A 144,179-nucleotide genomic window follows, 5' to 3' on the forward strand; every position below is an offset into this window, starting at 1 on the left:
CCAAGTAGAGAGGTACTACTGTCGATAGTTTTCTCTATTGGGTATGTCGGATTTGCCACCCAAATTGTATTATGAAACTGCTTAATAAATCAAACCCTCAGATAGTTGCACCGGTTTTCCCGCATTGGGTTTTTCCGAGGACATTAGTCCAAAAACAACGGTGTCACTTGTGTGCTTGTCTCTATTTCCTTCAATTGATGATCTGTAATGTGTTGAGCATGCATTTGTATTTATTTCTAGTATTTACATGGTAAATAACTTGTTAATTAACATAACAAGTAGGTAGGAATAAATTAGTAAAGTGCATGAAGGGTGTCTAACGTGTCAGACTTAGAAATTCCAATAGTCTAGAATCCGATGTTTTGGATGCCAAGAATATGGACACTACAAAAGGAATTGTCCTAAGCTCAAGAAGGACAACACCAAAAAAAGAAAGAGGGAATAAGCTCACATAACTCAAGAGGTGAAAGAAGAAGGAAAGAAGAAAAAGAAGGAAGATCTTCCCGATCTCTACTATGAATAGGTCAATCTCTTTACTTATAGACTTCTTTCAAAGTTTTGAGTAGTATAGGAGCATGTAGTAATATAATAAAATTGCATGGCTAGAAAAACCCTCTAGAATCTAGAAGCATGAAGTACATAGGGTTCTAGATACTCATGAAGTTGCAACATTTATAATAAGAACAAAAATGCATGGGTAGAAATATCTTCTAGAATATAGGAGCATGACAGATATAGCTTAAGATATTCATGTAGAAGAAGCATAAGATGGTTGACCTATCTATCTAATAAGAAGCAAATGAAGAAAGAGATCAAGCATGTGGAAGAACACCATGATCACCAAGAATCATTATCTGACAAGATACTTTGAAGATATCTCCCGAAAGAAGGCATGGAAACTCTGATAAATGAATAAAGGACCCTTGACACCTATGAAGGCCTTGGAGATATAAAAGGTGCAGATAATTGATTCTACTCTACAGAGATGTCGTGATGAAGAAGCCATCCAACAAAAGAAAAGGCAATGTTGAAGCAATATCAGGATGAAGTCATGATGGGCTACTAGGTCAAATCATGTAACCAAGTAAGTACAATGAAGCATCCATGAGAAGAATATTCCGAAGCATGGACAAGATGACAAAGGAGTAGCCAAGATGATAAGAAAACATGATGAATGAAAAGAAATCCACTTTCCATGAAGGAAGCAAGACATGACAAACCAGGAAGGAAAGTGATCGATGGATGGTGCCCTACCTAGAAGAAGTTTGAACAAATAACTTCATGACATCAAAGAAAGGAAGGAGATCAAGCAACTGAAGAACCCACGAAGAAGAACTTGTTGATGAATGAACGAGTCCCTAGTTAAGAGGGATCTCTAACAATTCCCAACAAGAGGGAGTTTTGGATCACCCTTGATTACAAAGGAGTGACAATTGTGTTTTCCATTTCATGGGTCATGCATTAGACCAGGACTAATAACCATAAGTCTAGATGAAGGCCATGAATGGAAATGTAGACACAAGATATACACAACATTCTTGTCTTCACTTGGGAAGAAAGAAGGGGAGGATTATGTAATAATATGGAATCCGATACTCTTTGAGGATGTGTAGGGCATCCAAGACAAGAGCAGGCAAGAGGACTGACATTCTTTGAGGGCTGGGAACCCAAGATAAGAATAGTCCTAGAAGGTCATACTCAGAGAACACCTAGGTGGGTATGTACCTTGAGAGACAATGATGAAGGTGCTTATGAATCATTGGTCTCGCCAGCATTGTAGCTCATGGTCTCGTAGAGAGATGGAGATGTTAGTCAAGGCCTTGCACTATGACAATGCTGATGGATATGATGCTATAACAGATGGATTGTAAATTTGGTTTCTCTTATGTGAATTCTTCAAGATTGAAAATTTTCAAACACCTTGTAATGGTTTATGAATACCTCCCTAGTTAAGAGGGAGTGTTGAAGAAAATGTAACTAAGCTAGGTCTTCATAAATGTAATTTTTATATTTGTATTTATTCAAGAAAATAGAAATTATTTTGATATTATTTGTCAATGAGTTTCTTTCTCATTAAAAATAGGTCAAGCACATTTTAAAGTGATTCTAGAGAGTCAAAGTCAAAATGTAATTATGATGAGACCCTTTGAGGGCATGATACATCATGTATTTCAATGTACAAGGTCATGGAAACACCTCCAAGTCAAGTCAAATCCTCTCCTAGCTTCAACGAAATCTCCAAGCAGCCAAATAATGAATAAAAAATGAATTATGATGAAACAGTCAAATTGGCCTAATGAACAGTCAAGTCGGTCTGAAAAAGAGGGACAAACCTCTATTTATAGAGGTTGTCCACTCCTCATTTGATCATCAATCATATCTCTCTTTTTCAACGCAGAAAAGAAGCCAGAAACTAGCCGAGAATAGAAGAAGCAGAAGTCAATAAAAAGGAGCCTTCTAAGGCAGTGAAGAAATAAGGAAAAGACAACGAAGATAAGGGGACTGTTTTAGGGTTTTTGTCCAAACCTGTGAATATTTCAACAATATACTTTTGTGGATTTGACAACCCTTGAAGGCAACACATTTAGAAGCCTTATTCAGATGTGTAACTAGGTCTACAAGTTCTCCTAAGGAAAGCGAAGAAGGTTCTCTCTAAAGCAAAGTAAAGAAGCCTTAATTTCTAGGGTTTATCCTAAGAAGAAGATAATCTAACTCAAACAAGTAGCAGAAGAAGGATGAAGTGCTAAGGAGCAAAGTGTCAGAAGATAGAGGTCCATGTGCCGGAAGTCATAGTGTAGAAAGAGGAAGGATTTGACTTATGCTTGGAGGATAATCTAGTCAAGGGTCTAGGTTTTGGAAGTTGTTCAAATAAGAAGCTTCAATAAGAGAAAAATTACCAAGGCTTTTCCTCTCAAGAGTGGAGAGGTTTTGTCCCTGGCAGAGAGCCAAATTTTGTGTTTTTGTTATTTTTTTTTGGTAGCAATTTGATGAAACACACACACTAATAAAAAGAAGAAGATAAATTGTCAAAGTGCATCACAAATTGTTATGAAGTAAAGAATAATCACACGACACTACTTTGCCATATATTCTTCAAGAGATCCAAGCATATAGATATTTGGTATCATCGTTTAGGAGATTGTGTGCAGAGGCAAATAATGTTGCTACAATACATTCTGATAGAGGAATAAGATGTTGACATTTTGACGAAGGCTTTGTCAAGAGGGAAGTTTGAGTTCCACATGTGCAGGATAGGGGTGATTGATAATCCCTTTCTTGCTGAGATGATTGTTGAAAAATGTAGCAAGAAAGTCTCAATTTGTTTTGCCTTGGTCAAATTGAGAAAATTTGAATTTCCACATCAACAAACAACTTGGATGTAGTTAAATTGTGTGACATGAATCTTGTCACTCAGTTAGCTTAGTAAATTCGAGTTAGAGGGCTTGGAGTTCAGTTAAGCATGTGTGATTGCTAATTTGTAGCAATCAAGGTCAGTTATTTCAAGTTGTTTTCAGTTAAACTAGTTCTAACTGTTGATGGAACTAGTGGAAGGTCAATTGTGCAATGGGACAATAGTCTAACTCAGTGATCATCTAGTTAACTGATCAATCAACCTAAAATATCTAGGGCATGGAGATTCCAAGGCAATGTAACAATAATTTTAAACTAGTATTGAGTGTACAGGTGTTGCATGCAACCAGATAGCAACCTTGGGAATTACACAAGGAAATAGAGGGCTCAAGCAGAGGCAAAAATTGACTAAGTTTGGGTCAGAGCTTCTCATTGAGCAAAGAGATAGGTTATTCACTTGTAGGTTGAGCTCATATTGAGCCAGAAACTATAATACAATCTCTATTCATTTGATTAATGCAAGCATGATTAAGGGGTTTTTAGTAGTTTCTTTCCCCTGGAAAAATATTTTGCATGTATGTGATTTCTTATTGCATGTCTGAGATTGTTGTTCTAAATTGTGAATTGAATTCCACAATGCAGTAGAGTAGAATTATGTCTCTTGATTTAGATTAAAATTTCTTGGGCAGTTACAATTCTACACCAACGTCACATTGTGACAAAGATTGTCTCAATATGAAAAACAACCATGGTCCAATGTCGCATTGTGACAAAGATTGTGTCGATATGAAAATCAATCATGGTTAAGCATGATCCAACATCGCATTGTGACAATGATTGTCTCAATATGAAAATCAACCATGATCAACCATGTTTATTTTATGGTTATAATATTTATCTTAAGGTTTATATATCTTGGGTTTATAATATTTATCCTTGGGTTTAATATTATTCCTTTGGGTTCATAATCCCTTCAGATTTTAGTATTAATCCCTTGGATTTATAATATGAATTTTTGGGTTTATTAATCTAAGGGTTCATATTCTTAGGGTTTAATATTATTCCCTTGGGTTTGTAATATCGATCCATTATGTTTATTAATCTAAGGGTACATATTTCTAGGGTTTAATATTATTCCTTTAGGTTTACTATTATTTGAATTTTATCATAAATATTCTAATTTGAATTTTTAATATTAATCCCAAGGGCCTATAATAATTATCCCTTGGATTTATAATATTACTCCCACAAGATTATAGTATAAATTATTTAGGTTTCATATTAATTAATATATAATAATATATTAATATTTATTAATATATAATAATATACTAATATTTATTAATAAAATATTTTCCAAATACAAAATTACTAGTACAACCACATTAAAAATATTAATGTCGTTGATATAGTCGAAGGCTTCATAAATATAACAAAAAAACTATTGCAACACGAAAAATGTCTTACTAATGCACACATTTAACTGATTAACCATGTATAAAAAGGTTATGGGTCAACTTTAACTTAAGAAAAAAAAAATGAATGTTATAAATAATAATGATGAACTTATCATGGATGAACTTATTATAATTGGAATAATCTAAAATCCCTAGGAAATTGGTGGGTTGAGAGGCACGTGACACGAATCTAATTTTTAAAATTTATTAAAAGTAATGGACCATTTTGCTAAATAAAATTTGTTTATATATAAATGAATGTTATAAATAATAATGAGGAACTTATTAGAATTGGAATAATCTCAAATTCCTAGGAAATTGGGCGGGGAGCCACATCACACAAATATAATTGTTTTAATTTATTAAAAGTCATTGCAACCTAACAAACTCTTTAATACACTACAGCCGTTGATAAACATTAAGACTAAGCATATGTTGAACATATTCCCTTGAGAATCAATCTAGTTCCTCAATTTTTAAAAAAAAAAGTCAACGGATCTCATCTACCTTAAATTGAGATAAAAAACCTTAGCAAATATATTAATATAGTTTGATATTATAATTTATAATATTAAATTTATAATATTAAATTTATAATATAAAGTTGATACCTGTTGTTTATATTAATTACATTGATTATCACTGCCACCCGCGACACAGGGTATATAACATATTCGTTATGTGTTGAACATCGAATTAATTTAAAGTTGACCAAAAATTAAATAAATAATCTGTAAAGTTAACCATGCAAAACATATATAATTTAATTTAATTTTTTAATTTTTTTATTATTTAAATGTTGATTGGTTCAGAGAAATGAAGCCTTATTCTGAAATCATTGCAATCCTGCAATATGAGTACGACGATTACTATTCACACTCCGCCAAGTCAATTTGTTTGAATTGAAAAGCTAAAACTTTACGGCAAATAGGGGAGAGATTCCTAATATTGTGCAGGGACCAGTGGTTGATATAATACTGGTCCCACCAAACCACCAGTGATTAAGACTTTTGAAACCAAATTTTAAACAAAAATAAATAACATTATGTATAAATAAGTTTTAAATTATGTCCAAAAATCACCCATACATTGACTGGGCCCACAACTGTCCATAAATAGTATTTTACTACTTAATATTCCAAAACATATTGACCCAAGTAGAAAACAGCTAGAGCCATAAAGGCTTCCAAACTGGTCTATTCCAGAAGTACAAAACAACAGTCACTTCAACCCCCACTCATGAGAACTGCAACTTTGCATCCCAAATAAATATGCCTACCTGCACATAACAAAAGGAATGTATGTCAGCCATAACTGCTGTGTTGTTCAACAACTAAGCACCCTATGTTCAATAAATGACACCCAACCCAATAACAATTAAATCCAATTTGTTCAATAAATGACACCCAACCCAATAACAATTAAATCCACTTTGTTCAATAAATGACACCCAGACCCAATAACTGCAATAAATGACACCCAACTCATTATATTTCTCATTAAAACAAATCAAAGCACATGGATCAACAAATAAACAATTCCCAACCATTAGATCACAGCAAATTAAATCCATACCACACATTCAAAATGAAGCCATTGCAATCCATGTGCATCCATGTCCACCAATTAAAATCAAGTCCCCAAAACTATAAAAGAAGTCCACCCACTGTTGAAGTTGCATCTTATGCTTTCAAACTATTCAGCAAACTTGAAGACAACATCACAAAACAGTGGCCAATATATTCAAGTTAGTTATATGAATTACAACTCATTCTTCTTACAGTTCTGTTTTCATTTATCAGATTTTTCCAGTTCTGTTTTCATTTATCAGATTTTTCTTACATTACAGTTCTATTTTCATTGTTTTCATTTATCAGATTTCTTACATTACAGTTCTGTCCATTCATTTATCAGCTTTCTTACATTACAGTTCTGTCCATAGGGTGGTGACAGTTAACCTATACAGTTACAATTAACCTTTTTTATACATAGTTTATGTATGTGTTCTAGCTTATACAGTTAACCTATTGAATACAATGGGAAACTTCTAAACATCTAAACATCGTTTCTCCTAGTTTCTTCAATGGGAAACTTCTAAACATTGTTTCTCGTCCTGTTGTCGTTCCCGATAACCCTTTATACACGGTAGGGTCTCCGCAACGAAAGCCCCGCTGTGTCCATGTTGATTGGACCACCTTAACAAAAGCAATATGAAACAATACACTGTACAGTAAGCTCAACTTTCACACTTCTAAAATAGATCATTTTTTCTAGGATTACAAACAAATTAATGCAGTAAGCTATCAAACATCTTGCTCAGAAAGACAGCAAATCAAATAAGAGGACAAGATGCTATTAGATTTTAAGTCCGCTTAATAAAACAGGTGTTTTTAAGTTTAAAAATACTTGGGCTACATTAGTAATCCAGCTCGCTATTAAGCCATAGCTGCAAAACTCAAAACTTTAAAGGTGCCAATTTCAGAAATACTAGTTTAAGTTCTCCTGGCGTAAGAATTATTATTTCACACTTGGTCATGTTATGAATATATATTAGAATTGCAAAGATTTTGGAACTGCAACAAAAGTGGTATACCAGAAAAAAAACAGATACTGAAGAAACCCCGTGAACTTACATAATTATGAGAGAAAATTTCACAAATATATCAAAATATAATGAAAAGTGAGACCTCTCAGCCGAATTTTAAGTTCAGTTACATTTTACAAAGGTCGCGCTTAAGTGGTATACCAGGAAAAACAGATACTGAAGAAACCCGTGAACTTACATGATTATGAGAGAAAATTTCACAAATATATCAAAATATAATGAAAAGTGAGACCTCTCAACCGAATTTTAAGTTCAGTCACATTTTACAAAGGTCGCGCTTATTTTTGCTCATGCAACAAGCACATGGAACAAACTAAATAGGATTTTAGTGAACTATCGGTGAAGTAATATGAGGAGATGCAAGCCATTTGTTTCAAAAAGCCTAAGGACAAATTAATTGAAAGAAGAGACAGAGTAACTGTAAAGGAAACAATCAAAACAGGGCACTGAATCCAAATTTCCAGTAAGCATGGTAAACACCAATAAAATACTAAGCACTGAAGCAATAATTTCAACTCTTTTGAAATTATGTAAAGATAGAGAAAAAGACTCATTTAGACATTACATGAAAAACTAAAATCAAACTCACAAATTCCATATCAGTCAAGTGGGAAGCATTTCTAAGTTTTTGTAACCAGATATGCGAAGCAGAGGAAGACATGTCCCAATAATGTAAATAAAAGCACAAGTTTACCTCCATCGTAAAAATCTTGTTTTGACACCACAGATGAGAAAACATCTTATCTACCTAAATTTTTGTAGTCAGATATGCTAAGCAGAGAAAGAAAGTCCCAATAATGTAAATAAAAGCACAAGTTCACCACCATGGTAAAAACTTGTTCTGACATCACAGATGAGAAAAAATCTTAATCTCAAGATCTACCTAGTGTTGTAAGTTACAAATGGTATGAATTCTTTCAAAATGGTATTCATGTGTGTAAGTCTTTTGTTAGCCTTGAAAATTTAAGAATGCTATCTATTTATGTTTAATTTTATTTTTAAAACTGTAATAATTTGTTGACCTTATTTGTTGACCTTATTTGTTGCTTACCTTACAGGAATTGAAGGTTAGCTTACAGGAATTATTCGATCATCAGCTTCATAGGGATAATTTTTGCAGAAGTAATAAAGCATAATTTAACATATATTCTAATGTCTAAATGCATGCAATAATTTTACAGGTTGTTGCATCTATGGCAAAAGGAAGTTACTCTGCTCGTACAAGGAGAAGTGGCAGGAGAGTGACAAGGGGTGCACAGCTGCGATGCACATCGTCTGATGATGACAGGCCAGCTGATGTCGATGCCAGCAATGCACCAGGGAACATTGTTGAAGATGACCATGTGACAGCTGCTGATGTTAACACACCATCAGCCACAGAACCACCATCAACAACAGTCCAAGGGGCAAGCTCAACTAAAAAAATCAGTGCTATAAGAGGATGGAAAAAAGAACAAATGTTAGTTGCAATTGACGACATAGAGTTTAATGGATACTCAGTTCGGGCATCTGCAAAAAAACATGGTATTCCTCCCTCATCAATACATTATTGGATAAATGGACTGACTCATACAAAACGTAGAGGGCCTCTTACAGTTATGACTGAGGATGAGGAGACCGAGGTGGTTGAGTGGTGTAAAGAGATGGCCCAACTGGGACATGGGCTAGAGTTGATACAACTCAAATCAACAGTTGCTCAAATCTGTCAAGGGAGGCCAAACCCATTCAAAGATGGGTTTCCTAGTAAATCATGGTGGTTTGGGTTTAAAAAAAGGCATCCAGAACTTGTATTGCGTACTGCTGAGGGCCTTGACAGAGACAGAGCATTAAATTTGCGCCCTGCAGTTGTGCAAAAATTCTATGACACACTTTCTAGTGCTTATGATAAACATTCTTATGGAGCAGACCATATATGGAACTGTGATGAAACAGGTTTACAGGCAGGGAGGAATTGTGGCATGCGGGTAATTGCCAAGAGAGGGAGCCGAAATGTGCCAAAGATTTTGCCCAAGAGCAGGGAGTGGATAACTATTTTATGTTGTGTTAATGCAATTGGTACTTCAATCCCAGCATTTTATCTATTCAAAGGTAAAAATCAACTGAAAAACTATACACAGAACTGCGAACCAGGTGCATGCATGGCTGCACATCCCCATGCATGGATGACTAAAGAACTGTTTCTAAGTTGGCTTTTTCACTTTGCTGCATCGGTACCAGGTGGCATCTCGCCTAATAACAGACACCTTTTGATATTAGATGGCCATGGGAGCCACATGGCTGTACAAACAATTGAGGAAGCAAACAATTTAGGCATCGACCTATTGACATTGCCAGCTCATACCACTCATAGACTGCAACCCCTTGATGTTAGTGTGTTTGGCCCTTTCAAGAACTATTTCAGGTCGAAGCGCGCTGCATGGATGGCAAAAAATCCAGGGGTTGAGGTGAAAAGGTTTGAGCTAGCAGAGCTTGCAAGTAAAGCTTTTAAAAGGGCTTTGACACCATCAAATATCAAGGCTGGCTTTAGGAGGACAGGAATCTGGCCACTGAACTATGATGCTCTCATGCATGATACTGGTTGTAGCCAAGCGTTTCATGTGGATGGTCAGGAAGAAGGGAATGCCCAAACAGGTGTTGAAGTGCAAGAAGTAGATGACCAAGATGATGTTGTTGCAGCTGGTAATATGATTTCCTTGTCTCAAGGACACTTATATGCTGAAGATGATGAAACTGTATGTGAAACACAATATAACAATGAACAAATTCGCAGTAACATGGAGATTGTTCCACCAACTCAAGAACATGAAATTCCTGTTGTTGATATTGTTAATGTTATTGCTGAACATGCAGTTGACAATGACCAATTGACATTGCCAAGCCAAGTAACCCCACCTTCATGGCTAGCAGAAGCAATGATCAATATGAATGCACATAGTGTCTCAGCAACCAATGAAGAAAGCATGAACATGCCCTCACAACCAGCAGAATTGAACAGTGAAATTGTTCATTTTTTTGTGGACAATATATCAATGGAAGAAGATGAAGTACATAATGAGGCATCAAATGAAGATAATGATATAGTTCAATCAGTTCCAACAGAAACTGGAAGGGAAGTACCAAGCAATGACATGCAGGTGGGAGGGGTGGAGAAGACACTTGGACGATTCCTAAAGCTACCAGTACAGAGAGTATCAATGAAAAAAAAGCAAGGTGCACCAGGTAGTCTTCGTCTGGGCCGAAGCTCACAGTTACTCACCTCAGAGGACTATATAAACCTGTTAGTTGAGTCTGAAAAAAAGAAATTTGAAATGCAAGAATTAAAACAGAAAAAGAAGGATCTAGTCAAGGAGAAGAAGGCAGCAAGGATTGTTGCAGCACAACATCGAGCAGATGAAAAGATTGAAAGAGATAAAGCAAGGCAAATTAAGGACCAACAAAAGCAAATGGCAAGACAGGAAAAGGAAAAACGAAAGGCACAACAAATGCTTGAAAAGGAACAAGGGATGATCAATATGGTTGACAATGATACAAGAATAGCTAATGAAACCAGAATTATTTCAAACTCATTGGACTCCATTGCAGATAATACACCATTATTCCAAGATCTCATAAACATTCAAGTGCCTCACTATACCACTGAGGGTTTACCCACTTGCCTTATTCCTACCAGAGTTGGTGCCAATTCTATGTATGCTCATTACACACCTCCACTTAATGCAGGGACCAGTAGTGCAAATGTGAGGTATGGGTACTCAATACCTCCATGGTTGGAAGCTGCAAATTGGAGTCAATCATATGGCAGCAATCAACCATTTCCTAATCAACCCTTGACAGGTAGGCCAACCTACTTGGCTCAAGAAGGTAACTCGGGGAGTTTTGGCACTCAAGATTCTGAGGGCCATAAAGAATAGGGGTGTCATATGTTTTTGTTTGTAACCACATTATGATGTGGATTTTGGATGGATTGTGTCTTTTTCTTGTCACAAAAACATTCTGGCTTACAACCTAGGTTGTTTTATTGCTTTGAAACACTAACAACATTATGGTGCTATGCATTCACTACATTGAAAAGCCAACAGCAGCTTGGTTGGTTGTAAAGCAGTTTTATTTGCGAGTTAAGCACAAATGATATCAGTCCACAAAAGACGCTACAATGATAACTTAGATACTTATTCCCCTTTTGAAATTGTTATGTCAATTCATATTATGTCTTGGGGCATCTTTTTCCACTGCAAAGATGAACAATATTTCACAAAATAAATCACTTAATACTTCACCATTAGCTTCAAAATGATGCTCCCAACACTGATAAGTGATTTCTTATGGATATTAAACCTTAGCAAATTGATTTCTTCTTACTAAAACAAGTACACCAGATCTCGAAAAGCATATTTCAGATATCAGAAAACATATACCAGACCTTAGAAAAACACTTGGAAAGTCACCAACAGAAAAACATATGACTTTATTAGTCTCTTATGGTCAATGTGCAGTGGTCTTGGGTTTATTATTATTGTCTTATGGTATTTATGCAGTCACCGTAGCAATATGCTTTAGATCTAATTATTCATTGCAGTCAACAAGTATCATAGAAAGCAGGCCACTGTAAGCAGTTTTTCAACTTTGAAAGAATAACCTAGATCTAAGTAAGCTTACCTACAAGCACATACTTCTGTAAAATATCCTAACTCTCAAACACATCCATCTTCTATTGAATACAGAAAGAAGTTAATACACAACAATAGCTCAAAACCAAAACTGAACTAAACTTAAAGCCTACACAACATATGTACTCCACAAAGATCATAAAGAGTTACAATTGGAACTAGTGGACTCTTTGAAGTCATTTTCTTCATTTTTGAAGTAATTATTATTTAAATTTGTTGAATAAAACCTGAAACACTGTGATAATAAGACACAGAGCTGCAAATAAATTCTCAACCATAAATAAGTAAATAAATCCAACAAATCTGATTTTAATATAATCAAATATGTAGTCATATATAGTTCTAAAATAATTGAGCTAAGTATTGTTCCAAGGAAACGAACAAAATGCATGTGATAGACAAAATTGAATGGCATAGGCAAACATGGGAGATAGTCTTTAGGAACCTAACCCAAACTACTGCAAGCACTAATAAATTATATGGAATGGTACAGAAGCTCGAAAGGCAGTTGAAACAATAAAAGATAAGTCAATAGGGCCAGATTTGTCAAATTACATGAGTTTGAACATAAAATAATCTCTTTGGGCACATCTAAACTCAAAATCCGAAGCACTTAAATTGAAGGATGTGAAGACCAATATTTTCATGTCATTCAATCGATTATTCAAATCCAATATTACCATCCTCTTGCCTATCCCATGTTTTGGAAACTCTTTGATGATGATAAAGAGTGTAAGGTTGTTACTATTGCAAACCTATCATGGAGGAATTTCGTTACACAAGAAAATTCCCATAAATGCAAAGGATATCCAAGGAGGAATAGGATGTCATTAAAACATTCTCTGTTCATGCTCCAATATTGAAAGGCAGCCTATAATATGGCAGGGACCTGAAGCCTCACAATCTCCTGGTGGATAAGCGAAGAGGTGTAGTAAAAATAGCATATCTTGGCCTCGGAAGAGCATTTACAATTCCTATTAAGAAATATACACATGAGGTGAGTGCTTTAACTACATTTTCCACATTTGCTACTGGTTTTTGTAGAAATTTTGTCCTCACTGATTTTAGAGACGGTTTGGTTCTAGTTTCTTGGTGAATAATATCTAATTTTTAGCACTAAGATTAGAGGTTTCGAGTGTTCAACTTCTTGTTGGACGATTTGGCCTTTCAGGATCAACCCTTTGCAGAGCATGTCAGCCAATAAATTATACCTTCAACAAAACCAGAGGGCTACTACTCAAAGCTGCCAATAAATTATATCTTCGACAAAACCAAAGGGCTGCTACGAATTAACATTTAGCACCATCATATGAGAAAAAAGCATAAGACCTTAACACCGAAAAGCTACAACATCATTTCCGTATGTTCCGAGTCTCACACTAGCTGCAAGCTTTGGAGATGGCAACCAAAACCAAGCTGCCATTAGAATCCAAAACCCTAAACCCTTCAACAAAGCAGCTAATAAATTATACCTTCAACAAAACCAGAGGGCTACTACTCAAAGCTGCCAATAAATTATATCTTCGACAAAACCAAAGGGCTGCTACGAATTAACATTTAGCACCATTATATCAGAAAAAAGCACAAGACCTTAACACCGAAAAGCTACAACATCATTTCCGTATGTTCCGAGTCTCACACTAGCTGCAAGCTTTGGAGATGGCAACCAAAACCAAGCTGCCATTAGAATCCAAAACCCTAAACCCTTCAACAAAGCAGCTAATAAATTATACCTTCAACAAAACCAGAGGGCTACTACTCAAAGCTGCCAATAAATTATATCTTCGACAAAACCAAAGGGCTGCTACGAATTAACATTTAGCACCATTATATGAGAAAAAAGCACAAGACCTTAACACCGAAAAGCTACAACATCATTTTTGTATGTTCCGAGTCTCACACTAGCTGCAAGCTTTGGAGATGGCAACCAAAACCAAGCTGCCATTAGAATCCAAAACCCTAAACCCTTCAACAAAGCAGCTAATAAATTATACTTTCAACAAAACCAAAGGGCTACTACTTAAAGCTTCCAGACAAAACCAAAGGGCTGCTACAATAGAGATGGGAATAGAGACTTATAAAGCACTTAAATTCAATACGCAAGGTAAAACCTGTCTCCAAATTTAACAAAACTTCCAATAAGCGAGGTGAGGTGTTGAGAAACACACGGTGAGAGGTGTTGAAAAACACTTCAGAAAATGGCTGGTAGGATAAAAATCCTACCGGATAGAAGCCATCAGTCCATAGCTCGCCACACATTCGGCGGACCTTCTCCAGTGCTCGCCGGACCTGCCACAGCTGCAACAATTGGAAAAAATTAGCAAATGAGCAAATGCAGAAGAAAAAAACCCAAAAAACCACACAAATACCACCGAAATATGCAATTACCTGTAAATTGGTACTGGCTCCTCCCCAAACAGCAAATAGCACGAATTTAACAACCACCCAGGAAACCCTAAACCACCGGCGGTCCAGACTAAACAGCAATTGGCACAGCAATTGGCGGGCAAATAGCGCGAATTAAACAACCACCCAGGAAACCCTAAACCACCGGCGGTCTAGACTGAACAACAATTGGCGGACATGAGCTCAACCATGGCGGACATCATGCACAGGTAATGGAGCCCTCCCGCGCCATCATCGGCGGAGGGCTTCGAACAAACACCGGACCCGAACAGAAAACCCACAGGCAAACCACACATCGCGGCGTAAAGGCGGAAATGAGCGGGCGGATGGTCGTTAACTAAACCCTAAACCCTTGACACGCTGCAGAACAGGTGGCACAACAAGCTGGACGCGTGTCGTACGAGAGAGCGTGCCGTCCACGTGCTTGTCCGCCAGGTGGAGGGGAGGGCGCACAGGTAATGGCGTCCCTCCCCTATTATATTCATAGTAAATGTTTAATTGCAAAGGGATGAGCAATATTTCCCACCTATTCACTATTTAATAGATCCTCCTCCTGACCATAACAAATGGGCCATATTTCCAACCATGACTTTATAAACCTGTTTACTAATTCCTGCCACACTGTTGACAATTGCACACATTTGAATAAATGTAAGGTGTAAAAGGACAGAAAAATTAATGTGGCGTTTACTCACTAGGAAATATTGCTCACATTGTGTTCACTGCTCACATTGTGTTAAATAGTTGGTTGTGAGTTAAAAACTAACACCTCTTGTGTTAACTAATTCGTTGTGAGTTAAAAAAATTCCACCATCAAAATTTAAACATTGTGATTTTATGTTTGTGTTTTTTGATTTCAATTATTTGTTTTTTTTTCAAATTTAGGTATTTTAAATTCTAATTCAAAGTTTAAGTATTTTAAATTTTAAGTTAATTATTTAAAAATAGAAATTTTGTTATTTCATAATTTGTATAGTAATTTATTTGTTATTCGGTATATTGAATAATAATTTTATAATTTTATTGGGTAAATATAAATTTAGAAATAAAAAAAATTAAGAATTGGATCTCTCAATATAATTAAGATATTCCAAATTACTTTTAAATCATATTAATCTCGTAATATTTATTCTTATATATCATAACCAATTAAAATTTTAATTCAAAGTTTAAGTATTTTAAATTTTAAGTTAATTATTTAAAAATAGCAATTTTGTTATTTCATAATTTGTATAGTAATTTATTTGTTATTTGTTAATTTGAATAATAATTTTATAATTTGATTCGGTAAATATAAATTTAGAAATATAAAAATGAAAAATTGGACCTTTCAATATAATTAAAATATTCCAAATTATTTTAGCATCATATTAATCTTGTAATATTTATTCTTGTATATCATAATTAATTAAATATCACAAAACAAATTATAAAATCAATAATTATAATTGCATTTATAATTAATAATTAAAGCAACCTAGATGCATCTTAACTCTAAAAATAGAAAATTGTACGTTGTAGATTTAGCGGAATCAAAATGTAATTTATGTAATTTCGCCACTCTTTGGATGACTACTTTTTAAACGTTTGTACGTTGTAATCCAGAGGGATTTGGCCGAATCAATATGTAATTTCGCCACTTTTTGGATGTTCCAAAGGGATTTGGCCGAATCAATATGTAATTCCGCCACTTTTTGGACGTTCTATGGCAATTTTCCCTGACATTTTATCATATTTTCAACCTCTGATTCAAAGTTCCATAAAATCGAATTTTCAAATATATCTGCATTGCGGTGATTGCTCTCGACCATTTTTTTGCGAACCTCATGCCAAAGTGGAACACTCCTTCTATAGCAGGGTTTCTATGAAGACTTTACCTTTCAGAGAAATCTGACCAGTTTAGCGTTTCCAACTTTTCATTGTATTAAGGTCTTTACACACACTATTCACACATTCATGGTTCAAATTTATTCTCAAGATTCAAGCACCATAGCCAGACCTAAAATCCATTTATCGAAAACATTTCAGGAAATAAAACAAGTTCCACATTAATATAATAAGACACTTGCACCTCTCGCGAGATCGTAAATTGTGGTAACATAAATATAAATTTTGATGACCGACCAAAATAAACAATTCCATAGCCATCTTTAACTCATTTTTTACCTCAGTTTTAAGTTAATTATAATATTGAAATAATGTAATTAGTTGATTTTATTTAATATAAATTAAATAACTAAAATTTACAATTAACAAAAAGATGCTTCGTAATATACAAAATGTATAACATAAGATGATGCTTCACATTTAGTGGATTATGAAAATATTAATAAAAAGATAATTTATTTTAGACTTTTTAAATTTTAGGGTTTTTTACTCTAACTAAACTTGATTGTGCAAAGTCCTGATTTTGATCCCAAGGCCTACATATTATAAATCTGAGATTATTAGCAGTATGTATGGTATTGTTTTTTATTCCAATTTAACTATATTTAAACTAAGGTAGAGTATCTACAAGGTAGTCATTGTCCAAATATAAAAATTAATTCATACTTTTCAAAGTTCAATAATTAAACTAAACAACATATCTTTCAAAATTCAATAATTAAACTAAGTGGCAGGGAAAGAATCACTAACTATACCACATTATTAATTAACGTAATTAACATGTTGTGTGAGGTTAAAATTGAAAAATTGAAATTATACCCTTTGAAAGAGTTCAGAATTTCAGTTCAATTATGTATTTAAGCAAATGCATTTAGCCTTACAACGTGACATTCGTACGATTTGGTGGTTATGTTCAAAACTCATCTATACAATTGTCACGACCACAACCATATATTGAAAATGAAAAACACAATGAAACACATCTATACCACTGTCACGACCACAACCATATATACCCAAGGAAGGACGGATTAGTAGTCCGTTACGTGAACGTCGAAGGCAAATCAGATTTCGCAGATGGCGGCTTTATTGGTTCCCAGTCTCATCAAGTACACCCAATTATGGACTCCCAGTAAAGAACCAAAGAAGACTGTAAAAGATCCCTTTACCCCACGTTCGAAGTTCATTGGTACCTGCGTCAATTCTCACTGCAAACTGGTGGCAAAAACAAATTCAGGATGGAGAATCAGGACAAGTCAATCGCCTTCTGTTTCAACTAATCCTGGTAACCTTGTGAACTTTTGTTTTTGAAATAGATATGCTAATAATGGAATGAGAATTTGCATAGGTATTTGATAATATGGCAGAGATTTTGAGATTACTTCGGTGATGGGAAAACTGACAAGCGATGCAATTCAACTTCAGCCAATAGGGAGGCAAGATAGCCCCCACAAAAGAATGAAAGTTTGTTGCAGTCCATGTATGGGTTTCTTATAGAATTCGAAACCAAACATAGAGTAGTTGACTGGAAAACTGATAACAGAGATATAACACTAAAATCTTATACGATTCTGAATTTTTAAACTGCATTTATAAACTTTGATACTTGATGTAGGCAGAGATAACTGTTAGACTAGTTATGTCATCATTAGTCGGTTCAACAGTACTGTATTCTTAAGTTGCAAAGCATAGGATTGACATTTTAAATATTATGTTGTGATTTTTCGAAGTTGACTCCACAGTAGATTTTGATAGTTCGACTTTTGGAATCCAAAAACGAGATACATCATATGAGTGAAGAGTTAAGGATAAGAAAAAAAGGAGGACAAGGAATAAATAAAAGTATAAGATCCTGAGAGGAAAGGTTGAAACCCAACAAAAAGGCCAAAAACCGAAAAAAAAAAACCCAGAAGCTAAAACCCTAAAAGAAAAGGAAACGATTTTTAGGTTAAATATATATAAAGGTTATATTAGTATATTAAATTAAAATTATATTATTATATTAAATAGTTCTCCTTTCTTCTTCCTTGACTCATCTGTTGTCATGATGTATCCAGTTATTGGATTGGAAATGTCGACCTATCAAAATGTCTTGTGTGGAGTCAATTTCGGAAAATCACAGCATTGTATCTCAATCTTACAAGAATCTCAAAACAACCATTTTAAATATTATTTTCACCCAGAAGTGGCTGTATAAGAATTTGGCAAGTGAACACAATGAATTTAGAACCCCATTTATCCATCAACTATTTTTCCTTTAGCAAAGATGCATATATAAAAATACATATATGTAAATACTATTCATGATTTTGGAAATATATCCGAAAATATTGAATTTCCATTAATATGAGGATATGGTAGGTAATATTACATACATATGATTGTCTCATTACTCTAGAGTCTACGTATCATCATTATTGGCATCCAAATAAATTGATGTCCATCTCTATCTCATGATATTGAATTTCAGCATCATGAATATTGGGGAGGGTTGGGCTGGTTGGACGCTGAGGTATAGCCGGATCCTGACACAAACGCTCCACTCAAACAAATCTTTCCTTGAAATTACCCTCCAAACCCTCAAAACCAACTTGCAAGAAATTTGTGTAGGATTTAGGTCAAGTACAACTCAAAACCTTGCAAACATAGTTCAAAATGAGGTGTGTTACCTAGCAAAATGGGTAAACCCATAGGAGAAAATTTTTTCTCCTACATTTGACAGCCAGTTAGTTAGCCATATAACCAACAGCCCTTGCCAGCCACCATTAGTTGATGATATGCCATGTGCCTCCGCCACTTGCATCAACAATGTGCTTCTCACCCATCTAAAATTAGCACTTGGATGAAGGTGCTCTACCATTCAAAAGGTACTTGATCATTTTGCAGTCAGGGTCTTATACTTGTTTGATTTTGGGCATTTAGTATGGATTATGGGGTGATTTGGAAGACTGACAGACCTTGACGGCATTCTTGTTCTGTCACCTCTCTAAGTGGGTTAATCTTTGTTAATTTTAGATAACAATGGTATGTTCTATGCTTAAGAGCAATTTTACTTCAATTTTCTTATTAGCCCAATATCAATATCCAGATTAGCAATCACATCAACATGACAGTAAAATGCAGATAGAACATAAACAATATAGTAGAAGACAAGCCAAGACGAGGACACAAGATATAGCGCTAGCCAGGAACAAACCCCAATGTGGGGAAACCCTTTGATCAATTATTCTTCAAAAGTTCAGCAGAGAGAGAAAGTACAATATGCATATTCACTTGCCCAATCAAAGTGAAATCTGACCAGTCAAATAGCAGTAACAGAAAGCCCTAACCAAAAAGTCAATGTTGGTCAACAGGGCAGATTTTGACCTCCAAAACAGCTCTGTCAAATTCGGTCAACTTAGCCTCCAACAGCAAGTCAAATCAGCCCAAAAATAGTCTGAAAATACCCAGTCAACGAAAGTCGACATTGCAGCAAACCCTTCTACAGTCAATGCTGGTCAAACAACCTTGTTTTTTGTGTCCAGAAATGCGGCTACTCAAATAGAGGTATCCCTCACAAAATGCAGTCAAAATAGGTCAATGTTGGTCAAAAACTCTTCTGCAACTTCGGCCAATGCTGGTCAACGCAGGGACAAAAAAGAGATGATCTTCTTCGCACGTGTGGAGAGATGCCTCAGAAATCCGTACCCAATCAACGAAGGAGAGAGAAATATGTGAGTGAGTGAAGTGTCTAAATGAGGAGGAGGCACCTTGTATTTATATGCAAACATTGAGGATGAATAGATGTGACTGTTGGGCTTCTGAGCCTACATTAGTTTGTTGGCCGACCTTGACAATTTGTCCATAAACAAAATAAATTCATAATTCCATTTGTACATGTCAAAATAAGATGATCTTTGGATCAATCCTACACCTCTCGGAGAGAGAAATCCAATAAAAATATCAACTGCCTATCTTTAACCCTAGTATAGTGGGATCTCCCTAAAGGCCCTTTGGGTTATAGGAGGAGCACTACCTAGGAAGCCATGATTGAGATAGTGTGTCCCATCTTCCTTATATCATACTTAACACCTTCCATGGACCCATGTTAAAAGCCCATATTCCACCTCCATTCTTTGGGTACGACTTGTCATTGGTTCTTCATAGTTCAATGGTACTCGTGTCAATTCTCACTGCAAACTAGTGGAAAAAACAAATTTAGGATGGAGAATTAGGGCAAGTCATTCGCCTTTTGTTTCAAGTAACCTTGGTAACCCTTTTGAACTTCTGTTTTTGAAATAGATATGCTAATAATGTATAGGAATTTGCATAGGTATTTAATAATATGAGAGAATTTTTTAGACTACTTCTATGATGGAAAAACTGAAGAGCAATGCAATTCAACTTCAGCCAATGGGGAGGCACGACAACCACCACAAAAGATTGAAAAATTGTTGCAGTCCATGTATGGGTTTCTAGTAGAATTCGAAACCAAACATAGAGTAGTTGAGTGGAAAACTGATAACAAAGATATAATAGTAAAACCTTATACGATTTTGAATTATTTAGACTACATATATAAACTCTTATATTTGATGTAGGCTGAGATGACTGTTGGACTAGTTATGCCATCATTAGTGGGTTCAACAACACTCTATCCTTAAGTTGCAAAACATGGGATTGGGAATTTTAAAATTATTTTCATCGAGAAGTGGCTATATAAGACTTTGGCAAGTGAACACAATGAATTTAGAGCTCCATTTATCCATAAACTTTTTTGGCTTTAGCAAAGAAGCATATATAAAAATACACATATGGAAAACAATGAATGAAATACTATTCATGATTTTGGAAATATATAACCGAAAATATTGAATTTCCATGAATATGAGGACATGGTAGGTAATATTACATACAAATGATTGTCTTGTTAATCTAGAGTCTACATATCATCATTATTGATAACCAAATCAATTGATGTCCATCTCTCTATCGTGATATTGAATTTTAGCATCAAAGTATAACAAGATTTTTGGCTTAACAACCTCCACTTCTAGGGTTTTTGCCTAAATCGTCAACGCCTTGCCCTCTAATGGCATGGAGGGGTGGAGGAGACTCCTCCTACAGAAACAAAATCGCTTGCAAAGCCAATCAAACTACCTCGTGCAAATTCAACAATTCCTTAGCTCACAAACCACAACGAAAGGTGAACACATCTAATACGACTGACAATGAAGTTGCAGTCGCTACTTCTGTTATTCTAGCAATGAAAAATCCAAAAGCTATTGTTTCTTGCCTTCCTTAGACAGTCAAAGCTCCCATCTTGGAAATCCCATCAGAAAAAATAGTAGCAAAAATCAAATATATGACAGAGCGCACAGTAATATGCAAATTTGTAGGTCTCTGGCCCTTGGAAAAATCCTTGCTCAGTTGGATCTGGAAGAACTAGACACTTAAAGGGGACGTTGACATTAAGTTGGTGTCCCAGGGTTTCTTCACGACCATATTCAACGATATAGAGGATAGAGATTGCATATTTTAGGAAGGATCATATTTCATGAATTTTGTTGACTTATTCATGAAGCCATGGGTTTAGAGATTCCACCATGACAAAGAAGACTTTTTTGTGGCTCTAGTATAGATCTGTCTTTATTCTCTCCCGCAGGAGTTTTGGGACCTTGAAATCTTAGAAAGCATTGGTAATGTCATAGTACATTTTGTTATGATCTCAAATACCACAAAGCAAGGTCGATACACTTCCTATGCCCGCCTTTGTGCTTATCTAGACATATCCAAGCCCCTCCTAGCAAGCATTCAGTTGAGCAGTGAAGATGAAATATGGGAACAACCAATAGATTATGAGAAAATCCACTTTATATGTCGAAAATGCAATGAATACAACCATCTATTTCAAGAATTCCCAACAAACCAAGTCCAACAAAATGCACAAGTAAATATGTCCTTGAATCAAAATGGGTTTACCAGGGTCACCAATAAAAGGAAGACACGAAAAAAAAGAACAAAGGATTCAACCTTTGAAAATGCAATGGGCCATAAATGGTACATAGTCCTCTAGTAGCTAGAAGAAAACAAGATAGCGACCAGAGGAGTAAAGCCCAAAATGGAAAAGATTGGGCGAACTAGTCAAAAACCACCCCATCCAACAAAAGATGAGCATGCACAACTGATTGACAAAGATTACCAGGAGGATTTAGAAATGGAGGATAACACCCAAGATTTTTCTGATGCAGAAGATTTCGAGGTAATGGGCCTGCAAAACATTGATCTGCAATCTCTTATGGAGGAATGGAGAAACGAAGACCCAACAACCATTCCCGTGGAGCAAGTTCAAATCATCAGTAGAGCATACATTCGAAATGAAGATCTAATTCTCCGTCAAGCTCACGAATTAGGTAATGCCCCTAACCAAAGCTCCTCTTTTCCTCTCATGGAATCAAAAGAATCACTCCCAAAGATCAATTAGTATTTTGAAAGAACCAAAGAAAAAAAAGAGCAGAAAAGCAATAGTTAGTTACTATAGGACCCAGGGGATTACTTGGTGAATACTAGTAGAGTGTCACTAATGGATGCTATCTTTCAACCCTCCTCTCAACATCATCATTGAAAGTCATCTCGTGGAACGCTAGGGGTCTTAATGGGAAATCCAAGCAAAGACTCCTAAAAAACAAAATTTGCCAAGAACACCTTGACATCATGATGATTCAGGAAACAAAATGCTCTTTTGAGTCTTTGAATAAGCTTTTAAAAAATGTTTGGAGAAATTGTGATTATCTAGCCTAGGATTCGCAAGGAGCATCAGGAGGTATTGCTATCACATGGAACCCTTCCTTAGTCACTCTTCAGGATTCTTTTTGTCTAACCAAAATCATAGCTTCCAACTTTCAACCCATTGGTTCAGCCAGTTCGAGTTTCATAACCAATGTTTATGGCCCTAATATTCTTGCTGACAAAAAAGTCTTCCTTCAAAACCTCCAAAGAGCCTCAAAGCATGGAAAACTTTTGGATTATAGGTGGGGATTTTAACATGATAAAAAATCTCAATGAAAATAAAGGTGGGATTCATAGACTTGATGAAGAAAGTCCCCTCTTTGTGGAATTTATCAATAACTCCAAACTTATAGATTTGAGCACACACAATGGCTTATACACCTAGAACAATAAGTGAGGAGGCACATCTCAAATAGCTTCAAGACTCGATAGATTCCTCATAGAAGAGTCTCTCTATATTTTAGGCACCAATTTTGAGGCTTATATTCTCCCTTGCCATGGTTTGGATCACTGGCCCATAGAACTCTCTATGGACTATATTGGTAGTCCTAGGAATAGGCCCTTCAAACTCGAGGCATTTTTGTTACGACATCTTGATTTATTTTTGATGTAGAAAAATGGTGGAAAGAATCATATCATTTTCTTGGGACCCTTATGTATTGGTTCTAGTTGCGGTTAAAATATCTCAAAATGAAAATCAAGAAATGGAATATTGGGGATTTTGGTAACATCCACAAAGAAAACTAAATCTAGAAAAAGAGATGGCCACCATCCAACAAGCAATAATATCAAATGGCAGATCTGAGGAATTGGAACATCAAGAAGCAGTCACTCACCTTCAGCTGGAGGAAAGATTGAAGCAAGAGGAAATCCTATAGAGAAAAAAATCTCAAGTACAATGGCTTGAGGGAGAAAAAAACACTAAATTCTTAGACAGATCCATGATCAAACACAGGAAAAGTAATACAATATTAAGCATCAAAACAATGAATCACAAAAAAGTGAAAGCCATGATGCAATAGCCTAGCAACTCATGAATCATTTCCAAGCTACACTCACAAAAACAATTTGGGAAAGAGGGCCTGATATCAAGGAAATAACAGAGCACATTCCCAAACTTGTAACAAGGGAACATAATGATCTCCTTTCGAAGGACTTTGCCATGCAGGAAGTGGAAGCAACTATTATGGAAATTCCTAAATGCAAGTCCCCAGGTCCCAATGGCTTTACCACCAATTTCTACTAGGCTTGCTAGAAAATTCATGGGTATGATGTTTGGCAAGTAGTAGAAGACTCTCGACGCTCCTCCTCTATCTTAACAACCCTTGATGCTACCTTTATATCTCTTATTCCTAAAAAATCCCACATTGATTCTCATTTTGATTTCAGGCTTATTGCCTTATGTAATGTCATCTATAAAATCATCTCCAAAATGATCTCAAACTGACTAAAACCCATTTGCCTCTCACTTATCTCTCCTGAGAAAACTGGTTATGTGGAAGCAGACAAATTATGGACAACATAATACTCGCCCATGAACACATTCACTCACTTAATTCCATTAAGTCTCTAGGTATGCTCATCAAATTTGATATGTCAAAAGCATTTTACAAATTGAGCTGGCAATTTTTTTTTCACATGCTCACTGCTTTTGGATTCACTGAAATATGGATTCATTGGGTTCTTACCCTCATTTCTGAAACTTTTTTCTCCATCCTAGTTAATGGGTCTCCTTGTTGATTTTTCCTTGGCACTTAAGAATCAAGTTTGAGTCTAAGATCATGATCACAAACACACTCAACTGCCACAACACAAGCACTTTGCACAACATAATAACATATCGTAGTGAATCAACTAGTACACAAGACAAATTTTAACTCACAACTTGTTATATTACAAGTTTTAATACAATAAACGTAGGGCTTCCGTACAAGTGATCATGACCCTTAAACACTGCCCTGATACAAGGACAACTAGGGCTTGGTGTCAAAAACTATGACCACCAATCTTTCCCATAACAAAGTACACTTGACCTATTTACTGATGTAGCGCGTCCATAGCCCTTTCAGTCCACATACCTTGAACACATCTAACAGGTCCTTTACCTCCTCTTCTATTGATCACTGCAACCTCTGCAACTTCAGAATGCTTGCATCTCCAACCGTCCAATCTGTTGGAGAATGCAATAGGGCAACTATTAATTTAATTTCTCCTTAACCTTAATAATTGCTTATGAACTTTATTTATCTTCTTGTGTTTCTTTATTATATCTTCTTCATCTATCAATTGTCAAGTGCAAAAACAATAAAGATAATGGACACAAAAATTAGGCTCCAAGCCAGGGCAAAACCCCTCCAAGGGGAAATCCCATAAAATCTCTTCTCTTCTTATAGAATTTTCTTCAAATGAGAAAACCAAGACCCAAACCTCAAGACCAAGGCCTCCTCCAGCACCAAGTCAGCCCTCCAAGAAGCCCTTCCAATTAGGTCAAAGTCCAACCAAGTCAACAAGAGTCAAACCCTTCCAGAACTGCATGAAACTCAAAGTTTCGGCCCCCGACTTCAATATTTTGGATCTGCAGTAGGTTTGCAACTTCGGCCCTTGAAGCAGCTCATAATCTTCGTACGTGTTAGAGAAAACTAGGGCAAACCTTGACCAAAAACTCGATTTTCCTTCCTTCTTGCTTCAACTTCTTTTCTCCTTGCCTTTCTTGACTTCCTTCTTGGATTTCGCACCTTAGATTGAATTTCTTGATTGCATATCGAATTGGTTGACAAATGAGGTTGAGCAACTTCTATTTATACTCATTTGTTGAGATTGAATAACCCTCTTTGGGGAGATTTGTGCTAGGAGGCATATTTTGACTGAAAATAAATTCTTTTACATGGTACATCTTGCCCAAATGGGTCTTATATGTTAGAAAATCAGAAAGAAAAAATATTTTCAGAAGTAGGCACTAAGCTAGGGATAAAACCCCTATGAAGGGGAAAACTCAGTCAAACTCTTCCACTAGCAGATTTAAATAAAATTGAGACAATCCAAGACCTTAGACCAGACCAAAAGACTTCTCTCACTCCACCAAGTCAGCCTTCCAAAATGATTAACCAAACTTCAGTAGTCTCTTCCAGTCAAATAACTACAACTCAGCTACAACTCAGAATTTCGGCCATCCAACTTCCAGAATTTCAGCCCTACTACAGATCTGAAATTTCGACCCTCTTGCAGCAACCCAGAATCTCACATGTGTGGCAGAAAATAGAGAAATTCGACTTCTTCTTGTTTGACAAAAGTCTCCTTCTTCTTTGCTGGGGTTTTCTCCTTCTCCTTAGGTATACCGTATTTCGCTCTTCCTTTTCTTCTCCAGTGACTGTAAATCGAACCTTTTTGTCTTGTGTTCCAAATGAGGTCAAGTTGCTTCCTATATATAGTGGTTTCTGGCTCCCAATTAGGTTGACTTGTCTTCCTTGAGGCTGACTTGGTGGAGGAGGCCTATTTGACTCATTTTACATAAAAATAATTTTCTTTCTTGCCATATAAAGCCCAAGAAGGGTCCATTACATGACAAGGACTGAGACTCATGACATAAACTCTAGAAGCTACGATGGAGGCTTTTTTCCTAAAAATAAAATAATAAAGCATGAAACCCATGCTAATAAATAATTTTTCTTTCATAATAAAATTCGTTTTTCTTTCTTTTGATAAATATATTACATCATGACTCAAATACAATTATGAAAACCAACACTAGTTACATTCTTCAACACCCCTTATTTAACTAGTGAGGTATTCATAATTACATATATACATAGGTACATGGAAGATCTCAAAATGATATGATATATGAAGAGTCACAACACATGTAGTGCTACAGATTAGATACGTGACCAAGGTATCTAACTGGATGGGACTAAGGTGTGTTCCAAGATTTAGCCACTCTAGGTACCATCAAGCTTCAGCTCTAACACCAATCTAGGGATCTAGGTGTGTATCCAAGGTTAAAGCTCCAAGACCAACGCCACCCTCCCTACTAAGGAATCTAGACATCATCACAGGCTGGCCACATGTCCTCCCAAGTGTTAGAAAATTAGAAAGGCAGAAAGATTTTCTTATATTGACAACTAATTGTGATATTCTTATTAGATTTCTTTATGTTTTTCTTATCTAGCAATCCTCAAATCAAAAAGCATGAAGATCAATCACACCAGAAGTAGGCACTCATCCAGGGCTAAAACCCCTATGATGGGGAAAACCAAGTCAAACTCTTCCACTAGTAGATTCAAATAAAATTGAGACAATCCAAGACTTTAGTCTAGAACAAAATACTTTCCTCACTCCTCCAAGTCAACCTTCTAAGATGATTAACCAAACTTCAACAGTCTCTTCCAGTCAAACAACTTCAACCCAACCACAACACAAAATTTCGGCCCTACTGCAGATCTGAAATTTCAGCCCCCCTACAGCAACCCAAAAACTCGCACGTGCGATAGAAAAGAGAGAAATTCAGCTTCTTCTTGCTTGATAAAAGTCTCCTTCCTCTTTTCTAGGGTTTTAGTCTTCTCCTTAGGTATTTCACTCTTCCTTTTCTTCTCCAACTATTGCAGGTCGAACTTGCTTTTCTTATCTTCCAAATGAGGTAGAGTAGCTGCCAACATATAGTCTTTTTGAGTGGTCAAATTCTCCTTATGATGCTGACTTGTATTCTTTGAGGCCGACTTGGTGGAGGAGGCTTATTTGAATCTATTTACATCAAAATAAATTCCTTTCTTGATAAACAAAGCCCAAGAAGGGTCTATTACATGATGACAAGGACTAGGACTCATGACATAAACCATAAAATCCTACAATGGAGGCTTTGGACCTAGAAAATAAATAAAAGATCATGAAACCCATGCTTCAGAAGAATTTTCTTTTATAAGTAAATTTTTCTTTTCTTTCTTTTGACAAATACATTTCATTATGACTCAATATAATTATGAAGATCGACACTAGTTACATTCTTTAACACTCCCTCTTGACTAGGGGGTATTCATAATTACATATATACATAGGTACACCGAAGATCTCAAAATGATGTGCTATATGAAGAGTCACAACACACCGCAGTGCTATAGATTAAATTCTTAACCAAGGTAACTAATCAAGTGGGACTAAGGTGTGTTCCAAGATTTAGCCACTCTATGTACCATTAGGCTTTAGCTCTAACACTAGCCCGGGGATCTAGGTGCGTATCCAAGGTCAGAGCTCCAAGACCAACACCACCCTCCCTACTTAGGGATCTAGATATCATCACAGGCCATCCAGATGTCATCCCAAGCATCTTGTCTCCCCAAGATGCTTCATCTCTCCTTATCAACTAAATCAGATGTATCCACTAGTCCAAGCATGCTTCATCTCTCCTTATCAACTAAATCATCTTGTCTCCCCAAGATGCTTCATCTCTCCTCCCAAGCATCTTGTCTCGCCAAGATGCTTCATCTCTCCTTATCAACTAAATCAGATGTATCCACTAGTCCAAGCATGCTTGAAAAAATGTTCAACCTACTAAAGGAGAGATCCTACAAAATCACAACCCCAATTAGTAATAAAATTTCAACTATATACAAGTAAAGCACAAACCTTCAGGGTCCTCAATCATTCTGATGTTGCTTGGGTTATCATCATACATATTCATCGAAAGCTTTCTTCATTAACTTCTTCAGTAGTACCAAATACAACCTCGGTACTTTTAACTCAATCAAGTCTTTTGTTTGCAATTTTATCCATTTTTTGTACTTTCATTCATTCTATGATCTCATTCTTTCTATCAAGGTATTCACTATAACTGTCATGATATGCCCTCCCTCTTAACTGGGGAGATATACCCTTTCTTTATATCCAAGCTCCCTCTCAACTTAGGGAAATCGATAGCTTTAGAGAGACTTCAACCTTTTAAAGCTTCATTTCTTCAGGAACATCATTCTTTCTTATTGCAACAAGGTCATCAATACATTATTATTGCAACTTCCTTTATCTATCATCATCATCATCATTATTATCAAATCATCTTTAATTATGAATATCTTCTACACCTTGAAGATTATGTACTTGCAAATCTTCAACAACAAGTACAACCAAGCACAAGTATACAAAAACATGAAGTTAAATATATCAAAATCATGTCATTATAAAGGAAGCATCAAAACAATCAAGCTTTAGACATCAAATACCTAAACCTAGTTAGGTTAATGGTCAACAAGGGTTACATTTTTTACATACTAGATTTCGACAATTTTCTAGGGTTTTGTTAAAAACCCTAGATTCCATCAACATGACTTTTAAAGTCTTAGATATCAGCAACTAAATCAAGTCAACAATCATTACATCTAGGTATTCAATATTATGCCCTAGAATTTATGTCAAATTCTACTAGGGTATTGTCACAAACCCTAGATTTCATTAATAAAAACTAAATCATGAATATCAAGAATCAATAGGGCATACTAGCATTTCATATCTATTAATATTTTCTTATATCAATCTCTTATGAACATTTTATTGTAAACCATAGATACAAACATCAAGTCGCAAAATTAGATATACAACAAATTTTGACCGGGCTAGGGTTTCAATTATATAGAAGCACAAAGTTTTATTTCTAGGGTTTTATATTGACTATTACAATGTGAAAATTCCTGAATCTAACACATCAGAAACCCCTACTACAATTACTGGTTTACAATCTCCTACTTGTTCTTTACATTAACAAGTTATTTAATTGCATAAACATCGAAGTAAACACTATTGCAACCTTCACAAATATACAGATCATGCACAGAAATAAATAGAGACAATAACACAAGGAACACCGTTATTTTTGGACAATCGTCCCCGGAAAAACCCAATTTGGGAAAACTAGTGCAACACATAGAGGGTTTGTATTATTAAGTAGATTTCCTAAATACAACTAGGCTGTCAGAAATGGATCACCCGATAGAGAATATCCTCGGCAATAGTACCTCTATCTGGAGACAGATATTTCGTGAAATCAGCAAACGAATGATCAAACCCCACAACGACTCCGGTTGTTCCCTATGCTGGACAGCGAATGCTGCTCCAAGCATTGCTCTGGGACTGCGTCACTCTTCCAGGCGCTGTGTCATCCTCTCTCGGCTTAGAATTTGTTGATCTACTCCTAGTCTGCCCCACAAAATCTCCCCAGCGTTGCCTCTGAGGCCCAGAGTCAGCCTCTGCGGCCCAGAGTCAGCCTCTGCGGCCCAGAGTTAGCCTCTGCGGCCTCTGTATTTCACTGCGTTAGCTCTCTGCGTCCTTTGCGTCAGCTTTACGGCCTCTGCGTTAGCCCTTTTAGGGCCTGCGCTGTCTCTCCCAGCACTGCGCTGCCTCTCTGCTATGTATTCTTCAGCCTCATATGAAAATCCCTTGTTGAACTGCTCCTCGCTACAACTCTGATCACTAACTCTATTTCCTCAGCAAACGTCGCCCTAGAAAATCGAATTCTTTGACACTTGGTATATGTCCAACTGACCCTCAAGTCTCCTCTTATACTTTTCCTGTTGACGAATCAACGGCCGAGATTAAGTCCCTAAACAATGACTAAGATTAGAACTAGCTTGATCCTCGTTACTTAGAACTTTCTCACCCATATTTTATTAATACACATTAATATTTTTATTTTCCTAAGTTTAGACTTAGGAACCCATTAAAAATATTAATTATTTTAATAACTCCTCATTCGGGTGGAATTTATCCAAACGATTTTTTAGTCTTGGAGATCTCATGTGCCTTAGCCTCTCCACCAAATTTCATTGCTAAAGCACATCCGATGCTACCCAAAATCAACAATCCCTCTTAGCGAGGAATGTGCTCTAGTAACACTTCTCAACAGAAGTACTACACTGATCCACTGCATATCTCCTCTGTGTTGCTGATGCTTGGCCTGATGCCCTTCATCCACTGCACTATTACAACCTGTACTGCTGCCCATGACACTACCACTGTCACTGCTACATCTGTACTACAACTCCCTCTCAAAATGTTGCATCATGCTGCCCATAACATTGCCACTGCTAATTGCTGCACTGCAACTCAGTTACTAAGAAGTAAGTAACTGACACTTCACCCAAAAACTGACATGCTGGTCAGTCTCGATGCCTCGTGATGCTGAAGCTGGCTTTGCTGCTAATCTGTGCTAACCCTCTGCTGCTAGTACGCTGCTGCAAACTGCTCTGTGCCTCTCGCACTACTACAACATCCATTGCGTTGCATCAGACTTTGACACTCTAGCTCTGCCACTGTTGCTCCGTCACACCTCGCTCCACCCGACACCTATCATCATGATACTATCTTTAAGGGCTCATGTAGCCGGATGTGATCCAAGAGTTTGGGCACTTCAAGGATCTTGCCCTATTCTGTAGTCCTCTTGACTACAACTCCATGTCTTCCCACCTCTTCTCTAGAGTAACATGAACACTCATGGCACAATTGTTATCAATCTTGACATCCTTATCTGCCTTTGCTGGAGCATCCTTTGAGTCGGAAGCTTCTCCCTTGCCTTTCTTCCTGGGGCACTGAGAGGCATAATGTCCTAGCTCCCCACAGTTGAAGCACTTGACCTTGGAGATGTCTTTCTTCTTCCTCTTTTGTAGCCCTTGCTGTTCCGCTGATGCGAGAGCTGCATCCTCCTCCTCCTCCTCCTTGATTCGGGCTCCCTTCCCGTTGTTGAAATTTCTAAGTCTTACACGTTAGAAATCCCTACTGCATTATTTGGTTTATTTCTCCTACTTGTTTATTCCATTAACAAGTTATTTGTAAATAAAAATACTGAAATAAACACAAATTCAGCCTACTCTTATACAGATCAACAACTGAAATAACTGAGACAAACACACAAGGGACACCGTTATTTTTGGACAATCGTCCCCGGAAAAACCCAATGCGAGAAAACCGGTGCAGCATATATGAGGGTTTTATTATTAAGCAGCTTTTGAGTACAACAAGGGTGATAGAAATGGCTCACCCAACAGAGATTGTTACACGGCAGTATTACCTCTTCTCGGAGACAGATATTCAGCCTCTTAGCTCTAGTCTGCCCCACAAAAATCCTTCCGGCGCTTCCTCTTGGCCCTGCGTCAGCCCTGCTAGCTTCAACTCAATCCTGAAGCAACTGCGTCAGCTCTCCGCATCACCCACGCAGGCCCCTTAGCCTCTGCGCAGTCCCTAGCTGCCTCTGCGTAGCTCCTGCTTTCTCTGCCTCTGCGTCAACCTCTTCAGTCACTGTGCTGATCCTCTGGAACAATCCTTGCCTCTCTTCTATGTACTCACTGCCCCTCGCTGCAACATACCACTAGCTCGAATTTTCTTAGCAAGCCCTGCTCCAGAAAATCAAACTGACTGATCAATCTTGGTGTATCTCCAATTGACCCTCAAGCCTCCTCTTATACTTTTCCTGTTTAGTGTTCAACGGTCAAAATTAAGTCCCTAATCAACGACTAAGATTATATTTGGCTTGATCCATGTCATTTAGAACATTCTCACCCAGTTTTATATTAATACCCATTAATATTTTAATTTTCCTAAGTTTAGTCTTGGGAACCCCATTAAAAATATTAATTATTTTAATATCTCTCCAACCGTGTGGAATTTCCCCAAACCATTTCTGGGTCTTGGAGATCTTATGTGCCTTAGCCTCCCCACCACTTTTCATGGCTAGAATGCATCTGATGCTACCACAAATCGACACTCCCTCTTAGTGAGGAATGTGCTCTAGTAATGCTTCACCATCACACTGATCCTCTACACCGGTACCTGTGTTGATGCTTGGCCTGCTGCCTCACATCATCTGCATTGCTGCTTTTTGTACTGCTGCCCATGACATTGCCACTGTCACTCCTACATCTGTACTGTAGCTCCCTCCCAATATGCTGCCCATGCTGCCCCTAGCACTGCCATTGCTAACTGCTACACTGCAACTCAGTTACCGAGAAGTAAGTAATTGATCTACCCAAACACTGACATATCGGTTAGTCTGGAAGCCTCATGAAACTCAAGTTGTCTTTGCTTCTATCATGTGCTCCCTCTGCTGCGACTGCACTGCTGCATACACCTCTGTGCCTCTCGCACCGCTGCAACCTCTACTACGCTACCTCGGATTTTTTCACCCAAGCACTGCCTTTCTACTCCACTACACTTTGCTCCACTCGACCTCTGTCATCCTGCTACTGTCGTTAAGGGCTCCCGTAGCCGGGTATGATCCAAGAGTTTGGGCAGTTCAAGGATCCTGCCCCTAGTATGTAGTCCTCCTGACTACAACTCGATGTCTCCCCACCTCATGAGCACTCATGGCACAGTCGTCATCAGTCTCGACTTCTTTCTCCGCCTTCGCTGGAGCTGCCTTGGAGTCGGAAGCCTCTCCCTTGTTTTTCTTCCTAGGACACTGGGATGCATAATGTCCCAACTTCCCACAATGGAAGCACTTCACGTTGGAGATATCCTTCTTCTTCCTCTTCCCCTGCTGTCTCGTGGATGCTAGCGCTGCATCCTCCTCCTCCTCTTTCTTGATTCAACCTCCCTTGCCACTACTTTGCGCCTTGGTCAATTGTCTGATCTCTTCTTGGCAAAGAGCTGCCCACATCTCCTCCTAACATGGAAGAGTAGTCCTTCCCAAAATGCTTTGGACAAATGTCTCCCACTCCTCGGAGACTGCATTCAGCGCTGTCCTCACCATGAATTCAGGATCCGGTGTAGACCCCATGGAAGTAAGTTGGTCACGAATCTCCTACAATCTGAGGAGGAACGAATCTATCTGCTCTCCCTTCTGCATCTGATATGACCACAACTGATTCTCCAGTAGCATCTTCAACTACATAGAATTGCCCTGATACAAGGTTGTCAAAGTATCCCACATCTCCTTAGCTGAGTTCTTTTCAGCAATATGTGGTACAACATGATATTTGACCTCGTCAAGGATCATGCACTTCGCCCTCGCCATTGCATCTTCATAGTTCTCATTATCAGCTAGGTCAACCAGGATAGCCACGGTTCTCAAGGAAAAGTACTTGATGCGATTTCGATCCAGGACTGCCAGGCTCCTAGCCTTCGAGATGACAAAGTTGGAAGCCCCTTCCAACCTGTCATGATCCCTCAGTCCGTTCATTGCCATTTCAGCTCCTCTTTTGGACTCCCTCTGAGTTTCGACTTCCCTCTTTGAAATCTCCCTCTAAGTCCTGATTTCCTTGCTGGAAATCCTCCCGCCAAATGTCGAACCACTCCTCTCCAATCCTCCTTGCAACTGCAACTCGGATTTGGATTTCTTGCCTAGAAATCCGTCAAGGTAGCGACTCCTTCTACCTTGGTTTTGTCCCCTTAGGTACTTTTTTTGCACCGATAGAAACAACACCCCACCAGCTTCTCAATCACAATCTGCCCACAGCTCCCCAAGCCCCAACAACTGAAGAAACTGAGCCTTTCAGGCTCTGCGCAATCTTGGCAATGGCAAAATTTGCTCCTGGCCACAACGTCGATCCTTCCTGGCTAAGAAAGATGATCGGGCATTGCGTAGGTCTGATTTTCCCTCTCTTCCTCTACGCTGACCCTCCTTCTGGATCGAAATGATGACGTAGGCCCTTTGTGTCACTTCTTCTTTATTGCTTCTGCTCTGGAAAAACGTTGTCTCTTGGGACAGCTGCTACTGCTACAAATTCTCCATATTACTATTGGTGCCTTTAGTTTTCTTGTGATCTGCAATGCTCTGATACCATGTTGAAATTTCTAAGTCTGACACGTCAGAAATCCCTATTGCATTGTCTAGTTTATTTCTCCTACTTGTTTATTCCATTAACAAGTTATTTATAAATATAAATACTGAAATAAACACAAATGCAACCTTAACTCATATACAGATCAACAACTGAAATAACTGAGACAAACACACAAGGGACACTGTTATTTTTGGACAATCGTCCCCAGAAAAACCCAATGCGGGAAAACTGGTGCAGCAAATATGAGGGTTTTATTATTAAGCAACTTCTGAGTACAACTAGAGTGCCAGAAATGGCTCACCCAACAGAGATTGTTACATGACAGTAATACCTCTTCTCGGAGACAGATATTCAGCCTCTCAGCTATAGTCTCCCCCACGAAAATCCTTCTGGCGCTTCCTTTTAGCCCTGCGCTAGCCCTGCTAGCTTCAACTCAGCTCCTAAAGCCTCTGCGTCAGCCTCCTAGCTCTCCGCATCAGCTCTCTAGTCCCCAGCATCACCCACGTAGGCCCCTCAGCCTCTGCGCAGTCCCTAGCTGCCTCTGCGTAGCTCCTGTTGCCTCTGCGTAGCTCTAGTTGCCTTTGTTTCAGCCTCTTCGGTCACTACGCTGACCCTTTGGCACTATCCTTGCCGCTCTGCTATGTACTCACTGCCCCTCGTTGCAACAGACTGCTAGCATGAATTTTCTCAGCAAGCCCTGCTCCAGAAAATCAAACTGACTGATCAATCTTGGTGTATCTGCGATTGACCCTCAAGCCTCCTCTTATACTTTTCCTGTTGAGTCTTCAACGGTCGAGATTAAGTCCCTAATCAATGGCTAAGATTAGATTTGGCTTGATCCATGTCATTTAGAACATTCTCACTCAGTTTTATATTAATACCCATTAATATTTTAATTTTCCTAAGTTCAGATTAAGGAACCCCATTAAAAATATTAATTATTTTAATATGTCTTCAATTGGGTGGAGTTTCCCCAAACCATTTCTGGGTCTTGGAGATCTTATGTGCCTTAGCCTCTCCACCAATTTTCATTGCTAGAGCACATTTGATGCTACCAAAAATCAACAATCTCTACTCCCCGCCTTGGTCAATCTCCTGAGCTCTTCTTGTTGAAGAGCTGCCCACATCTCCTCCCAACTGGGGAGAGTCGCTCTGCCCAAAATGCTTTGGACAAACATCTTCCAGTCCTCAGTGACTACATTCAGGGCAGTCCTGACCATGCACTCTGGATCTGGTGTAGACCCCACGGAAGTAAGCTGATCGCGAATCCCTTGCAACCTGAGAAGGAATGGATCTATCTCCTCTCCTTTCTGCATCTGATATTGCCTCGACTGATTCTCCAATAACATATTCCGCTGCACGGAAGAGCCCTGGTATAAGGTGGTCGACGCCTGCTACATCTCCCTTACTTTGTTCTTCTCAGCAATATGTGGTATTGCATGATCCTTGACCCCATCTAGGATCATGCATTTTTCCATTGCCTGGGCCTCCTCATACTTCTTCGCTACATTAACGTCAATTGGGACAATTGCTACTCTCAAGGCATAGTCCTTGATGCGATGTTTATCCAGGATTGCCAGGATCCTGGCCTTCCAGATGAAAAAATTGGAAGCCCTGTCCAATCTGTCCTGATCCCTCAATTCGTTCACTGCCATCTTTGCTCCTCTTCTCTAGATTCCCTTTGAGTCCTTATTTTCCTCTCGGAAATCCTCCGGCCAACTGTCGAATCACTCCTCTCCAATCCTCCTTTGTCGCCGCAACTCGGATCTAGATTTCTTGGCTAGAAATCTATCGAAGTAGTGCTTCCCTATACCTTGGTTCAGTCTCCTTAAACATTGTTCTGCACCAACAGAAACAACGTCCCACCATCTCCTCAAATCTGCACAGCTCCCTTAGCCTCGGAAACTCGAAGTATCTGAGCCCTTCAGGCTTTGTGTAACCTCTGCGTGGGCTGAATTTGCTCCCTGGCCAACTACGTCAATCCTTCCTGGCTCAGAAGGATGACATGGCTCTGCGATAGCCTGATCTGCCCTCCTCTTCCTCTGCGCTGACTCTGATGGCTGACATAGCTACTGCGTGGGCTCCTCCCAGCGACTGCGTCTTCCTCTCCTGCATTGCTTCCCTCCTACATTTGCCTTTTCGGCTCTGGAACAACGTTGTCTCTCGAGACAACTGCTTCTCTGCTGCAAATTCTCAGATTTCTCGGTTGGTGTCTTCAATTGTCTATGATCTGCAATCGCTCTGATACCATGTGAAAATTCCTGAATCTAACACATCAGAAACCCCTACTGCAATTACTCATTTATAATCTCCTACTTGTTCTTTACATTAACAAGTTATTTAATTGCATAAACATCGAAGTAAACACTATTGCAACCTTCACAAATATACATATCATGCACTGAAATAAATAGAGACAATAACACAAGGGACACCGTTATTTTTGGACAATCGTCCCTGGAAAAACCCAATTTGGGAAAACCGTGCAGCATATAGAGGGTTTGTATTATTAAGCAGAATTCCTAAATACAACTAGGGTGCCAGAAATGGATCAGCCAACAGAGAATATCCTCGGTAGTAGTACCTCTATCCAGAGACAGATATTTTGTCAAATCAGCAATCGGATGATCAGACTCCACAGCGACTTCGACTGTTTCTATGCTGGACGGTGAAAGCTGCTCCTATCACTACTACGTCATCCTCTCCCAGAGCTATGTCATCCTCTCCCAGCTCAGAATTTGTTGATTTCCTCCCAGTCTGCCCCATAGAATCTCCCCAGCTTTGCCTCTAAGGCCCAGCATCAGTCACTACGGATTTTGCGTCTCATTGCGTCAGCCCTTTGCGTCCTCTGCGTTAGATTTATGGCCTCTGCATCAACCCTTTTAAGGCCTGCGTTTTCTCTCCCAGCATTGCGCTGCCTCTTTGCTATGTATTCTTCAGCCTCGGATGAAAATCCCTTGCTAAATTGCCCCTCACTGCAACTCTGATCACTAACTTGATTTCCTCAAAGAACCTCGCCCCAGAAAATCGAATTCTTTGATCACTTGGTATATCTCTAACTGACCCTCAAGCCTCCTCTTATACTTTTCCCGTTGACGAATCAATGGCCAAGATTAAGTCCCTAATCAATGACTAAGATTAGAACCGGCTTGATCCTTGTCACTTAGAACTTTCTCACCCATATTTTATTAATACACATCAATATTTTTATTTTCCTAAGTTTAGACTTAGGAACCCATTAAAAATATTAATTTTTTTAATAACTCCTCATCCGGGTGGAATTTCTCCAAACGATTTTTGGGTCTTGGAGATCTCATGTGCCTTAGCCTCTCCACCAAATTTCATGGCTAGAGAACATCCGATGCTACCCAAAATCAACATACAAGGGTTTTGTCATAAACACTAATTCACCAAACCCTAAAAATCTAGGGTTTTATCATATAGCCTAGACATCAACAACAAACCCTAAAAATTTAGGGTTGCATAACATCAACAAACCCTAAACATCGAGAGAGTAGTATTTCATCATAGGTTCAAACCCTAAGAGGACTAGGGTTTCATCATTATTGTAACATACCTTAAGGGCCAAAAGGTTAGGGTTTTACAATGAACCCTAAGGTTAGGGTTTTTATCAAAGAAAAATGACAAGAGATAGTATGATAATGGTAGATTCAATCTAGCGATTAATCACCTTAACAAGAATATTTATGATTCAAAACCCTAGACATAAGAGAGTTAGTAATATAAAGAAAATTTCAAATGAGAATGATCATACCTTTTTGTATGAAGAAAATCTTGCAACAAATCTTGTACTCTAAGACATACCTTGAGTTGTTCTTTTAACAAACCTTGTAGGACATCATTTTCTTTGAAGAGCTTCTTTCATGATTTAGGGCTTTCCTTTGAAGTTTCCTCCATAACCTTAGTGTATTCTACAAGCTTTCCTATCAAGGAAAATACAAAGAAAGGATTATGAGTATGCAATACAAACAAATCTTGATATGAGGAAGAAATTAAACATGAAAGAGGAAACAAAGAACAATATAGTTATCTTTTGATAAAATGGTGAAGGTTCCTTCTCAATCCAATCTTTCTGAGGGATACCTACTCTTTATTAAAAACAATTCAAAAATTTCTAGCAAGACATATTAGATTTCTGAACTGTAGAAATCAAAACATAAAAGAAATCTTTACAAAACTTAAAACAGTAATCTAGAAGGGTATGCAAGGAAAGAACTAATAGTATAAGTCTTTGACTTCGGATTCTTCATTCTTGTTGTTTTTAGGTGGTGCTTCTTCAACAAATGTTGCATGTTCCCTTTCTCTTTTCTTGTTTTTGTTCCTAGGATTTTCAAGACATTGAATCTTATAATGTCCCATCTTGTGACAATGATAACATTCTACTTTAGATAGGTCAATATTCTTCTTTGGCCCTTTAGACTTCTGATTTCCTCCCTTTGTTGTAGTGAGCAAAATATGCATTTGAAGTGTTGTCCTCATCTTCTTCCTTCTTCTTACTTGTTAATGAGATACGAGCTTCTTCTTGACTGCATGCATTCCATATTTCTTCAAATGATGGTCTCTTTCCTACTGCTAATGCCTGATGCAAAGGAGCTCCATGATTTTGTTAGATCTAGTAGAGAAACAATCACAAGTTCTTTATCTGGTATGATTTCATCAATATCTTGGAGCTCATCTCTTATTTGGGAGATTCTCACAAAATATGAAGATATAGTGTCATGTTTTGTCATATTTATTATTCTTCGTTCATTTTTGAGACTAGCAATTTGTCTAACGTTCTTGATGAATAGTTTGGAGAGAGCTTCCTACATCTCTTTTGCATTTTCTATATTTGATATATAGGGAATTAGCTAAGTCACAGGACATGTCCCTTAGGGTGACATGTCCTGTATTTCACGTGTCAGACACGAAATATGACCTAAAACGTGTCCAAAACGGTTTTTATCGTGTCCTCCAATTGCGACACGCGTTTTCAATGTGGTGAAAACGTGCCCTAACGTTTTTTCCTCTTAGGACACGTGTCCCACGAAAAGTAACTCATATAGGCCATGCATGGTTCATTTTTTGGTTTTTTTGGGTCATTTTTCGTCGTCGAAGCTCGTTGGAGTCGTTGTTGTGTTGTGTTGGAAGTTCTTTCAGTGATTCCCAACTGTCAACTTCACATCGACCTAGGTGCTGGATAATAGCGTTCATGGTTTGGGGCTTAAATTTCTTATTTTGGAGTGAGGGGGCCAGGTCAACATTTTAGGTTTGTTCTATGCTAGAGCAATTTATTTCAATCTTCACAGTTAGCTCAATATCTTTTCTAGATTAGCAATCATATCAGCATTAAAGTAAACTGCAGATAGAACATAAATATAAATTGCAGAAGACAAGCCAAGACAAGAGGACACAAGATGTGGCGCTATCTAGGGACAAACCCCAATGTGGGGAACCCCTTGATCAATTCTTCTTATACGTTCTTCAATAGTTCAGCAGAGAGAGAGAATGTTTACAACAGAAGTCAACACTTTGACTTATCTAGATAAGAGCATAGATCATCTCTAAGAAGATGATACATGAGATCAATTGAGGACATGCTGCTTCAACTAATTCTCCAAGGTGATTGCTTCACCTATCGTTGTGCTGCATTGCATCATCATGTTGCACCTCACCGCGCTACACCATGCTGCACCCATCATCACTATGCTGCATCTCATCACGCTTCATTTATCATGACTATACCCATCATTGTACTGCATTATGTGCCATTGCTGCACCATGTTGCCATCCTGAACTAAGTGTTGGTTGCACCTTGCTTGCTTGTTGTCTTCAACATGTTTGTTGTCCTTAGCATGCTTGTTGTTGCATGCTAGTTGTCCCTTGCATGCTAGTTGTAACATTGCATGTTTGGTGTATTTGCTACTAAGTACCATACAACTGTCCCAATGTTAGTTAGTTGTCCCTTGCACGCTGCTCTCCTTCGGAGACAGATGCTCTGGCTATTCCGGCAGTTCTTAGTAGTTCCGGCTATTCTCGGTAGTTCCGGTTGTTCTCGGCAGTTCTGGCAGTCCCGATAGTTCTAGCTTTTCCGGCAGTTCCGGCTTTTTCGGCTTTTCTGGCAGTTCCGACTTCTCCGGCTTTTCCGGTGGTTCTGGCAGTTCCGGCGGTTCTGGCTTTTCCGGCAATTCCAACTTTTCTGGCTTTTCTAGCATTTCCGCTTTTCCAGCATTCCTGTCTTTTCTGGCAATTCCGGTTTTTCCGGCAATTCCGGCTTGTCCAACAGTTCTGGCTTTTCCCACTTTTCCGGCTTTTCCGACTTTTCCAGCTTTTCCGGCTTTTCTGGGTAGTTCCAACTTTTCCAGCAGTTTCAGCAGTTCCGATTTTTTCGGCAGTTCCGGCTTTTCCTGCTTTTCCGGCTTTTCCAGTAGTTTCGACTTTTCCGGCAGTTTCGGCTTTTCCGACTTTTCCGGCTTTTTGAGCAACGTAGAGCTTATTCTCCCATGACTGCATTTAGATTCTAGGGCATGTTATCTAGGGCAACGTATATCCTAGGGCACTCCCTCTAGCTCTCATCTTCATCAAACCCAAAACAGGATGAAGTGAGATCACAAGAGTGAGTGTGTGTGTAACAAATGACTTCAAGTCCTTTTCTATTTATACTAAAACGTAGAGGTTGAATAAACATGACTGTCGGGCTTTTGAGCCTACATAAGTTGCTGGTCGACTTGACAATTTGTCCATTATCAAAATAAATTCATATCTTCATAAATACTTATCGGAATCGGATGATCTTTAGATTAATCCTACACCTCTCGATGAGAAGGATCCAAGAAAAGTATCAGCTGCCATAAATAAGATGACCCACATGGAGTTTGGCCCTAGTTTCCTATTTTAACACTCCCTCTCTACTAGGGAGAACTCAATCCGCTGATCCATATGTCCGACTGTACTATCTCTGCGATCAGTGCCTTGCACTACTCTGCTCTGCTCTGATCTGCTGAGCTCTGCTCTGCTTTGCTCTGCTCTGCTGAACCATGAAGAAGAAGAATTGATTGAGAATGTCTCATACCATTCTCCGCTCCCGCATTTGCCCCCACGTCTGCCATCCCTCGTCTGCTCCCGCGTCTGCCATCCCTCGTCTGCTCCCGCATCTGCTCCCGCATCTGCCCCCGCGTCTGCCATCCCTCGTCTGCTCTCGCGTTTGCTCCCGCATTTGCCCTCGCGTTTGCCCCTTCGTGTCTGCCCCCATGTCTGCCCCTTTGCGTCTGCCCCTGCGTCTACCCCTCCGCGTTGCCCCTTCGCGTTTCCCCTGCATCTGCCCCTTCACGTCTACCCCTGCGTCTGCCCCTATATCTGGGTCTGCGTCTGCGTGCTAGAGTTGTGACCACGTGCTGCCAGGAAGTGTGCGGGCTATCTCTGCGTGTTGTTGCCAGAGCCGCTGGTTGCTTCTGCGCTCAAGTGTTGGACTCTGCGTGAAGACCAACCTCTGCGTGCTCAAGGGTTTGGACCAGAGCTCGTATATCTGCCCTCTGCGTGCAGACTCAGTTTTCTGCGTGAAGCCCTTATATCTGCCCTCTGTGTGAAGACTCAGTTTTCCGCGTGAAGACCAACCGTCGTGTGCGTGAGCAAGGATCCGGGCCCAGGTTGAGCATCTTGTTGAACCACCATGACAGAGCAACAACACAACAAGGACCCCGAGGAAGCCGAAACACCACTGTCCAAAGATTTCAACAATAGAGGTCCGCTGAAGTACTTACAACAGTGCCACAATATATGTGAGAATGTATACAGCCCCACCGATATTGCATTAGAAACAGATTTTGCTTTCTGGACATCCCAAATTAGACAAATTATGAGGAAAATGGAACATCTAGAGGCAAAAAATCGCAGGCTGCGAGCTGACATCGGAACTTTGTCAAACAGAGTTCTATTGGTAGAGGGAGACAACGCATCTATCAGAAAAACATTGCAGGAATACCGAGAACAAAGTGCGAGGCAGAATTCCGACGAGATTTTACAGGCGGAGATCAGAGATCTTAAAAACAAACATGAGGAAATTAGATCCCAACAAATGTCCTTTAAACAGGAAACGGAGTCGAATATCAGAACATGGGCACAGGTAGTCAAAGGAAAGGACAAGGCCCCTCCACTCATAGAGGTGGAGGAAGTAGTGCAGGCAAAGCTCGTGGAGGAAAGAACCCGACGAGCAAGAGAATTAAATCTTAAGGTAAGAGGACTCCCTACACCTCCCCCCTCAACGGACCCAATGGAACTGGGGAACAGGTTTCTATGCGACAATTTTGACATACCAGACATAACCTTGGACGAAATCTGGGTAGGGCAGGACTCTACCCTCTTCCTCAGGTTCCGTGACTCGGATAGACTTCGGGTACTTCGAGCCAAGCAGAAGCTATTCTCTCTTCTGAATAAAGTGTTTTTGGATGAAGACCTCACAAGAGCTCAAGTAGCTGAATTGAAACAGGCCAGGGAACAGGTTGCAGCAGCAAGACAGGCAGGGAAATGGGCAGTGATTAGAAACCTTCGAGCAGTTATTCGGGACACCTTCCCCCCAGGATGGGCATCCCGTTCAGGTAGCTCCAAATGACGGGCCCGAGTGGAGAGGAGGCGGGGCACGGATCTCTCAGTTCACTGTTGGAATGGCAATGGCTCCTTCTGGTCTTCACCAGGCCTACTTTATGAAGCCCTTAGCTCAGCAGATATCCTCCTGGTTACCGAGACTCACGCGAGCCCAGTCCGACCTCTCCCCGACATTACAGGATACCAGTGGACCGCAATTTGCAGACAGGAGACACAGAGTTCAGGAGGTGTCAGGGGATCAGGGGGTGTTGCTTGCCTCGTCCGTGATAGCCTCAGGAGCAGAGTATTAGTGGTCGCGGTCGATGAATATGCTAGATTCATGTGGATTCATATCAGAGCCAGAACATCACCTCCCGGAGACATTTATGTCGCAGTTTGTTACTTCCCACCTCTCTCATCTTCCTACGCTATTCACAATAGCTCAGACAGAGATTCTTTTACAGACCTGTACTCTGACATCACCAGGTTTTCGACTGTAGGGGACGTCATTCTCACAGGGGACTTCAATGCCCGGAGCAAAGACCTCCAGACTCCTATGCATGACCAGACAGAGGATATATTTTGCATTCGGGGGATTGACCCGACCACGATCGGCATGCACCAGACCTCTGAGGATCACTTGGGACCCACCACAGCCTATGGGAGATATCTGCTATAGTTGGGAGAATCTCATGAGTGGTAATTCTGAATGGCCTACCATGTTTCCCATCATCGCACTTCTTTACTTGCAGACCATTTGGAGGCAGGGCAAGTGTGGTTGACTGCGCTATTGCAAACCCATATCTCCTCCCTTACATCAAAACTTTCTCGATCACCCCCATCCCTCTCGCAGATCATGCACTTCTCTCACTCTCTCTGCAATTTGACCTCCCGAATCCATCTCCTACTCTTCCCCGCAGCCCTCCCAGGACCACCTTCTGATTTGAGGAGGGTGACCTTGATCTCTTCTCCTCTATCCTCAGACAGGCACTCCCATCGGAGTCCCAGTTTGCTTCTCTCAGCTTCGCCAAGGACAAATACCAGTGCCTCTCATATGCAATCTGGGAAGTTGCGCTCCAATCCTTCCCCCATTCTACCCGTTCCGCCACCAGCTCCCGCAAATCGGGAAATTGCCCTATGAATAAATGGTATGACCAGGAATGCAAGTCTATGCATCAGGACCTTTGACACGCATTCCAAAACTCCTTACCAACATACCCAGACCTCTGTTCAGCCTATCGTCACCTCCTTCGCCGCAAGAAGCGCCTTTTCATTGCCCATAGGAGACAGGTTCTTTCTACTCTCCTCCTTCGCTCCCCTAAATATTTTTAGGGGACCATCCTTTCCCGACGCTCACCTACCCCAGTTGACCTTGATCTTGCCTCAATGTTCTCTCACACCTCCAAGCTGTATGACATTCCTGGGCAGCCTCTGATTCAGGTTACTTCCCCCCCCACCTCCTACCACCTTTTCTTCGACAAAGATATTAGAGAGGCAATATGGACAATGAATAGAAGCAGGGCAGCAGACGAAGAAGGCTTCCAGGCAGAATTCTTCAAGCAAGGGCTTCGCCCCCTAGTAGGATATCTGGTGGACCTTTTCAACCAAGTGGTTCAGGATGGATTTCCGGATGGTTGGCCACACCATATTATCTACCCGATCCACAAGTCAGGGCCTAGTTCCGACCCTAACAACTACAGGATAATCATGGTTGGACACACATTCTCCAAGCTATATGCTACAACACTCCACAGGACACTCTCCCATTTCCTTGAGCAGAGACAACTCAGGGCCAAGGGCCAAGCAGGATTCCGCCCAAACCACCAGACAATCGACCACATCCTTACTCTTCGTGCGGTGATCGAGGAGGCTAGGCATCGATCCTCTAAAGTGTACTGCTGCTTTGTAGACTTCCGGAAAGCCTTTGACTCAGTCTCGAGGGAAGATCTTTTCCAGAGGCTAAGAGAGATTGGCATTTCCTCGACTCTCCTGACAGCTATCATGCACCTCTATGAGGCTGTCCTTGGCTGTCTCCGCACAGTCGGAGGAATGTCGGATTTCATCCGAAGCACCATTGGAGTCAAGCAAGGATGCCCCCTTTCTCCTACTTTATTCGGGATCTATATCGATGAGCTTGAGTCCTTCCTCCGGGAGCATATCCAGGATACAGATGGGTGTCTTCTTCACCAGGTCCTGATTTCCATCCTCCTCTTTGCAGACGATATTGCCCTTATAGCCCCCTCCCAAAAAGGCCTTCAGAGACAGGTAGATGCTTTCGCAACTTTTTGTGACCGGAGGCATCTAACTGTGAATTTGGGTAAGACCAAAGTGATTATCTTCACTGGAGTCAAGAAAACCTCAGACCTCCACTTCCTATTTAAAGGAGAGGAGATTGAGATTGTCAGCACCTATACATATTTGGGAGTTCAGTTTTCGGGGCCTCGCTTCAACCTGTAGCCAGCCCTTTAGCCTCAAATCAACAAAGGGTATGGCTTCCTAGCCCTTCTGGAGAGGTAGTGTTTCCGGCACCATTTCCAGGACATCTCATCCAAAATAAGCATCATGGACACTCTGATTTGCCCCACAGTGCTTTACGGCTCAGAGATTTGGGGTCCCTTTCTCCTAGAGTCAGATTGGGCTTCAGTGGAGCGGGTCGAGACCCTCCTTTTGCATCGTTTCATTAGGTGCAAGCAGACAGTTCCTCAGCACATATTCTAACAGAGTTTGGGGCTCAACCTTTTTGCCTAGAGGTGATATTCAGGTTAGTGTCGCTCCTGCACAGGCTCTGAGGCCTAGCAAACGCGAGGAAGGGTCGTGACAGATACCCATATTTAGCATATTGCTCCTCGGAGAACATCGCCCATATGCAGACATGCCGATCCAAATGTTGGTACACCGGTGTGACAGAGCTTCTAGAGGCTTCAGGAATCCAGATTGACCATCTCCCTCCTTTTCAGTACTCTCTGAATGCTCTAGGCCACCTCCTTCCCAATCAGCAAGAGCTGAATAAAATCATTAAGGAGGATATTTACAGACGATACATTCAGACTACATGGACCAACCCTCCCAATGGGTTGCATCCAAAAATGGCCTTCTATGCGGAGCATTGCCTGGAGAGCAGGGATGGGCTCATCATCAGACCCTAGTACATGTTCCAACATTGGATGCATGTCCTTAGAATCCCTCTCGGGCAGCTTAGAGTTGGGTCTCACAGAATCCGTGTGGAGACAGATCACCACATCGATAGGGAAGATAGGATTTGCCAGCTCTGTCACTTACAGGAGATAGAGATAGAGACACACTTCATCTTCGGATGCCCTACTTACTACGAGATTTGAGGTCGTTTCCATTGTCTCTTCAGGTCTTCTCAGACTTTGACCAACTTCCTCAGATATGTTGATCCGAGATGCCTTGCACTTTATCTCCAGGAGGCCTTCAGATTTCGGGCCCGTTTTCTTCAGCCCCCGACCAGATCGGACACCATGCAGAAGATCACAGACTTCTTTAGGGCGCTACCATCAACGTGGGGCACCAAAAGAACCATTGACTAACCCACAGACACTGAGATCAGATCAATGCGGTCCCAGGGGGCCGACCCACCAAACTGCACCAATGCTCCAGGATTGGATCCACCCCTGGGAGACGCCCTAGAACCTCCAGGCGACAACAGCGACAGCCCAATATGCCCACAGGACAGCAGACTTTGACAAGCTTCTCTCAGTTTTCTTCTCTCGGCCTCGGATGTTAGGAGTAGGAACTGGACAGGGGACTCCTTCCCCCCCTTTTTCCTTCTTCTTCTTCTCCTTCTCTGCTTCATCACAGTGCTTTGTTTCGAAGCCGAGAGCTTCTAGCTTCTACATTTACATTTACATGTGTTTTCTTCTTTTTAAAAGAAATGTTAAAGGGGACTGTTTGGTCCACCGGCTTGGCATGATGTAATCATTGTAACCGACAGTCTCGTTGACCTATTATGGTCATTTGTTGGACATTAATAAAATTATCTTATTTTATCTTATCTACTGACCTGAAGTCAGTTTCATCTGAAGAGTGTGTCACATCACTCTTACTGACCCGAAGTCAGTTTTATTGATCCTAGATCAATATCACAAGAGTGTCTCAAACCACTCATACTGATCACAGATGAGTTTCATTGACCCCAGATCAATGGAGGTCATCCTAGCATAGGGAGTACGGTAGATACAACGATGCATCCATTGATAGAACTACTATGGTCCCTATCCTCATTTCCCTACTCATTGATCAGATGAGAGGTACTTCCCATGAGTCCCAGACTACATGGATAGGATGCCTCAACAGGAGAACGAATCATCCTATCAGTGGATGCCATGGAGAACGAATCATCCTAGCCCATAGTCACCACAGAGAATGAATCATCCTGGCCCACAGGAGAACGAATCATCCTGTTCCACAGTCGCCACAGAGAACGAATCATCCTGGCCCATAGGAGAACGAATCATCTTGTTCCATAGTCGCCACGGAGAACAAATCATCCTGGCCCACAGGAGAACGAACCATCCTGTTCCACAGTCGCCATGGAGAACGAATCATCCCGACCCACAGGAGAACGAATCATCCTGTTCCGTAGCGCACCACCAGGGGAGGGTGAGTCGCCCTGTGGTCGTATGTTGCTCCAGTAAGTAACCCAAGCCCCCCTCCCCAGAGCTCCCAGAGCTCAATGCATGCAACATGCAGGACCCTTATACGAAGGTCTCTCAACGACTCCAAGTCGTTCGGGAAAGTTACAAATTTGACCTTTCCCCGGGGCTTTGACAAAAAATGTTTGCAACCTGTACATCAGTGATGGAGCCTCCTCGCTCATCGACTTACCATATCCCAGATAAGGCAGTGTCTGATGTCTATCTGCTGGATCAATCATCGAATACGGGATTCCTCAATAATTGAATCCCACCTCTGGTTGTCACAGAGAATCATAGTGGTATTCATCATGTGTACAAATAGCTTCTGCAACCATGCAACTTCACATGAGATCATACTCGTAGCTGTGTTTTCAGTCTCGGCGGTGCTTATAGCAACCAATTTCTACTTCCTGCTCATCCATGATATCAAAGCAGAATCCAAAGAGAACCAGCACTGAGAAGTGCTCTAGTGATCCTCCACATTGCCTGCCCACTCAGCATTCGAATAATCATGCAGTTTCATATTTCCGGCAGTGTATCTCAATCCATGAGAGATTGTGCCCCGAAGATATCTCAGAATATTCTTGGCACCAATCCAGTGAGGCTCAGCCAAATATGAGCTCACCATGTAACTGCAAAACATATGTCCCGACAGAAGTTCACCAAGAACATCAACGCGAATGAGTTTATGAAACTTAGAGGCATTTCCCAAATCTGGTCCGACATCACTACCATATAACTTCTGAAAGTTAATATCCTCGAGGTAGCCACAGGCTTGCAGTTTATCGTTCCACATTCAGAATACAACTCCCTCTTACTTTTGCAAATGAGAGGGTCTGCACCTGTCAGAAATAGGTCGTCCTCATAAGGTGCCGGTATGAGAGGTCTATCATCCACAACCTTCGAGTAATGGTTTGGATCGGTTTCACTCCTAGTGAATCTCAGCTTCATCTGACAGCTATCAATCCTCTCATACTATGCCCGGGGAGTTTTGCTTAAAGCCATAGAGGGCTTTCTTCCACCTATATACATGAGATGCCCGATCATGAATCTCAAACTCCTCGGGTTGTTCTAAACCTATGGACTTGCTACATGAGGGGAATGGTCCCCTTGTAAGATTTTCCTTGGGTACACCTTAGACATGTACTTTCATGCTCTTTTTGAATTCAGGCATCCCTGTCACCATTTGACTCACGGACCTTCGGTGCTATGTGTCAATGGACATGGTCCCTAGTGGACTTCTTGCAACTTGATACAACTTTGAACTCAAAAACATCTTTGAAAATTCTATTTTCAAACTTGTACCTTTCCATCGATGAGTGCCACCCTAAAACCTTTGACTTCCATTGCTGAAATGGACACTAGGTTCTTCTTGCGATCAGGGACATAAAAGAGATTCTGTAAATGAATTGAGTTACACTCATTCAATTGAGGGATAACATTCCCTACACCCCTTCCGGGATAGGTGGCATCGGCTCCAAGTATAATCCCACGATTGTTTCCATCTCTACCAAATTAGAGAGTGCACACATCTATCCGATGAAGAGCTTTGAAGCACTACAATCAATAAGCCAGATTCCCAAAGAATCTGAAGGCGAGGGCTAATACAAGATAACGCTTCTTTATCTTATTAGAAACAACATTTGATTCATCATACCTGGGGTTCCTTACTTTCTTTGAAGAGTCGACCATTTCCTTGATGACCTACATTACCTGTCATTCCTTTGATCATTGAATATGTCCCTGGAATGATTGTTATCTTCATCAAGAGATGTGTCTCTACCATTCGGACACTCCTTTGCATAATGGCCGAACTTATTGCAACCAAGGCATCTGCCTTTCCTTCCACCCTTAGATCTGAACTTCCCAATGAAGTGATCTTTAGGTGGTCCATTAGAAACTTCTGCTGCACCATTCTAATAATATTCTTTGCTTCGACTTCACCCTCGGTGAGTTTGAAGAGGGATGAGGATCCACTGATCCTTTTGTCCTTTCCCAACTGTCTTGGGTGATTGCTCTTTCACTCTTGCTTGGGCACTGTCTTCACCTCAGCTCTGATACCATGTTAATTTTAGGTATGTTCTATGCTAGAGCAATTTATTTCAATTTTCACAGTTAGCTCAATATCTTTTCCAGATTAGCAATCACATCAGCATTAAAGTAAACTGCAGATAGAACATAAATATAAATTGCAGAAGACAAGCCAAGACAAGAGGACACAAGATGTGGCGCTAGCCAAGGACAAACCCCAATGTGGGGAAACCCTTGATCAATTCTTCTTATATGTTCTTCAATAGTTCAGCAGAGAGAGAGAGTACATTTACAACAGAAGTCAACACTTTGACTTATCTAGATAAGAGCATAGATCATCTCTAAGAAGATGATGCATGAGATCAATTGAAGACATGCTGCTTCAACTAATTCTCCAAGGTGACTCCTTCACCTATTGTTGTGCTGCATTTCGTCATCATGCTACACCTCACCGTGTTGCACCATGCTGCACCCATCATCACTATGCTGCATCTCATCACGCTTCATTAATCATGACTGTAACCATCATTGTACTGCATTATGTGCCATTGCTGCACCATGTTGCCATCCTGACCTATGTGTTGGTTGCACCTTGCTTGCTTGTTGTCCCTTTCTTGCTTGTTGTCCTCAGCATGCTTGTTGTCCCTTTCTTGCTTGTTGTCCTTAGCATGCTTGTTGCATGCTAGTTGTCCCTTGCATGCTAGCTGTAACATTGCATGCTTGGTGTATTTGCTGCTAAGTACCATACAACTGTCCCAATGTTAGTTAGCTGTCCCTTGCATGCTGCTCTCCTTTAGAGACAGATGCTCCAGCTATTTCGGCAGTTCTCGACAATTCTGGCAGTTTCGGCTATTCCAGGCAGTTCCGGTTGTTCCCGGCAGTTCTGGCAGTCCCGGTAGTCCTGGTAGTTCTGGATTTTCCAGCAATACCGGCAGTTCCGGCATTTCTGGCATTTCTGGCTTTTCTGGCTTTTTCGGCTTGTTGACCCCTACTGGTCAACTACCCATGCAGTGCACCCCGTTTTTCTTGACAGAAAGAAGCAGCACCTGATCAGCATGTCCGTGCCATCCTGCCATCAGCAGCAGCTTGATCTTTTTGATTGTAAACCCAGTCTGCATGTATTAACTGTAAATAATCTTAGCAGACATGAGTCATGTATGTAGTTTGCCTAGGTGGACCTAACTTTCTGATGATAATCTACGTCCCGGAAGGTTTTTTGTCTCACCGATCCACGGATCCGCAGAGTTTTCCTTCAAACCTGACCCCAAAGCCGGGATTGATTTTGTCATTAGAATTTTAGGAGAATCCTAGTGTGTCGATCTGCTAGATTATCGTTGTGTCGCAGAGCTGGGTGTTTTGTGAGGGTCTGTATTAAATGGGTTTGTCCCTTAAAAATGTAATTTTGTAAAAGTCATGATGTAATGTATCCTGAGGGTCGAGAAATGTTGTAAATCCCCTCATGAGTCCTAGGTCCTAGGTCCTAGGTGATGTTTCCAACGGCTTAGTTTGATGATCCATCTTAAAATGAATTAAAAAATTAAAAATGAATAAAAATAATAAAATAATAAAAAATAATAAAAAAATTAAAAAATGAAGCAAAAACCCTAACTAATAAAATAATAATATTTTAAGTTAATAAATCGACGGATGAGATCAAGAGATGTCTTGATCAGTGTTGCACACATCGCGATCGGGATTTAATCGGCGCCGGGAAAAAAGCGGAAAAAATCGTTAAAATCGGGAAAAAATCGGAAAAAAGCGGGAAAAAATCGTTTGGCACAAATTGAAAAAAAATTGAAAAAAAATGAATATTTTTGTGCCAAACGATTTTTTCCCGCTTTTTTCCGATTTTTTCCCGATTTTTCCGATTTTTTTCCCGATTTTTCCGATTTTTTCCCGATTTTTTCAAAAAATCGCGATTTTTTCGATAAAAATCGCTATAAAAAAAAGGGGCGATTTTTTCGATAAAAATCGCGCTTTGAATCGGCAAAATTAAAAAATCGCGATTTTACGATTTTATCGCGATTTTATCGCGATGTGTGCAACACTGGTCTTGATCCTCATCAACGGTCGAGATCATTTCTACATGGATCACTCGAACTAGCCGTTAGGATCATTTCCTTTATATAGGGTCTTAGGGGGTCATTTCAGATCATCTGATCTGTGAGTCTGTACTGAAAGCTCTTTTGTAATCTGATTTCTGATTAATAAAGAAGACTTTGGGGTTCAAACTGGCTGGTGTTACTCTCTGGGATTGCTGTGAGATCTTTAATTTTCTGCATATTTCAGTTTTCAGCCATTAATCATAGCTTGTTTTTTTTTAGAGTAGTGTGAGCACAGGTATCTTGTTCACCTGCTAGGGTTTGAGGGCTGCTAGGGTTTCTGAAATAATGGCAGATATCTCCATTATTTCCTGAGATCTAGCAGCTTTCTCTCTCTCTTTGCTGATGGTTGCTTGAGATGTGCAGGAAAACATTTTTTGAAGGAAATTTTGTGGGCGTTCGGGGAAGTTCTCGGCTGAACCAGCCAACTCCCGCAGGCTCTTCTGTGCAGAGCCCAGCTGATTGTGCCCTGGGTTAATCATTAGGAGTTTCTTTTCTGTTTTACATTGAGAGATTTTCTTTCTGTTCACAGTGAAGTTCAAAATTGCTGATATATTGAAAACATTACTGCTGTTATTGCTAAATCTGGCATTTCAGGGGCCACAATTTGTAAATTAATTAGCTGTCTAGGGTTTCAAAATTTTTTGATCTAGGGTTTTAAATTCCTGTTTTGTACAAATTTAATTAGGGTTTTTGTTCTCTTGAAACTACAGGCAGCTCATCAGTCTGAAACAGTGGCGCATGTGTAGGCAAGCATAAGAATTCAGGCTAGCAGCATCTGCAAGATCTAAATCATTTTCAAAGTTTTCGATTGCAGCTAAGCATACGTGTTTCTCGAAGCCTGAAAATCGTCAAGGACAAGAACGAGATACATGCAAACAGGCCCATACACGCCGGTGCATTCCGAAATAAACCTCAAACTGTGTCTGCTCATTACCATCGACTGCACCAGAGTTTATCATTTGATTTACAAACGTGCATGAGAATCGAATCTAGCCGCCGACGGTGCCAGAGGAAGCGTGCTATCAAAATTTCGTTCTACACATTGAGACTTCTATTTATCTGCGGTTAGATTGCAAGACGTTTCATGGCTTGAGCCCATCATCGCAGGTATACCCTCGGCCCAGGTAATAAAATCGACTGCCGTTTCTCATCGTATCTTGTGGAAGTTACTGCTCCATTTCACCATTCGAAATTGCGTTCCAGGTATATACGTTTCTCATTTTTGCTGTAGCGTGGAAAATCGTTGTGTCCATTGCAAATCCCTGCGTTTCTTTGCTTGCTCAGGTTCTCATTTTCGGTCTCATTACGCCATAACATATCATGTCATTTCGCTGGGTCACGTCTCAGCGTTTTGCCTTTTAGATTTTACGATAGCCCGGTTTCATAGCGTAGTTTTCCTTTCAGGGTTTTCGTTTCAATTCGGCTTTCCTATGCAATACATGCTTAAACCTTGGCTGCGTTTTTATCCGAACTGGCAATCTGTTTTGGCAATCTGTTTACGGCTTACGCTTCAGTTCTTCAAATAAAACTTCGACCTGTGAGTCTTGGCATTCATCAATCCGGGGTTCAGTCTTTTCACTCTCATTGCAGATTATCTGATCGCGTTTTTTCTTCGAGACCGTCAGCCTCTTCATTGTTATATTTTATCATGCGTAAAACAAAAGGGGCAGCGTAAATGTTAATTAGGTTTTGTCTATTAAAGCTTTAATCTTAGCTTTTGTTAGATTTTAATTTTTGTAATAAATCGTTTTTCCTTTTTTTTTTAGGACTTTTATCATATGAAAATTAAAAAAAATAATAAAAAGATTTATTTGTAAAAAATGGTTTAGATTAAGTTTTAGCATAGTTTCAATAATAAAGATTTTCGATACGCTTTGTTTAGTTTTAGAGTTTTAGGATTTTAAAATATATATGAAAAGGCAAAAGAAATGTGTTAGGGTTTTGTTAGATTTTGAGTTGAACTTTTTTTAGTTTAGGACTTTATTTTCTTTAGATTTTAATTTTATATAAAAAAAAATAAAAAAAGATTTATTTATAATTTTTTAGATTTAGTTTTATTTATTTTTTTTAAGTAATTTAGTTTTAGATTAATTTTTTTAGGTTTCATTTTTAACTTTTGTTTTAAAAAAAAAAAAAAATAAATAAATAAATAAATAAATAAATTTAAAAAAAAAAATTTGTGGAAAATTATTTTTGCCAGGTTCAGTTGCTTTCACGATATATCTTTCATGCTGAAGATCTAATTTTTTCGAGATGCGAAATAGATATCTGGTCAATTTACGATTCTCATGGTGGTTTTAAGCATTCATCTTTTTCGAAATTTTCAGTGGCTGAATATCGTTATTGAGCTTTTGTCATTATAAGAGCGTCGTCATTCTAACTAATACCTTGCATCATTCGAGCTTTGATGATAAATGCTTGCTCTGCATGGTCTATACTCTTCAGCATCTGATAATCAATCGATTAAAAATTAACTCCACAAGGCACTGGTCTGCAATTTATCAAATCCATCGAGCCCTTTTATCATCGTATCTCGTGTCTCCCAACCAACTGGTCGACAGTTGGTCTCATCACCTCACAGGGTCTACCCCCCTTAGCCGCGGGAGACAGGCTTAAACGGAGGGATCGGGGATCAGAGTGACAGCCCCCGGTCCGAGCGTTGTCGTGCCAATCTGCGCGACAACATTTTTGGCGCCGTTGCCGGGGACAGAGTTTTCCTGTTCCTGGAGTTTCATCGACATTAATCTTCTCATCTCTCATCTCTCAGTTGCGCTGGCAGATTCAAATATTCTGGCATCTTTTCATCACATATCAGCAGATTCTCTTCGGTTTTGTTTCTTGTTTGGGTGGCGACTCCACTTTTCTCATTTTTCCCAGACAAGAAGCCTACCGCATATCTGTTTGTTGATTGCTTCTCGGATCTTAGAATCAGATTTGTTGTTCAAGTGGCGACTCCACTTCTTTCATCTTTTGATTTTCTTGAGCAAAGATCTAGTTCTATCATCCCTTATTGTTCATCATGGATTATTCGTTTAACCCATGTCGTTTTACTCACCGTCTCCATGATTTTCCGGAGGAGGCCCTTCCTGAATTGCCTATTTTTTCAGATGGTGATCCAATCGCTGCTAAAAGGCATATTGACTTGTTTATCCGCTTCATGATCATATATTGCAGACCCCCTCAGTTTCATCATGGTGATATCAAAATGCGTCTATTTGTCCTTTCTTTAGAAGATGATGCTTTGAATTGGTTTAACAATTTTCCTAAGGATTCTTTCTCTTCTTTGGCTGATATTATCAATGCTTTTGAAGATAGATATGGTTATCCAAACAGCTTGCCTTCTTCCTCTAAAATTGTGCAACAGAATGTAAGTAGTTTGATAGGAGGTCCAGCTGAAAGATCCCAGGACGATTCTTCATGTCAAAATGTCTCATCCACCGAAAATATTGCAGATCAAGTTCATGATAGTGAAAAATCAGGGACAAATGACAATGAAAAAGAAGAGCAAAAGCAAATTATACGAGATCTAATGATGCTGGTAAGAAATATGGAAATCAATCAAACTAATTATGTCAATGATGTGAAAACTTTATGCACTCACCTGGAGAAACGTAATAGAGAGATTGAAGTCACGCAAAACCAGCATGCTAAGGAAATTGAGGCCATAAAAACTAATTATGAAACAGAAATTAGAATCATGCAAAGCAGGTTGTCGATCTTAGAGGAAAATATGGTGACCATGAAAGCTGATCATGATAGGGAAATTGACTCTATGCAAAACAAGCTATTAACCATAGATGAGGAAATGACCATCATGACGTTCAACCATAATAATCAAGTGGCTGACATACAAGCGAACCATAAAGAAGAAATAAATTTTATACAACATTGCTTGATGGACATAAAGGAAAAGAATGTTAAAGTAATAAAAGACATGCAAGAACACCATGCCAGACAAATCAGTAATATAAAGGTTCAACATTCTAGTCAGATTGATGCCATTAGAATACAAGTTCAAAGGTTTCAGCAATTGGAAGATGAGAGAAACCAGCAAACATCAACAGATCAGGAGCCTTCTCATTTTCTGCAACAAGATTCATCTTATTATTGGGAGGTTGTTGATTCGATTGAAAGACGGTTGATTGAGGGTGATCCAGACAGACTTAAGAATGATAGAGATCAGATGCAAGATGAAGAAAGACATAGCATGCATATCTTACATACTTCATCTGATAGCTTTGAAACAGAAAGTACCAGGTCATCAGTAATTCAACCTGCCAGAAAGAAAAAGCGTAAGAGAAAGAAGATGAGACGAAGATTTGATACATCAGACGGCCGTGAGCAGCTTGATTTTCGGATAGGAAAAAGTCCTACCATATGCAAAATTGGACATGGCACATCCGACAAGCAGCCCACAGATTTGCCTGAAAGCAGGCAAATGCTCAGTATGCACTATATTGAACACATCTGATGCCATGGGGCATTTTTTGTATCGTATTTCTAACCCTACTCCTTGTTTTTTCCGCATTTTCGTTTCTGCTTTAGATAGTTAATAAATGAAGAGCTTTTCTATTGTGCTTAACGTATATGCTGATTTTTGGGATGGACGCTACTTATTTTTGTGTTGTATGGATGCAGATTCTGGATTCTCACATTCCTGCAAGCAGCAACGTGTCCCCAAGTAGAGCCAGATGTTGACCCCTACTGGTCAACTACCCATGCAGTGCACCCCGTTTTTCTTGACAGAAAGAAGCAGCACCTGATCAGCATGTCCGTGCCATCCTGCCATCAGCAGCAGCTTGATCTTTTTGATTGTAAACCCAGTCTGCATGTATTAACTGTAAATAATCTTAGCAGACATGAGTCATGTATGTAGTTTGCCTAGGTGGACCTAACTTTCTGATGATAATCTACGTCCCGGAAGGTTTTTTGTCTCACCGATCCACGGATCGGCAGAGTTTTCCTTCAAACCTGACCCCAAAGCCGGGATTGATTTTGTCATTAGAATTTTAGGAGAATCCTAGTGTGTCGATCTGCTAGATTATCGTTGTGTCGCAGAGCTGGGTGTTTTGTGAGGGTCTGTATTAAATGGGTTTGTCCCTTAAAAATGTAATTTTGTAAAAGTCATGATGTAATGTATCCTGAGGGTCGAGAAATGTTGTAAATCCCCTCATGAGTCCTAGGTCCTAGGTCCTAGGTGATGTTTCCAACGGCTTAGTTTGATGATCCATCTTAAAATGAATTAAAAAATTAAAAATGAATAAAAATAATAAAATAATAAAAAATAATAAAAAAATTAAAAAATGAAGCAAAAACCCTAACTAATAAAATAATAATATTTTAAGTTAATAAATCGACGGATGAGATCAAGAGATGTCTTGATCCTCATCAACGGTCGAGATCATTTCTACATGGATCACTCGAACTAGCCGTTAGGATCATTTCCTTTATATAGGGTCTTAGGGGGTCATTTCAGATCATCTGATCTGTGAGTCTGTACTGAAAGCTCTCTTGTAATCTGATTTCTGATTAATAAAGAAGACTTTGGGGTTCAAACTGGCTGGTGTTACTCTCTGGGATTGCTGTGAGATCTTTAATTTTCTGCATATTTCAGTTTTCAGCCATTAATCATAGCTTGTTTTTTTTTAGAGTAGTGTGAGCACAGGTATCTTGTTCACCTGCTAGGGTTTGAGGGCTGCTAGGGTTTCTGAAATAATGGCAGGTATCTCCATTATTTCCTGAGATCTAGCAGCTTTCTCTCTCTCTTTGCTGATGGTTGCTTGAGATGTGCAGGAAAACATTTTTTGAAGGAAATTTTGTGGGCGTTCGGGGAAGTTCTCGGCTGAACCAGCCAACTCCCGCAGGCTCTTCTGTGCAGAGCCCAGCTGATTGTGCCCTGGGTTAATCATTAGGAGTTTCTTTTCTGTTTTACATTGAGAGATTTTCTTTCTGTTCACAGTGAAGTTCAAAATTGCTGATATATTGAAAACATTACTACTGTTATTGCTAAATCTGGCATTTCAGGGGCCACAATTTGTAAATTTATTAGCTGTCTTAGGGTTTCAAAATTTTTTTGATCTAGGGTTTTAAATTCCTGTTTTGTACAAATTTAATTAGGGTTTTTGTTCTCTTGAAACTACAGGCAGCTCATCAGTCTGAAACAGTGGCGCATGTGTAGGCAAGCAGAAGAATTCAGGCTAGCAGCATCTGCAAGATCTAAATCGTTTTCAAAGTTTTCAATTTGCAGCTAAGCATACGTGTTTCTCGAAGCCTGAAAATCGTCAAGGACAAGAACGAGATACATGCAAAAAGGCCCATACACGCCGGTGCACTCCGAAATAAACCGCAACTGTGTCTGCTCATTACCATCGACTGCACCAGAGTTTATCATTTGATTTATAAACGTGCATGAGAAATCGAATCTAGCCGCCGACGGTGCCAGAGGAAGCGTGCTATCAAAATTTCGTTTTACACATTGAGACTTCTATTTATCTGCGGTTAGATTGCAAGACGTTTCATGGTTTGAGCCCATCATCGCAGGTATACCCTCGGCCCAGGTAATAAAATCGACTGTCGTCTCTCATCGTATCTGGTGGAAGTTACTGCTCCATTTCACCATTCGAAATTGCGTTCCAGGTAAATACGTTTCTCATTTTTGCTGTAGCGTGGAAAACCGTTGTGTCCATTGCAAATCCCTGCGTTTCTTTGCTCGCTCAGGTTCTCGTTTTCGGTCTCATTACGCCATAACATATCATGTCATTTCGCTGGGTCACGTCTCAGCGTTTTGCCTTTTAGATTTTACGATAGCCCGGTTTCATAGCGTAGTTTTCCTTTCAGGGTTTTCGTTTCAATTCGGCTTTCCTATGCAATACATGCTTAAACCTTGGCTGCGTTTTTATCCGAACTGGCAATCTGTTTTGGCAATCTGTTTACGGCTTACGCTTCAGTTCTTCAAATAAAACTTCGACCTGTGAGTCTTGGCATTCATCAATCCGGGGTTCAGTCTTTTCACTCTCATTGCAGATTATCTGATCGCGTTTTTTCTTCGAGACCGTCAGCCTCTTCATTGTTATATTTTATCATGCGTAAAACAAAAGGGGCAGCGTAAATGTTAATTAGGTTTTGTCTATTAAAGCTTTAATCTTAGCTTTTGTTAGATTTTAATTTTTGTAATAAATCGTTTTTCCTTTTTTTTTTAGGACTTTTATCATATGAAAATTAAAAAAAATAATAAAAAGATTTATTTGTAAAAAATGGTTTAGATTAAGTTTTAGCATAGTTTCAATAATAAAGATTTTCGATACGCTTTGTTTAGTTTTAGAGTTTTAGGATTTTAAAATATATATGAAAAGGCAAAAGAAATGTGTTAGGGTTTTGTTAGATTTTGAGTTGAACTTTTTTTAGTTTAGGACTTTATTTTCTTTAGATTTTAATTTTATATAAAAAAAATAAAAAAAAAGATTTATTTATAATTTTTTAGATTTAGTTTTATTTATTTTTTTTAAGTAATTTAGTTTTAGATTAATTTTTTTAGGTTTCATTTTTAACTTTTGTTTTAAAAAAAAAAATAAAAATAAAATAAATAAATAAATAAATTTAAAAAAAAAAATTTGTGGAAAATTATTTTTGCCAGGTTCAGTTGCTTTCACGATATATCTTTCATGCTGAAGATCTAATTTTTTCGAGATGCGAAATAGATATCTGGTCAATTTACGATTCTCATGGTGGTTTTAAGCATTCATCTTTTTCGAAATTTTCAGTGGCTGAATATCGTTATTGAGCTTTTGTCATTATAAGAGCGTCGTCATTCTAACTAATACCTTGCATCATTCGAGCTTTGATGATAAATGCTTGCTCTGCATGGTCTATACTCTTCAGCATCTGATAATCAATCGATTAAAAATTAACTCCACAAGGCACTGGTCTGCAATTTATCAAATCCATCGAGCCCTTTTATCATCGTATCTCGTGTCTCCCAACCAACTGGTCGACAGTTGGTCTCATCACCTCACAGGGTCTACCCCCCTTAGCCGCGGGAGACAGGCTTAAACGGAGGGATCGGGGATCAGAGTGACAGCCCCCGGTCCGAGCGTTGTCGTGCCAATCTGCGCGACAACACGGCTTTTCTGGCAGTTCTGGCTTTTCTGTCATTTCTGGCATTTCTGGCTTTTTTGGCTTTTTCCACTATTCCGGTAGTTTCGGCGGTTCCGGCTTTTTTGCTAGTTCCAACTTTTTCGACAGTTCCGGCTTTTCCAGCTTTTTTGGCAGTTTCGACTTTTCCGGCATTTCAGGCTTTTCCGACAGTTCCGGCTTTTTCGGCAGTTCCAGCTTGTTTGGTAGTTCTGGCTTTTCCGGCAGTTCCGGCTTTTCTGGCTTTTTCGGTAGTTCCGAATTTTCCGGCAGTTTTGGCTTTTCTGGCTTTTCTGGCAGTGTCGGATTTTCCTGCTTTTGTCACTGTTCTGGCAGTTCCGACTTTTCCGGCAGTTCCAACTTTTCCGGATTTTTCAACTCTCCAGCTTTTTGAGCAACATAGAGCTTATTCTCCCATGACTGCATTTAGATTCTAGGGCATGTTATCTAGGGCAACGTATACCCTAGGGCACTCCCTTTAGCTCTCATCTTCATCAAACCCAAAATGGGATGAAGTGAGATCACAAGAGTGAGTGTGTGTATAACAAATGACTTCAACTCCTCTTCAATTTATACTAAACGTAGAGGTTGAATAGACATGACTGTCGGGCTTCTGAGCCTACATAAGTTGCTGGCCGACTTGACAATTTGTCCATAATCAAAATAAATTCATATATTCATAAATACTTATCAGAATCGGATGATCTTTAGATCAATCCTACACCTCTCGATGAGAGGGATCCAAGAAAAATATTAGCTGCCATAAATAGGATGACCCACATGGAGTTTGGCCCTAGTTTCCAATTTTAACACTGTTGTGTTGTGTTGGAAGTTCCTTCAGCGATTCCCAACTGTCAACTTTACATCGACCTAGGTGCTGGATAATAGTGTTCATGGTTTGGGGCTTAAATTTCTTGTTTTGGAGTGTGAGGGGGGCAGGTCAACATTTTCTTTTATTCCATACACCCATATCTATATAATTTGTATCAATGTATTCAAGTCCCTTTTTAGGTGTCGGCTGCCATTCACGATTTTTAACTTTTAAAATAGCTTTCTTCATGGTCTCAATAGCTCGATTCAGTTGCTTTTTCTCTAAATCTCCATCCACAAACATTTCCCGTGTTTTGAAATTTGATTTTCCTCCTTTTTCTAAAACATGTTCAAGAAATACTCCGCAACCTACCTTTTCAATCATTCCTTTTGTGATATAGGCATCAATTAGTACATTGGGCACTTTGATATCATAACTTAGGCGATCGAATTCCCACTCTTCAAAACATTTTTCAACTCCGTGCATATCTCCAAGTTTGACCAATGAAGAAAGCATCGATATATAGCCATTGTATTGTTTTAATTGCAAATTTCAATAGCTACAAAGAGTTGACTTAAATATATAGGGCTCTACCTAGTTGAGTCTATCTTGCAGTTGCCCACATTTTCCAGGATGTGCAACTTGAGTAAGTCAGATTCATATACTAGTCTACAAGAGAGCTAGAACTACCGAAAAAGAAAATATCAGTCTAATGTCATAGGTGCAATATGCAGAATGCCCCTGTTGAGATCCTTGATTTGGTTCCCAATCTGTTTAATAAGTTAATAACATGAAGATTCAAGAATGAACATTGAACTATGAGCAATGAACATCATTGATGTAGTAAATTAACAAATTAATACTATATCTATATCTATATCTATATCTATATATATATATATATATATATATATATATATATATATATTAAATGTGTCCCTCGTGTCCTGTTTCGAGGGTCGTTGTGTCTCGTGTCGAATACTCATATTTACGTGTCCTCTGTGTCTCGTGTCCTCATGTCACGTGACTTAGGGAATTAGGTTGTCTTTTACTCCATCTACAATTATATTCATATATAAGTTGTTTGTCTCCTTATATTTTTCTTGTCCTGCATCATTTGCGGGTTCCTTCACCTTTCCTTGAACAAAATCCAATACTTTGTGTTTTGCAAGGATGAGATCCATCCTCTATAGTTGGTGGTCCCTTCTAGCTTATTTTCTATCTCCATTGAAGTTTCCGTAGATTTCTAGATGTAGATTCTTCCCTTTAATAAGCCTTCTATTTATGATCTTGTCTTGAAACCTTTCTTTGATCCTTCCTTTTTTCAATAGACCTTCAAGCTGCCTTTTTCTTTCCTCCTTCACCTTAGCTCTGATACCATGTTAGAAAATCAGAAAGGCAGAAAGATTTTCTTATATTGACAATTACTTGTGATATTCTTATATTCTTATTAGCTTTCTTTATGTTCTTCTTTATCTTCTTCTCATCAAGCAATCATCAAATCAAAAGCATGAATATCAATGACACTAAAAGTAGGCACTTAGCTAGGGCTAAAACCCATATGAAGGGGAAAACCCAGTCAAACTCTTCCACTAGTAGATTCAAATCAAATTGAGACAATCCAAGACCTTAGACCAGACCAAAAGACTTCCCTCACTCCACCAAGTCAGCCTTCCAAGATGATTAACCAAACTTTAGTAGGCTCTTCTAGTTAAATAGCTTCAACCCAACTACAACACAAAATTTTGACCCTCTAGCTTCCAAAATTTCAGCCCTATTGCAGATCTGAAATTTCGGCCCCCTTGCAGCAACCCAGAAACTCACACATGTGGCAGAAAAGAGAGAAATTCAGCTTCTTCTTGCTTGATAAAAGTCTCCTCCTTCGTTAGGGTTTTCTTCTTCTCCTTAGGTATTTCTCTCTTCCTTTTCTTCTCCAGCTATTGCAGATTGAACTTGCTTGTCTTGTCTTCCAAATGAGGTCGAGTAGCTGCCAATATATAGTCCTTTTGAGTGGTTGAATTCTCCTGATGAGGCCGACTTGGTGGAGGAGGCTTATTTGACTCTATTTACATCAAAATAAATTCCTTTCTTGATAAACAAAGCCCAAGAAGGGTCTATTACATGATGACAAGGACTAAGACTCATGACATAAACCCTAGAAGCCTACAATGGAGGCTTTAGACCTAGAAGATAAATAAAAGAGCATGAAACCCATGCTTCAAAATAATTTTCTTTTATAAGTAAATTTTTCTTTTCTTTCTTTTGACAAATACATTTCATTATGACTCAATACAATTATGCAGACCGACGCTAGTTACATTCTTTAACACCAAGCATCTTGTCGCCCCAAGATTCTTCATCTCTCCTTATCAACTAAATCAAATATATCCACTAGTCCAAGCATGCTTCAAAAATGTTCAACCTACTAAAGACGAGATCTTGCAAAATGACAACCCCAATTAGTAATAAACTTTTAAATATATACAAGTAAGCACAAGCCTTCAGGATCCTCAATCATTCTGATGCTGCTTAGGTCATCATCATATCATCTAAACACATCTTCATTGGAAGTTTTCTTCTTCTTCAGTAGCACCAAACACAACCTCAGTACTTTTAACTCAATCAAGTCTTTTGTTTGCAACTTTATCCATTTGTAGTACTTTCATTCATTCTATGATCTCATTCTTTATTCCAAGGTATTCACTATAATTGTCATAATATGTCCTCCCTCTTAACTGGGGAGATATACCCTTCCTTTATATCCAAGCTCCCTCTCAACTTAGAGAGATCAATAGCTTTGAAGAAACTTCAAAATTTTAAAGCTTCATTTCTTCAGGGACATCATTCTTTCTTATTGCAACAAGGTCATCTACACAACATTCTTGCAACTTCCTTTATCTATCATCATCATCATTATTATCAAATCATCTTCAATTATGTACTTGCAAATCTTCAACAAGAAGTACAACCAAGTACAAATATACAAAAACATGAAGTTAACTATATCAAAATCATGTCATTATAAAGGAAGCATCAAAACAATCAAGATTTAGACATCAAATACCTAAACCTAGTTAGGTTCATAGTCAACAAGGGTTACATCTTTTACATATTAGATTTCAACAATTTGCTAGGGTTTTGTTACAAACCCTAGATTCCATCAACGAGACTTTTAAAGTTTTAGATATCAGCAATTAAATCAAGTCAACAATCATTACATCTAGGGATTCAATATTATGCCCTAGAATTTTATGTCAAACTCTACTAGGGTTTTGTCACAAACCCTAGATTTCATTAATAAAACTAAATCATGAATATCAACAATCAAGATAGCATACTAGCATTTCATATCTAGGGTTTCATTAATATTTTCTTATATCAATCTCTTACTAAGATTTTATCGTAAACCCTAGATACAAACATCAAACTCAAAAATTAGATATACAACAAATTTTGACTAGGCTAGGGTTTCAATTATACAAAAGTACACACACATAGACTTCCATTTCTAGGGTCTTATATTGAATTATCACAAGGGTTTGTCATAAACCCTAATTCACCAAACCCTAAAAGTCTAGAGTTGTTATCATATAGCTTGTTATTTTTTGTAGCATCGGATGTGTTCTAGCCACGAAATTTGGTGGAGAGACTAGAATACATGAGATTTTCAAAACCTAGAAATCATTTATGGAAATTCCACCTAGAAATGACTTAATTAGATTATTAACCTATTTTTTAATATTTCCTAAGTCTAAACTTAGGAAAACTAGTTAATTAACTAGAATTAATTAAGTCAAGGTGAGAATTCTCTAGAAATTGATCCAGAAATTATCTGAGCCATCGATTAAGATCTAATCTTGGCCGTTGGAGTCCCAACAGGAAGATATAAGAAGAGATCGATGTGGTGATGGAGAATACACTTGAGCAGTTCGATTTCCTTGGTAGATCGATTTTCAGAGAGCAACAACAGTTGCCAGAGAGCCAAAGATTGAAACAGAGATAGTGAGGGGTCGGGTTAGTGAGGTTGGAGGAAGTTTTCCAGATCGAGCGAGTGCATTTGTAGATAGGCTAAAGTTTCTCCAAGAGGTTGCGCAGTCTTAGTGCAAAAGCCTTAGAGAGTAGTTCGATTTGTTGAGAGGGGAAGACATCTTCAGTTCCAGAGGTTGGGAAGGAATCCCAGAGTGCCAGAGAAGCATTTTCCTAGCCAACAGTAGGTAGGACGGCTTGATTAGCAGATGATTTGGGCAACACATGTGGCAGGAGGCTTCAGAGTGACACAGAGCTTGCGCAGGTCCAGTTGGATGGCTTGCTTTTCAGAAGCAATCTAGTGCCGGAATTGCCTAGAGTGAGGCTAATTTCCCTCAAATTATTTTTCGTCAATATTTTCTCTGCAAGATAGCCAATATTCAACATTCAGATTGTACTCAAAATTTCTCACTACTGCATAATAATAAAACCCTTAGTTGCTGCACCGATTTTCCCAAGTTGGGTTTTTCCAGGGACATTTGTCCAAAAATAACAGTGTAAATTTTATGTGTGTGTGTGTTGGATTTTCTCGGATTCCAACTCTATTGTCTTTCGCAGTTTATTTGTGAAAATTGCAGTAGAGAATTATTCGTTGTTTGTATGGGCAAATAAATTGTTAAATTAAATTAACAATTAGAAGAATAATTTCTAGTTGTTGCAATAGATGAAATTTTCACATGTTATCAAAGTGTGAGTGATTTGCCAGGAAGCTCAGAAGCAGAGGAGAGAATTTCGTTGCTCAGAGGGAGAAACAGGACGAAATTCATAGAGGTTGCGCTGTTCATTGACAAGTAGGCCAAATTGTTGGGGCAGCAATTCGATTTTCAGTTGCAGGTTGGCAGAAAAGTCGAGTTGCATGGGATAGTGATTCCAGCAGTCAGAGGGAGTTGCAACAACTAAGATTTCAACTGAGCAAATTCCTTGGTTGGACCCAGAGGGTTTTGCAGCAGCAGAATCAATATTAGGTGTAAGAGAAAAGCACATAGCGGAGGGAAAATTTCTCTCAGGGAACTTCAAGTCTCAAAAGTTCGTTTTTTCTAGGCATATTGGCAGTAACAGCTAGCATATCTGCGCATTCTAGAAGGGAGTTTTCGACTTTATCAAAGATGGCCACAATAGGGCTTAGAGATCAGAATAGGTTGGATGGAGCTTCCAACTAAAACATCTAGAATGCTAGGATGTCCTTCCTGTTGTAACATTATTTGGTTTTGATAAGTTAGTATATTAGCCAAAAATAATTTTAAAATGTTAAGTTAGGATATGGATGCAAAAGAAAGAAAAGTTAAAATTTTAGGCCAATTTAATGTTTTATAGGCATCCATATCAATAAAATGATAGGTGTTCGCTGCCCTAAACAAATAAGGCAAAAGGAAAATAAAACTTAAGGGAAGCGAAAAAAAAAGAATGGCTTCATTTCATATTTTTATAAATGCATAGGCTGCTAGTCAAAATGCACCACATTGGGAAATGTCAAATGTTATCTTCATATGCAGAAGGAAAGGGAAAAGGATTAAAGTTTTGCTCTAAGGTTTTATATCAATTAATTTTGGTGTATTAATCCCTTATTCCTAAGTTTTAAACCCCAAAATCACCCCTTCGCTCATATTTTCCTCCACCCACTTATTCCTAAGTTTTATTGCCTCTCCATACATTGCAAATATTTCAAACTTTGTATTAAATTAATTCCCGCTGGCCCCACCAAGTGCCCGGCATGTCACATTAACTCTCTGCCATCTCTCACTCCATCTCTGCCCATCTCCCAAGATCTGACGGCCCACATGGCATTTCGGCCCCTTGTCACCATCCAAACTTGTTAAAATTGGCAACTAGGGCCAAACTCCATGTGGGTCAGCTTATTTATGGCAGCTGATATTTTTATTGGATCCCTCTCATCGAGAGGTGTAGGATTGATCTAAAGATCATCCGATTCCGATAAGTATTTATGGAGATATGAATTTATTTTGATTATGGAATTATTATCAAGCTGACCAGCAACTTGAGTAGGCTCAGAAGCCCAATAGACATGCCTATTCATCATCTACGTTTTAGTATAAATTGGCAAGGACTTGAAGTCATTTGAACACATTCTTGATGTGATCTCCTCTCCACGTCTTGGGTTTTTGGAGAAGGAGAGACACAAAAAGAATACGCTGGCCTAGTTTGATGATGCCCTAATCCAACGCAGTTTTTGGAGACCTTATACGCTATACGCTGTACGTGGATTACACGCAGTTCATGAAGACATAACGTGATGCCCTAATCTGCTACCCTAATCCGTTGTCATATGGAACAACTGCAGTCACAACCGCAGTTTAATAGAACTTTACCGTTGGGGGGGGGGGTCCGAAATGGGCGGTATTCAAAATTGCGCCCACCCCTACGTGTCAACACCATAGCTTTTCGAACCCCCCTCGGGCGAAACCGTTAACCGCTTCCCCCCCTTCGAAAAGCAGTTTCTCTGCCTCCCGATACCACTTTTCTACCCATTGCACTCCCGCCACTCACCTTCCACCACGTCATTTGCCTGTTAACTCCACCAATTACATCTGCTCCCTCCAAAATTAAGTCATTAAGCAGTAAATGGTTTAGCCATTAATCCAACGGACCCGTGCCACCTTCAACGGAAAAACCAGACTGTTATATAAACCTCCCTTTTACTCATTAACTGGTTACTGAATTCATACATTGTCACTGTTATTTCTTTGTTACAGGTTTGCTGGACTAAACTTCGACATTTTCACCCGCCAGCGACACTATCTGCTCACTCGTTTTCAACCTATTGCCTCTGTTCTTGCCCCCAAAACCTGACTCCTCTCTGTGTATTGAAACCTCCAATCCAATTTTCACTACTATCCTTAGCCTTATCTGAATATGCCTCCAAAGGACAAGGGACCAAAAGAACCTGTCAATCCTTTGATCTATCCTCCCATTGATTTTCACCACATCCCTTTGGCTGACAGAGACCATAAAATCCATGAAACTCTTTGCGAATTTGACCTCTTTGAGATGTATTGCTGGCTCGAAGACAAATACATAGACAAATCCGATGACATTCAGCTGTGGGAATCCAATTTACCCCATTACATTTTTCCTCGTACCCACAACACCCCAGAATTTGTTAGGAAGTGTCATGCATCTTATTTGCCAAGCCAAAGGGCCATCATTACCCCCACTGGAGAAATTCTGTTTACTATCACTCCTCAAGCCATAAACCAGATGATGCAAGCCCCCACAGTAGAGAATGCCACCCCCTTTTCCTATGAAGTACTTGTTGAATTGTACCAGAAATTAGACTTTGCTAAAAGGGTCAAAACCCTTGAACTTTTCTTGATAGAAGATGCCTCATTGACAAAGAAAAATCCTCCCTATACCTCCTCTATTTTCCCTGAGAGAGCCAAGCAAATTATCACAGTGATCTCTTACCTCCTTGGCTACTACTCAGATGAGTGGGTAGATGAGGCCATCATAGGATTTCTGTACATTTTCTTTGCTGATTCTAAGCCCTCCATCATGTTTAACTTTAGCATATTTCTTGCAGATTCAATTCATCAGCAGCGTATCAAATTCCCAACTGAGGAGGTATTCAAGTATGATTCTGTGTTAGTTTATATGTTCTTATATTTTCAGAGGAGACAACATCAACCTTGCTTTACAAAAGCTGGATAAAGAAGGAAATCAATAGTCAGTCATCTTTTGGACTACACTCATGATGAAGGAACAAAAGGAATATACATATAAATAGTTCATAGAGATGTTTGTGCTTCCAGCAATCAGTCTCCTAGGCAGCAGGGGAAGAAGCATATAAGCTATTAAAAGAAATGCAGTTCAGCCTTAACTTCACCTATTCATATGATCCATTAGGGATCATTTCTAAATTAAGAGTAGAAACCAAATCTACTGCTTGTTTTCACACAACCAGACCAGAAATAGAGAAGTATAAAAATCAGCTAGAATGGGTTGAGAATACCCTACAAGAGGCAGAAGAGCCGCTGGTATCATCCTCTACAGTACAGATTCCTGCCATACAGGAGAAAACAGCTAAGAGAAGTAGAGAAGAAGAGTCTCCTTCAGGGACTGAAATTTTCAGCGAAGGATTCAAAATTATGTATAGGAAGAAGGCCAAGCTTATTTCCAAACTAAGCCTCAACAAAGATTCAAAGCAGGAGAACATTATCACCACTAATGAGCCACTTGTTTCCTCATTAGTGGGTGATCAGACCACACTGTCTCCCACTACCTCCACGGCTTCACATGATCAGCAGCAAATGCAGACCAACACATCTACTACAGGGGAGATAGAGAAAAGTATAATGGACATTTTTAAGGAGATAAAAGTAAGGAATGAGGCCTTGAAGATTAACACTTACAATCAGTTCTGGAAGCAGACTTCCAGTTCTCAAAGCAGGCTGCTGTCAGCCTTTGATTCAGAGAAAGGTAGAATGCAAATGGCATTCCTTGTAATATTCCTAATTAGCCATGGCTAATTAGAATATTCGATTTTGCCCAATTTTGCCTTCTATAGTTAGTTATAAATAAAAAAGTGAGGAAGGGGGACATAACTCACTTTATGAATAAAGTCACTCCCTAGTAGCACAACGTTGTAACTTAAAAGGGGAGCCAAGGGGGGCCCAAGGAACACGTGGAGAAGGGGCCCACGCAGACACTTGGAGGGACTGCGCAGATGGAGAAGGAACATGTGGCAAGAGAGAGGCTACGTTGGAGGAGGTGGGCCTTATGGTTTTGAGAGAGGCCAACGCTATAAAAGAGAGAGGAGCCTTCTCATTTTGATTATTCGATTATGTTGCATTTGAGCTAGTGACTTCAACTTAGAGCACGCTGGCTGTTTAGCCTGTCTGCAACACTGTTTAGTGCATCAAGCGTCTCCGTTCGGAGATCTCACGCTTAGCCCCGGGGGACTTCGAGTCCCTGCTCGGGAAAGGTAGTTCCATCAGTATGTTGCAGGAGGAGCGATTTCTGGAGTTGAGGAGGAGCTGAGTATTTTGATGACTGTGCAGTCTTGAGAGGGGAGGATGCAGTTCTTTTGGGTAGGAGCTCCAGATTGGGTTTTTGTGGAGGATTTGAGCTGGGAGATTGAGCAAGGGATCAACCCTTGCATATTGGAGGATCTTGGCAGAGTTTCGGGCAGAGTTTTGGAGGTTTCTCTTCAGGAGCAGCGCAGAGCCTTGAGGGATTGCGTAGATCCCCAAGAGGGTGATTTTCGGGGGTCAGCAATTTTAGAAAAGCTTTCTGGGCTTTTCTGGGTTTATTGAGAAAAGACTGATTTCAGAGTTTCAGCATTTTCTGAGGAGGGGAACAGCCCCAAATCCTCATTTGATTCCAGCAGTAGCAGCAGCACAACAGTTCTTCGGCAGTTTGGACGCAGTTCAGAGAGAGGCCATTTCCTTACCATTCTAAGTGTATTTCTTCACTTGCCTTGTGCAAGTCGAGGTGCTATCCTTTTGATCACCTCTTGTACTCTTTCTATTACTCAGCATAATAAAATGGCCTAGCATTTCTCTCTGCATTTCTCGAGTATCTACTTATTTTCTATGTATACATTATTGTATGTTGCACTATTGTTATTTCTCTGGGTGGGGTTTGCTTGTATTTGAGGGATATCTCTGGTAAGGGATATTACAGTGGTATCAGAGCATAGATCTGGCTCAGCCTGTGGAGCTAGCAGTTTATGACACCAAGGGAGAAGCCCTACATCTGTTACAGAGGTAGGAAATACAGAGATATTGAGCGTAGGTTGGAGAACACCTATAGAGAAGGAGACTGTGTTCGGGTGGTGGACACAGAACAGGAAAAGCTTGTGGCGAACACAGAACAGGGGGAGCCTGTGGTGGACGCAGAGCAAGAGGATCCGATGGCAGATGATGACGGGAAGAAATTTGCGGACATGCTCCTCAAATCAGTGCAGGATCTGTCGAGGCAGATCGAGGTGATGGGGCAGAGATTCACGGCGGTGGAGGCTAGACAGCGTGAGAGCCCATGGGTTTTCCAGGTTGGAGAGGGATCAGGTGCATCTCACCATTTTCCAGAGCAGGGTGCCACTCAGCGTGATACTACTCAGCAGGTGGCCTCACATGCCCCTATATGCTCTACCATGCCCACTTTCCTAGGAGCAGACACGAGGGCTGGAGCACAGCAGGAGGCAGAGCCCGGTCATATGGGCGATTATTTTGTGGAGTACCAGGCCTATGGGCAGGAGTTCAGGGATGCTCTCTCATTCAGAGACTTTGTTCAGCTCCAGCGGGATAGTAGACCCCGCGACCATCACAGAGGATACCGACATTATCATGATGGAGACACCCACCGCACAGCTAGTAGATTTCACTTGCCTACGTTTGATGGCTCATCAAACAGTTCGGCAAAGTCTTGGGTGGAGAAGCTGGACATCTATTTCCAGCTTAACCAGATGTTAGAGACAGAGGCCATCAAGGTGGCGACATTACATTTGGATGGTGAGGCCCAGGACTAGTGGTTCCATGGGTTGGTTACACTCGGACACTCCACAGTGACAACATATGCCGAGTTCACCAGGAGACTGATGGAGAGGTTTGACCGGAGGGATCCGGAACAACACTTTGTTGAGCTGACGAGGCTCAAACAGACCGGGAACCCAGAGACTTACATTGCAGACTTCTTGAGGATTTCAGTGATGGTGCCAGATCTATCCGTGGCACGAAGGATCTACATGTTTGTTGAGGGGTTAGCAGAGCCACTTCGGGGTCTAGTCAGATCCACTAGACCAGCCACACTCCAGGATGCTATTAGCAGGACCCGAGACTTACAGGATGCCTTACCCAGGACCCGGACACCTTACCCCCAGAGACAGGCTTTCCAGCCTAAGGGGAAGGATGTGAGGATTCCGCCTCCAAAGGGGAATCCAGGACGAGCACAGATTGATGATGATGCCAGGAGGGAGTTGAAGAAGAAGCGGTTGTGCTTTACCTGTTAGGAGCCGTGGGCACCGGGACATAGATGTGCTGCTGGCAAAGCACATTTTATTGAGGTCTTCTCCAAGAGCAGCAGGGAAGAGGATGAGGAGGATGATGTGGAGGTAGGAGATAGTCATGCCGTGTAGGATCCTTTGCCACCTCCACTAGCAGCAGCAGGTGGTGCAGCCTTTGCACCTACCAGAGGGGCCCTTGCAGCATTGCGAGGAGTTACCAAGTATCTAACGCTGCGCGTACAGGGGACAGTACGTGGCTAGCGAGTATCAGTTTTGGTTGACAGTGGGGCAACCCACAACTTCATTGATGCACAGATGGTTGAGCGGAGAGGTATACAGACAAAGAGCTTCGATGGCTTTTCAGTTTTGGTCCCAGGAGATCAGACCATGGTGTGTGCTCGTTATGTTCCAGAGTTATCAGTGATGATGGGCACCTACACACTGACTGACCACTTTTTTGTGGTCGATATTCCAGACACCAACATGATACTGGGTGTTCAGTGGCTTATCACTCTAGGGAAGGTCACGACAGATTGGAAGGCCCTAGAGATGGAGTGGGATGATGAGAAGGCAGGGAGGCATGAGAAGATACGGGGACAACACAGATATCCGCCTTAGACTGTTTCCACTCATCGGATGGAGGCAGTCTTCTGGAAGGGAGATGTAGAGTGGGCAGGGGAGCTGCGTGCATCAGAGGCAGGGACTACAGGGCAGACGGTGCACCCAGAGATACAGTCCATCCTTGACCAGTATGCTACCGTGTTTGGGGAGATTCCGCCGGGACAGCCACCGGACTGGGGGTTTGAGCACACCATTGAGCTTGAGCAGGGCATATAGGTAGTGATTACTACCCCCTATAGGCATCCCAAGTTCTATCGGAATGGGATTGAGCGGGCCATTCAGGAGTTGCTGGCTCTTTGGCGCATTCGGCTGAGCACGAGTCCTTTTGCTTCTTCCGTGGTGTTGGTGAAGCAGAAGGACGACACATTGAGGATGTGCATTGACTACAGGGCCCTGAACAAGAAGACCCTGAAGAATAGGTACCCCATACCCAGGATCAATGAGTTGAGAGGAGCACGATTCTTCTTAAAGACTGATTTGAGATCTGGGTACCATCAGATTCGCGTGAGGGAGCAGGACATTCACATGACCGCCTTCAGGTGTCACTATGGGCACTTTGAGTTTTTGGTGATGCCCTTCGGGCTAACCAACGCCCCAGCTACATTCCAGTCTTGCATGAACCACATCTTCTGCAGTCACTTAAGGAAGTTTGTGTTGGTGTTCTTTGATGACATTCTCATTTACAATAGGACTTGGGAGGAGCATCTCCAGCACATTGAGACAGTGTTGCACATCTTGGAGGAGCAGCAGTTCTATGCCAAGCTCTCCAAGTGTGAGTTAACAGAGATGTTGTACTTGGGACACATCAGAGGGGTGGACGGAGTGAGAGTCCACGAGGAGAAGATCAGGACCATCAAAGATTGGCCGGAGCCGAGGAACGTGACAGAACTTCGGGGATTCATTGGAATTTGTACTTACTATCGAAAGTTCGTCAAGAGTTTTTCACAGCTTGCTGCACCCCTGACAGATCTGACGAGGAAGGGGGCATTCAGTTGGTCGGATACAGCGCAGCGAGCCTTTGACAGGCTCAAGGAAGTTATGAGCAACTGCCCGGTGCTTGTATTGCCAGATTTTTCGCAGCCATTTGTTTTGGAGTGTGATGCGTCGGGAGAGGGGATCGGCGCAGTGTTGATGCAGGGAGGCCACCCTATAGCCTTTGAAAGCCAGAAGCCTCTTCCGCATGAGAGGTTGTATTCTATATACGACAAGGAGATGCTGGCCATTATGCATGCATTGGCCAAATTCCGACAGTATTTAGTGGGTAACAGGTTCAGGGTGAGGACTGATCACAACAGCCTCAGGTTCTTTTTGGAGCAGAAACAGCTACAGGAGAGGCAGCAGAAGTGGATCAGTAAGATCCAAGCATATGACTTTGACATTGAGTATGTCAAGGGTAAGAACAACGTGGTAGCAGATGCCCTTTCACGTAGACTAGCCACGTTGTCTCTTATGAGCTTGGACACAGACTGGAGGGCTCGACTCTTAGTAGAGTACTCCAAGGACAGATTTGCATGTGAGATTCTGGATGGGCAGGTGGCGGATGACAGGTACAGGGTGATCGATGAGATCATCTACTATAGGGACCGGATCTTCTTGACTGAGGGATCTCAGCTCAAGAAGAAGATACTTCAGGCATCACATGATTCACCATTGGCCGGCCATTAGGGGTTTACCAAAACCTACAGGGCCATTAGAGAGAGGTTCTCATGGAAGGTCCTCAAAGCGGATGTACTCCAGGATATCTGGGAGTGCGAGGTTTGCCAGAGGAACAAGGGGGAGATGAGCCATCCCGCAGGATTATTGCAGCCTCTTCCCATTCCGGAGGGGAAATGGGAGAGTATTTCGATGGACTTCATCACAGGGTTGCCCATGGTGTAGGGCAAGGATTGTATCTTTGTCGTCGTTGATCGACTGACAAAGTATGCACATTTTTTCGCCATATCCGCACACTACAGAGCAGCGCAGGTGGCCGAGCTATTCTTCAGAGAGGTCTTCAGGCTACATGGTCTTCCTAAGACCATCATCAGTGACAAGGACAACCGTTTCATGGGCGGGTTTTGGAAGGAGCTTTTCCGGTTGGTGGGGATGGAGTTGATACCGAGTACCAGTTATCACCCATAGATGGACGGGCAGACGGAGATAGTTAACAAATGGTTGGTGGGCTACTTGCATAACCATGTCAGTGAGCAGTAGCGAGCATCGCTGAAATGGCTGCATCTGGGGGAGTACTGCTACAACACTACATCACATGTCCATTGGTATGTCACCATTCTATGCTTTGTATGGATATCATCCTTTATCTTTTGCTGACATGATGTTTGGTGCTAGCAAGGCTCCAAGAGCCAAGATTTGGATCCAAGAGAGTCAAGATATCCTCCGAGCTCTCAAGGATGATATGGCTACAGCGCAGAACTAGCAGAAGCTGTATGCTGACAGGGGTTGGGTGGAGAGACAGTTTCAGGTAGGGGACTTGGTCTACCTACGATTACAGCCATACCGACAGTCGTCAGTGAAGCAGAAGGGAGTTGATAAGCCTAAGCCTCGCTTCTATGGGCCATACAAGGTGATACGCAGGATTGGACAGGTTGCATGTGAATTGGAGCTGCCCCAAGACAGCAAGATTCATAACGTTTTTCGTGTATCATGCCTGAAGAAGGCATTGGGACAGCAGGTGACAGTGACAGATGAGCTACCACCCACGGATGATGAGGGGCATTTGGTGTTGCAGCTAGAGGCTATTATTGATACCAAGGAGAGGTAGCTACAGAGTAGGACGGTCTAGGAATTCTTGGTGAGGTGGAAGAATTTACGGGATGAGGATGCCACTTGGGAGAGTGAGAAAATTTTGCAATATCCATCACTTCAGTTGCTTGAGGACAAGCAACATTTTGCCGGGGGAGACTGTAATATTCCTAATTAGCCATGGCTAATTGGAATATTTGATTTTACCCAATTTTGCCTTCTATAGTTAGTTATAAATAAAAAAGTGAGGAAGGGTGACATAACTCACTTTATGAATAAAGTCACTTCCTAGTAGCACAACGTTGTAACTTAAAAGGGGAGCTAAGGGGGGCCAAGGACCACGTAGAGAAGGGGCCCACGCAGACACTTGGAGGGACTGCGCAGATGGAGAAGGAACACGTGGCAAGAGAGAGGCTATGTTGGAGGAGGTGGGCCTTAGGGTTTTGAGAGAGGCCAACGCTATAAAGGAGAGAGGAGCCTTCTCATTTTGCTTATTCGATTATGTTGCATTTGAGCTAGTCACTTCGACTTAGAGCACATTGGTTGTTTAGCCTGTCTGCACTTTGCAGCACTGTTTAATGCATCGAGTGTCTCCGTTCGGAGATCTCACCCTTAGCCCCGGGGGACTTCAAGTCCCTGCTCGGGCAAGGTAGTTCCATCAGTATTTTGCAGGAGGAGTGATTTCCGGAGTTGAGGAGGAGCTGAGTATTTTGATGACTGCGCAGTCTTGAGAGGGGAGGATGTAGTTCTTTTGGGTAGGAGCTCTGGATTGGGTTTTTGTGGAGGATTTGAGCCGGGAGATTGAGCAAGGGATCAACCCTCGCATATTGGAGGATGTTGGCAGAGCTTCCGACAGAGTTTTGGAGGTTTCTCTTCAGGAGCAGCGCAGGGCCTTGAGGGATTGCGTAGATCCCCAAGAGGGTGATTTTCGGGGGTCAGCAATTTTAGAAAATCTTTCTGGGCTTTTCTGGGTTTATTGAGCAGAGGCTGATTCCAGAGTTTCAACATTTTCTGAGGAGTGGAACAGCCCCAAATCCTCATTTGATTCCAGCCGTAGCAGCAGCACAGTAGTTCTCCGGCAGTTTGGACGCAGTTCAGAGAGTGGCCATTTCCTTACCATTCTGAGTGTATTTCTTCACTTGCCTTGTGCAATTTGAGGTTCTATCCTTCTGATCACCTCTTGTACTCCTTCCATTACTCAGTATAATAAAATGGCTTAGCATTTCTCTCTGCATTTCTCGAGTATCTACTTATTTTCTATGTATACATTATTGTATGTTGCACTATTTTTATATATCTGGGTGTGGTTTGCTTGTATTTGAGGGATATCTTTGGTAAGGGATATTACAGTGGTATCAGAGCATAGATCTGGCTCAGCGTGTGGAGCTAGCAGTCTATGACACCGAGGGAGAAGCCCTACATCTATTACAGAGGTAGGAAATACAGAGATATTGAGCGTAGGTTGGAGAACACCTACGAAGAAGGAGATTGTGTTCGGGTGGTGGACACAGAACAGGAGGAGCCTATGGCAAACATAGAACAGGAGGAGCCTGTGGTGGACGCAGAGCAGGAGGATCCGATGGCAGATGATGACGGGAAGAAATTTGCGGACATGCTCCTCAAATCAGTGCAGGATTTGTCGAGGCAGATCGAGGTGATGGGGCAGAGATTCACGGCGGTGGAGGCTAGACAGCGTGAGAGCCCACGGGTTTTCCAGGTTGGAGAGGGATCGGGTGCATCTCACCATTTGCCAGAGCAGGGTGCCACTCAGCGTGATACTACTTAGTAGGTGGCCTCACATGCCCCTATACGCTCTACCATGCCCACTTTCCTAGGAGTAGACACGGGGGTCGGAGCACAGCAAGAGGCAGAGCACGGTCATATGGGCAATAATTTTGTGGAGTACCAGGCCTATGGACAGGAGTTCAGGGATGCTCTCTCATTCAGAGACTTTGTTCAGCTCCAGCGGGATAGTAGACCCCGCGACCATCACAAAGGATACCGACATTATCATGATGGAGACACCCACCGCACAGCTAGTAGATTTCACTTGCCTACGTTTGATGGCTCATCAAACAGTTTGGCAAAGTCTTGGGTGGAGAAGCTGGACATCTATTTCTAGCTTAACCAGATGTCGGAGACAGAGGCCATCAAGGTGGCGACATTACATTTGGATGGTGAGGCCCAGGACTAGTGGTTCCATGGGTTGGTTACACTTGGACACTCCATAATGATGACATATGCCAAGTTCACCAGGAGACTAATGGAGAGGTTTGACCGGAGGGATCCGGAACAACTCTTTGTTGAGCTGACGAGGCTCAAACAGACTGGGAAACCAGAGACTTACATTGCAGACTTCTTGAGGATTTCAGTGATGGTGCTAGATCTATCCGCGGCATGGAGGATCTACATGTTTGTTGAGGGGTTAGCAGAGCCACTTCGGGGTCTAGTCAGATCCACTAGACCAGCCACACTCCAAGATGCTATTAGTAGGACCCGAGGCTTACAGGATGCCTTACCTAGGACCCGGACAGCTTACCCCCAGAGACAGGCTTTCCAGCCTAAGGGGAAGGATGTGAGGATTCCGACTTCAAAGGGGAATCCTGAACAAGCACAAATTGATGATGATGCCAGGAGGGAGTTGAAGAAGAAGCGGTTGTGCTTAACTTGTCAGGAGCCGTGGGCACCGTGACATAGATGTGCTGCTGGAAAAGCACATTTTATTGAGTTCTTCTTCGAGAGTAGCAGGGATGAGGATGAGGAGGATGATGTGGAGGTAGGAGATAGTCATGCCGCGCAGGATCCTATGCCACCTCCACCAGCAGCAGTAGGTGGTGTAGCCTTTGCACCTACCAGAGGGGCCCTTGCAGCGTTGTGAGGAGTTCCCAAGTATCTGACGCTGTGCGTACGGGGGACAGTACGTGGCCAGCGAGTATCAGTTTTGGTTGACAGTGGGGCAACCCACAACTTCATCGATGCACAGATGGTTGAGCGGAGAGGTATACAGACAGAGAGCTTCGATGGCTTTTCAGTTTTGGTCCCAGGAGATCAGACCATGGTGTGTGCTCGTTATGTTCCAGAGTTATCAGTGACGATGGGCACCTACACACTAACTGACCACTTTTTCGTGGTCGATATTCCGGACACCAACATGATACTAGGTGTTCAGTGGCTTATCACTCTAGGGAAGGTCACGACAGATTGGAAGGCCCTAGAGATGGAGTGGGATGATGAGAAGACAGGGAGGCATGAGAAGATATGGGGACAGCACACATATCCACCTCAGACTGTTTCGGCTCATCGGATGGAGGCAGTCTTTCGCTATGTCACACGGTTCGAGTTCGAGTTCGAGTTCGACAACGATTAAGTTCGATTCGAGTTCGAAATTTCTGATCAGGTTTGAATGAGGTTCGGCATTAGGTTCGACTATACATATTTTTCAATATATATATATATATATATTTATATATATATCTATATATCACAAAATAATAGAAAATTCAAAATCGATCCATAAACACATGAACACAAATTCTTATGAACAGGCTTTTGGCTTTTGGGTATTAAGATATTCAAAATTTAAGAAAAACATTTTTAATAATAGTAAGATGTATATTCTTAAAAAAAACTTATAAATTTTTTTTTATCAAATCTAATTTATATTTAGATTCAAATTCAAACTTAATAGTTATATTATTTATTATCTTTGATTGATATCAATTCAGATTTACCTATTTACTACTAAACCAATAATTTAATAACTTTTTTTTAAATATTTGAAATTTTAAATATAAAAATGGTTACTTTAAAATATTTAAAATTTAAGAAAAAACATCTTTAATAATACTAAGATGTATATTCTTAAAAAAAAATCTTACAATTTTTTGTTTATCAAATCTAATTTATATTTACATTCAAATTCAAACTTAATAATTATATTCTTTATTATCTTTGATTGATATCAATTCAGATTTACCTATTTACTACTCAACCAAATTTTTATTCAAGTCTTTTATCATTCAAATTACATTGGGTTTATCATGCACATAAGTAAAGTTGTTTATAGCAACTTTGACTTTAGACATACTTGTGTGATTTTGCTGCCTTGGTCATTTATTATGGTATGAAATCAATCTAAACAATTTCTTTTAAATATGTTATGTTGTTAATTGATAAACTCTACCAACTTATAGAAGTTTGAATAGCAATCAACAGCCAAAAACCATCCAGAATCTGTTAATTATTTCTTTGATCTGGCTTACTGAGCCATAATGAATTCTCGATTTTTATTATCTTTTAATATTTATTATTATTATAGTAGTTCTCAAACTGAAATCCAAAAAAATCGAAAGTGTGCTCTAGCCTTCCTAGATATGTGTTCCCTGTCCACACCATTCTCCGCCGCACCAAAAACTGGTGCAACATGGTGTGAAATTCACCCAGGTGCCACCCAACTACATTTCAGTGAGCAGGCTTTTGGGTATTGAACACAAATTCTTATTAGTGAGGACTCCTCACGCGGCAAGCCTCGGCCCACTGCCCACTGCCTCAGGCACGTCTTCAAACTTCAAAGTGTCAAACTCACTGCAACTGCAAGTGCAAAGTTGCAAACTGAACTCCACAAATGGCACAAACAAACGCTCAGCCGACAGTGTGTGCCAAAACGCTAGCCAGCGATGGTTTATAAAAAATAATTTGGCGGGAACAATTGCTAAAAGGCGGTATGCGGCCCCTGGTTATCCTCTAAAACCGTCAACAAAACCATCTAAGGAAAACCGTCGAACCTGAACAAATTCGTTGAAGTTCGCGATTAAGTTCGATCAGGTTCGTTAGGTTCGTTTAGGTTCGATAAAATTCGTTAAGGTTCGAATTTGCCTTTAGGTTCGAATTTCAGGTTCGGCGAACCTGAACGAACCTGAAATTTTTTTTATAGGTTCGGCAAATTTCGAACCTGAAGCTTCAGGTTCGCCGAACCCTGTGACTTAGGTCTTTCGAAAGGGAGACATAGAGTGGGCAGTGGAGCTGCTTGCATCAGAGGCAGGGACTACAGGGCAGACAGTGCACCCAGAGATACAGTCCATCCTTGACCAGTATGCCACCGTGTTTGGGGAGATTCCGCCGGGACAGCCACTGGACCGGGGGTTTGAGCACACTGTTGAGCTTGAGTAGGGCATATAGGCAGTGATTACTACTCCCTATAAGCATCACAAGGCCTATCGGAATGAGATTGAGTGGGCCATTCAGGAGTTGCTCGCTCTTGGGCACATTCGGCCGAGCACGAGTTCTTTTGCTTCTTCCGTGGTGTTGGTGAAAAAGAAGGACGGCACATTGAGGATGTGCATTGACTACAGGGCCCTGAACAAGAAGACCCTAAAGAACAGGTACCCCATACCCAGGATCGATGAATTGATGGATGAGTTGAGAGGAGCACGGTTCTTCTCAGAGATTGATTTGAGATCTAGGTACCATCAGATTTGCGTGAGGGAGCAGGACATTCCCAGGACCGCCTTCAGGTGTCACTATGGGCACTTTGAGTTTTTGGTGATGCCCTTCAGGCTAACCAACGCCCCAGTTACATTCCAGTCCTGCATGAACCACATCTTCTGCAGTCACTTAAGGAAGTTTGTGTTGGTGTTCTTTGATGACATTCTCATTTACAACAGGACTTGGGAGGAGCATCTCCAACACATTGAGACAGTGTTGCGCATCTTGGAGGAGCAGCAGTTCTATGCCAAGCTCTCCAAGTGTGAGTTTGGGTTGACGGAGATGTTGTACTTGGGACACATCATAGGGGTGGATGGAGTGAGAGTCCATGAGGAGAAGATCAAGGCCATCAGAGATTGGGCTGAGCCGAGGAACGTGATAGAACTTCGGGGATTCATTGGCATTTGTACTTACCATCGGAAGTTCGTCAAGAGTTTCTCACAGCTTGCTGCACCCTTGATAGATCTGACAAGGAAGGGGGCATTTAGTTGGTTAGATACAGCGCAGCGAGCCTTTAACAGGCTCAAGGAGGTTATGAGCAGCTGCCCAGTGCTTGTATTGCCAGATTTTTCGCAGCCATTTGTTTTGGAGTGTGATGCGTCGGGAGAGGGGATCGACACAGTGTTGATGCAGGGAGGTCACCCTATAGCCTTTGAGAGCCGGAAGCTCCTTCCGCATGAGAGGTTGTATTCTATATACGACAAGGAGATGCTGGCCATTATGCATGCATTGGCCAAATTTCGGCAGTATTTAGTGGGTAACAGGTTCAGGGTGAGGACTGATCACAACAGCCTCAGGTTCTTTTTGGAGCAGAAACAGCTACAGGAGAGGCAGCAGAAGTGGATCAGTAAGATCCAAGCATATGACTTTGACATTGAGTATGTCAAGGGTAAGAACAACGTGGTAGCAGATGCCCTTTCACGTGGACTAGCCACGTTGTCTCTTATGAGCTTGGACACACACTGGAGGGCTCGACTCTTAGTAGAGTACTCTAAGGACAGATTTGTATGTGAGATTCTGGATGGGCAGGTGGCGGATGACAGGTATAGGGTGATCGATAAGATCATCTACTATAGGGACCAGATCTTCTTGACTGAGGGATCTCAGCTCAAGAAGAAGATACTTCAGGCATCACATGATTCACCATTGGTCGGCCATCAGGGGTTTACCAAAACCTACAGGGCCTTAGAGAGAGGTTCTCATGGAAGGGCCTCAAAGAGGACGTACTCCAGCATATCTGGGAGTGCAAGGTTTGACAGAGGAACAAGGGGGAGATGAGCTATCCCACAGGATTATTGCAGCCTCTTCCCATTCAGGAGGGGAAATGGGAGAGTATTTCGATGGACTTCACACAGGGTTGCCCATGGTGCAGGGCAAGGATTGTATCTTTGTCGTCGTTGATCGACTGACAAAGTACGCACATTTTTTTGCCATATCCGCACTACAGAGCAGCGCAGGTGGCCGAGCTATTCTTCAGAGAGGTCTTCAGGCTACATGGTCTTCCTAAGACCATCATCAGTGACAGGGACAGCTGTTTCATGGGCGGGTTTTGACAGGAGCTTTTCCGGTTGGTGGGGACGGAGTTGACACCGAGTACTAGTTATCACCCACAGACGGACGGGTAGACGGAGATAGTTAACAAGTGGCTGGAGGGCTACTTGCGTAACTATGTCAGTGGGCATTAGCGAGCATGGCTGAAGTGGCTGCATCTGGGGGAGTACTGCTACAACACTACATCACATGTCCATTGGTATGTCACCATTCTATGCTTTGTATGGATATCATCCTTTATCTTTTTTTGACGTGATGTTTTGTGCTAACAAGGCTCCGAGGGCCAAGATTTGGATCCAAGAGAGTCAGGATATCCTCTGAGCTCTCAAGGATAATATGGCTACAGCACAGAACCAGCAGAAGCTGTATGCTGACAGTGGTCGGGTGGAGAGACAGTTTGAGGTAGGGGAATTGGTCTACCTACAATTATAGCCATACTGACAGTCGTCACTGAAGCAGAAGGGCGCTGATAAGCTTAAGCCCTGCTTTTATGGGCCATACAAGGTGATACGTAGGATTGGACAGGTTGCGTATGAATTGGAGCTGCCCCAAGGCAGCAAGATTCATAACGTTTTTCATGTATCATGCCTGAAGAAGGCATTGGGGCAGCAGGTGACAGGACAGATAAGCTACCACCCACAGATGATGAGGAGCATTTGGTGTTGCAGTTAGAGGCTATTATTGATACCAGGGAGAGGCAGCTACGAAGTAGGACGGTCCGAGAATTCTTGGTGAGGTGGAAGAATTTAAAGGATGAGGATGCCACTTGGGAGAGTGAGAAAATTTTGTAGCATCCATCACTTCAGTTGCTTGAGGACAAGCAACATTTTGCGGGGGGAGACTGTAATATTCCTAATTAGCCATGGCTAATTGGAATATTCGATTTTGCCTAATTTTGCCTTCTATAGTTAGTTATAAATAAAAAAGTGAGGAAGGGGGACATAACTCACTTTATGAATAAAGTCACTCCCTAGTAGCACAACGTTGCAACCTAAAAGGGGAGCCAAGGGAGGCCCAAGGACCACGTAGAGAAGGGGCCCACACAGACACTTGGAGGGACTGCGCAGATGGAGAAGGAACACGTGGCAAGAGAGAGGCTATGTTGGAGGAGGTGGGCCTTAGGGTTTTAAGAGAGGCCAATGCTATAAAGTTGAGAGGAGCCTTCTCATTTTGATTATTCGATTATGTTGCATTTGAGCTAGTCACTTCGACTTAGAGCACGCTGGCTGTTTAGCCTGTCTGCAGCACTGTTTAGTGCATCGAGTGTCTTCGTTCGGAGATGTCACCCTTAGTCCCGGGGGACTTCGAGTGGCTGCTCGGGCAAGGTAGTTCCATCAATATTTTGCAGGAGGAGCGATTTTTGGAGTTGAGGAGGAGCTGAGTATTTTGATGACTGCGCAGTCTTGAGAGGGGAGGATGTAGTTCTTTTGGGTAGGAGCTCCGGATTGGGTTTTTGTGGAGGATTTGAGCCAGGAGATTGAGCAAGGGATCAACCTTCGCATATTGGAGGATCTTGGTAGAGTTTCGGGCAGAGTTTTGGAGGTTTCTCTTTAGGAGCAGCGCAGAGCCTTGAGGGATTGCGTAGATCCCCAAGAGGGTGATTTTCGGGGTTCAGCAATTTTAGAAAATCTTTCTGGGTTTTTTTGGGTTTATTGAGCAGAGGCTGATTCTAGAGTTTCAGCATTTTTTGAGGAGGGGAACAACCCCAAATCCTCATTTGATTCCAGCAGTAGCAGCAGCACAACAGTGTTCCGGCAGTTTGGACGCAGTTCAGAGAGAGGCCATTTCCTTACCATTCTGAGCGTATTTCTTCACATGCCTTGAGCAAGTCGAGGTGCTATCTTTTTGATCACCTCTTGTACTCTTTCCATTACTCAGTATAATAAAATGGCTTAGCATTTCTCTCTGCATTTCTCGAGTATCTGCTTATTTTCTATGTATACATTATTGTATGTTGCACTATTGTTATTTCTCTTGGTGTGGTTTGCTTGTATTTGAGGGATATCTTTGGTAAGGGATATTACATTCCTCTAGGCACAGGTTCCCCATCTCAAGGCAGCATCAGACTACAGGAAGACAACATTTGAGTTTGATGTAAAATACATACATCCCATTGACCAAATGGAGATGCACAAGCAGACCGGGGAAATGATTTTCTCCACTGTCACTAACACTGCTATGAGTTTGTCTAAACTGCAGGTTACATTAGCAAATGTCCAATCACAACTGAAGATGGAGAAGGTCTTTGCACTTTCCAAAGACACCAGGATCAAAACTCTGGAGGACTTGGTGATCAAAGTGGGTTATGACCCTTCAAACATCAATGCTATAGAAGAGCTTGTAAAGAAAAATAATTTAGACATAGAAGCATTAAGGAAGCAGTTGAAATTGCCAGCTACAAAAGATCCTTTGGCCAAGGATATTGAAGAAACAGAGACACAAAAGGCAGACATGATGAAGCTCATGATGGAGCAGAGTTCACAGTTGAAGCAAATGGAGATAGAGATGGAAAAGTTGATTAAAAAAAAGGAGAAAGCTGACAAAATGACTGTTGTCCCTTTGGAAGCACTCCCTATCACAACCATTCATATAGTCACATCTTCAACAACAAGCACAGGGGATGCTACAGATCAGTTGGTAAATGCAGTACAGAACATGTCTCTCCAGACTGAAGAGATCAAAAGATTGCAGGCTCAAGTCAATATTCTACAAGATCATCAAACAAAGACTGAGACTTTTCATGCAGCAGAGCTATAGAGAGCTCAAAACAAGATAGAGGCATGGAATAAGTCAACAGCTGAGTCTTCCATTGGCTACACACTAGCCCATGTTAAAGAAATCATATGGAACAATATCATTGAAGAAATAGATGAAATTTAGCCATGTATCCAAATTATATTTGAGCAAAAGGAATTGATGGTGAAATCCAAGCAAACTATTTCCAATATCAATGCTGAATTGGGAGAAATGCCTGATACAGCCAACAGCATCATAAAGTTCCTCAATTCCAAAAACAGATATGAGCTGGATGATCTAGGAGTATATGACAGAACAGAAACCATCCTGGAGGTAAAAAAGTTCTAACAAAGAAGAACTTGGTTGTATAGCTGATAGAGAAATGTCACATTCTGGAGGTCGTAGTTAACAGGTTTTTCCCTAGAATAGATGCATTGAACAAGAAAGGTCTGCCTTCTCTATTTGTGATTAAAGAAAAATTGATGACCAGGGAAGATTACATGAAGAAGCTTCAAGACATTGCAAAGGATATAGCTAAGTCTTCCAACATCAAAGGTTCTATGATAGGGAGAGATTTTTACGAAGCTATCAGCAACATAAGTTTTATCCAACACGAGATAAAACACATTTTTACAGTAAAACCTACTTTTGTTCGGTATACTAAGGTAGATGAGATCTACCGCAAGGTAACAAAGATTGCTATTCCAGAAGAAGAGCGGTGGGATAAGTTTTGTGAATTCCAGGATTAAAAAGACAGATCAGCTTCACTAGCGCAACACCTGAATAGTGGCCACTCAACAACTGTTCTCCTCCAAAGCAGGGCCAGATGTCCAGATCACTTTGCCAGATTCATTCCTTTTGATCGCATTATTTCTTTTCTGTTAAGTTCAAAGTTAATAATAGAATGTCGTGTCACTCAGGCATTAATTGTAATATTTTTGTAAATTTTGTTTAAATACTTCATTTTGTCGAAGTATTAAGGGTTGAACCCCTGAACTAGTTATCAAGCAGATTTGTACTAAACTGGAGCATTTTTGAGATTATAAAAGATTCTAGATTTGCCTCATATGGTCTGTCTCTCAGTGAGTTGTATTTCATCTTGTTTATTCATTATGTCTTCTTCATATAGATTAAGCCTTTTGCAGTTATCCGATTTAAAATTTAATTGAATTTTAGTTTCATTTTGGATCCTCTATGAAGTTGTAATTTAAAGAAGAGATAAATTTACAGAACTATTTGTTATTGTAAATTCCTCTTTGAGTATAAATTGCACTAGATCTTTGTGATAGTCTGATTATATTTTGTTAATTAAGAAAACACTACCTTCTTAATTTCTGCTTATAAATGGTTAAATACTCAATTTGAATATTAAATCAATTATACTTTTATTTTATTAAGAGTCTATCTAAGTTTAAAGCACATGTTTATAAACAGTTCACTGGTCATCCAATCATTTAAAACAACAAAACGTTATAGATGTTTTGGCATAACTAATTGACCTTAGGTTATCTCAAAGAACAACATCAGGTTGGCACCGTTGCCGGGGAGCGAAGGATTGAAAGCTAAATTTAAACTGGGGCAATGATTCTCCCTTTCGTTTAACATGAATAAAGGATAAGGATATAGGTCAAAATCTTTCACCTGGTGATTCCATTGGTCCGAGCTGGCTCCTTTTAAGCATAGTAGATCACATTCTGATTCTGAGATTGTTAACCCTTTACCAGATCCAGAAAGACTTATTAGGGGAGCCTCTTCAAGGAGAATACATAGAACCCCTTCTTCTTCAACTTTACACCCTGAAGACATCTCATCTGTAGATCCTTTTTCATCTGTGCCATCCCATCCTGATTGGAATGAACTACCTCCTAGGATTTTTGAACTCCATTCTAGAGTAGATCTTCCATCAACCTTCTTAATACAATCACTTGAGTCATATCAAGTCCCATCCATTCCTATCAAATCACCTTCATCTGAGGAAGAATTGGGTTTACATTTACTTGAATTCAAGCCTGCAGACTTCATTACTCCAACTCCTTATTCTATTCCATCAACCTCTACTAATATTGAAGAGACATTTTCTATCTATTCAAATCCTTTGTTTGATAATAAGGAAGACTTTCCACCAGGAGTTCAAAAGTTGGTTATTAAAACCCCTTTGAAATCCTCAAAGAGGTCTCCTCCCTCTTTCTCTCCTCCACATACTAATACCCCTATCGATTCATCTTCATCTCCTTCATCTTCATCATCTTCCTCTTCCTCATCATCATCCACTCAGTCACCCCACACTCCTCCTGCTATTATGGCTTTTCGACCTATTGTGCAAGAAAGGTATGCTGCTCTAGTTCTCCCTGCAAACTTGGCAAATTTTCCTGATGGATATCTAAAACATCTACCAAGATTTAATGGAGAAATAGGTCCCTCAGCAGAGGATCATGTATCAGCTTTCCTAGATTTTGCTGACAATATGAACATAGAGTAGGAAGATGTTTATATGAGATTATTTGTACAATCTTTAGAAGGAAATGTTAGGATCTGGTTTAGGCAACTTAGAGCTGACTCTATTAGAACATGGAATGAGCTCATAACTATCTTTAAAAACCAATGGGGGGTAAAGAAAGATCCTGTTTACTTTCTCACTGAATTTGAAGAATTGAAGAGAAACCCTGGTGAACCAACTCTTAAATTCATCAAAATATTTAACAAACTCTATCATAAAATGCCTGTTGAGTGTAAACCATCGGTAGCAGCTGCAAAAGTTAGATTTTCCAAAGAATTTGAAGATGACTTTGCAGTCATGCTAAGGGAAAGGGTTTCTAATACATTAGAAGACATGCAGACAAATGCTATAGAGGTAGAAGCTAATAGGTCAGCTTCTGGCAAACTTAAAGCTAAAGCAGAGAAAGAAGAAAGAAAACTAAAAGCTAGGGTTGATGACTCATCTTCTTCCAAATCTAAACTTGAAGATTAGAAAATTGATGAAATTACATCTTTACTTAGAAACCTTTCTAATAGGATTTCTAAAATTGAAACACAACCTAGAACTGCTCAACAAACTGCTGTCAGACCTCAAGCTCAAACTCAATTCCGAAGAACTCCTCAAATGCAGATTCTTCAAAGACCAGGTTTTGATCAAAATGTTCAACCACCTTTGTTGATTGATGATCAACAACCATAGGATACAGGCCCTTTAATCACTGAAGATATCAATAATATTGATTCTTCAACAGTACAAATGGCAATAGTTCCTTCATCTTCACCTCAGTCTTTTGAACAAGAACAAGGAGATGCTCAACTTTTAAAATACCAAGGATTCTCTGAATTTTTGATTGCAGAATTAAATAAGAGATATGATCTAAGACCTAGATCAGGTCTTGGTAGACCTTCAAAATCTACCACTATAATTGAACCTGCAATAAAATCCATTCAAACATGAACTTCGACACCTCAGACTACAGAGTCATCCACTGAAACCTTTTCATCTGACAAGACTATTTTGACAACTTTTAATATTGAAAAGGAATTGGAAAGGGTCAAGATTCCTATACCTTTAGCTGAACTTTCCAAAAACCCTGGTTATAAAAATCAAGTGTCTAAATGGATACAGTCCTCTAGTGTAGATGCTGAGGGAGATGTTATTAGTTTGCAAGATGAAAAGCCCTCAGTAGTGTTTGGCCCTAGTTCTGATATGATTGATGAAATTGTTCCACCATTTTATGTAACTTTAAAGGCTCATGACTTTCTTTTGTATAACTACATGCTGGACTCTGGAGCTTCTCATAACCTTATGCCAAAGGTAATTATGGACCAACTTCAGTTACAAGTTACTTGTTCTTATCATGATCTTTACACCTTTGATTCAAAGAAAGTACCATGCCTAGGATTGATCAAAGACCTAGTTGTGACCTTAGCTCAAATACCTGTCAAGAGTATAGTTTTAGACATAGTTGTCATTGATATTCCTACCAAGTTTGGCATGCTCCTATCTAGATCATGATGTGCTAAACTTGGAGGATCACTTTAAATGGACATGTCTTTTGCTACTATTCCAATTTATGGAGGTGAACATTTAAGGTTATATAGGGAAGTCAGATTCCTTCATACTGTTTGTAGGTCTGATCAAGCAAAAAACCACCCTATCTATGCAATAGATCAGGATTTTGGTTGCTTTCAGTTATCTTCACAAAATTCATCAAACACTCAACTTGCCATTGAAAATATAGTTTCCAAACCTAAAATTGTAGAATCAGATATCTGGAAACTTTATTTTGATGGCTCTTGCTCAAAAGGAGCAAGAGCAGGAATTGTTTTAATTTCACCAAATAAAGAAAACATAACTCAGTCATGTAAACTTGAATTTGAGGTCACTAATAATGTGGCCGAGTATGAGGCTTTTCTTCTCGGTCTTGAGCTAGCTAAGAGTTAAAGCTTCAAAACTTGAGTGTCTTTTTTGATTATGAGTTTATAGTGAAGCAGGTTAGAAATCTGTGTCAAACGAAACACCCAAGGCTTAGGTCCTATAGAAATGAAGCTTGGGACACAATTGAAAATTTCTTCCAAGGATTTAACATAACTGCTATTCCCAGAGATGAAAATATGCATGCTGACTCACTAGCTGTCTCAGCAAGCTCTTTCAAAATCCCTGAGCTAGTATTGTTAGAATACCAAATTCAAGTCAAGTATAGACCATCAATTCCTGATAACCTTAAACACTGGCAGATTTTTGAAGATGATGAACAATTAAAATCTTTCCTTCAAGTCATTGATGAATTCTCAAATATGCAAATTGAAGAAGATCAAAAAGATGTTCAAGAATCAAATCACCAAAATCCAGAAACTTCATTCAGTCCTAAAATTCTTTATCATGATATCATCCAATTATCTAATAATTTTATTCCTAAAGGATTAGTTTCGTTGGAAAAACTATTTGATAATAATGATGTCTCAAAAAACCTCTTATTTAACTCACCTGAAGAAGGAATCGAAGAATGAAATATTGGGACTTTGAATTATGTGAGAAATGTTAAATTGTTATCAACCTTGCCTTTGGATGTAAAAATCAAATACTTGAATCTTCTTAAAAATTACAAAGATGTTTTTGCCTGGTCTTATAATGAGTTAAAAACTTATGATACATCTTTGATTGAGCACAAGATTCCTTTGAAACCAGAAGCAAAACCCTTTCAGCAAAAACTAAGAAGAATCAATCCCATACTACTTCCAACCATTGAGAAAGAACTTAAAAAGCTGCTTGATGCTCATATCATAGTACCTTTAAGGTATTCTGATTGGATAGCCAGCCTAGTTATTGTCAGAAAAAAAAATGGTGAGATTAGGTTATGTGTAGACTTCCGAAATCTGAACAAATAATCTTTAAAGGATAACTATCCATTGCCCAAAATGGATCATCTACTTCAGAAAGTTTCAGGTGCAAATAGGATTTCTATGCTAGATGGATTTTCTGGTTACAACCAGATCATGGTAAGTCAAGCTGACCAAGACAAAACTGCTTTCACCACTCCTTGGGGTACATTTATGTATGCTAGAATGCCATTTGGGTTAACCAATGCTAGAGCCACTTTCCAGAGAGCCATGGATCTATCATTTGTAGGTAAAACATCTGAATTTACTGTCATTTATTTAGATGATTTAACTGTTTTCTCTAATTCTGATGAAAATCATTTAAAACACTTGAGCAAGGTTTTTGACAGGTGCAGGAAATTTGGCATATCCATCAATCCAAAGAAATCTTTATTTGTTGTAAAGGAAGGGAAATTAATAGGGCATATAATCTCCAAGGAGGGAGTTATAATTGACCCAAAGAGAGTTTTAGCTATTCAGACCCTATCTCTACCAAGGAATAAGAAAGAGATACAAACCTTCCTTGGAAAGATAAATTTTCTCAGAAGGTTCATCCCTAATTATGCAGAGATAGTTAAGGACATAACTGATATGCTAAAGAAAAATAACGAAGTGAAATGGACAATTTTTGCTAGATATGCTTTTGATTTGATCAAAAAGGCTATATCTGAGGCCCCTACATTAGCTAGTCCTGATTATTCTTCACCTTTTAGCATATTTTCTTTTGCATCCAAGACAACCTTAGCTGTTGTACTTTTACAGAAGAACACAAATGTTGATGACCAGCGTATAGCCTTCTTTTCCAAAGTTATGAGGGATGCTGGACTTAGGTACGATATTATTGAAAAACAAGCGTATGCCTTAATTCAAGCCCTCAAAGACTTTAGAACCTATGTCCTGCATTCACACATTACAACTTATGTCCCTAATCATGCTGTTAAAACTGTTTTGACTCAGCTTGATACTAATGGAAGAAGAGGGAGATGGATTGCTAAAATCCTTGAATTTGACCTTGAAATTAAGACCACAAAGCTAGTAAAAGGCCAAGGCCTGGCCAAATTGTTAGCTGAATCCAACTGCAAAGTATTGGGGATAAATCTGGTTTCTGAAATTTCATCTGGGGAGAATCCACAAGAACCTTCCTTAATATCTGGGGAGAATCCACAAGAACCTTCCTTAATATCTGAGGAGAATCCACAAGAACCTCCTTCTCTTATAGAAGGGGAGAACCCATCCATAAACAACCATCCAAAATTGAACCAGAAACATGCCAAGTGGGTAGAATTTTTACAGAGCTTCACTTTTGTGATAAAACATACAAGTGGTAAGTTGAACAAAGTTGTTGATGCTCTAAGCAGGGTAAATTTCATTGTGCAAGAATTAAGAGTTGGTGTTGTAGGATTTGAAGAAATGGTTGATATGTATAAAGATGATGCAAAATTTAAAGATATTTATGCAGTTGTACAAAATCCAGCAGTTCATAATAGAAGCCAGTGGTTAGATTATCTTATCCAAGGAGGTTTACTGTTTAAAAGTAACAAACTGTGCATTCCCAAATGTTCTATGAGGGAAAACATAATCAAGGAGAAACACAGTGGAGGGTTATCTGGGCACTTTGGACAAGACAAAACCTTTGCTCAGGTAAATGCTTTTTACTACTGGCCAAAGATGCAAACTGATGTTAAGAAATTTGTTGAGAAGTGCAGGATCTGTCAGCATGCTAAGGGGAGAAGCCAAAATACAGGATTGTACCAGCCATTACCAATACCAGACCGACCATGGGATGCAGTTAGTATGGATTTTGTTTTAGGATTACCTAGAACTCAAAGAGGAAATGATTCCATTTATGTTGTGGTAGATAGATTTTCAAAAATGGCACATTTCATTGCATGCAAAAAGACTAGTGATGCAACACATATTGCTAATCTATTTTTTTCAGAAGTTGTAAGGTTACATGGATTGCCTATAAGTATTGTGTTTGATAGGGATACAAAGTTTGTTGGGAATTTCTAGAGAACTCTTTGGAAGAAACTAGGTGCCAACCTTAGTTTCAGTTTAGCATATCACCCTCAAATAGATGGACAGACTGAAGTGGTAAATAGAAGCTTGGGAAACATATTGAGAAGTTTAGTGTATCAAAATCCTAAGCAGTGGGATTTAGCACTTGCTCAAGCTGAGTTTGCTTATAATGACACTCCAAACCGAAGTACTGGGATGAGTCCATTTCAGATTGTTTTTGGAATGAATCCAAGAGGTGTGTATGAGCTCAGAAATTTGGGCAAACAGGAGACAAGAAGTGCAAAGGCCGAAGAGTTTGCAGAGCAAATGCAGAGACTACAAGAAGATGTCAAAGACAGATTGCAGGAAAGCAGTGGCAAATACAAACAAAGAGCTGATATGAGGAGGAAATAAAAAGAATTCCAAGTGGGAGATCTAGTGATGGTGTACTTGAGGAAAGAAAGATTTCTTGTTGGGATTTACAATAAACTAAAGATGAAAAAGATAGGGCTATGCAGAATTGTGAGGAAGTTTTCAACCAATGCTTATGAAATTGAGTTTCTGGAAGGGATTGGAATATCACCTATCTTCAATGTTGCAGATTTATATCCATACAAGGAGACAGAGGCAGAGTTACAGAAGGAACCTACAGAAGATGAAGTTCATCCTTCCGCCGAACATCTACTTGCATGCACTCCAATAGTCCCAAGAATTCCATGGCAAGCCTTGTCTGCTAGTTCAGCATAGGATGGATACACTTCACAAGTTGCAGGAAGAAAAGATGAAAGAAAAAGAAAATTTCACACTCCACTAGAACTGTATCAAGAGATGGTTCAACAAGAAATCTGCAGGGAACTCTAACTTCGTTGCGGGTGACTTAGTCTTGAAATGGGACAAACCCCATGAAGACAAAGGCAAACATACGAAGTTCCAATCCCTGTGGAATTGTCTATATAATGTTCAGAAAAAGCTTGGCCCACACATGTACCGTCTGCAATCACTTGACGGGAAGATTGACAACCTTCCTCTCAACGGCCAAGATTTAAAGCACTACTTCCAATAAGTCGGGGTCGTGCCCTGCGCCATGTACATAGTTTGTTTAATGCTTGTTGTCTTTTCGCTTTGCTTTGCTATTTTTGCTTCCTTTTTTGTTTTCTTTGCTAAATATCATGCTATTTTTGGTTTTGTCAATAAGTCTTGCCCCCTTCTGAGTTCTAGCTTTTGAATGAGTATGTGGCTGAGACCCAAAGAGTCTTGTGACACTGCAGCACTTGGCTAGTCCTGTGTTCGTCTTCTCTGTGCTCTATTATAACCTTTCGCCAATGAAGTCTTGACAGGAAATACGAGCCGTCTGCAAGGGAAGCTCTGGTCCAACCATGAACTTGTGTCCACACTAGGAAACCCCATGCCTTTGCTCAGTCTTCTACTATGTTTGTTCAATCTCATCCAACTAGTGGAAACGGAGAAGGGGAAAATCTAAATGAGCAAACCTAAATCAGAGGTCTTACATGCTTCTCTAAAGGAACAACCTCTTCTGCTCTCAATAAGTAGGGATCCCTTTTTGTTAATTTTAGGTATGTTCTATGCTAGAGCAATTTATTTCAATTTTCACAGTTAGCTCAATATCTTTTCCAGATTAGCAATCACATCAGCATTAAAGTAAACTGCATATAGAACATAAATATAAATCGCAGAAGACAAGCCAAGACAAGAGGACACAAGATGTGGCGCCAGCCAGGGACAAACCCCAATGTGGGGAAACCCTTGATCAATTCTTCTTATATGTTCTTCAATAGTTCAGTAGAGAGAGAGAGTACATTTACAACTGAAGTCAACACTTTCACTTATCTAGATGAGAGCATAGATCATCTCTAAGAAGATGACACATGAGATCAGTTGAAGACATGCTACTTCAACTGATTCTCCAAGGTGACTCCACCTATCATCGTGCTGCATCTCGTCATCATGTTGCACCTCACCGCGCTGCACCCATCATCACAATGTTGGACCTCATGACTGCTGCACCTAATGTTGTACTGTTGTCCCATGTGTCATGGTTGAACCATGGTGTCCATGTTTATTGTCCCATTGCTTGCTTGTTGTCCCTTGCATACTTGCTGTACCATTGCATGCTTGGTCTACTTGCTGCTAAGTACCAGACAACTGTCCCAATGTTAGTTTGTTGTCCCTTGCATGCAACTATACCATATAGCTGTCCCAATGTTAGTTTGTTGTCCCTTGCATGTTGATGTACCATACATCTATCCCAATGTTAGTTTGTTGTCCCTTGCATGCTGTTGTACCATACAGTTGTCCCAATGTTAGTTTGTTGTCCCTTGCATGCTACTGTACCATACAGCTGTCCCAATGTTAGTTTGTTGTCCCTTCTATTGATGACGAAGTTCCACCAATGTCACTGAACATAGGCCTATATTAATCTGCCCTCTAACAGTCCTCTTTGCTGCTCCAAAGGTTTCCAACCAAGGTCTTCAACATAGTGATTTCTCTCATAGAATTTACTGTTCATAACCTTCATCAAGTTCACACCCTTTTCTCCATCCAAGTGACTGTACTATTATCAACACAGTCCTAACATATGCTGCCTTGCTGGACAGACTTCAACGTATACCCTTCAACACTCTTCTCCATGTCATACAAGCCGCTTTCAGACCTTCCTCATCTGCCTGAAGCTTGACGCTGTTGCTGTCCAAATCTGAGGTCAGATTAGGCATCTTTTAGCTGTGGTAAGATTCCTCCATGGCTGCGACTGGGGCATGCTTGAATAGTCTTCCTTTTGACTGCGTTAAGGGCTCCTCTTTCCAGTGAATAGGAATCCTCCTCTTGCTGCATAGAACCCTCATTGACTGCGGATTATATCACCTTGAGGACTGCGGTTAGGGCAGCATAGAGGCCTCTTGAGATTGCGTATTAGAGGACTGTGTCTAGGGAGATGAGGCCTCCTATTTCCAGCATATAAGAGTCTTCTTAAATTGCGGATGAAGGGCAACATCTAGTGTGGAATAAGGCCAGCAGTTAGGGCGTATATGGACTGTGACTAGGGCACGAACAGAACTGTGGCTAGGGCTCTTTTGAACAACATATAGGTCTCTCTCCTTAGGGCTGTGTATAGGTGCCTTTTAGGACAATGGATAGGGTCTCTTCTTAGACCCTCCATGGCTGCGTATTACTGCTTCTTCATAGGGCAGCGTTAGGGCTTCCTTCACCGTGCTAGATCTCCCTTTCCTCCTACGTCTAGGGCTTCTTCATTAGGGCAGCGTAGAGCCTAGGGCACTCCCTCTAGATTAGGGCAGCGTTATCCCTTAGGATCTCTCCTCCTACTAAAACCCAAAGACAAGTAGAGAGGAAGAGATCCCAAGTGTGTTGAAATGACTTGAAGGCCACCTCTATTTATACTAAAATGTTGAGCACAAGTGGGGTTTATTTGGTTGCTGGCCGACCTTGACGAATTGTCCCATAACACTAATAAATTCATATCTCCATGAATACTTATCGGAATTAGATGATCTTTAGATCAATCCTACACCTCTCGATGAGAGGGATCCAAGAAAAATATTAGTTGCCATTAATAAGATGACCCACATGGAGTTTGGCCCTAGTTGCCAATTTTCTTCCGCACTAAAAATAAATAAGTGCCTAGGCATAGTCCTCTTTTCAAAATTACAAAGGCGAAAGAAGAGAAAGGCTTCCTGCATAGAGAGGTGAAGCATGCAACTCCACCGGGGTACTGACCAGGCTCACTGGCAGTGGAGCAATGTGTGTGTTCCTGCGTGACTCCGTCAGGGTACTGTCCAGGCCTGTTGGCAGCAGAGCAACACCAAAGATGAAAACTTATACTCTGAAAATTTTAAACTCGCGAGCCAAACTACCCTTCCTGATTTTGAAACACTATGATCAAGTTGAAACTTCTTGTTGTGTTTGACTGAGTTGGCAAAAGGTGAACCATGTATGTCCATGGGGTAAGTGGGGAAGTCGAAGTAACCCGCATAGCGATTTAATACTCCATGATGGACCAAGGTCCTATATTGTCAATGGACCGAAACAGAGAAGCTGGTATTCAACCAGTGTGTCACCAAGTGTTGTAGTTGCAACACCCTCCAAAATTTTGGCATGCATCCAATTTCGGAGCCTTCCTTGGTTTTTTCTTGATGTTTGCAAACACTCGGGCTCATCCCATGACCTCGTGTCAAGTCTTTACACCCTTTTTGCTTGACCGTTCACCGGTTGTCTTTTAGCATGTTGGTTGCAATGTCATGCTTGCAGTCATGTTCTGGCTATGTTGAAGGTATGTCTTCGTGTGTACAAGTTGTGTTTGCTATGTAAGCATCTGTTGCACCCACACACGAAGTCGTATGCAATGTCGCGCAAGTGTCATCACGGTCATTCAATGATCTATCTCAAGTGTCGCACTTGTCGCTCACACCCTTTGGTTAGTCACGCAGAGCATGTTGTGTTGTTGGTTCGAGGTGTCTTGTCGTCAAGTCATGTTGAGTGTGTGTTCGCAAGGTCATGCATACATGAGTTCACTCGCTCATACACTTAGTCATTTTGCCGAAATTCTGTCGACCGGACCACCCTCCATCAACCAGACCTCCACTGCGTTGCAATGCGCAGTCTCAGCCCTCAGTGACCAAGTATTGCTGCCCAGAATTGCGCAAAGCTTGAGGTTGCCTCCCAAGCAGTTTGCACTGCGCAATCTTGGAATCGACCTGGCTGACTGTCACCCAGAATAGCGCAAAAGTTGCCCAAGAAGCTATCTCAATTTGTGCTGCCCGCAAGCCAATCCATCAAGCCTCCCGCTAGTCAACCAGAGAGTTTAACTGGGCAGTGACCCCAGGCTTCACTCCTCCCAAAAATTGTGCAGAAGTTGTTAGCATGCCTACCTCCGCTGACTGAAGAAATTGCGAAAACAAGAGGGAGAGGCACCCGTTTCCTATCACTACACTATCTCTGAAAATTACGCAATTCTGTCAATCAGTCCCCTTATCAGCCGGCTTGCTGCTCCTCCTAAAAATTGTGCAGTTTTCTTGGACTGTCCACCAGCTTCCCGACACCCCGCTCAGCCTGGAAACTGTGCAGACATGTCCTCCATGACTGCCTCCAAGTTCTATGCAGTTTTGGCCAGCAAGCTTCCACAGCCCGCTCCCAATGTCCTCTGAAGATCTGCGTAGTTTTCACTGTTAGTGTCCCCCGCTACCCACATTGCCTTCCTTGGAAAAATTGCGCAATTCTGCCTCCCAACTTAGCCAGATTTTGCAGAATGTCACTGTTGTCCTGAACTGCTCAACCCAGCCTCTCAGTGACCTCTGCGCAGTTTTTCTTGACAGTGCCCCAGAGCCCCACATCCTAACTTGAAATTTGCTTTGTGTAGTTTCAGAGCCTTGTTCTCTTTCGGTCACCTGCACCTGAAAACGAAAGATGTTACCTCATGGTAAACTAGGGGATTTCTGGATTTGATGTCGTCTTGTCATGAGTGATTGCAGATATAGGTACATGGATGAGTCATGGCACGACGACGAATGGGATGAACAAGGAGCACATGCTAGGAGACTTGTTCACGAACGGATGAACACATGAAACATGTTAAGTACTAGCGAGGGGGATACATGCACGTGCGACATCAAGCGAACACCAAGTCCATCGAAGACTCCGCACACCTTGTCATGCGGAGGTGAAGCTATGATACACCAAGAGCACACTCAACATTTAGCAGCACTGCAACTTGACATGGATACCACCATCAACGTGAACACACCAACACTGTCATGTCGAGTCATGTCATGATTCGTCTCGGCCACATCACTACTGTGGGCCATACTGTTGTAATCAATGTAATGTAATGTGGAAGTCCAAGAGACCCACATACAAAGTTGAAGAGTCATGTCAGTTGAAGAGTCATGTAAGTCAAACAATCATGAGGGAAGTTGAAGAGTCACAAGGGTCAAGTTCACCCTTGGCTATATATACCAATGTTGCGAACATAGGGATCCGGATAAAATCGGCAAGGGTCCAAAAAACCAAAAATTCATAAAAATCGGGAAAATATTGGTAAAAATCGGCAAACATTGGCAAAATTAAGATACCATAAAAATATCTTTAAAAGTCGGCAAACATTGCCTAGGCCAAAAAATCGTGATTTCGAGATAAAATCAGGGTGTTATTAAGATGTTCGCAACATTGATATATACCCCTCATTTGTACATGCAAAGGACTTTTCACCTTGGCTCCTCCCACATAACCTTGAGAATTTGTAGTCTTTTCTTTGAGGAGCGAGCAATGGCTCCAACGCCCCGCTATCGGGGTTAGTGATGTATGGTGTACAGATGTGTCTTGGAACTTTCGCTTAATTTAGAAGCCTGTTAACAGGCCAGCACGTTTTCACACATGTATTGTATTCGTTTGTAAGACTATTCTTTGGACGCTTGTAATGCATGTTGCTTTAACCTGTATTAAGACAGTTGAACTATTTCGGTTGTTTTAGTGCATATGCTGTTGGAAATGTGTTGTATCAGTTGTTAATGTTGTCTCGCCCGTGTGGACTATTCCGTCAGACACTCGACAAATTCATTCTTGTAAACTTGTTATAACGACCGTCGCACTCATGTGGACTATTCCGCTGGGTGTTGTACATGCTATCTGTTCACTTTGTGTTTGTGACTGCTGCATCCGTGTGGACTACTCCGCCAGAAGCTGCGCATATCCTGCTGTGTTGTGTGTCTCTAACAGATTTGGGACTATTCCCTTTCGACTTGAGACTCACTCTCACCCTCTCCCTTTGCAGTGAAAGAACTTTGACACAAGCGACACTAAGCACTCACCAGGCACAAGAATTTTGAAGACCAAGTATACCACTCTCATGTGCTGACAAGCAAGAGCTAAGGCATATATTTAAGATAATGGCAACCGGGCCATCATACCAGATGGGATTCCTACACCAAACAGTGTGAGGTCTAGTTGGGACTTCATGCTGGGGAGATCCTGTGAATGTTGGCAGGCTCAACACCGTCAACATGTTCCAAACTTAAAATAACAGTGATATTCAAAAGAAAATACGATTCATACACAGGAAATTTACACGATCAACAAATACTCAAAACACATCAAAAATGAGAACTAGCTAAGCCATTTTATTAATGGAATCGAGCAAGTACAATAGTGTGGAAAATGCACTTGGGCTTGCCTCAAGGGCAAGCTAGGTAGAACCCAGGTGTCAAACAATAATCTCACTACTGGAAAATAACTACTCCTCTAATGCTCTGTGCTATCTCCTAGTAACTGCACTGTTGGTTGGAAAGGAACTGCAAGAAACCCCGTCTCCGATGCTCAAATATGATGAAACTTCAGCCCCAAGCTCCTTGGCTAAAACCCACAAAAACCCAGAAAGGGTTTGGCCTGAATCCAACCTCCCAAATTCGACCTCCTCTATGGCCTACACCCTCCAAACTGCTCCAAGAATACGGCCTGCAAGGAATGGCCACGAAATCCTCCTCCAAGCTCTGAAAGGGAAGCAAACACCACTCCAAGTATCTCCTCTAACCTCCACGACAAAGCTCAGCCTCAAGGACTGATACTCTACCCACCAAGTGAGCTCCCAATGTTGCCTCTGTGCTGGCCCAAGTAGTGCGAAAGTCACACTGCAAAGCAATAAGCTCAACCAGCTCCCAAACTCTCCCAAATGCTGACAATCCTCCCTAGCCTCCTCTCTGGAAAATCTCACACCCAAACTCCACTGCAAAACACCACCAACAAACTCGGCCTCCTCTCCACTGCGTCCTCCAGTAATACGCACCACCTGGAAGTGAATGCTACTGCTGGAAATCACAATGTGATCCTCCTCTTGAAGAAATGAAGAAAACCTTCCTAGGGTGGCACTCGAAGTCCCCCAAAGAAAGGGTGAGCTCTTCACTTGAAGAACTCATGCTGAACAACGAGTGTCTTGGCTAAGTAGCTCGAGCAACCAAAGAGAAATCGATATACCAAAAAGATGATTGAGATGAGGAGAGTTGCCTTCCTTATATAGATTTCATGGAGCACTTTTCCCTCCAATTCGTCCTCCATCCCTCACTTAACCACCATCATGCAAAACTTAACCACCTCCATGCAAATCGAACTAGGGAGTGCGTATTTCCCTAGTGAGGGTGGCCCCCATGTGTAACTTAACTACAACACAAATAACTTTTCCTAAGTCTAATCTCCTAATAAAATCGAATGGGGTCCACTAGCTCCAAAATTGGCCCCATAATACGAAAAATAATCTTGTTCCAAAATAATTTAGGAAGGGGCATGACATATAAGAATCATCATTATGGAAGATTCTTGGAAGCAACATTATGACTGGTATATATTCCATCTAGTTTGGAAACAATATGTCTAAAGGATGAAGGAATGCTAATGGTCAAGTTACAGTATGAAAGGCATAATGAAAGTCTTTCTCTTCTTGGAAAAGGAAACTTATCTTTGATAGGTATAAGAAGCAAGCTCGATCAAAGGATGGCTAGATGATTATATGAAAGAAAAGGTATGCATATTTGAAGTTATTCTTCCCTAGAGCATGGTTCATATCTACAAGAATCATGAAGGAAGAGTTAGTTATGAATGTGCTTGGTAAGTCTTCCATATGGCTGCATGATGCTCAAAAGAAGAAATTTGACATACTTTGGAATGAATGGAGATCAAGACTCTCTCACAAAATTGCATGGAATATAACAATGTTGATCAACATCAAGTATAGTCTCTGGAAGAAAGAAAGGGAGTTAACAATGACAACTCTGAGGAAGATATTGTAGCTTGGTAATCAAGTTCGATCCATGGGCACTTTGATTAAAATGAATGCATGGAAGGATTCTTATATAATGTGGAGATGGATTATATGAAAGGATGTTGATCTCAAAGGACTCAAGTATGCAAATATTTTGATGAAAGGGGCCATCATGATAAGGTAAGTTTGATATTTATATTTTGATATTGGTTATCTGGTTAACATAATTGTTTTGCTACCTAGAAGGATACTACAAGAATACATGATGACAGTTGAGGTAAGTTCAACTGGTGGTGATGAGATCAATTCAAAGAACATATGAATTGAGTAAATGGTTTTGACAATCCTTGGAAGTTCATGTAGTCAAGGTGTTCACATCATCACCTTGAGATTGAAAGGTAGCAATGTAAGAAGATAACCTAATGTTCATGTTCCTACATCAACATGGATCCGTAATATCTAGGAAGGAAGAAGCTCAATATGATGAGATACAAATGGGAAAGAGGGAGCCTTGTGTTAGTTTTTGTAGCATCAGACAAGTGTTCTAGTCTCGAATTTTGTCGGAGAGGCTAAGAAACACAAGATTTCCAAAACCCTAAAAAAGTTTCGAGAGAAAACACCCAGGGGCAGTTCAATTAAATTGATTGATCGATAAATTAAAAAAATGCCTAAGTCTAACTTAGGGAAATCGATTAATTAAAGGGAATTAATTGAGAACAGTAAGAATGCTCTAGAAACTCACACGAATTGAGTTTGAGATGATCTTAGTTGTTGATGGAGATCTAATCACGGTCATTGGTTCAACAAGAGATTATAAGAGCAACTCGATTGGTAGAGGGGAAGACACACCAAAGATTAGGAGAGCGAGTGACTTGGGCAGATCGAGCTATCCAATTGTTGTGATTCAGTGTAGGAAGAAGAGTTCAAACTAGAGAAGGGAAGCATAGATTAAGGAGTAGCAGCAGAGATATTCCAGATGTGGTTTCCAGTGTCGGAAGAGCTAGTATAGAGAGGTCGAGTTAGTCCACAAGAGGTTATGCAAGGGCTTGCATAGAGCCTCAAGGAGACAGTTCGATTCAACTAAGGAGGAGATCGATTTAGGTGCTAGAGGCCGATATTTTAACCAGAAGACCTAGTGAATCATTTCCAAAGGCAACAACAAATAGGACGTCTGATTTAGAGGCAAATTCGAGCAGTGTGTGTGAGAGACTGTGCAGAGGGTGACGCAAAGACTTCCGAGGGCCAGTTTATGAGGTCAGGTTGAGGCCAAATTGCTTGTGGAGAGAGAGAAATTCTCTTAGATAATTTTTCTAGTGATTTCTCAAGAGAGGATTGTCAGTTTGGCATCCAAATATTGTACTCAAATTTTTGTTGCTGAATAATAATAATAAAACCCTCATTTGTTGCACCGATTTTCCCACATTGAGTTTTTCTGGGGACATTTGTCCAAAAATAACAATGTCAATTTTATTTTGTGTGTGTGCTTTATTTTCTCAGTTCCAGATTTATTTCCACAGTGCATTTTATTTTTTGGTGAAAATTGCAGTAGTGATTTTATTTGTTGTTTGCTGTAATAGCAAATAAACTGCACATAATTATATTCAGTTAGAAGAATAATTTCTAGTTGTTGCAATAGAGTGAAAATTTCACATGGTATCAGAGCAAATTTGAAGACAGATCAGTGGCTCAATAACGAGGGAGAAATTTTGTAGCTTCAGAGGGAGTCTCTGGGCAAAATTTATGGATTTGCGTAGAGGCCAGCCAGAAGTAAGAATTAGTAGAGGCAGGGTTCAATTTTCAGTTTGCAAGCAACAGAAAAATTTGAAGAGCCTCAGTTGAAGTGATTTCTAGGTAGTAGTTGTCGGGAAGCAGTTCCAATGCGCAGATCAAATATTTCGTTGAGAAGATCTGGCCGCAGTAATTTTGCAACAGTTTTTGTTGTTTTATATCAGTGTTGGGTGGAAGAGAAATAACACACACATAAAGGAAATTTCCAGAATTTCCCTGAGGGTTTCCAAATCCAATTTTCTGGAGGAAATTTGAGATTTCCATAGCAAGAGGCAAACAGTTGCAGATCTGTGCATTCTAGGGGGGAGTGTGAGTAGCAGAGCAGACAACTAAACAAGAAAGGGTGGAGATTCCTGTTTATTTTCCCACATTTGAGTTTCGTAGAAATGGCCTCAGGAGGACTTTGAGATCAGGATAGACTTGATGGATCCTTTAACTATTGTATCTAGAAAGCCAAAATGACTTTCTTGCTAGATGAGCATGGTCTGAAGACGTATGCAAAAAGAGTTATAGCCATACCTACAGATCTGCAATAGCTAGAGAACTACAATAAGGAGATGGCCAAGGCGAAGAGGATGATCCTCGATGGAGTTTGATATCATATAGTCTCACATCTAGCTGGTAAGAATATTGCTAAGGAAATGTAGGATGCAGTCGCAATGCTTTTCCAGAATCCTTCCAAGAACCAGAATATGTTCTTGGAAGAGACGCTGAGGACCACCAAGATGAATAAGGGTGAAGGTGTCACTCCTTATCTCACTAGAATTCAGAATGTAGAAGATGAGCTTGCAATAGTTGGACACCTCTCGAGAGTGAGCTAGTGTGTACAACTCTCAATGGTTTCACCAAGGAGTGGGAAACTTTCGTCCAAGGTATCACTGGATGAGATCAACTACCTGGATGGGATCAATTGTGGACCGATTTCACTCAGGAAGAGATGAGGCTTGCTCTAGTCGAGAGTAATATCAACGACAACAGTAGAAAAGGACCAAAGAGTGTGAAAGACAAGGAGAATGTAGCCCTTGCATCGAAAGGGAAGGCAAAGAAAGGTCCCAGTTAGGGACAAAGCTCAAAGGGAGAAGAAAAGAAGAAAGATTTGTCAAAGATCAAGTGCTTCAGATGTGGTGAGTTTGGTCACTATAGTACCCAGTGTCCCAAGAAGAAGAAGGACAAGAAGGAGAAGCAGGAGTAGGTAACAGCTTTGACAGAGATCGATAATTTGTCCAATAGGTTGGAGGACAAATTCGCTTTGTATGTAGCTATACCTCCAAGAGAGAAGTGGGGATATCTTGAGCTATAGTCCCTAGTGTTGCAGAGAGTTGGGCAGGATCCATGGAGGTTAGTATCAGACAGATGTTTTCTCATGGATCATTACCCTTGCTACAAGGGCCCACAATTTTCAGTGTCAGATGGATCAGTGACAACATGGCACAGTTAGATCTTGAGGGACGGTTGCAAAACTAGTAGTTAGTTATTGAGGGGTGCAGAACAAGTCAGGGCACAAACAGTTGCAGAGGCTAGTTGTAGTTAGAGACTCAGGAGACAGTTGCAGAGCCAGTCCAGGGACACTGTTGATTCAGAGTTTGTTCTTAGTTGCAGTAGTTGTAGGAGCAACAATAGCATGAGATCAGTTGCAGTGCAAATCAAAGTTGGTAGCAATGCAGGAGGCATAGGGTAGTGTCAGCAGCAGGGCAAATGCAGGATGGTTCAGCTACAAGGTTGGTAGATGAATCAGAGTATGCGCAGTGGCTTGGTGGGCAGCGACCAGTTGTCATAGTTGTTAGACATCAGCAACGTGAAGGAAGTTGTTATGGGAGAGAACACCTTCCTCGCTAAGAAAGAGTGTTAGTTTTTGTAGCATCAGACAGGTGTTCTAGTCTTGTCTTTCGTCATGGAAGCTAAGAAACACAATATCTCCAAAAACCAAAAAAAGTTTTGGGAGAAAACGCCCAAAGACAACTCAGTTAAATTAATTGATCGGTAAATTAAAAAATTCCCAAGTCTAACTTAGGGAAATTGATTAATTGAAGGGAATTAATCGAGAAAAGTGAGAATGCTCTAGAAATTCACATGGATTGAGTTTGAGATGATCTTAGCCATTGATGGAGATCTAATCATGGTCGTTGGTTCACCAATAAGAGATTATAAGAGAAACTCGATGTGTAGAGGGGAAGACACACCAGAGATTAGGAGAGCGAGTCCCTTGGGCAAATCGAGCTATCTAGTTGTCATGATTCATTACAAGAGGAAGAGTTCAAACCAGAGAAGGGAAGTAGAGATTGAGGAGCAATAGTAGAGAGATTCCGAAGGAGGTTTCTAGTGTCAGAAGAGCTAGTAGAGAGAGGTTGAGTTATTCCACAGGAGGCTGTGCAAGGGCTCGCACAGAGCCTCAAGGAGGCAGTTCAATTCAGCTGAGGAGGATATCAATTCAAGTGCGAGAGGTCGGAATTTTCACTAGAAGGCCTAGCAAATCATTTCTAGAGGCAGAAACAGGCATGATGTCTGATTCAAAGGCATATTCGAGAAGTGTGTGTGAGAGACTATGCAAATCCTGCGTAGAGGGTGACGCAAAGACTTTCGAGGGATAGTTTTTGAGACTAGGTTGAGGCCGAATTACTTGTGGATAGAGAGAAATTCTCTCAAATAATTTTTCCAGTGATTTCTCAGGAAAGGATTGTTGGTTTGGCATCTAGATATTGTACTCAAATTTTTGTTGTTGAATAATAATAATAATAAAACCCTCATCTGCTGCATCGGTTTTCCCACATTGGCTTTTTCTACTGATATTTATTCAAAAATAATAGTGTCAATGTTATTGTGTGTGTGCTCTATTTTCTCAGTTCCATATTTATTTCCGCAATGCATTTTATTTTTTGGTGAAAATTGCAGTAGTGATTTCATTTGTTGCTTTCCATAATTGCAAATAAACTACACATAACTATATTAAGTTAGAAGAATAATTTCCAGTTGCTGCAATAGAGTGAAAATTTCATACCTTGCAGCGATCTCCATGAAGAACTGATAGTTGTTACATTTATGAAGACAAGCTAAAGAGCTTTTGGTTATGACTTTCCAATTGAAAGGAAGTTAGGAATCTCCTATATATTCAAATGGGAGTAAAAGAAGTCTCCTTGAATGTATGAAAAGAAGCAAGGATGTATTCCCTAATCAAGAGGGAATAGGGATCTACTCTTTAGTTAAGAGGGAGTGGGATGAAAATCACATTTGTTTTCTCTCCTCCAAGTATCATGCACTTGACCAGGACTAACAACCATAAGTCTAAGTGAAGGCCATGGAGGAAGAATGGAGAATGGAGGATTGGATAAGCATTTGTGATTTCCTTGAGGATAGAAAAATCCAATAAAGGAAATGGACCAACACTCTTTGAGGATTGGATAGGTATCCAAGACAAGAGTGGTTGAAGAGGACTGATATTCTTTGAGGATTGGGAATCGAAGATAAGAATAGTCCTAAAAGGACATACCTAGTGAACATGCGGATGGAGTATGTGCCTTGTAGATTTAGTGTGGTATCTCACGTAAAACCTCCCAACATTATGCTTTTGTATATGAAAGAGATTGTCAAAGTTAAGGCCTTACTATGTTGACAATGTTGATCATGATGTTGATGCTTAAAGATGGCTTACCAATCCGACTCTTCTTATGAGAACTCTTCAGTTTGAGAATATCAGTGTACCAGGGTGTACAATTATGAATACCTCCCTAGTTAAGAGGGAGTGTTGGAAAATGTAACTAGTTTTGGTCTTCATAATTGTCATTGTACTCATGTCAATATGTATATCTTATGTAATAAGCAAAAGAAGAAAGAAAAATTATTATTTTAAAGCATGGGTTTCATGTTTCTTTTGATTGGTCTTCTAGGTAAAGTATGTTTTTCATACTTATATGGTTTTTCATGTCATAAGATTTATTGTCATGAGTCAAGAGAGTCAATGTCATGTATATAATGGTGAAGAATGTAACTAGTGTCAATTTTCATAATTGCATTTGAGTCATGATGTAATATATTTATCAAAAGAAAGAAAAAGGAATTTTATTATGAAAGAAAAAGTATTTATTAGCATGAGTTTCATGCTTTATTATTTTATTGTTTGGTCAAAGCCTCCATTGTAGGCTTCTAGGGTTTATGTCATGAGTCTTAGTCCTTGTCATTATGTAATGGACCCTTCTCAGGCTTTATATGTCAAGAAAGAAAATTATTTTCATGTAAAATGAGTCAAACAGGCCTCTTCCACCAAGTTGGCCTAATTTGAAGCTAGAAATCACTATATATAGAAAGCAACTTGACCTCGTTTGGAACACAAGACAAAAAGTTTGATCTGCAGTAGCTGGAGAAGAAAAGGAAGAGTGAAATACCTAAGGAGAAGGAGAAAACCCTAGCAAAGAAGAAGAAGACTTTTGTCGAACAAGAATAAGCCGAATTTCTCTATTTTCTGCCACATGTGTGAGTTTTTGGGTTGCTACAGGAGGGTCGAAATTTCAGATCTATAGTAGGGCCAAAATTCTGGAAGCTGAAAGGCTGAAATTTTGAGTTGTAGCTGAGCTGAAGTTATTTGACTATAAGAGACTACTGAAGTTTGGTTAATCATTTTGGAAGGTTGACTTGGTGGAGTGAGGGAACTCTTTTTCTCTGTGCTAAGGTCTTGGATTGTCTCAATTTGATTTGAATCTGCTAGTGGAAGAGTTTGACTAGGTTTTCCCCTTCATAGGGATTTTAGCCCTAGCTGAGTGCCTACTTCTGGTGTCATTGATCTTCATTCTTTTTGAAGAAAGAAAACTAATAAGAATATAAGAATATCACAAGTAATTGTCAACATAAGAAAATATTTTTGTCTTTCTGATTTTCTAACATGGTATTAGAGCTAAGGTGAAGGAGGAAAGAAAAAGGCAAATTGAAGGTCTATTGAAAGAAGGAAGAATCAAAGAAAGGTTTCAAGCAGTATGGAAAAAGTCTGCAAAAAATTGCGATTTAATCCTAAAAAAGCAATTTTTCGACCTAAATGATTTAATCCCCCGACTTTTTGGCGAATTTTTCACAAAGGGAAAAATCGCGATTTTTTCGTTATACTCCCGATTTAATCGAGAGTCGACCCAAAAAGTCGGCCTCCCTTCCCAGGCCGCAGATAAAGAGGCCGCAAAGGTGAAAAAACTGTAAATTGAAGCTTCCATCCATGCATTTTCAAGTTATTGCATTGTATTGTTTGTCATACTTCTTGCGAGCATAGCAGTCTCATTTGTAATCTGTTAGTTTTGAGGTTAAGATACGTTTTTGTTTTCTAAGGAAAAACAAATCTTTATATTTCATATTTCTAGTTAGAAAGCAAAGTATATATCGGCTAAGCCTCCAGGCTTTCAGTGATCCAGACTCTAACAGCCACTGCCCCTTCAAAAGATTACAAAAGTACCAAAAGGACAGGCATACAATAGTCTTCCGTAGAAAGAACCCCACACCATCAAAAACATTGTTATAGTTGTTCAATGCTTCCAGAGGAAACAACAAAGAGGAGGTCATGAAGATCAAACAGCAACAACCTATCCAAAAAAAAACAAAACCAGTGCCTCAAAAAAGAGCCCATTTTTCAGACAGGAACAAAGTACCTATGAAATCTTGTGACAGCAAAGATCCTTCCTGCAATGGGAGCACGTTTTGAAAGGGAATCTTCTTTAGTTGTGAACTCCCTGTAAATGTGGGGAAAGGTTATGTATTAGAAGTGGATTTTACCTCCAAGAGTTTTTGAATAATAGATGCCAAGGCTAGGTTAGTAATCTGACATCTACTGTTTTCTCAGAAAATAAGCAGCTTGGAGTCACCAATTGTTAATTTTCACATCTATTGTGATACTCATTGTTAATTTTCATTGGACCTACCACCTGACACCTTATTACCCAAGAAAATTACAATCTACTGAATAAATGCATGACTTATTTCTTAATACAATTAGCGGAAACAAAAATTAAAAGGGGAAGAGGATTTCAGTGACTGATTACTTGATGACTTTTAGATGACTCATGATATAAATTTATTATATTTTTTGTTGATATTTTGACTCTTGATAGTTGAGACTCAGACAGGACTCAAAACTCAGGAGTTGATTCACTATTTTGATATGTGATGTAGCACTAGACTTCATATACATATTATATATTAGCTTTCTTTACATGTTTATGTGGAAATGCATTTATTTGATGTTGTGGATACTCTAGATGTTAAAAAAAAATTAAAAAAAAATGAATAATTTTGTGTTTTTTTAATTTTTTCTGACTTTTTGCAGACTTTTTCAAAAAACTCCAGACATTGACGAGTTTTTCAACTTTTGTACCCTTGCCGAATTAATCCCGACTTCGACTTTTTCCACATTGGTTTCAAGACAAGATCATAAATGGAAGGCTTATTAAAGGGAAGAATCTACATCTAGAAAATCTATGGCAACTTCAATGAAGACAGAGAATAAGTTAGAAGGGGCCACCAACTATAGAGCATGGAAGAAGAGGATGGATCTCATCCTTGCAAAACACAAAGTATTGGATTTTGTTCAAGGAAAGGTGAAGGAACCCACAAATGATGCAGGAAAGGAAAAATATAAGGAGACAAACATCTTAGCTATGAATCTAATTGTAGATGGAGTAAAAGACAACCTAATCCCCTATATATCCAATATAGAAACTGCAAAAGGGATGTATGAAGCTCTCTCCAAACTATTCACTATCAAGAACATTGGACAAATTGCTAGTCTCAAAAATGAACTAAGAACAATAAAGATGACAAAAAATGACATTGTATCTTCATATTTTGTGAGAATCTCCCGAATAAGAGATGAGATCCAAGTTATTGATGAAATCATACCAAATAAAGAACTTGTGATTTCTGCTCTACTAGGTCTACCAAAATCATGGAGCTCCTTTGCATCAAGCATTAGTAGTTGGAAAGAGACACCATCATTTGAAGAAATGTGGAATGCATGCAGTCAAGAAGAAGCCCACATCTCATTAGCAAGTAATAAGAAGGAAGAAGATGAAAAAAACACTTCAAATGCATATTCTTCTCACTACAAGAAAAAGGGAGGAAATAAGAAGTTTAAAGGGCCAAAGAAGAAGATTGACCTATCTAAAGTAGAATGTTATCATTGTCATAAGATGGGACATTATAAGAATCAATGTCCTGAAAATCCTAGGAACAAGAACAAGAAAAGAGAAAGGGAACATGCAACAGTTGTTGAAGAAGCTCCACCTAAGAAGAACAAGACTGAAGAATTCAAAGTCAAAGACTTATACTATTAAGTATTTCCTTGCATATCCTTCTAGATTACTGTTTTAAGTTTTGTAAAGTTTTCTTTTATGTTTTGATTTCTAGAGTTCATAAATCTAATATGTCTTGTTAGAAATTTTTGAATTGTTTTTAATAAGTTGTAGGTATCCCTCAGAAAGATTGGATTAAGAGGGAGCCTTCACCATTTTATCAAAAGATAAGTATATTGTTCTTTGTTTCCTCTTTCATGTTTGATTTCTTCCTCATATCAAGATTTGTTTGTATTGCATGCTCATAATCCTTTCTTTGTATTTTCCTTGATAGGAAAGCTTATAGAATACACTAAAGGTTATGGAGGAAACTTCAAAGGAAAGATTTGAATCATGAAAGAAGCTTTTCAAAGAAATTGATGTCCTACAAGGTTTGTTAAAAGAATAACTCAAGGTATGCCTTAAAATAAAAGACTTGTTGCAATATTTCTTCATACAAAAATGTATGATCATTTGAAATTTGAAATTTGCTTTATATTACTAACTCTCTTATGTCTAGGGTTTTGAATCATAAAGATTCTTGTTAAGGTGATTAATCGCTAGATTGAATCTACCCTTATCATATTATCTCTTGTCATTTTGTTTTGATAAAACCCTAACCTTAGGGCTCACTTTAAAACCCTAACCTTTTGGTGCTTAGGGCATGTTAACAATAATGATGAAACCATAGTCCTCTTAGGGTTTGAACCTATGATGAAATCCACATTCCTGATGTTTAGGGTTTGTTGATGTTATGAAACCCTAACTTTTTAGGGTTTGTCGCTGATGTCTAGGCTATGTGAAAATTTCATCTATTGCAGCGATTGGAAATTATTTTTCTAATTGTTAATTTAAATTAATAATTTATTTGCCCATACAAACATCAAATAATTATCTACTGCAGTTTTCACAAATAAACTGTGAAATAAAATAGCATTGGAATTTGAGAAAATATAACACACGCACACACACATAAAATTTACATAATTATTTTTCGACAAATGCCCCTGAAAAAACCCAACTTGGGAAAACTGGTGCAATGGTGATAAATTTTGAGTATAATCTGGATGTCGAATACTGGCTATGCTGCAGAGAAAATACTGGCAAAAATAATCAGAGGGAAATTACCTTCACTACAGGCAATTCCGGCATTGGATTGCTTCTAAAAAGCAAGTCATCCAATTGGGCATGCGCAGGCTCTGCATCACTTTTAAGTTTCCTGCCACACGTGCTGCCCGATTGTCTGCTAATCAAGCCATCCTACCTGCTGTTGGCTGGGAAAATGTTTCTCCGACACTCTAGGACTCCTTCCCGGCCTCTACAATTGAAGACGTCTTCCCCTCTCAACAAATCGAACTGCCCGTTGAGGCTTCTACGTTAGGACTATGCAGCCTCCTAGAGAAACTTCAGCCTCTCTACAAATGCACTCGCTGGATCTGGAAAACTTCCTCCAGCCTCATTGTCCCTGCCCCTCGCTGTCTCTGCTTCGATCTTTGGCTCTCCGACAACTGTTGTTTCTCTCTGGAAATCGAACTGCTCAAGTGTATTCTCCATCACCACATCATTCCCTTATTATATCTTCTTATTGGGACTCCAACAGCTAAGATTAAATCTTAATCGATGGCTCAGATCATTTCTGGATCGATCCATGTGAGTTTCTAGAGAATTCTCACCTTTACTTAATTAATTCTAATTAATTAACTAGTTTTCCTAAGTTTAGATTTAGGAAACAATAAAAAATAGGTTAATAATCTAATTAATTCATTTCTAGGTGGAATTTCCATAAATGATTTTTGGGTTTTGTACATCTCATGTATTCTAGAGTCTCCACCAAATTTCATGGCTAGAACACATCCGATGCTACAGTAACTAACACTCCCTCTTAGCGAGAACTGTGTTCAATCTAGTCTTTCACATCCTGCGACAACACCCTCTTTCTATATCACCTCCTGTCACGTTGTTTTTGTCTGGTTGTACTGCCCACCAACCACTGCGCAACTCTGATGCTGCATTTGTGTTGCTGCTGACATTGTTGTATTGCTGCCTGTTGATTTCTGGTAGCATCGGATGTGCTCTAAGTCTCAAAATTTGCAAGGAGGCTTAGACACATGCATTCTCCAATACCAAGAAATAATTTTGGGAAATTCCACCCAGAGATAGTATTATTCAAATAATTAATTATTTTTAATTGGACCCTAAGTCTAAACTTAGGAAATTAAAATAATTAAAGGGTATTAATCTAACTCTGGGTGAAACTTCTAGAAGAAGACGAGGATCAAGCCAAAATTATCTAAGCCATTGATTAGAAGTTAATCTGGGTCGTTGGTTGTCCAACATAAATATATAAGAAGAGGCTTTGGCACTTGGAGAATACATCAAGTAGAGTTCAGAAGATCGAATTTATGAAGCAGAGCAGCTGCCGGTGAGAAATTTAAGTGAGCTTTTGTAGTGAGGGGCAAGGATAGTTCCGGTTCGAGATTCTCCTGATTCGATAATACTCAGCAGAGGAGGAAGAGAGAGATCCTAGAGAGGTAGCATAGAGCTAGAAGAGGCTGACGCAGGGCCACGCAGAGGCATCGTAGGTTGACACAGAGGCAGTGCAGAGCCTTGAGGAGATTCGAAATTTGATCGGGGGATCAATTTCTGTAGCTGGAAGCCGGGGTGAGACTGGGAGAGCAGAAGTCAAAATCTCGGAAGCAAATTGATCAGCCAAGAGGAGTGACACAGACCCCAGAGAGTCTAACACTGGGCTAACGTAATAACTGAGCAGAGGCAGCGAAGGGCTAGTCATTCAGTGGCTGAATTAGCTAGGATTTCCAGTGATAGTGTGAGGTAATCTCACTTATCTCTCTGTCAGTGATATTCTCTGTACTAGATAGCCAAGAGGGCATCCAAAGATTGTAGTCAGAAATTACTACTGCTTAATAATAAAACTCTCAGAGCTGCTACACCGGTTTTCCCGCATTGGGTTTTTCCGAGGACATTTGTCCAAAATTAACTATGTAGATGTGTTGTGTATTTCTTTCTTGTTCAGTGTCTTGTTTCCACGTTTTATTTTAAATGGTGAAGGCTGCAGTGTATTAGTTTCGATGTTTACTATAGAAAATAGTAAATAATTTTGTTCAGTAATTAACAAATAGAAGAAACATAATCAGTTGTTGCAGTAGAAATTTGGGGCTTCCAAATTTTCACATGGTATTAGAGCTACAGGTGAAACAAGAAAGCAATGTCAGAAGAGCCAGCGCTGAAGAAGGAAGGGAGTTTGAAATTCCTGCAGAGGCAGCGAATCGAAACCCCACAGGGATTGCATAGTTCAAGCCAGGAGGGCAAGATTTTCATGGTAAACAAAGAGGTAGAATTTCCAGATTGAAATTTGTCAGCAGCAGAGGGAGCAACGCAGCAATAGCTTTAACGAAGAGGGGTTTCTAGTGGGAGGCATTTGCTGGGCAGAAAGACGTCAGAAGAAAGAAGAGAGGCACTTGAGGGAATTTCTTCCTCAGAGAATTCCTAGCCAAGGAATTTGAATTCTCATTTGCTGAGCAGTAGCAGGAGAGAGGAGGTCATTCGACTTTTTCAATTGGCAGAGATGGCAGCCAGTGGATTGAGAGATCAGGATAGGTTGGATGGTGCATCCAACTATGTGATCTGGAAGGCAAGGATGTCGTGTCTTCTGGATGAGCATTTTCTCAATATCTACGTCGACAGCATGGTAGCTGAGCCCACAGATCCAGGTTCACTCAAGAAGTACAAGGGAGAAATGGCGAAGACCAAGAGAATAATCCTTGACAAAGTGAAGGATCATATAGTCTGTCACATTGCTGGTAGAGACACTGCCAGGGATCTTCCGAGCAGCAGAAGATGTACTTGGAGCAAAAGATGAGATCTATGCAAATGCAGAAGGGGGAACACATTGATCCATTCCTCACTAAGCTTCAGGAGATCCAAGATGAGCTGGCAGTCGTGGGGTCAACACCTCAAGGTTCCGAGATGGTATGACTGGCCCTAAATTTAGTATCTGAGGAGTGGCAAGTTTTTTTCCAGAGCATCCTAGGCAAGGCGAACTAGGATGGAATGTGGGCAGCTCTTAAGCAAGAGGAGCTGAGGAGAGACTTGGTCAAGTGTAAACTTGATGGAAGCAATAGAAGTACGTTGAAGCCCAAGGAGGAGCAAGAGAATGCAGTCCTCGCATCCAAGGGGCATCAGGAGCAGCAGAAGAAGAAGAAAGATGTTTCAAAGATCAAATGCTTCAGGTGTGGTGAATTTGGTCACTACGCAATGCAATGTCAAAGATGAGAAGCATGATCCGAAGGTTGCATCCACGAAGATCGAGGAGGAGGAGTTCGCCATGACAGCGCAGGCATCTCCAAGAGGGAGTTGGGGAGATCTAGAGTTGTAGTTCGAAATGACTGCAGTTGGATAGGATCCTTGAGGAGTCCACCTCTCGGATGAATTCCTTGCTACGAGAGCCCAAATCAGAAGTAGCAGGATGGACCAATGTCAGTGGGTGCATAGGAGTGTCGGAGTGACAGTGGCAGTGCCTAGGAGCACCAGAGACTGAGCAACGCAGAGCTAGAGTTGACAGCAATGCAGTTGGCACAGAGTAGAGTCAACAGCAACACAGAGGCTTCAAAGGGTCAGCGCAGAGACTAGCAGCAGTCATAACTCTAGCAACGAGATGCATCATATTGAACACCAGTTCAGTAGTTTGGGACGCTTTTCCGTTGTTGATGCAGTAGCAACAACAGTTGGAGAAGATTGTAGTGAAGATGCAGTATTGGCAGTGGTAGTGCCAGTAGCAGCACAAATGTAGAATTGAGAGGGAGTTGTAGTACGGATGCAGTGTTGATAGTGGTAGGGTCAGCAGCAATACAAATGCAGCATTTGCGTAGTAGTTGGTGGATAGGATGTCAGACATCAGCAGCGCAGAAGGAGATGTTACAGAACAGAGTGATGCTTCAGCAGGTTGCATTGCTAGAGCACATTCCTCACTAAGAGTGAGTGTTGATTTACGGTAGCATTGGATGTGCTCTAAGTCTCAAAATTTGCAGGGAGGCTTAGACACATGCATTATCCAATACCTAGAAATCGTTTTGGGAAATTCCACCCGGAGACAATTTTATTAAAATAATTAATTATTTTTAATGGGACCCTAAGTCTAAACTTGAGAAATTAAAATAATTAAAAGTTATTAATCTAAATGTGGGTGAAACTTCTAGAAGAAGACAGAGATCAAGAAAAAATGATCTAATCCATTGATTAGAAGTTAATCTGGGTCGTTGGTTGTCCAACAAAAAGATATAAGAGGCTTGAGGGGCACTTGGAGAATACATCGAGTAGAGTTCAGAAGATCAAATTTCTGAAGTAGAGCAACTGCCGGTGAGAAATTCAAAGTGAGCTTTTGCAGTGAAGGGAAAGGATAGTTCTGGTTGGAGATTTCTCCTAATCCGAGAATACTTAGCAAAGGAGGCAGAGAGAGATCCGGGAGAGGCAGCGCAGAGCTAGAAGAGGCTGACGCAAGGCCACGCAAAGGCAGCGGACAGCCTTGAGGAGATTGAAAGTTTACTGGGGGGATCTATTTCTGTAGCTGGAAGCCGGGGTGTGAGACCAGGAGAGCACAAGTCAGAATCTCAGAGGCAAATCGATCAGCGGGGAGGAGTGACGCAGAACCCAAACAATGTGACGTTGGGCTGACGCAGTAACTGCGTGGAGGTAGCAAGGGGCTAGTAATTCAGTGGTTGAATCAACCAGGATTTCCTGTGATAGTGTGAGGTAATCTCACTTATCTCTCTATCAGTGATATTCTCTGTACTAGATAGCTAGGAGGGCATCCAGAGATTGTATTCATAAATTATCACTGCTTAAAAATAAAACCCTCAGATTTGTTGCACCGGTTTTCCCGCATTGGGTTTTTCCGGTGACATTTGTCCAAAAATTACTGTGTAGATGTGTTTTGAATTTCTTTCTTGTTCAATTTCTTGTTTCTGCATTTTATTTTAAATGGTGAAGGCTGCAGTGTATTAGTTTCGGTGTTTACTGTAGAAAACAATAAATAATTTTGTTCAGTAATTAACAAATAGAAGAAACATAATCAGTGGCTGCAATAGAAATTTAGGGTTTCCAAATTTTCACATTTCCAACTCTGCATCTACATTACAACTCCCTTTAGCTGTTGCTGCTACAACTACAACTATTGCAACTGAGAAACATCCAAAATACTGATTCATCTGTGTTCAGTATGATGCATCTGTCTCCTAAGTCCTGACTGCTACTAGCCTTTGCACTGTCACTAAAGAATCTGCGTTGCTGCTAACTCTACACTGAGCCACCTGCTCTGTTGTCAACACTGCACTGTGCTCCTCAGCATATGACTGCTACTAGTCTACAACTATCACTCTAGTACTGATTGAATCAACTTCCACTGATCCATCCTGCTACTGAATATTGTGGACCCCCCCATCCAGGGAATGATCCATGAGGTGTATTCCTTAAGGACCTTGCACACTCTCTGTAGCTCTCTGGGGCTACAACACCAAGTCACCCCACCTCATTCCTAGAGGTATATCTGCGAACATCGCAAAATCCTCCTCCAACCTGGAGGACAGCCTATCTATCTTAGAATATTTTGTCGCTTAATCCTGCTTCTCTTGCTTGTCCCTCTTCTTGAGAGGACACTTGGTGCTGTAGTTGCCAAAATCGCCACACCTGAAGCTCTTGATCTTATATAGGTCCTTATTTTTCTTCTTCTGCTCCCCCTGCCCCTGACTGGGACCCTTCGATGCTAGGGCCACATTCTCCTCTTCCTTCACACCCTTCGATCCGCTGCTACTGCTGCCACTAATGGAGATCTTAAGCAAAGCTCACCTCATTTCCTCCTGCTGCAAATCAACCCACATCCTGTCCCATCTAGGTAGTGTGTCTCTGCCCAATATACTTTGGATGAAGACTTGCCAATCCTCCAAGACATTGTTTAGTGCCAACCATACTAGCTCTGATGGTTGAGGCGCTGCCCCAACAACTGCAAGCTGATCTAGGACCTCCTGAATCCTAGTGAGGAAGGGATCTATGCCTTCTCCCTTCTACATCCTGATGCATCTGATCTTTTCTTCCAGGAACATCTTTCGCTACTCAGAAGTACTCTGATATAGCATGGAGAGAGCTACCCACATTTCTCTGGTTGTACCTTTGTCTTCCAAATGTGAGACTATATGATCTCGGACTCCATCCAAGATCAACCGCTTCACCTTCACCATCTCCTTCCTATATTATTTGAGCTGATCCGCATCCTGTGGAACTGCCACCACATTACCTATGTAGGCTTTCAGACCATATTCATCTAGAAGGAAGTGTTGTCCTTTGAGATAACCTAAGGTCAATTAGTTATGCCAAAGCATCTATAATGTTTTGTTGTTTTAAATGATTGGATGACCAATGAACTGTTTATAAACAGGTGCTTTAAACTTAGATAGATTCTTAATAAAATAAAAGGTTGTTTTTTAAATGCACATGGTTATTTTGATTTTAGTGGGATGGAGAAGTAGAATATGGAGAAATATAATTGATTCAATACTCAAACTGAGTATTTAAACATTTATAAGCAGAAATTAAGAAAACAGTGTTTTCTTAATCAACAAAATATAATCAGACTATCACAGAGATCTAGTGCAATTTATACTCAAAGATGAATTTACAATAACAAATAGTTTTGTAAATTTATCTCTTATTTAAATTACAACTTCACAGAGGATCCAAAATGAAACTGAAATTCAATTAAATTTTAAATCGGATAACTGCGAAAAACTTAATTTATATGAAAAAGACATAATGAGTAAACAAGATGAAATACAACTCACTAAGAGATAGAGAATATGAGGCAAATCCAAAATCTTTTATAATCTCAAAAATGCTCCAGCTTAGTACAAATCTGCTTGATAACTAGTTCAGGGGTTCAACCCTTAATACTTTGACATATTGAAGTATTTAAACAAAATTTACAAAAATATTACAATTAATGCCCGAGTGACACGACATTCTATTATTAACTTTGAACTTAACAGAAAAGAAATAATGCGATCAAAAGGAATGAATCTGGCAAATTGATCTGGACATCTGGCCCTGCTTTGGAGGAGAACAGTTGCTGAGTGGCCACTATTCGGGTGTTGCGCTAGTGAAGTTGATTTGTCTTTTTAATCTTGGAATTCACAGAACTTATCCCACTGTTCTTCTTCTGGAATAGCAATCTTTGTTACCTTGTGGTAGATCTCATCTACCTCAGTATACCGAGCAAAAGTGGGTTTTACTGCAAAAATGTGTTTTATCTCGTGTTGGATAAAACTTATGTTGTTGATAGCTTCATAAAAATCTCTTCCTGTCACAGAACCTTTGATGTTGGAAGACTTAGCTATATCCTTTGCAATGTCTTGAAGCTTCATGTAATCTTCCCTGGTCATCAATTTTTCTTTGATCACAAATAGAGAAGGTAGACCTTTCTTGTTCAATGCATCTATTCTAGTGAAAAACCTGTTAACTGCTACCTCCAAAGTGTGACATTTCTCTGTCAGCTATACAACCGAGTTCTTCTTTGTTAGAACTTTCTTTACCTCCAGGATGGTTTCTGTTCTGTCATATACTCCTAGATCATCCAGCTCATATCTTTTTTTGGAATTGAGGAACTTTATGATGCTGTTGGTTGTAGCAGGCATTTCTCCCAATTCAGCATTGATATTGGAAATAGTTTGCTTGGATTTCTCCATCAATTCCTTCTGCTCGAATATAATCTGGATACATGGCCAGATTTCATTTATTTCTTCAATGATATTGTTCCATACGATTTCTTTAACATGGGCTAGTGTGTAGCCAATGGAAGACTTAGTTACTGACTTCTTCCATGCCTCTATCTGATTTTGAGCTCTTTGTAGCTCTGCTGCATGAAAAATCTCAGTCTTTTTTTGATGATCTTGTAGAAGATTGAGTTGAGCCTAAAATCTTTTGATCTCTTCGGTCTGGAGAGACATGTTCTGTACTTCATTTACCAACTGATCTGCAGCATCCCCTGTGCTTGTTGTTGAAGATGTGACTGTGGGAATGGCTGTGATAGGGAGTGCTTCCAAAGGGACAACAGTCATTTTGGTAGCTTTCACCTTTTCCTTAATCAACTTTTCCATCTCTGTCTCCATTTGCTTCAACTGTGCACTCTGTTCCATGATGAGCTTCATCATGTCTACCTTTTGTGTCTCTGTTTCTTCAATATCCTTGGCCAGAGGATCTTCTGTAGCTGGAAATTTCAACTGCTTCCTTAATGTTGCTATGTCTAAATTCTTTTTCTTTACAAGATCTTCTGCAGCATTGATGTTTGAAGGGTCATAACCCACTTTGATCACTAAGTCCTCTAGAGGTTTGATCCTGGTGTCTTTGGAAAGTGCAAAGACCTTCTCCATCTGCAGTTGTGATTGGACATTTGCTAATGTAACCTACAGTTTAGACAAACTCGTAGCAGTGTTAGTGACAGTGGAGAAAAACATTTCCCTGGTTTGCTTGTGCATCTCCATTTGGTCAATGGGATGTATGTCTTTTACATCAAACTCAAATGTTGTCTTCTTGTAGTCTGATGCTGTCTTGGGTTGGGGAACTTGTGCTTGGAGGAATGCCATTTTCATTCTACCTTTCTCTGAATCAAAGGCTGACAACAGCCTGCTTTGAGAACCGGAAGTCTGCTTCCAGAACTGATTGTAGGTGTTAATCTTCAAGGCCTCATTCCTTACTTTTATCTCCTTAAAAATGCCCATTATACTTTCTTCTGTCTCCCCTATAGTAGATGTGTTAGTCTGCATTTGCTGTTGATCATGTGAAGTCGTGGAGGTAGTGGGAGATAGTGTGGTTTGATCACCCAATAATGACGAAACCAGTGGCTCATTAGTGGTGATAATGTTCTCCTGCTCTGAATCTTTGCTGAGGCTTAGTTTGGAACTAAGCTTGGCCTTCTTCCTATACATAATTTTGAATCCTTCACTGAAAATTTTAGTCCTTGAAGGGGACTCTTCTTCTCTGCTTCTCTTAGTTGTTTTCTCCTACATGGTAGGAGTCTATACTGTAGAGGATGATACTAGCTGCTCTTCTGCCTCTTGTAGGGTATTCTCAACCCATTCTAGCTGATTTTTGTACTTCTCTATCTCTGGTTTGGCTGTGTGAAAATAAGCAGTAGATTTGGTTTCTACTCTTAATTTAGAAATGATCCCTAATGGATCATATGACCAGGTGAAGCTAAGGCTGAACTGCATTTCTTTTAATAGCTTAGCTGCTTCTTCCCCTGTTGCCTAGGACACTGATTGTTGGATGCACAAACATCTCTATGAATTGTTTATATGTATATTCCTTTTGTTCCTTCATCACCAGTGTAGTCCAGAAGATGATTAACTGTTGATTTCCTTCTTCATCCAACTTTTGTAAAGCAAGGTTGATGTTGTCTCCCTGAAAGTATAAGAACATATAAACTAACACAAAAGCATACTTGAATACCTCCTCAGTTGGGAATTTGATAAGCTGCTGATGAATTGAATCTGCAAGAAATTGGCTAAAGTTAAACATGATGGAGGGCTTAGAATCAACAGAGAAAATGGATAGAAATCCTATGATGGCCTCATCTACCCACTGATCTGAGTAGTAGCCAAGGAGGTAAGAGATGACTGTGATAATTTGCTTGGCTCTCTCAGGGAAAATAGAGGAGGTATAGGGAGGATTTTTCTTTGGCAATGAAGCATCTTTTGTCAAGGAAAGTTCAAGGGTTTTGGCCCTTTTAGCAAAGTCTAATTTTTGGTACAATTCAACAAGTGCTTCATAGGAAAAGGGGGTAGCATTCTCTATTGTGGGGGCTTGCATCATCTGGTCTATGGCTTGAGGAGTGATAGTAAATAGAATTTCTCTAGTGGGGGTAGTGATGGCCCTTTGGCTTGGCAAATAAGATGCATGACACTTCCTAACAAATTCTGGGGTGCTATGGGTATGAGGAAAAATGTAATGGGGTAAATTGGATTCCCACAACTGAATGTCATTGGATTTGTGTATGTATTTGTCTTCGAGCCATAAATACATCTCAAAGAGGTCAAATTCATAGAGAGTTTCATGGATTTTATGGTCTTTGTCAACCAAAAGGATGTGGTGAAAATCAATAGGAGGATAGATCAGAGGATTGATAGGTACTTCTGGTCCCTTGTCCTTTGAAGGCATATTCGGATAAAGCTAGGAACAGTAATGAAAATTGGATTGAAGGTTTCAATACACAAAGAGGAGTCAGGTTTTGGGGGCAAGAACAGAGGCAATAGGCTGAAACGGAGTGAGAAAACAGTGTTGCTGGCGGGTGAAAATGTCGAAGTTTAGTCCAGCAAACCTGTAACAAAGCAATAACAATGACAGTGTATGAATTCAGTAACCAGTTAATGAGTAAAAGGGAGGTTTATATAACAGTCTGCTTTTTCCGTTGAAGGTGGTGCGGGTCCGTTGGATTAACAGCTAAACCATTTACTACTTAACAGCTTAATTTTGGAGGGAGCGATGTAATTGGTGGAGTTAACGGGCAAATGACGTGGCGGAAGGTGAGTGGTGGGAGCGCAACGGGTAGAAAAGTGGCATCGGGAGGCAGAGAAACTGCTTTTCAGAGGGGGGTGGGGAGCGTTGACGGTTTCGCCCAAGGGGGGTCTGAAAAGTTGTGGTGTTGACACGTAGGGGCGGGCGTGGTTTCCAATACCGCCCATTTCGGACCCCCCTGACGACAATGTTCGGATGGTGAGGGGGGGCCGAAATGCCGTGTGGGCCGTCAGATCTTGGGAGATGGGCGGAGATGGAGTGACAGATGGTAGAGAGTTAACGCGATGTGACGGGCACCCGGTGGGGTCGCAGGAATTAATTTACTGCAAAGTGGGAAATATTTGCAATGTATGGAGAGGCAATAAAACTTATGTTGAAATTTGGTACCAGAGGACAGGTGGTTCCCTTAGGGAAAAGTGTCCAAAAGAATTTAATTTTTCTCCTAAAGTGACTTTATAATTTTATAAAGTTAAATCTAATTTAAAAGTGACTTTAAGTGATAAAGTTACTAAGTCTAATTTTAAAGTGACTTTTATAAAGTCAATGAAAAATTAGAAAGGAAAAGTGACTTTGGAAATAAATGACTAAGTGGGTCTTTATTAAAGTGGGGTGAATTAAAAAATAAAAAGTGAGATTTAAATGCGCATTTAATCTCAGCCATTGATCTAAATCTATTTCAGCCATTGGATTTAGAGATCACCCAAAAGTCACTTGGGTCACCCAAAAGTCATTTGGAGTTATATTAAGGGAGGAAAAGATCACATTCGATTCAATTCTTTCATGAGCAGATTGGGAGAAGGAGAGCAAGAGAGCAAGAGAGATTTCTGAGCATGGAGGAGAAGGAGAGAGCAACTTGGCACACATTCCAAGGCAGCAGTTGAGCAGATTTGTACAGTTGATTCAGCACACAGTGAAAGGCAGATTTTGGCACGATTTTCGAGGAGAGGTTTGCACAAAAATCGAGGAGCAGTTTGCTGGTTTTTCTGCACGCAAAACGAGGGCCGTACAGCAGCATTTAATGCTGAAAGTGGGCACGAAAATCGAGGAGACCGTACAACATTTATTGCTGTCCTGTTTGTTGTAATTTCCAGTTTGTTGTGAAGCATGGGAAAAGAGATAAGTTGTAAATTTGCTTGCTGATTTTTTGCTGAAAATTTCTCACTGTAAAAGGCAATTTTCAGAAATAAAGAAGAGCTCTCAAACTGGTTTTCCCCAAGAGTTGTAGGGGGTTTTTCCAGGGTCACATTGACCAAAAATCTCAGTGTTTAAATGTGTTTTAATGGCTGTTTATTACTGCTGATTTTTATTTCTGCAATTTCCAGCATTTTGTAAAATTTCCAGAATTTGTGTTTTCAGCAAATTTATTTTTTTCAGCTTGTTAAATGTATGGTTATGGGAAAGGGCATTTAACTATATGGGAGAAATAAGGAGAAACTGAAAACCGGGGTGGGAAAACAGAAATTTCTACATGGTATCAGAGCTTGAGTGCTGAAGGGCAGTTTGGGACAGCAAAAGGAAAAAATTACAGTTGCTGATTTTTCACTCAAAAAATTCCAGCAAGCTGATTTTTTCATAAACAGCAGTTTTATCTTTACTACAGTAGTGCTATTTTTCAGTTTTAGGACAACAGGATGTCATTGGGATTGAGGGTGGAGGATAGGCTGGATGGGCATATAAATTACAGCGTTTGGAAGGAGAGAATGCAGAGTATCTTTGAGGAGGCAGAAGTCTGGGATATCATGGTGCATACCACACAGAACCCTGTTGTTGTGCCTACTGATGCTACTCAATTGACAACTTATAATAAAAAGAACAACAAGGGTAAGAGGCTGATTCTAGACGGAATCAAAGATCATTGCATTCCTCATGTGAGAGGAAAGAGCAATGCCCATGAGATGTGGACAGCATTTTCCAATCTCTACCAGAGTACCAATGAGAACCGAAAGATGGTCCTGAAGGAGAAGCTGAAGAACATTAAGATGGGTAATGATAGTGCAGCTGGATATCTCACAAAGATTACTAATGTGAGAGATGAGTTGGCAGCGATTGGAGAGGCCATTCCACCCACTGAGTTGGTGCGGATTGCAGTGAATGGCCTCCCCCGTTCATGGTTGAACTTTGCTGATGGGGTTTGTGCACGTGAGACCCTTCCCACATGGGAGAGGTTTTGGGATGATTGCATTCAGACAGAGATCAGGAAAGGTCAGCTTGGGGCAGCCAAGCCAGTTGAGCAGGATGAGGATGTAGCACTGGTGGCAGGAGGCAAGAAAGACAAAGGGAAGAAGCAGGCTTCCACAAGCAGTGGTGGGGGCAAAGGCAAAGGTAAAGGTAAACAAGGGAACACACAGAAGGACTATTCCAAGGTGAAGTGTTGGAATTGTCAAAAGATGGGACACTATGCAGTTGTGTGTCCGGAGAAGAAGAAGAAGAAGGAGAAGAACCAGGACGTGGCAGCTTCAGCAGAGATTGAGGACTTTGCTGGTCATTTTGACCGAGAGTTTGCGTTCACTACGTGTGAGTCCTCTAGTGCAGGATCACCTGCCGCACAGGTTCAGAGGGAGCATGCTTTTCCCTCGATTAGCGGAGCATCTTCAGGTATCTGGTATGTGGACGGTGGGGCTTCACGTCATATGACAGGAGTCCGTGAGTACTTCTCAGAGCTTTCAGAGAGTGGCACTGATATTGAGGTAGTACTTGGTGATGACAGAGTTGTTAGAGCAGTTGGGGTGGGGACAGTGACATTTCAGAGGGAGTCCAAACCTCCCTTGAAGGTGTCAGAGGTTCTTTATGTGCCAGGGATGAGGAAAAATCTCATATCTGTCTCAGCTTTGGAGGACAGAGGATATGAGGTACTATTCAGGGGAGGACAGGTGTTGATGTATCCCAGGGGTACTCCAGCTGATTCAGCTAGATTGATAGGTGTACGCCATGCAAAGGTGTACAAGTTTGCATTCCAGCCCCTTTTGGCATTGAGCAGTAGTACCGACAGCAGAGCTAGTAGTTCTGAGCTGTGTGAGATTTGGCACCGCAGGATGGGACATGTATCATGGAGCCTTGAGGACATTGCGGGAGATCACTATAGGTGTGCCAGATTTCGGTACTGATCACTTTGATACTTGCAGAGGTTGTGCGATGGGCAAATTTGCCAAATCCCCTTTTCCCAGCAGTGACAGCAGAGCGACGGGGATACTTGATTTGATTCATTCCGATGTGAGCGGTCGGATGTCTCATGTTTCCTTGAGTGGATATGAGTACTATGTTTTATTCATTGATGATCACTCCAAGAGGACCTGGGTTTATTTTTTGAAGACCAAGAGTGAGGTCTTCAAGCGGTTTCAGGAGTTTAGAGCTCTTGCGAAGACTCAGACAGGACGAAAGATCAAGTCCTTGAGGTTGGACAATGGAGGAGAGTACACCCTTGGAGAGTTTGTTGACTATTGTGTGGAGGTAGGCATTAGGAGGGAGTTCACTGTTCCTTACAACCCCCAGCAAAACGGGGTTGCGGAGAGGAAGAACAGATCCATCATAGGGGCTGCCAAAGCCATGTTACATGATCAGGGGTTGCCATTGTTCTTGTGGGCAGAGGCCTGCAACACAGTTGTTTACTTGCAAAACAGGAGTCCGCATCGTGCCTTGGGGCACATGACTCCGGAGGAGGCTTTCTCTGGGAAGAAGCCTGATATTGGTCATCTTCATATCTTTGGATGCATTACATACTCCTATATACCCAAGGAGAAGAGGACCAAACTAGAGCCCACCCCAGAGAAGGATATCTTTGTGGGCTACAGTGAGACCTCAAAGGCCTTTCGGATTTACATTCATGCACAAAGGAGAGTTGTTGTTAGACGGGATGTGAAGTTCGAGAAGGACAGGGCCTTTAGGAGGTCACGGGAGTTAGAGTATCTGGATCAGCCAGACCCTCAGCAGCAGTTGAGTCAGTCGCAGGGATTCATTGGGCAGGGATCAGGAGGATCCGGAGGTACATCTATGAGGATGTCAAGTCCATCAGTGAGCAGTGGCTCGCCGAGCCAGAGGGGTGGTGCTCCGGGCAGCATGCAGAGCAGTTCACTAGGGAGTCCACTGATGGACAGTTCACACGGTACCTCAGCTTCTACAGGTTCAGGTGCAAGCAGGAGGACAGCAGACAGACAGTCAGGAGTTCAGGCTACTGATGGTGATGAGGAGGAGTTTCATTCTCCTATGGGAGAAGCATGCTCAGGGAAGAGAAAGCCCAAGTGGCTTCAGGACACCTTGAGAGATGCCACATCTGTTGCTGAGCCGAAGAGGTCGGTCAAAGAGAGTAGACCACCTGAGAGGTTTTGTAGCTATATGGCGATGGTTACCAGCATCCTTGACTCTGAGCCTTCTAGCTATGAGGAGGCAGCTAGCCAGCAGGTCTGGAGAGAGGCCATGGAGGAGGAGTATTCTTCTATCATGAAGAATGATGTTTGGGAGGTGGTGTCGAGGCCTGAGGGAAAATCCGTGGTTACTTCCAGATGGCTTTACAAGGTAAAGCATGCTGCAGATGGCAGCATTGAGAAATTCAAAGCAAGGTTTGTGGCTAGAGGGTTCTCCCAGGTAGAGGGAGTTGATTATGAGGAGACCTTCACTCCCGTGGCTCGATATACTTCGATCCGCTCCGTTATATCGATAGCAGCAGAGATGGGTTGGAAGATCCACCAGATGGATGTGAAGACCGCATTTCTCAATGGCTTCATACAGGAGGAGGTGTACATTGAGCAGCCACAGGGCTTTGAGGTGCATGGGAAGGAGTCCCATGTGTGCAGACTGAAGAAGGCCCTTTATGGCCTGAAGCAAGCTCCCAGAGCTTGGTACTCCAGGATAGATACATATTTGCAGGGGATGGGTTTCACAAAGAGTGAGGCAGATTCGAACCTTTACTTTATTGTGATTGGTGAGGAGCCTCTCATTTTGGTGCTGTATGTGGATGACTTGATCATTACAGGTGCAGAGAGACTCATAGAGCACTGCAAGAGAGATCTTGCGACGGAGTTTGAGATGAAGGACATCAGCTTGATGCATTACTTTTTGGGTTTGGAGGTGTGGCAGGAGGAGGGGCATTTCTTCCTGGGGCAGGGGAACTATATTGTGGACATCCTTAGCAGATTCCACATGGAGGATTGTAGACCCATGTCGACACCGATGATCACCAACTGGAAGAAGCTTCATGCTTCGGATTCCGAGTTGGTGGATCCCACATTGTACAGGCAGCTGATTGGTTCCTTGATGTATTTGGTCAACACTAGACCAGATATCTGTTTTGCAGTCAACACAATGAGTCAGTTTATGTGTGAGCCTAGGAAGGTTCACTGGGTGGCTGCAAAACACATTTTGCGGTACTTGCAGGGGACAGTGGATTATGGTCTGGACTACAGGCAGGGAGATGGAGTGAGATTGGCAGGATACACTGATTCTGATTGGGCAGGTTGTGCTTCTGATAGGAAGAGCACTTGAGGGTGCTGTTTTGGGTTGGGTTCAGCAGTAGTGTCATGGTTCAGCCGAAGCAGTAGTCAGTAGCACTGAGTTCAGCGGAAGCAGAGTATATGGCAGCCAGTCTAGCTAGTTGTGAGGCTATCTGGCTTCGCAAGATGTTGTTTGGCTTATTTGGTCAGCCGTTGAGACCTTCAGTGATTTACTGTGATAATCAGAGTTGCATTAAACTCGCGGAGAATCCAGTATTTCATGACAGGTCAAAGCATATCGGGATTAGATATCATTTCATCAGAGACTATGTTCAGAAGGGAGTTGTGAAGCTTGAGTATATTTCCATTGATGAGCAGGTTGCAGATATCCTTACCAAAGCCTTACCACGGGGCAAGCATGTCTACTTCAGAGACAAGATGGGTGTGGTGAGGAACACCTTCCTCGGTAAGAGGGAGTGTTGAAATTTGGTACCGGAGGACAGGTGGTTCTCTTAGGCTTTGATCTTTGGCCTAGGGAAAAGTGTCCAAAAGAATTTAATTTTTCTCCTAAAGTGACTTTATAATTTTATAAAGTTAAATCTAATTTAAAAGTGACTTTAAGTGATAAATTTACTAAGTCTAATTTTAAAGTGACTTTTATAAAGTCAATGAAAAATTAGAAAGGAAAAGTGACTTTGGAAATAAATGACTAAGTGGGTCTTTATTAAAGTGGGGTGAATTAAAAAATAAAAAATGAGATTTAAATGAGCATTTAATCGCAGCCATTGATCTAAATCTATTTCAGCCATTGGATTTAGAGATCACCCAAAAGTCACTTGGGTCACCCAAAAGTCATTTGGAGTTATATTAAGGGAGGAAAAGGAGGAAAAGATCACATTCGATTCAATTCTTTCATGAGCAGATTGGGAGAAGGAGAGCAAGAGAGCAAGAGAGATTTCTGAGCAGGGAGGAGAAGGAGACAACAGCTTGTCACACATTCCAAGGCAGCGGTTGAGCAGATTTGTACAGCTGATTCAGCACACAGTGAAAGACAGATTTTGGCACGATTTTCGAGGAGAGGTTTGCACAAAAATAGATGAGCAGTTTGTTGGTTTTTTTGCACGCAAAACGAGGGCCGTACAGCAGCATTTAATGCTGAAAGTGGGCACGAAAATCGAGGAGACCGTACAGCATTTATTGCTGTCCTGTTTGCTGTAATTTCCAGTTTGTTGTGAAGCATGGGAAAAGAGATAAGTTGTAAATTTGCTTGTTGATTTTTTGCTGAAAATTTCTCACTGTAAAAGGCAATTTTCAAAAATAAAGAAGAGCTCTCAAACTGGTTTTCCCCAAGAGTTGTAGGGGGTTTTTCCAGGGTCACATTGACAAAAAATCTCAGTGTTTAAATGTGTTTTAATGGTTGTTTATTACTGCTGATTTTTATTTCTGCAATTTCCAGCATTCTGTAAAATTTCTAGAATTTGTGTTTTCAGCAAATTTATTTTTTTCAGCTTGTTAAATGTATGGTTATGGGAAAGGGCATTTAACTATATGGGAGAAATAAGGAGAAACTGAAACCCGGGGTGGGAAAACAGAAATTTCTACAACTTAGGAATAAGCGGGTGGAGGAAAATATGAGCGGAGGGGTGATTTTGGGGTTTAAAACTTAGGAATAGGGAATTAATACACCAAAATTAATTGATATAAAACCTTAGAGCAAAACTTTAATCGTTTGCCCTTTCCTTCTGCATATGAAAATAACATTTGACATTTCCCAATGTGGCACATTTTGACTAGTAGCCAGATAAATCATCTAAGTTTGTGGAAGTCAAAATCACCTTTGGTCTCCTTATGACAGCAAAATGTATATGTTCATCCTTCTTGGCTTCTTGCAACAATTATTTCCCACTTATCAGAATAACATTGTTTCTAGGCGCTTCTTTGTCTACTTCATTCTTCAATGGCAACAGTGTATGTTTATTCCCATCCTTCTCTAGAGTATAAGTGTTTCTTCTCCCATCATGTATAGCTTTTCGATCAAATTGCCAAGGTCTTCCCAGCAATACATGGCATACATCCATTGGCATTACATCACATAATACCACATCCTTATAAGTACCAATCTGGATTTCTACTTTGCATTGTTCTGTCACAATAAGCTGATGTCCTTTTTGTAGCCATGATACTTTGTAAGGAGTAGGGTGTACTGTTTTCACTAATCCTAACTTGTCCACCATTTCTGTAGAAACCAGGTTATCAGTGCTTCCACTGTCAATTATCACTTTACAACATTTTCCTTTGGACTTGCATGTAGTTCTGAATAAACTCTTTCTCTGAGCTGGTTCTCTTGTCTCTTTCTCTGCTTTAAGCAATACCCTTTTCAATAACAAATATTCTCCTACTTTGGGTGATTCTTCCTTATTTGCAATTTGAGGTTTTTCTTCCTTTGCCTTAGCCACATTCACATTCCGTTGATTTGTTGCTTTATTATGAGGACAGTCCCATGATCCATGTCCCCATTCTCCACATGTATAACACCGAATTTCTCTTCCTCGGCCTCTTCCTCTGGGTGCAAATCTTCCTCTACTAAAGTCTCCTCTCTGTGGTGGTCTACTACTTGAACCTCCTGCTTCACCCTGAGGGTGCTGAAATCTTGATTTGGTAGTTCCTCTACCTCTTGCTGAACTTTCCCTCTATTCTTCTGATATTTATTCCTCAACATCTTCTCTTCTGCTTTCAAAGCTACTTGATAGGCATCTTCAATTGTTTTCAGACTCAGCAAGCTGATTTCATCCTGTATGTCATATCTCAAGCCATTGATGTATCTGGCTACCTTTTCTACGTCATCCTCTGCATGTCCTGCTCTAATGCTCAGCTTATAAAATTCTTTTGTATATTCTTTGACAATCATCCCCTTTTGTCTCAAATTTTGTAACTGTCTGAAAAGATTTAACTGATAATCTTTTGGCATGAATTTACCTTTCAACCTACTCACCATTTTATCCCATTGTTTGATCTTGGGCTTCCCCTTTCTTTCTCTGGATGTTTGTAGTTCATCCCACCAGATAGCTGCATGACCCTTCAATCTGGTAACTGCAAATTTCACCTTCTTTTTGTCATCAACCTCCTCATAGTCAAAATACTTGTCCAATGAACTGATCTAGTCCATCAACTCTTCTACATTGAGATTCCCGTCATACAAAGGTATTTCCACCTTTGGTCTTCCACTTACTTTGGCCAACATTTTGAGAACTTTGGTAGCTTCGCTTTCATCCTCTTCTTCTTCCTCAGAAGATTCCTCTGCAGCACTGGCATCTCCTTCATCAGGTGCTCTCCTTTGAGCAGTTTCCATTGTCTCCATCCTTGTACGCAGGTTTCGAATCTCTTCCAGCAGAACTGCATTCGCTACAGGTCTCCCTTGACCTATGCCAGCTCCTCTCCTAGGTGGCATGTTTACTGTAGCAGACTTAATCCTTGGGCTCCGATACCAAATGATGTGGATGGTTACCAAAATTGATGTGGTAGTCTAGAATTAGACTAATGGTTCACTTAAAAACCAATCAGCTGCGCGTTAATAAGATTATGTACGTGTATTTCCTCTCGAGGGTCCCACTAAGCTGACCAATCACCGTCGGTCCCACTTTGACTTTTCCACTCCCGAGCGCTTCAATTTGCACCGTTGATTTGTTTACCCAATCCTACGGATATCGCGACGTATCATGTGCCAACTAGCCTGGCCGATCTCCACCGTCGATCTATCCCGTCCGATCCAACGGCTACCGCACAATATCGCGCGCTGTCTAGCACGATCGATATCAGGTCGAGAGTGCGCGAGAAAAGTGGTTTTCCCATGCTACGTGTCACCAACTTAGGTTAATCGCGTGAATTTGAGAAATACCATTTACCATTCTTTAAGCGCGCGAGATACCGCTTACCACTTGGGAATATTGCTCACGTGCTTAATACGTGCTTTTAATAAATATGTTTTAACAAAGGTTTAGTGCTTAAGCCTGGAATAACCCTTAATGCTAACCGACTGTGACTTATCAATAAAATGCATAAACAGAAAATAATACCCAATTAGGGTCCAGAACACCAATACACAGATTCAAGAGAAATTCTGCACCAGGAATAACACGCAACACCACACTTAATCAATTATTCAATAATATAGAAATTACAGAGTCTTGGCCCTCTCGGCTCGATTACAACAATTTGTCTGACCTCTGTTTCACTCGCAAACCCTATCTCTCTCTCAATCTTTCGCTTACTCACTCTCCTATTCCATCCAAATCTCTATCATTACATTTTTTTCCTTTCTTTTATGGATCAAATCCTATCCTAACAACATTGACAACTCAATCTCTATTTTTATCAGCTCAACTATTAAATCCCTATTCTCAAGCTCTGATGCACACCTATCCTAACACTCATCTCTTGTTCTAAAAATAATACATTGATTTAATTGTTATAATAATTGAAGTAAAGATCAATTCGAGAGATCCAACCCTCTCCTAAGAAATGATTTTGACCACTCAGGTCAATAAAATCCATCTCTTGTTAGCCACAACATGTGAACATAAAATCACAATGCTGGCTAAGTCTAGATGCTCCTGCATCAGCTTCTGTCCCCTACGTGAAGTAATTTGTAGCTGTCAAAATGTAGCGATGTTGTTTCGATGAACGTGGGAATATTTCCCCAATGATGTCCAGGCCCCACTGTTGGAACAGTTCAGTCACTGCAATAGGGTGCAGTGGGGCTGCTAACCTTCGTGTTCTGCTAGTGCATCGTTAACAGACCGGGCACTTGCGGGCATAGGCATGTGCATCCTTGAATAATGTGGGCTAGTAGAAACCAGCTTGCATGACTTTGTGGGTAGTGGTATTTCCCGCAAAGTGGTTGCCCACTGCTTCGTCACGCAGATCATGCAAGACCTTCTCTTATTCTTGTGCGTCTAGGCACCTGAGAAAAATTTCGTTATTATGATTTCTGTAAAGCACTCCGTGCACCAACTAATAAGGTAAATCTTTGAGGCGAAGTTCCCTCCTTTGTCTCATGGAGAAGTGAGAGGTTCTGGTGCCATGCTCAAGGTAATGGCGCACATCTTCGTACCAAGAGTTTCTGCATGAAGTGGGTCATACATCTCGATTTCTTTCTCCCAACCAACGAGCTCTTCTTCTTCCTCTTGTGCATGGACTGCTTCGGCTATGAGTCTGCAGAGACCATGACCCTTGATAATGTGAACTGGCTTGATGTCAAGATCATACTCTTGCAAGCTTGTCATCCAATTTGCACATCTTTCACCCAACTCTTGTTGTACAAGCAGTGATCAGACTACTGGGTGTGGCACAAAGACTATGCAATGGTTCTTCAGCAAGTAGGGTTTGAAGTGTTTCACCACCTTGTATACTGCGTATGCTTTTTTGTCGATGGTAGGGTAGTTGAGTTTGGGTCCTTGCATGCTTGCACTCATGAAGGAGATGGGATGTTCGTCGTTCAGCTCATCCTTCTAAGTGAGTACTGTAGCAAGCGAGTTGTTGGAGGCAAAGGTGTATAGCAAGAAATCCTTGTTAAAGTCTAGGTTGTAAAGTGCAGGTGCATCTGCTATAGCCTGCTTGATACGGGTGAATGCATTCTTTTCCTTCTTACCCCAGTTGTAGACTGCATCCTTCTTGATCATGTCTTGCATAGGTTTCACTATTTGCGCATAATTCGAGATGAACTTCCAAAGGAAGTTTATCTTTCCCAAGAAGGATTGCATGGATTTCTTGTTGGCTGGGTGAGGAATCTGTGTAATCGTCCGAACTCGGTCCGGATCAACCTTGATCCCACTTTTGGCAATGATGTGCTCGAGGAGGTTCCCCTCAAACACCACAAACACACTTTTCTTGGGATTCAAGGATATCCCGTATTTCAGCATCACTTGAATATCTTCTTCTGATGGCGTATGTGGTTTGACAATTTTCTCGAAAAGACAATCATGTCATCAAGGTACACCACTACGCCCTGTCTGATAAGTCCACGGAAGGCGATGTCCATGGCGTGGTGAAACGTTGCACCTGCATTCACGAGCCCAAATGGCATTCTCCTGTAGGCGAATGTACCCGACTTGGCACGGAAGGTAGTTTTCAATATATCAAGTTCTACTACGAGAACCTGGTTATATCTCGAAAAAAATCGATCAAGGAAAAGATTTCTGCCCCAGATACTATCTGTAAAATATTCCCATTGACGGCACGGGGTAGTTGTCTTTGTCCAAGGCGCGGTTCAAGTTTCGGAAATCAACGCATAAGAGGATCTCCCCAGACTTCTTACGTACAGGAACTAAGTTAGAAACCCACGTGGAATGACGAACTCTGTAAATGATCTGTGCATCCAACAGCTTAGTCAGTTCTTTTTGTATGAGGGGTTCAAGTGACGGATGTACTTTTCTCAGCTTCTGCTAAAATGGCTTGACCCCTTCTTTGATTGGAATCACATGTTGGATTATTCGCGTGTCGTATGTTTTCAGATCATCGTATGTCCATGTGAACACATCCCGATATTGCTTGAACAAGTAGACAAAGGCTTGCCGCTCCTGCGGTGTGCAACACGTATCGAGATTGACGAACTTCAGATCTTGTTCTGTTCCTAGGTTGATTTGTTCGTACATCATGGTGGAACTATGGGTTTTGTTGTTCCTTGGCCCTTGAAAGCGGTTCTGCAAGTGTAATATCCCATATCAGGAATATACCCCAAACACAAGCAAACTCCAACCAGAGATGGACTGGGAGGGCATTTACCAGATATGTCGCCTCTAAAAAGAGGACGAGATCCGGAGGCTACCTGGCCCTTTCTAGACTTTGTCTAAGAGTATAATAGAAACACACAAGTGGTATAATAGCCGAGAATGCTCACAGAGATACAAGTAACAATGATACTATATATATCAAATAAACCATAAACAGATACACAAGAAATGCAGAGAGAATGCTAAGCCATTTTATTATACTGAGTAATAAAATGAGTACAGGAGGTGATCAGGAAGATGGCACCTCTACTTGCACAAGGCAAGTGAAGAAATATAATCAGAATAGCAAAGGAATGGCCCCTCTCTGATCTACGTCCAAGCTGCTGGGAAAACTGCTGCGCCGCTGCTGCTGCTAGAAACCAAGCGAGGATTTGGGACTGCTCCCCTCCTTAGAAAAAGCTGAAACTCTGGAATCAGACTCTACTCAAGAAACCCAGAAAAACCCAGAAAGATTTCCTGGAATGGCTGACCCTCGAAAATCACCCCCTTGGGGTTCTGCGCAGTTCCTCACTGCTCTGCGCTACCACTGAATAGAACCCTCCAAAACTCAGCCCAGAACTCTGCCAAACTCCTCCAATATGCAAGAGCTAATCTCTTGCTCAATCCCTTGGCTCAAATCCTCCACAAACCCTTAATCCAGACTGCTCCCAAAAAGAACTGCGTCCCTCTCCTAGTGCTGCGCAATCCTCCAGAACACTGATAAAACCACTGCTGAAATGCTGAAGATACTGCTGCTGAAATGCCAACGAAAATACCTTGCCCGAGCAGGCACTCGAAGTCCCCCAGGGCTAAGGGTGAGATCTCCGAATGGAGACACTCAATGCACTAAACAGTGCTGCAGACTAGCTAAATAGCCAGCATGCTTTAAGCCAAAACGACGATCAGAAATGCACATAACCGAATGATCAAAATGAGGGGGCTCCTCTCTCTTTTATAGCTTCTGCCTCTCTTAATCCCAATGCTCACCTTCTCCTGCATGATTCCCCTTTTGCCACGTGTTCCTCCCCTCCTGTGCAGTCCCTCCATGTGTCTGCATGGGCTCCATTTCTGCGCTCCCCTTTTGGCTCCCTTGGCCCTCCCTTTAAGTCACAACGTTGTGCTACTAGGAAGTGACTTTTATTCTAAAAGTGAGTTATGTCCCCCTTTCTCACTTTTTTATTTACAAAATAACTATAGAAGGCAAACTTTGGGAAAATCGAATATTCCAATTCGCTGGGGCTAATTAGGAATATTACAGCAAGTCATAGATCTTTTCGAGAGATACCACACCCTTGGGGATGAGGTTGCCTTTCTTGTCATTAGTTGCACCTTGCAGAGACTGCTTGTGCTCATCTTCGTCAATCACTGCATCCTTGAAGACATCAGCGTTGGCCATGAAGTGCAGTATCTGTTGATCATTGTCAAAAACACATAAATTAGTTATGTTATCAGGGATAGAAGGCTTATACAAAATTTCAATAGTAAACCTATCCCTAAGCGGTGTCATCCTAGCAGCTGCGTTAGCTAAGGCATCGACAGCTGCATTACGCATTCTTGGCACAACAATGATATTGAAAGCTTGGAAGTTAGAGATCAGTCGCCATACCTCTTGTTGATAACTTTTGAGATGAGGTGACAAACAGTGTATGGTGTTACGTACCTGTCGTACCACGATTTCTGAATCACCTACCACTTTGAGCACAACAACATTGAGGCTAATGGCTTTGTGCAAGCCCAATATGAGTGCTTCATATTCAACAATGTTGTTCATGCACTCGAACTCCAAGCGGCTTGAGATCAAGTGTTTCCTGTGCTTTGGGTCTATCAAGACACACTTGGCTCCAGAGCCATCCTGTGTCTTTGATCCATCAAAATACATGGTCCACAACTCGTCTGTACACGAACTGCTTGATGCACTAGTATTACTGCTGCTACTGCTACTAATGTTACAATGTACTGTACATGTTTCATTTCCATCAGTTTGGCAAGGAAAGAGACCCAACTGTGTGTCTAGTGGGGCTGGAGTTGGCTATGCGAGATAACAACCTCGCTGTGTTTCCAAGAGGCAATTTCCGAACATGAGTTCTGTGAAAGCCAACGGTTCGTTCTCACCATTGATGGGAGTGACATTATGTTTCATGTATCTCTCGGATAACACTCGGATCTGATTGCTTTTTCCTTGGTACGGAAGCCATAAGTGTGACCAGTCTGTGGCAAAGTATCCATTCAACTTGTTGGACCAGTCTCTACTAAGCAGTAATCCATACGCTTCTGGTATGTCCACAATGACAATGTTGATGCACTGGTGAACTCGGCCATCATGAGATAATCGGATGATCACATCCCGAAGTTCACCAATGGCTGGTATGCATGTTCGATCTAGTTGGATGATCTGCACAGATGTCTTGCTCCATTGTGCATTGATCTTCTTGGAAATGGAGAGTGGCATGACATTAGCTAATGTGCTAGAGTCAACCAAACAGTTGTGAACATTGCAGTTAAAAATTTCAAATGAAAGCAAGAATGGAGGGCAAATAGAGTTTGCTTCTTCCATCCAGAGTGTGTTGAGCACAGTTGTGAGTGAACCGAGAGATGTGCTTTTTCCCTTGCTAGTAGAAGTTGTGTTGTCTACGGATGTTTTCCCCAATGCGTGCAACATAATATCATGCTGACCCTGGGTCTTAGCCAACTTGAACAAAGAGATGTTTGCACGAGTTGTTGATTTTGGGTAGCATCAGATGTGCTCTAGCTCTGAAATTGTGTGGAGGGGCTAGAATACATGAGATATCTATAATGACCCATTTCGGTTCTTAAGCAAAAGGGTATTAGCATGTATACGATGTATGCATATGATAGCTACATATGCATACTACGCATATCTTGCACTAGTATACTTATTGAATAATTATTCAAATAACTAAATTATTTAAGAAGGGAAGCCTAAAAATTTGACACTCCCAAAAGACACATAAAATATTTCATGATTATAAAGTTACTAAGTAAAATTAATACTTTCAATCCCCTTAATGTAAATATGTACAAATATTTATATTTTAACATTCATTTTATATATATCTAGCAATTGACAACTATTCATTTATTCTAAAAATTAAAAAATTAAAGTTATGTATTAAGACTCATTTGTTAAAAGTTATAATTCTAATAAAATAAATTAAAATTAAAAAAAACTCATCCTCCACTTTATATTATCGTATAATGCCTTGAGGCAACACGTAACAAATGACTAATGAATCAAATTGGATAAGGGCGATGGAAGAAGGCGACAAACACCTGAGACAAGTATTTATCCATTCAAAAAAGAACAAAGGAGGGGGGATTGGACAAAGGAGGAAAATTACAAAGAAGAGGAAATTCCATGCCACTAATAGTAAGAAGTTTGAGCTCAGTTGTTCTTGAACATGGGGGACCAAAGTAACTCAAATTTGAAGTACTTTGGCGCTGGGTACTGAAGGTGTGTTGAGTTTGGCTGGCAGGTTTTTGTCTTTTGGTAATGAGAGAGGGAGCGGGAGAAGGAGTAAATTAGAAGCATCTTCAACCACATAAACCTAGGTAGGTATCCAATATCAAACTGATAAATTTTGATATTATGAATGCCGGTAAAATTTTTAAACAGGTTTCATATTATGTTTAAGGTAAATATCTGAGTTAATTATTTTGAGTAAATTATTTCGAGCCTTACAATCTCCAAGACCTAGAAATTGTTTGGTGAAATTCCACCCGGATTGTGTTTTATTAAAATAATTAATTGTTTTAATGGGGTTCCTAAGTCTAAACTTAGGAAAATAAAAATATTAATGGCTATTAATGAAAATATGGGTGAGAAGCTTCTAAGTAATGAAGATCAAGTCTAATTTATTCTTAGCCGTTGATTCATCAACAGGAAAAGTATAAGAGGAGGCTTGAGGGTCAATTGGAGACACACCAAGTTGATTAGTCAGTTCGATTTTTCTGGGGCGTGGTTTGCTGAGAAAATCGAACAAGTGATCTGAGTTGTAGTGAGAGGGGTAGAAGCAGAGATTTGGATCGGAGAGGAAGTTCCGAGCCAAAGAGTACGTAACAGAGAGGTAGCTTGAGCATCAGGGAGGCAGCGCAAAGGCCTACATAGCCTAGGAGGATCTCACACAGTGCTGACGCAGTCCAGAGGGGCTCTTGCAGTGGCAGTGCAGAGTATTCGTCAGTAGTCTGAGATTTTGCTGGAGAAGCGAGGTTTTGAGCTAGGAGGGCTGAACAATAGTCTTCATCTAGCAAATCGATCCAGCAGAAGAGGAGACACAATTCTCTAGTGGCAAGATGTTGGCCCACGCAGTGATTGCATAGGGACTTCGTAGTGTTTTCTGGGAGGGTGTCAGATCACTCATTGGATCAGTTGCGACTTGGGGAGCAAGGTAAACCCTCGAATGTATTTCTTGTTGCCGTGATTTCTCTGTAAGGTTAGCAGGCGTGAGAGACAACTTGTTGTACTCAGATCTGCTTGCTTAATAATAGAAATCCTCTATTTTTTGCACCGGTTTTCCCGCATTGGGTTTTTTCGAGGACATGTTGTCCAAAAATAACGGTGTCCCTTGTGCGTTTGTCTCATTTATCATTTCAGTTTATGATCTTTATGTCAGTGTAGCCTGCAGTAGTGTTTACATCATTATATGTAATTAAATAAACTTGTTGAATGGAATAACAAGTAGGAGATGTTAAACCAGTAACTGCAATAGGATTTATGTTTGTAAAGATTCAAAATTTTTCACATGGTATTAGAGCGATTGCAGATCATAGGACACTAAAGATACCAGCCGGGAGATCCAACAAATCTGCCGCAAAGAGGCAGTTGTCCCAAGTGACAGTGTTGTTCCAGAGCCTAAAATGCAGAGGAAGGGTGATGTAGTGCAGAAGAAGTGACGCAGAGGCTCATGCAGTGCCTGCGTCTTGTTGGTTCAGCTGCCAGATCAGCTGGGACTTGCAGCATAGAGTGTGATAATCTCACTAATTTCTTCCGCCTAGTGATATTCTTTGTACTGGATTGCTAGCAAGGCATCCAGAGTTTGTATTCAAAAATAACTTCTGCTTAATAAAAAAACCCATAGATCTGTTGCACCGGTTTTCCCACATTGGGTTTTTCTAGGGTCATTTGTCCAAAAATAATGGTGTCATTGTGTCGTATTTTCCTTCTTGCTCAGTTTCTTGTTTTCTGCATATAATTTAATTAAGTGAAGGCTGTAGTGTATTAAGTTTCGATATTTGTTGAAGGAAGCAGTAAATAATTTTTTCAATAATTAACAAATAGGAGAAGCTTAATTAGTTGCTGCAGTAAGGATTCTAGGATTAGGAATTTTCACACGATCACCTTTCACCTACTGCGCAACGGCCATCCTCGAGTGAGCCAACAAGAGCTACTTTACCCTCTTTTATACCTTTGGCGTAGGGTGAGAGTGGTGGAGGAGAGGATCCATCATTGATGGGGGAGCATTTCCGGGAATGGCAGTCCACGGGGGAAGACTTCAGAGACTTTTGCAAGCTCAAGTAGAACGAGAAGGGGAAAGGCTATGGTACATAGAACTATGAGCTACATCGTTCTATTGGGAAAATGTATTTTCCTACATATGATGGCACTACCAAGTGCACAACACGTGCTTGGGTAGAGAAGTTGGACACATACTTCCAGCTGAATCGGATGACAGAGGTAGAGGCCATCAAGATGGCCACATTGCACCTAGAGGGGGAGGCACACAATTGGTGGTTTCATGGTTTGTCCACTCTGGGGCATGCCAGCATGACCTCCTATGAGGACTTCATGCGGAGAGTAGTGGAGCGCTTTGATCGGAAGGATCTAGAGGCTTACTTCAGGGAGTTGACCTAGCTTAGACAGGCAGAGCATTCGAAGCATTATATCTCAGAGTTTTTGAGGGTCTCAGTCATGGTACCTGATTTGTCAAATGTGAGGAGAGTATACACATTTGTAGAGGGGTTGACAGAGCCATTGCAGGGACTGGTGAAGTCTCGCAAACCATCTACTCTTCTGGAGGTAGTATCTTGCACTCGGGATTTGCAGGGGGCTATCCCCAAGACCCGAGCTCCATTTCCTTCACGCACTCCCTACCCTCAGAAGGGAAGTGACACTAGAGCACCCACAACGTAGAGAGCAACTCAAGGGTGGGGTCAGTTGGATGACGAGACCAGGAGAGACCTCAGGAGGAGGAAGTTGTGTTTTACATGCCGAGAGCCTTGGGCACCTGGTCATTGGTGCACAATGGGCAAGGCCCATTACATCAAGGTCTTCTCAGACAATGATCAGGAGGATGATGGGGAGTTGGAGTTTGGTGGCAGAGACAACAAGGATCCAGCAGGGAGAGGACCACCACCACCACCACCTCAGGGAGGAGCATCTTTCACACCAGCCAAGGGAGTCCTAGCTTCTTTGTGCGGGATTCCCAAATTTTTTACTATGAGGATCAGAGGTACGGTGTAGGTGTAGTGTGTCTCAGTCTTGGTAGACAGTGGGGCCACCCACAATTTTATTGATGCTTAGATGGTTGAGAGGAGGGGCATCACCACTGCAGACTTTGAGGGGTTTTTAGTCCTAATACCAGGTGACAGGGCTATGCAGTGCACTCGATATGTTCCTGCTCTGACAGTGACTATGGGGAACTATTTGATGAAAGACCACTTTTTCGTGGTGGATGTACCAGACACCAATGTGATACTGGGTGTCCAATGGTTGTATTCCCTTAGCCAGGTTACCACCAATTGGAAATGACTGGTAATGGAGTTTGTTGCACTAGATGGCAAGCTGGTGGTTCTTGGGGGCATGCATTTGTACCCCCCTCAGACAGTTTCAGCCCACCAAATGGAGGTTGATTTGAGGCATGGAAACATAGCATTGGCAGTAAAGCTGAGGATTTTAGAGGCTGGGGGAAAAACTACACCACCACATCCAGACATATAGGCAGTACTGGATAGATATTCGGTAGTCTTTGGAGATATATCGCCGGGACAACCACGTGACAGGGGATTCGAGCATACTATAGAGTTGGAGCCTGGTGTGCAGGAAGTCATCACTACACCCTATAGGCATCCCAAGGCCTATAAGGACGAGATCGAGAGAACCATCAGGGAGTTATTGGCGTTGGGTCACATCAGACCGAGCTCCAGTTCATTTGCTTCTTCGGTTGTGTTGGTGAAGAAGGACATGACTCTTCGCATGTGTATTTACTACAGGGCCCTCAACCAGAAGACGCTGAAGAACAGGTATCCCAATTCGTGCACTAATGAGTTGATGGATGAGCTTAGAGGAGCCAAGTACTTCTTTAAGATAGATTTGCGGTCAGGGTATCATCAGATTTGAGTGAGAGAGCAGAACATTCCGAAGATAGCCTTCAGGTGTCATTATGGGCATTTCGAGTTCCTGATCATGCCTTTTGGGTTGACCAATGCACCGGTTGCTTTTCAGTCATGCATGAACCATGTGTTTCGAGGCCAGGTGAGGAGGTTTGTACTGTTATTCTTTGATGACTTCTTGATCTACAACAGGGCATGGGAGGAGCACCTGCAGCACTTAGAGGTAGTCTTGCGTATATTGGAGGAGTATTAGTTCTAGGCCAAGATGTCCAAGTGCGAGTTTGGGTTGACGGAGATGCTTTACTTGGGACACATCATGGGTGTAGATGGGGTCAAGGTGCACAAGGAGAAGATTCGAGCTGTTCGGGATTGGCTAGAGCCCTGAGATGTGACAGCATTGAGAGGAATTTTTGCCATATGTACCTATTATCAGAAGTTCGTGAAGGGCTTCTCATAGTTGGCAACACCCCTTACTCATCTGACTAAGAAGGGGGCTTCTTCGTGGACAGAGGGAGCTCAGGCAACATTTGATCGCCTTAAGGAGGTGATGAGTTGTCTAGTATTGGCACTCCCAGAGTTTACTCAGCCTTTCATATTGGAGTGTGATGCATCAAGCGTAGGGATCAGGGTAGTCTTGTCCCAAGGAGGGAGCCCCAATGCTTTCGAGAGCCGGAAGCTTCTACCTCATGAGTTGTCATATTCCATTTACGACAAGGAGATGCTGGCCTTAATGCATGCATTGGCCAAATTTAGACAGTACTTGGTGGGGAACCGATTTCGGGTGAAGACAGATTACAACAGTCTTTGCCACTTCATGGGGCAGCAGCCAATGTTGCATTAATCGTTATCGGGATAATATCGATGCAAGGAAAAAATCGGAAAAAATTGTAATTATCGGGAAATAATCAGGAAATAATCGTTTGGTACAAAAATATTCATTTTTTTTCAATTTTTTTAATATCTAAACCATCTACAACATAAAATAAATACATTGACACATAAATATGATAAAAGAACTAATATATAAGATGTTTAATATCATTTCTAGTGCTAAAATCACGCATAACATTGAATCATGTCCTGAATAGTAAGTCCTGACTCCTGAGTCCCAACTCAACCTCAAAATATCAACAAAAAATATGATAATGTATCTCGTCATGTCATAATGTCATATACAATAAAATGAAGAAAATAACTAAAGTCTAATCCTATTGATTTCCTCTGCCCCTCTTGCGAGAAAATGCCACAGCTTTCCCTTTCCCTCTAGATGTAGACGCTAGTGCCCATGCTAGTGGAGATCGCAGTGGAGTCTGATGTGCTCTAGAAGCTGAAGAACTAGAAGTAGGAGCTATAGGAGGTAGACCACGTCCTCTGTTGGTGGTAGTGGTAGCCTGGGCAGGTGGTGTCACCTCCTCCTCCTCTCGCTCCTGCTCCTCCTGCTCCTCCTCCCCCTCCACTACATCCTGCACTAACCAATCATTAGCAGACTCCATGAGAGGCCTCTCAGCCTCAACCCTCCATGTAGCAGTGGTGTCAATCCCATCCAATGAGATGGCCTTCACATCACATGAGGTGTCTTCTCAAGTTGCCTCACCCACAATCGAAGATTGTAGTAGACATAGACCATGTCATTAAGGCGCTAGGACTCTAACTTGTACAAAGACCATGAAATAATAATTAATAATTAAAAAAAATATTGTTTAATGAATTCAAAAATTTATTTGGAAATTTGCAATATTTTAAATGTTTAAGTGTTAACCTGTTGCGCTTCTTGTTGTGTATTTTTTCAAATACAATCCAATTGTGCTCACATCTTGAGGAGCTACATGTTTGGCTGAGGATGCGAATGGCAAGCTTTTGCAGAAGGGGTACCCTGCCACCATACATTTTCCACCATGCATTTACAACAAAATTACAAATAAAATTTTAAATAAACATAAGAAAAAAATGGAATTTGAAGAGACAATGAAATTTAAAACAAAGTTACAAACTAAAAAATACTTGGCATTTTAATCGTCCTATCAGTGACAGCCATGTCAAAGCCAAATGTGCCACCTGCCATCATATATGTCTCAATTTGTTTAGAGATATCTATACGTTGTTCTGGAGATCGCACCATCGTCTGGACATAGGATAAGAATCCATCCATGATCTCAGCATCAAAATCAAACCCACATGCGTAAGAAAATGCAGGGTTCAGGAAAAGCCCAACAACATGAATGGGACGATGGAGTGTGTTGTTCCATTGCTTATCAATCACTCCCCATAGGAGGAGTTGTCTCTGAAACCCATCATCTCCCTTACCATCATAGTAGGCCCGAATGGCTTCTTTGGCCCTGTCCATGGCCTCATACAAATAGCCCATTGCGGGCTTCTCACCGTCAACCAACCGAAGAACCTTTACCAAAGGTTCAATAACGGTACACACCTCTTGCACTCCCACTCAGAAGTCTTCCTGGTATGAAACTAGTCTACATACGGTCTCTCCCTTTGGTTTGCGGCTCATTGGCAAAGCACGCCACT

General features: G+C 40.7%; 1 long non-coding RNA gene across 1 annotated transcript; it reads left to right on the top strand.

Moving 5' to 3' along the window:
• The first annotated feature begins 17,302 nt into the window (after window positions 1-17,302).
• On the top strand, window positions 17,303-110,934 carry LOC149203494 (uncharacterized). Its single transcript, XR_016253624.1, has 2 exons — window positions 17,303-17,658; window positions 110,838-110,934. It is a non-coding gene; the product is annotated as an uncharacterized LOC149203494 (long non-coding RNA).
• The last annotated feature ends 33,245 nt before the right edge of the window (window positions 110,935-144,179 follow it).

Source organism: Pinus tabuliformis, chromosome 2_1 (assembly GCF_031772625.1).
Source record: "Pinus tabuliformis cultivar Carrire ecotype Pingquan chromosome 2_1, CPIR1, whole genome shotgun sequence".
In the NCBI taxonomy this organism is placed as follows: Eukaryota; Viridiplantae; Streptophyta; class Pinopsida; order Pinales; family Pinaceae; genus Pinus; species Pinus tabuliformis.